The sequence below is a fragment of the Chiloscyllium plagiosum genome, unplaced genomic scaffold, assembly GCF_037043375.1.
Source record: "Chiloscyllium plagiosum isolate Xiang-an unplaced genomic scaffold, Cpla_swu_hap1 HiC_scaffold_19, whole genome shotgun sequence".
Classification (NCBI taxonomy): domain Eukaryota; kingdom Metazoa; phylum Chordata; class Chondrichthyes; order Orectolobiformes; family Hemiscylliidae; genus Chiloscyllium; species Chiloscyllium plagiosum.
In genome coordinates this window covers 59,309,202-59,453,380 of record NW_028270157.1, presented here as the reverse complement: position 1 = coordinate 59,453,380, position 144,179 = coordinate 59,309,202, and the positions used below count along the sequence as shown (strand labels likewise).

Here is a 144,179-nt window from a genome sequence, read left to right as displayed (position 1 = left end):
TTAAATGCCTGCCACTGCTTCTGTAATGATCTATTCCCTAACCTGATCTGTTAACTCAGCTTTCATGCCCAGAGTTACCATTTAATATAGATTTATAATGCCAGTCTTCAGTGCAATCATCACCCTTTCAAACCGGGTGTAAAATTCATCGTGCTGTAGTTGCTGCTAACTAGGTTTGCCTTAACTATGAGGTCATTCATTAATCCAGTCACATTACACATTGCCAAGTCTTGTATAATCTGCTGTCTGGTCAGTTCCAAAACCTAATGCTCTAGGAAGCTGTCTCAAAAGCAGTCTATGAACTTCTCATTCTGGCCACTATTGTCAATCTGATTTTTCTAGTTTACATACAGATCAAAGTCACTCTCTCTTCCTCCATCTCCCACCCCTACCCCCATTCTTATTGCCATCACTTTATCACAAGCACTCAATATTTCTTGTTGCATACTATTGTTGTTGCTGCTGCTGCTGCTGTTAGGAGCCTGGAGACCACTTTCACAAGAGACTGCATTCTCGTATAAATGCTCATCCCCACTCCACCCGCTTCTATATCCAGATCTCCTGAACCAAGGTCATCTTGAACTATTGGATAAATGCCATCCTTGATTAACCTAACTGTGCCATCCCTCCACCTTTTTATCTAGATTCTTGTTTCTCTTGAATGCCATATATTCCTTAATTTTCAGCTCCCAATCCTTGTCATCCTAAACCACGCCTGTGTAATAGCTATCAGAATCGTATTTATTTAACTGAAGTGCGTTATCAGATCAGTGACTTTATGAACATTGCACACACTCAGAGCCTTTTTTTATTATCTTTGTAACACCTAGTCTTGAGAGTCAGTGTATCCTTAGTGTTATGGACCAGGCCAGACCCCCCTCAAAACATTTCAAGAAAGTAGCCAGACTCTAACTTTTCCAGTTGTTTAAAGCAGGTGTATAGTGAATATTTCAGGAGAGATGCAGCTGATCAAACCACTTAGTTTTAAACAAAACAGAATTTATTTGCGAGATTACTGAATGAAACACAAACAAAACAGAACAGAATACTGAATAACAACAGATAATCCCAATTTAATGATGCTGTTCCAACAACACCAGGATCCCAGGTTCAATTCCCGCCTCAGGCGACTGTCTGTGTGGAGTTTGCACATTCTCCCCGTGTCTGCGTGAGTTTCCTCCGGGTGCTCCGGTTTCCTCCCACAGTCCAAAGATGTGCAGGTCAGGTGAATTGGCCTTGTTAAATTGCCCATAGTGTTAGGTGCATTAGTCAGAGGGAAATGGGTCTGGATGGTTACTCTTCGGAGGGTCAGTGTGGACTTGTTGGGCCGAAGGGACTGTTTCCACACTGTAGAAAATCTAAACAAAATAATCCCCATAAACACCCCTTGGCAATAAAGGTAAAATCAAACACAGGGTCTCACAGGAGAGATGTTAGAGAGAGAGGATCAGCATGGACCTGCTTCTATGGGTCCAGCAACTTCCAAACTGACTGCCTGCTTTCAGTGAACAGCCAGAATGCTAAACCCAAACCAAACCAAATCAGAGAAAAGCTGAGCTGGGAAAGCTCCCCTTTCATTGTATAAGTGTTTTTTAAAAAACGTGAAAGCATTCTCAAGTAGATCAACTCCAGACATTTCGGAGTCTGTATCTTTACAATCTCCTGAAAAAAAACAAGGACAACCTAACCTTGTTAAAGGAGCAGCATCATCACACTAGGTTTTTTTTCCTGTCTACTCCTGCCATTCTCTGACCCTCATTTCCCATATCCTTAGTTTCCTGCCTTACCTTGCCTCTTTGATATATTACATCTTTCTGTACTCAATGTGTAGCTTCTGTTATTTAGTTTCCTAGTTTTGCCCATAGTGTTAGGTGCATTAGTCAGGGGGAAATGGGTCTGGGTGGGTTACTCTTCGGAGGGTCGGTGTGGACTTGTTGGGCAGAAAGGGCCTGTTTCCACACTGTAGAAAATCTAAACAAAATAATCCCCATAACTTTCGTAGTTTTGCAGTTTGTAAGATGCTGACTCCTGCATGGTTTGCATGCAGGCCATCCCAACCTTGGGGTCCTATTTTCCCCAGGACCGGTTAACCAGTCGTGTTGTAATTTAAAAGAAAATCCCAGCTCTTTACTTTTTGAGGAGTCCTATTTTCTCCAGGACGGCGTAACCATCATGTTGTAAATTTTTTAAAAACCCCAGCTCCTTAACTTTTGCCAGCTGTGGTAAACAAAAACCCTGCTGGATTGTTCTGGTTGGCAGATTATTTGCTGTTGGTTTATAAAAGGTCTTTCACTTTATAATGTGGCTGTATTTCAAAAGCTACAATAATCCAAGCAGAGGTTTCTGATTTCAGAGTTGGATTGATTGTATGACGAGTCTGTTATAAGATTATCTGCCTTTGGTGGTGTCTCTTTGATTTTCTGTGAGAATAGAGATTTTTAAAATCTTTGAATGAGTTTTATCAATGGCAGGGTAGAGCTGAGTGCTACCTTAGATTTAGAAGTACCAGCTTAAGTCTGTCCACAGTGGACAACAGGGAGGTTACACTGAGACTTTCAGGGTATGGGGCTGCTTTGGAGGCATAAGCTGTCATCAAACTAGCATGGGATTGTTAGTTTGATATTAAGAGTATGAGGAGCTACAGCAGGTGAGGAAGCAAGGGTCAGTGAAGGGTGTGGGCTATGGCAAAGTCTCAGACAGATAAGGCAGGCATTCTAACCAAGCCACTTCAGCACTGCTTCTGACACCACCATAAACCTCCTGACCACCAACCCCCACCATCCCAGGCATCCTCTATTCAGTTGAAAAAGCAGCACAAATAAGCTTTACAGTGTTAAATACATAACTAATGAAGAATTTGAAGTCACTCAGCCTTTTGGTCTTGTTCAGCCTCCATTTTGATTGTGCTAAATCTGCTTAATATTTGTCACCATCACTTTTCCCATTGTTCTTCCGATTGTGACACCCGTATGACCGATATGGAGTGAATTTGTAATAGGACAGATTCATTGGGCTGCTCAAACCCTTTTTGTAAAAAAAAAACCTAGTTTCCAGAGTGTACATTTAAACAAGTGGAGCTTCCTAAAACAGATTGTAGCAGTGTTGGAGGAGTCAAAGCAGAACCCATACAGAAGTTCGGTCAAAATGCCTCAATATAGGTCAACACACCTGACTGTATCTCACAACCAACAGCTGTACATTTCAGAGTACTTTTTAACTGAGATGAATTCAATGAGATAGCATATGTTCTCTGAGTTGAGCTACATACCTCAGTAGCCAATGGAGTCAGCTTCTACATGAAGACTGCTAACACTCAGCACTACTGGTGACCAGAACTGCACACCATATCTAAATGTGGTCATGCTGATTTGTTTCATAGTGTGAGGAAATCCTGCCACTATTTTGATCTTTTTAATACATCCCACCATTACTTATTTCACTCCCTGCCACTAAAACCTGATTACATCAGCGTCAATTTATTGTCAATTAGGACCCGCAGATCAAAGAAAATCTATGCTTTGATTGTCCGCCCTTTGACAGTGTATAGCCTCATTCCCAAACTCTTCAAAAACAAAATGGGAACAGAGGAACAAAGCTTCTTACATACTGGCATAACCATGGAGCTTGAAGTCAAGCATTCCAGCAGAATGTCATTGTGTTAGATTCCTGCATTAGCACATAATCAAGAACGAAATCCACAGAGAGGAGAGCTCAAGAGGAACGTCTGGAATGTGCTGAGTCACAATTCTCTGAAGTCCAGCAAATCTGCTTTATATGCTTTTTGAGTCTAGAAGGGACTGAGAGTCTATTGGCCCTAACTAGTTTCATATTCTTTAATCCAATGACTTGCAGCTAATTAAGGATCAACCAAGCCTGATGATTCAATGTTTCCAAATTGCAGTGTCATTTAAATTGGTGGAAAGTAGTGGCTATGATTACTGCAATATTTCAAGGCTAAACAACAGAACACTATAAAATAATTTTCTCTACACTTTCACAATTTTGTATTCCATTACACTCATTCTGGTTTGATTTAATATTCCCAACTTAGTTATGTGACAATATGTCTACTATTTAATCTGTCCTTGAATTGCTTTTGAACGAATGGCTTTATTGTTACTTGTATCTGGGAAAATAAGTGAAAAGCATTTTGATGTCACAATTCGGCACCATTTTGGATTACAAAATGAATAAAAAGAAATTACTGAAATAGAACTTTCTCTGCTGTTCAATTGGCAGAAAAACTTAAAAGCGAAAAAAAAAACGAAACAATGTTCAACTTTACAGTCCTCCTTGTCAAGCCTGGCTCCAGGTTTTCTTAAGGTCTCCGGGGTTTCTGTAAGGGCTTCCGGAGTCCGTGCCACAGTGATTCCCTGTTCCAGGACCAGCTCGTAGTCCCCGGCTCCAATGTCTCGTTGACATCACTCGGAGTCAGGATCCAGGCCCACCACACAGCCAAAGCTGCAATTGCTGCCTCACCGACATGACCAGAACTCTTGGTCCAGGCCTACTGAAACTATGAGCCACCGCTGCTGCCACTATCTTGCTGCCTTCACCCTGAGTCCCGCTCCAGCCTCCTTCATGATGACGCCTCCTCCACTGACAAGAAGAAGTTAAAGAAAGAAGACGAAAATGAAAGAGAAAGAAGGATGCGGCCGACCTGGAGCCAATGGGCTCAGGAGCCCACACATGACCTACTTTGCTGGTGCCGTCATCTTGATGGTTCTGTTCTGTGCCACTTTCCACTGATCACATGAATGTTTTTGCTTCTAAATGATTTAATGACAGTTTCATAGCAGTGATGGGATTTTATAAATCATCTATTGAAATAGTTTATAGTTAACAACCTAGTACTTCTGCATTTGGTTATGCTGTCCATTGGTTGTGATCATGAAATTTTGCATAAAGCTGAATTTCTAAAACGATTTACACTGGTGATTTGTCTTAAAAACTTTTTTTCCCAAAAATCAGCATATTCAGTTGTAAGAATCCAATTTGCATCACATTATTAACTGCTCACGCAAATTGCTGTAAGTTTAGCATCACAAGGTAACTGATGGGATTTTGAACTTGAGTGATAAATTCAAATAGAATTGAAAGCCAGTCTCAATGATGCTGCCGTAAAACTATGATTGTTTATCTTTAAAACCGTCTCTGATCCACTAATAACCCTTTGGCCGTTCTTACCTGGTCTGGCCTACACGTGAGTCCAGATGCACAGCAATTAATTTGACAGATAGATTGGTGAGATTGAGTTGGTTAATTCTGAACTGCCCTCTACACTAACCTGAAGTAAGCCGCTCAGTTATACATAACTACTATAGAAAAGTCAGATAGGAATATACCTAGACAGAACTCTTGACCTTGACTTGGACATGCTAAATGACAATGACACAGCCAGCCCGTTCAATACTGAAAAGTTTCCTTGTTAACCTCTGTGCCAAAGTTGGAACAGCTGTCTCACAGACTGGTCAAGCAGTAGCCACATGTTGTCATACTCACAGAATCATGCCTTATAGACATGCCTTACAAATATACCCTATCTCAGCGGCAGAACAGACCCACTAGAAGTGTAGTACAGTGACATACAGTTGAAAGGAATTCGCCCTGGAATTTCTCAATATTTGACTTTAACCAATATGGCTTCTGGTCAAACAAGTTCAAAGAAATATCCTGACTTGTTACTAACCACCCTCTCTTTGTGACTCCAATCCTCCTTATTGAAGACCAACTGGAGGAAGTACTGAGGGTGACGAGGTGGGGGAACTTCACGAAAATATGGTCATTGGCACCACTATTGAGATAGCAGTGGGTGAGCCTTGGAGGAGATATGTACCAGACTGGAACCACAGCACATACTAAGAAAACTAACAAAAGGTAAAACACATTTAAACTCACTCTCATCAATCTATTTGTGAAAACCACATCTGCCCATGATAGTATAGGCAGGAGCAACCACTGTGCAGTTCTTTTGGAGACAGTTCCATTGTAACATTGAGGATAATGCGGTGTGGCAGTATTTTCATGCCAAATGGAATAAATTTGGAACAAAACCAGCAACTCAAAATTGAGCATCCATGAGGTGCTGTGGGTTATCAATATCAGCAGAATTGTACTCAATCAGAATCTGTAACCTTTTGCTTGGTATATCCCTTACTGTACCATCACTTAATCCCTTGGCTTGATGGTAAAGACGGGTGAAGCGGAGACTGCAGGACCCAACAACATGCAAGAAACTGAACACTATTCAGGACCTAGCAGTCCACTTGATTGGATGCCCATCCACCAACTTAAAGTTCACTCCCTCCATCACTAATTGTACAGTGACACTGATGTGTATTATATACAAGATGCACTCTACCCAAGGTTCCCTTCACATCACCTCCCACATGGCCTCTACAACCTAGAAGAACAGTAGACACTTGGGAAAACCACCACCTGGAGGTTCTACACTTCAGCCCCACGCCATCCTGACTTCGATATTTTCACTGTTCCTTCATAGCTGAAAAAAAATCCAGGAATGCTTTTCCTAAAATGATTGTACAGGTGGACTGCAACAGTTGAAGAAGGTGACTCACCAGCACCTTCTCAAGGGAAATTTAGGATGGGCAAGAAATGCTGAACTAGCCACTGATAACCAAGAATTTAAAAAGTACATTGTGCAATGTATCTGCCTTGGAAATTTTAAAATGAATTAACTATGATTTGGAGACTTATCCTTTCAGAACATGACCTTTAGCCGATTATCCTGCAGTTCAGACAGAAGATACTGGACTTGAAGATATGGAAGCTTGAATTTTATATTTGTAGAAACCTGAATCAGTCATGCAAGAGAAAATGTAATGCTACACTTGCATATTCCACTGTATGGTTGTAAAGAGAAGGAGGGAAGGACAGGTGTCTGTGTGAGACTGAAGATTTCCCACTGACTTCCTGTGCCATTTGTGGCTGTGTTTACATCGGTGATCACTACAAACCTGAGACTCGTGATCAATCTTCAACTTCAAATACATTTGTTGTGTGCAATCGCTTTAATTTTTTTTAATGTGGATATATGTAGAATCATAGAGATGTACAGCATTGAAACAGACCTTTCAGTCCAACTTGACCATGCCAACCAGATATCCTAAATAAATCTAGTCTGATTTGTCAACATTTGGCCCATATCCCTCTAAACCCTTCCTATTCAAATGCCCATCAGATGCCTTTTAAATGTTGTAATTTTACCAGCCTCCACCACTTCCTCTGACAGCTCATTCTGTACACGCATCACCCTCTGCTTGAAAAGGTTGCCTCTTAGGTCCCTTTTAAATCTTTTCCATCTTATCTTAAACCTATGCCCTCTAGTTTTGGACTCTGTTACCCTGGGGAAAAGATCTTGGCTATTTACCCTATCCATGCCCCTCATGATTTTATAAACCTCTATAAAGTCAACCCTCAGCCTCTGAAACTCCAGGGAAAACAGCCCCAGCCTATTCAGTCTCTCCCTGTAGCTCAAATCCTCCAACCCTGGCAATATCCTTGTAAATCGTTTCTGACTGAATCCTTTCAAGTTTCACAACATCCTTCCTATAGCAGGGAGACCAGAATTGCACATTGTATTTCAATAGTGGCCTGACCAATGTCTTGTACAGCCGCTACATGACCTCCCAACTCCTATACTCAATACACTGACCAATAAGGCAAGCATAGCAAATGCTTTCTTCACTATCCTACCTACCTGCAACTCCACTTTCAAGGAACTATGAACCTGCACTTTGAGTTTCTAGTATAAGACTGATACATAATGGTCCTGGCTGCTGCATAACTTACTGGGAGTATTAGTCAGGATGCTAGTGACAATGAAAATATTAGACTTTGGTGGATCTGGTAGGCTTATTTATTCATACATAGAATGAAGGCATCGCTGGCTTGGCCAACATTTATTGCCCACCCCTAACAGTTAGGAATTGACCACATTTCTGTGGGTCTGGAGTCACATGTCAGCCAAACCAGGTAAGGATGGCACTTTGCTTCCCTAAAGAGCATTAAATGAACCAAATGAGTCATCATTAGATTCCGTATTTCAGTGCATTCAGTTTCTACCATCCTGCCACGGCAGGATTTGAACTCAAGTCCCCAGAACATTCCTGATGAAGCGCTTTTGCCTGAAATGTCGATTTTCCTGCTCCTAAGATGTTGTCTGACCTGCTGCGCTTTTCCAGCACCACTCTAATCTTGACTCCCCAGAACATTATGTGGGTCTCTGGATTACCAATCCAACAATAACACCACAAGGCCGTCACCTCCAGGATACATTACTAGGTCATGTACTTTTCATACCAGGTCTCGTAGATTCACAATAACTAAGAACTTTTGCTTCATAAACCAGGAATGCAAAAACGCAATATACTTTGATATTAACATTGGCAAAAATAGATTATTTATTTGGTCATTTATTTCACTGATTTTTAAGACATCTAATTTTCATGTTTCCAATATTTATGCTTGACTTAACATAATAATGTATGTCACTTTGGAATCTCTTGATATGAAAAATGCATCCGTCATAAGGTCAGAACTGATGTACTGATTCATTCTGGTATTAAAACAGGTTTGCCAATATGCAACAAAATGTAACATTTGGACTAAAAAATGGCAAGTAACATTTGTGCCATGCCATTGTCCAGCATTGACCATGTCCTACAGCAGATAATTTAAACTTCCTCTTGACAGTAAATGCATTACCATTGCTGATTTCTCTCAGTATCAACATCCTGGACATCACCACTGACCAGGATTGCATGAAATATGAATGCTGTGGCTACTGGAGCAGGTCAGTGGCTGAGTGTTCTGTGTTGAGTAACTCCCCTCCTATTTTTCTAAAGCCTGATCATCATCTATAAGGCACAAATCAGGCGTGTGATGAAATACTGTCCAGTTATCTACAGCTTCAACAACACTTGAGAAGCTTGACATCATCCATTACTGTGTCTGGTGCTCCCCATGTGTGGTCTTCTCTACATCAGTGAAACCAAATTTAAACTAAGCGCACATTTTGCAGAGTATCTCAGGCGGGCCCATATGGGCAACCCTAACCTCCCGGTCACTGCTCATTTCAATTCCTCTCTCCATTCCCTTTCTGACGTGACCATCCTCAGCCTCCTCCATTGCCACAGTGAATCAGACCACAGTTTGGAGGAACAATACCTCATCTTCCGCCTGAGCAGCCTACAGCCCAGAGGACTTAACATTGAGTTCTCCAATTTCAAATAACCTTCCCACCTAACCCCCAGCTCTCTTTCCAGGCCCACCTTCCTCCTTTCCATCCCCGATTGACCCCTCCTTCCAGCTACCAACTGGATTCATTCATCCTATCGACCAACTAGGTTGCACCTACCACATGTATTCACCTATCACCCTCTCCCCACCCATAACTCTTGCCCCCTCTTGTCATTGTCTGCAACTTCCCCTACATCCACTTCCATCCCTGAAGAAGGGTGAGACCTGAAATATTGACTTCTCCACCTCCTGATGCTGCCTGGCTTGCTGTGTTCTTCCAGCCTCCTGCTTGTCTACTTTGGATTCCAGCATCTGCAGTTTTTTTGTCTCTTATTATCGAGAACAAAGCAGCCTGCTTGATCAGAACTTAATGCATTGCACCTTCAATATTTATTCCTCTCACCACTGACAGACAGTGGCAGGATACACACAACGCACTGCAAAAACTCCCCAAGACTCCTTTGACAACACCTCCCAAACAAGCAACCTTTACCACTTAGAAAGACAAAGGATGCAGAAACATGAGAACTGCTTTATTCCTGATGAAGGGCTTTTGCCCGAAATGTCGATTTTACTGCTCCTCGGATGCTGCCTGAACTGCTGTGCATCTTCCAGCACCACTAATCTAGAATCTGGTTTCCAGCATCTGCAGTCATTGTTTTTACCTATGAGAACACCACCACCTACCATAAAGTTAAAATACTACAACTCCCTTCCTCAACACATTGTGGGTGTTCCTACACCAGATGGACTGCACGGATTCAAAGTGATAGGTTACCACAGCCTTCTCAAGAGCAATTGGGGATAGACTATAAAGGCTGCCTTTGCTAGTGGCAATTGCCCCACATGAGCATTTGTTAAAAAAAAAACATTTTTTCTGCTTTTGGCAACTTGGATACAATTGTAGACAGCAATTGTATTGTTTGCAATTATTGCTCATTGGTTTTTAGAATGAGCAATAATTTGGCTTGTGAATTTCTCAGCACTGCTGTAATCACTACCTCCTATTGGCTAGCAACTAGTGACTACCCGTCACCGCGGCCTATGGGAGCACTTGAGCAATTTACCTCAAACAGACCTTTAAAAGAACTGGATGAGCTTGTTTGTTTTGAGGTAACAGGATAAATGCCAGGAAGTCATGAATCAGCTCTTTATGCTCGAGGAAATGTTCTACTTACAGAATAATGTGTTGTTGGAGCAGCCTTTAATTATCACAGTGTGATATTATTGTTTAGTAAGACAATTTTGATTCCCTTGCCTTGGGAATGAATAACACATTTCTTTCATCTCTAAGTTCATCTGAATAATTTAATCATAAGCGGGATATTGCATTGCTCCAATGAATATCTCAGCTCGCAAGCTTAACATGAGAACAGCAGAGATTGTGCTCCTCCCTGCAGAGAGAGAATAGGCACGATAGCAAAGAAATGAATGAACCACAAACTCAACACTGTTAATCAAGGCTGCTGCCTGCATGAAGCAACACAGCTCGACAATGCCGAGGTGACACTCTGCAGTGTACTTGAGGTTAGATAGTCAAACTGAACTGTTTTGTGAACCCACTTCTAATGATATAGAGCACAACAATACAGGACCAGTCTATCATTTGTATCTGGAATGTGTTAGTGGGAGATGACACAATGATGACAAAATACTAACTTAATTTCCCCAAAGTGGCAGCATTCAGTGGCAATTAAATATTTTTCAAAATTTTTTCTTTTTAAATAAGAGATCAAGTTTGCAAGATATCGTCAAGACTAAAGACTGATTTGGTTAGAACAAATCCCTGAAGTAATGCATATATTTTGATTGAATTATTGTGCGTAAATACTCATTAGATTAACCAGAAATTCCTGTCTTCTATCTTAATTGGAGGACAAGTCTTTTCATATTCCTCAGTATTGTTCCCATTTTATACATACACTCTACAGCATCATTTCAGGCTCACAGGATGTTTTGAGGAGCTTTTTTTGAAACCTGGAAAAAATAGTTAATGCAGCCTGGATGGATAAGTGTACCACATGATGTGTGACTGAACCCTGTCACCAGTGTTGGGAATTTCTGCAGGGTATCACTCAATCCCCTCAGAATGTTGCTGGAAGATTACTCGACCCAAGCTGGATAAGCAGAGGGATTAAAAGTGGCCATATACACGGTATCTTCTGCCGTTTGTCCAACTCTCTGCTGATGTTAAAGTTTGTACGTTTGCTCACTGAGTTGGTAGATTTGTTCTCAGACGTTTCGTCACCATGTTAGGTAACATCATCAGTGAGCCTCCGATGAAGCGCTAGTGTTCTGTCCTGCTTGCTATTAATGTGTCTTGGTCTGTTGTGGTAGTTGATATCACTTCCGGTTCTTTTTCTGAGAGGTTGGTAAGTGGGTCCAAGTTGATAAGTTTCGTAATGGAGTTCCGGATTAAATGCCAGGCCTCTAGGAACTCCCATGCTTGTCTTTGTTTAGCCTGTCCCTGAATGGATGTGTTGTCCCAGTCGAACTGGTGTCCTTCTTTGTCCGTGTGTATGGATACTAGTGATAGTTGGTCATGTCTTAGGATGGCTAGTTGATGCTCATATATCCTGGTGGCTAGTTTTCTGCCTGTTTGCCCAGTGTGATGTTTGTTGCAGTCCTTGCAGGGTATTTTGTATTTGATGTTCGTTCTGCTGGTTATCGGTACAGGGTCCTTTAAAGTCATCAGGAGCTGTTTCAGTGTGGTGGTAGGTTTGTGGGCTACCTTGATGCATAAGGACTGGAGCAGTGTGGTTGTCATCTCCAAGATGTCTTTCATTTATGGCTGGAGTTTCTGGGTGTGTTTAGATCTGTTGTGTAGGAATCAGCAGACTGCACTTATCGGGTAACCATTGTTCCTGAATACATTGTACAGGTGTTCTTCTTTGGCTTCTCGTAGTGCTGCAGTGTGTTGTGGCCTGATTAAAAAATGTCCTGATGCAGCTCCGTTTGCGTGTGTTGGGATGATTGCTCGTGTAGTTGAGTATCTGGTCAGTGTATGTGGCTTTCCTGTAGACCCATGTCTGCAGCTCTCCATTAGCTTTTCATTCTACTGTGACGTCTAGGAAGGGAAGCCTGTTGCTGTTCACTTAAGGCTGTTGTTTATGTGTTTATCTGAAACAGCCGCTGATGAATTTGAAGGATCCCATGCCAACAACCAGCAGAATGAACATCATATACAAAATATCCTGTAAGGACTGCAACAAACATTACATTGAACAGACGGGCAGGTAACTAGCCACCAAGACACATGAGCACCAGCTAGCCACCTAAAGACATGACCAACTACCAATGGTAACCAAACATAGACAAAGAGGAACACCAGTTCGACTGGGCCAATACATCCATCCTGGGACAGGCTAAATAAAGGCGCACATGGGAATTCCTGAGGCATTCAGACCTGAACTCCATTAACAAAAGTATTGATTTGGACCCTATTTACCATCAGAAAAAGAAAAAGAAAACGATAAAGAACCCACCACAACAGACCCGGACAGATAAATAGAAAATGGGACAGAACATCAATGCTTCAGCGGAGACTCAGTAATGATGTTACCTGGCATGGTGACGAAATATCTGAGAACAAACCCACCAGCTCAGCGAGCAAACTTACAATCTGATCCACAACCTGAGCTACAAATCTTCTCTAAAATCATGATGTTAACGTAATAGATTGAGAGCATCCAGTGGAAGTTCTCCTCATGAATGTCACCCCACCCTCAAACAATATGCAACATATTACCACAAGGTTTGGCTGAGACAAGTACTATAGTTGTGTTCAATGGAAATTCAGAATAGCATGTGAGGGAGAAAGGAATAGAAGGTTATGACGAAGAAGTTAGTTGAGGTGGGATGTGAGGGTTCTCATTGAGGATAAACATCAGTATCAACCAGTCAGGTCAAACGGCTTGTTTCTGTGTTGCAAATACTATCCTAGTCCATGAATCAGTTTCCCTTACTAATTCTGTGCTTTCTCTGAAACAGCAGGCAGGGCACATTTTACATGACCTCCATCAAGAACCTGCACTGGGGATTGTAGTGTACAATTGTTTTGATGCCTGATTATACATTCCTGAAGTATGAGTTGAAAGTGATTGTATTTATGTATGCCACTGTCCCTCTTTTCAGTGTGTAAGCCAGGCCAGTAACTGAGAAATCCTTATTGTCATCATACACTTTACTGATCATTGCTCCTCATGAATGGGAGAAATGCTTTAAATTAATTGATCTGTTGCTATAGGAAAGCATTGTGTTGTTGAGTCCACTTGACTTGGTGCCAGCACAATATTACATAGTATGGCAGCATAATAATTTTAAATGCATTTGCAACACTGAGATAGAACATCAGGGATTTAATATTTTTTGAAAATTATAACTCCCGAATGTGATGTTGATTTTAATGGAATTTTAAGGTTAAAGAAAGGTCAAAGATAAGCAAGAGGAACAGTAGAGTGTTTCAATCATTCTGCTACAAACAAGAAGTCATTCAGTTACAAGACACCTACTCAGAAAACAATTTCCACACGATAATAAAACATTTCACTCTTACTAGGGAATGCCAGTAGGCTTTTGAACTCTGAGTGAAACTAGGATGTCCTGCGAAAAGAGTCCAATGTTTTACTCCATTTATCAAAGGCAGGAACAAATGTCCTTTTATAATTGTTGCTGTATTTTAAACACCTTTTGTGGAAGGACTTGAATTCCACTTCAACCACTCGATAGGACCATATAGAGTAACAGATGAATGGGATGATCAGGGAAAGGTGTCACATTATTTGGCTATTGTCATAAAAGAAAAGTTAGGAATACAGACACATCCATAAGGATGTTTAGAATAGTGTAGTAAAATTATTATTCTGAACAAGTGTTTCCCAGATCTGTGGTGGAAATTGTGACCCGTGTTAAAGAAACATGGAGGCCACATTATTTGAATGCAAAGCTTTACCATGTCTTCAGCTCTGATCATTGTAACTTCAGAGCCCAATGCCAACATCCTTGCGAATAATAAATAATTCCATTTCTAGAAGATTAATAAATTAAATACCAGAACAAAAGTCAACTTAGAGAGAGCATTGAAGTCAGTAGAAAAGAAAGATTTGGGAAAGTGACCACAACAGGATGCTGATTTGTTTTCTTGCCTATTTTATCTTATTCTTGATCTTGTGCTGATTAAAATCTCTGAAGACGCTGCTGAGGTAAGGCAATATTAACTTCTTTTATTTAAGGAACAGATTACTGTAGCTCCACCATACTCAAAGTCAACAAGATCGTGTGACATTGCATCTTTTCCTGTGACTTCTACTGCCTTTGTAGTACTGAAGTCAGTTTTAATCTCTGACCCTACAATTTACAAACCCGTACAAAGTTGAAACCTATTTATGAAGTGAAATGGGAAGTGGAACATTGGAAGCCCGACTTGGTCAACAGGAAAATTAGACAATCATATCAGTTTTATCTAATTACCAATACATAGTACTTAGGAGAATATGTTACATGGCAGGAATCAAAGTGATTTTAAGATGTTTTTTCATTAGAACAACAGGTAAAACTCATTGCATCTTTACTAAAGAATCTTCTAGCTGAAACTGTGTTGCTGGAAAAGCACAGCAGGTCAGGCAGCATCCAAGGAGCAGGAGAATCGACGTTTCGGGCATGAGCCCTTCTTCAGCCTGAAGAAGGGCTCATGCCCAAAACGTCGATTCTCCTTGGATGCTGCCTGACCTGCTGTGCTTTTCCAGCAACACAGTTTCAGCTCTGATCTCCAGCATCTGCAGTCCTCACTTTCTCCTTAAAGAATATTTTAGGTCTTTTAGCAGTACCTTTGGAGTTATGTGCTAAAAGAAAAACACTTGCATATGCTTCTGTGAAATTAATCTCAATGTTTTGCTCTTGCCTTTTTTAGATGCCCTGGACACAATTGAATGGTGGAGGATGTTCTCTATGTTAGGTCTGGGTGATAGATAGGGAAAGCACTGATTAGGAAGATGATGCAAGGCATGGGAGTCTAAAAGGAAATGGGCAACTGTGGAATGTGGCGAGGTAGAAGTGGGTTTCCAGTCAAGGTCCACAATTCCTTCAGGGCTCCACAACACCCTGAAAGGAACAACAGTCAGGTGTTTTTTGCACTCTTTAACTCTTCACACGCTGATTGAAAAGCATTCATCAAAGCTGAGACATCAGAAAAAATTAGGAGGACATTGAGTTCTTATGACAGAGTTTATTGGTAGAGAGAAGCGATAGGAAGGAGCCAGGAAACATTGTTGGAGAACTTTCACAATGCAACATGGAGATAGACTATAAAAGCACATTGTACATGAATAGTGGGGATGAGGTACGAATTTCTGAACTCTGGGAGTATGAGAGAAGATGGTGATGATGAATTGCATGCCACAGGAAACAATGAAAATACAAAGAGTGGTGAGTGGCTCTCATTGATGTTGTTGACCTGCTTTACTATTTGTCTAAGATCTTTAGAGAAATGTTGCATGTAAGAAGGACTGAGAGAAAAATTTCATTAGAACGTTATATAGAAAATTAGTCTTTGTAGGATAATGTACATGATGTGTTTATTTTATTCCCCTTCCTCCCTTGTTTCTCCTCCCCTCTTGATTTTTAGCTCTTGTTACCTTCTGTCTCTGGTGGGCAGTGGGTGAAATTGCTAACCTAAGGGAGCTGTTTTGTTTTTAGGGAAAAGTGGGCACTGAGATGGCTGGGGCCACCTCCCCAATTAGTACCATTTTGATTTAGTTCCCTTCCTTGATTTTCTCTTTTTATTTAGGTTTTGTCACATTGCCCCTAGTCGAATTTGTAACTTGTTAATTAGGTGATTTGTAAATTTGATGGTGGGTTTCTTTATATTTAAAAAAAATCTGCAATCTTTCCCTGACTTACAAATAGGTAAAGAAACCAAAAGGGTAGACAATGATACTCATACTGAATTGCAGTTTAATAATAAAACAGTTGTAAATCTCTAAAGATCTTCTCCCCCCTCCTCCTATTTCTATTGTCTCTACATATGGATTAGATGTGGCCCAACAGGTCCACCCTGACCCTCAAAAGAGTAACCCACCCAGACCCATTCCCCTCTGACTAATGCACCTAAACACTATGGGCAATTTAGCATGGCCAATTCACCTGGCCTGCACATTTTTAGATTGTGAGAGGAAACCAGAGAACCCGGAGGAAACCACGCAGGCACGGAGAGAATGTGCAAACTCCATACAGCTATTTGTCTACCATAAAGCCAAGAGGATAATATGACGATCAGTGACAAGGGGAAGGTGAAGTCTTATTAATTGTTGTTGAGGTAACTGGTGTCAGTGTTGAGTTAATTGTCTATGTTCAGTCAGAGTAATAATTAATTGTCTAGGTTATGTTGTCCACTGCTTTTGGCTTCACCTTCTCCTTCTTCTCTGCTTATTGCCTTATTGGTGATGCAACTTATCACCACAACTTTTGACATTTGCTCAGTCACATAATACAGGGATGCTCCCTAACAGTTCATGCAATGAAGCATGAAATATGCCAAGGGTCTTCTGTCTGTCTTTATGGCAACAACTTTCCAGTTATAAGTAAATTCTGCACATTTGTATGAGTTGCACACCTAAACCAGGTTAGTGGCCCTCATCACTCTGTAATCAAACCTTGATGTGTTGTGGTACTTGACAAATAATTGGCACAGTGGATTTCTGCAGAATGAAGACATTGTAGCATTTGCCAGGATATTGGGCATTGAAGTGAATGATGCATCTTAAGTGGCTTATCTACATGACAGAGCTGAACATGTGTTGTATGCAAAGCAATTTGTACAGTCAGTGGCACCCTGCTACGTGGAAAATCCTGCAAGTCCTTCAGCTACTCCACCAGATTGCTTATGGCAAAAGGGAATTAAAATAAATTGTCTAGCTTTGCATGGAGAGCTTCTGTGACCTCCCTTATCTTGCTATGCATGACAAACTGTCAGATGTTGCTTCTAATACTGGCAGTAACCTTTTAGAAGGAGCTAGGTGCATTTGCGTTCACAGTCATGGTGTCAGCCACTCCTTAGCCAGCATTTAGGTTTCAGTTGGAGTTGAAACTGCAGCCACTCAGCAGTTGGTAGATGAAAGTGAAATGCAGATAACTCAAGTATTAGCTGTTGCTAAAGTTCAGGTTGGAGAGTTTTTCCTTGAACACTGACAGAAGGTGACCTACAGCTCATCCCCCTGTCTTGCTCTTCCGTCTTCTCACAGCTTGTCCTAATCTGCATGGGCTCATTCATTCTCCCAGCTCTGCTCCATGCCACAAAGAAGGCTAGTCAAAGCCCTCTATATTTAGAAGTAATTAATGTTTTGATCTCAGCTGATTGCATTACTGGACATGTCAGATCCCAGAATAAATCCTAGCTTGATTGATCATATGTCTTAATCCTCCTTTTTTTTGTTGAATTAGTTAATGTGGTGTTTAGTCGCTGATATATATTCATGAGTTTTCTGATTTTCCTTAACAACTGAACAGAAATTAATTATACAAAAGAGGAATAGAGAAAATAAATCAATCTAACAAAGTATAGAAGATAGTTAGAATAATTTGATTCCTCCTTCCCTTTTACGGTGACTCGACTCCAGAGAAATTATGCCTCCATCTCAACTCTAGGTTTCTACTTAACTGACTCCTGACAGTTTCTGTGCTGTAGACCATGGAGATAATTTGATGAGTTTTTTCCGTGTCTGTTGACATGCACCTTTAACAAATCTGGTAGAGGAAACTTTCTCCAACAGTAAACTACAGATTCTCTTGCTTTTGAATGTTTTACAAGCTAAACCCTTCTCCTTAGGTTATCGTTCCTTAAAATCCTTTCAGGAGCAAAAACTAAAACTTTGTTAAACCCTATATTCTTCTAAACTGAAAACAAAGCTTATATGTTTATTTGTTGTAAACCCAATGGAATATACATCTTCTCATTAACACCACAGAGGTCACCTTTCTGACAAATGCTGAATTTAGTAACTACTCAAACTTTTAACAAGCAGAAGCAATTAGGAAATATAATCTAGCAATTAAGATTGAAGAATTGCTTTTTGACCACTTTGTAATATAGGAGGTATGGTTAGTAAGTTTGCCGATGACACCAAAATTGATCGTGCATTGGACAGCAAAGATTAGATTAGATTTAGATTAGATTAGATTAGATTAGATTAGATTAGATTAGATTAGATTAGATTAGATTAGATTAGATTAGATTAGATTAGATTAGATTAGATTAGATTAGATAATCTAAATCTAATTACCTCAATGGGATCTTGATCAGATGGGCTGATGGACTGAGGAGTAGCAGATGAGTCTAATTTAGATAACTGCGAGGTGCTGTATTTTGGAAAGACAAATCAGGGTGGGACTTATAAATTGAATGGGAAGGTTCTGGGGAATTTTGCTGAACAAAGGGACTTTGGAGTGCAGGATCATAGTTCTTGAGAAGTAGAGTTGTAGGTAGACAAGGTAGTGAAGAAGACATTTGGTATGGCTTCCTTTCTTGGTCAGTGCTTTAAGTATAGGAGTTGAAAAGTCTGGCACTGGAAAAGTACAGCAGGTCAGGCATCATCCAAGGAGCAGGAGAGTTAACATTTAGAGCATAAGCCCTTCAGGAATGTTGGGGGTGTGGGAAGCGGGCTGAGTGATAAACAGGAGGGGATGTGGGGCTGGGGGGAAGATAGCTTGGAAGGCAATAGGTAGATGCAGGTGGGGGGCTGAAGATGATAGGTCAGAGCGGAGGGTAGAGTGGATAGGTAGAAAGGAAGATAGACAGGTAGGACAGTTCAAGAGGGCGGTGCCGAGTTGGGGGATTGGATCTGAGATGGTGAAGGGGAGATGAGATGAGGAAACTGGTAAAATCGACGTTGGTGCCATGTGGTTGGATGGTCCCAGGGCAGAAGTTCTTCCTCAAGGCACCAGGTGGCTTGGGTTTGGCGGTGGAGGAGGCCCAGGACTTGCATGTCCTTGGAGAGTGGGAGGGGGAGTTGAAGTGGTTGGCCACAGGTGGTGGGGTTATTTGGTGTGTGTATGTCGCAGAGATGTTTCCTGAAATGTTCCGTGAGTTGGCGTCCTGTCTCCTCAATGTAGAGAGACCACATCGAGAACAACAGACATAAGAGATGACGTGTGTGGAAGTACAGGTAAATCACTGTTGGATGTGGAAGGATCCTTTGGGGTCTTAGATGGAGGTGAGGGGGGATGTTTGGGCGCAGGTTTTACACCTCTTGCTGTAGCAAGGGAAGGTGCTGGGTGTGGAGGGTGGGTTGGTGGGAGGCATGGACCTAACCAGGGAGTCGCGGAGGGAATGGTCTCCGTGGAGCGCAAATAGGGTGGGGCAGGAAATATGTCTGTTGGTGGGGTCTGATTGTAGGTGGCAGAAATGGTGGAAGATGATGCATTGTATCCAGAGATTGGTGGGGTCGAAGGTGAGGACCAGGGGTGTTCTATCCTTGTTGCAATTGGAGGGGTGGGGTTCAAGGGCGGAGATGCAGGAATTGGGGGAGATGTACTGGAGGGTGTTGTTGACCTCATGGGAGGGGAAATTATGGTCCTTGAAGTAGGAGGCCATCTAGGATATTCTGGAATGGAATTGCTTCTCCTGGGAGCAGACACGTCAGAGGCAGAGAAATTGAGAGTAAGGGATAGTGTTTTTACAAGAGAGGTGGCCGGAAGGAGGTGTGGTCCAGGTAGCTGTAGGAGTCGGTGAGTTTGAAGTACAGTAGCGCCTCGACTTACGAACTTAATCCGTTCCGGGACCCGGTTTGCGAACCAAAAAGTTCGCGAACTGGATGCATTTTTCCCATTGTTAGGAATGCTTGGACGTAGCAACGAACGCTGTTCACAGCGCACGCGCCAAAGATGAACTGAATGAGATCACGTGGGGACCGAGAGCTTTTGCGTTCAACAAACGCGTAGCAAAGCAGAACAATGAAACCACGTGGTTACACATGGGCTTTTTGCGTTCGTACCTTCGTTCGTACCTTGAATTTTGTACGTACAATGAAGCAAAATTTTACGTACAATCCTGTTCGTAAACTGATTTGGTCTTGAACGGGGTCGTTCGTATGTCGAGGTGCTACTGTACTTATCCGTGTTGAGTCGGTCGTCGGAATTGGAGACGGAGAGGTCAGGAAGGGAGGGGAGGTGTCTGAGATAGTACAGGTGAACCTAAGGTCAGGATGGAAGGTATTAGTAAGTTGATGAACTGTTCAACCTCCTCAGTTGAAACCATCATCAATGTAGTGGAGGAAAAGGTGGGGAATGGTGCCAGTGTAACTATGGAAGATGGACTGTTCCATGTGTCTGACGAAGAAGCAAGCGTAGCTGGGAACCATGAGGGTGCCCATGGCTACTCCTTTGGTCTGGAGGAAGTGGGAGGATGTGAAGGAGAAGCTGTTGAAGGTGAGGATCAGTTCAGCCAATCGAATGAGTGTGTCAGTGGAGGGGTACCGGATGAGTCAGCAGGAGAGGGAGAAACGGAGGGCATGGAGGCCTTTGCCATGGTGGATGGACATGCAGAGGGACTGGATGTTCATGGTGAAGATGAGGCATTGAGGGCCGGGGAAATGAAAGTCATGGACCGGGGAGACAGGACGATGTCAAGGTATGCAGAGATAATTTGATGGGGCAAGAGAAGGCTGAGACGATGGATCACCCGGGGCAGTCAGGTTTGTGAATTTTGGGTAAGAGGTAGAACTGGGTGGTGCAGGGTTCTGGGACTGAGATTTGATACTGTGGATGGGAGATCTTCTGAGGTGATGAGGCTATGGATGGTCTGGGAAATGATAGCTTGGTGATGGGAGGTGAGGTTGTGGTCTTGGATGCAGTAGAAGGAGGTTAGTGCCTGGCTTCAGCGGTGTAGAGGTCAGTGTGCCAAACTACCACTGTGCCCACCCTCCCCACCTTGTCCGCTGGTCTAATGGTGAGATTGGGGTTTGAGCGAGGATGTGGGGTTGGAGTGGGTGAGAGGGATGGACAGGTGGAGGTGGTCAATGTCACAGCTACAGATGGAAATGAAGAGGTCAAGGGCTGGTAACAGACAGGCACGGGGTGTCCAAGGAGAAGGGGTCCTGAGGTAGTGGGTGAGAGTCACGATCGAAAAAGTAAGCGTGGAGGCAGAGGTGCTGGAAGAAAGATTTGATGTCACAATGCTTGTGGAATTCACTGAGCCGGGAGCGTAGTGGGATGAAGTTGAAATCTATACTGAGGACTGATTGTTCATCAGTCTAAGGAGATGGTAAAGACACAGGAGGGCTGGGGGCTAGGACCTGGTATGGGGCCAGAGTTGGGAGTTGGGGGTGGAAATTGCCTCTGGAGTGGGTGTGGTCGGAGTATTGTGGGTGACATCACCAAAGGAAGTGACGCACACCGTAGGGGTCGGGGTGGAAGCGGTGCATTCTGTGGCATCTGCAGGAGCAGGAGTGAAGTTCCTTGTGATGTTTGCGGTGTCTTCAACGGTGTTTGTCGGCAGTGTTCTGGTGAGGCCGGTGAGGTCAGAAGTGGTTGAGGCGGCAGTAACCATGGGAACGGAAGTGATGCGACAGGCAGCCTTCCCGGTGGTTCTAGAGGTGATCGCGGGGGCGGTATAGACAGCAGTGGCTGCGGTCTATGGGATGGTGGGGGCAGAAGTGATGTCGTTATTTGCTGCGGTGGAGGTAGCTGTAGGGGCTGCATGGCTAATGGTGTCCGAGCAGATGCCAGAAGAAGGTTCCGGAATGATCGTGGAATCCCGAATTTGGAAGTAAGTGAGAGTTTGGTGTACTTACGTTTCTTGATGTCCGATAATCTGGAGAAAACACATTTGTTGAGTGTGTGGAACTTTCTAAGGATGAAGAACAGCAGGGGTCCTTTGCAGGTCTGGGAGAGTGTGGCCCTGAGCTGGGGCAGGGCTGACTGCAGGGAGAGTAGGTGACGGCGCATGGCTGTGAGCATGGAGCAGAGGAACCGGATGGAGAACCATTTCTGGAGGCTGTAGTTAGCAGTTGCTGTGGTCAAGTCCAAATTGTTATGGTCTGAATTAAGTATAGGAGTTGGGCATTCATGTTGTGGCTGTACAGGACAGTGGTTAGGCTACTTTTGGAATACTGCATTCAGTTCTGGTCTCCCTGCTATAAGAAGAATGCTGTGAAACTTGAAAGGGTTCAAAAAAGACTTACAAGGATGTTGCTAGGATTGGAGGGTTTGAGCTATAGGGAGAGACTGAGTAGACCATGGCTATTTTCTCTGGAGAATCAGAAGCTGAGGGGTGATCTTATATATTTATAAGTGTGTGAATGTGAATGTTTTGCAGAAGATGTCAGACCTCTGCAAAAGAAGGAGCTGGCCTTCCTTTGTGGTAAAACCACCTCAACCTGTTTATTTGCATTCATCAGTTGTTGTAAGCTGCAGCTTTTACCAATAAGCCTTTGTAATTGAAATGACTCCACAGAGGCCAGCATCCCGTCACCAAGTTGTCCTTTATTTGCATGTGGAGGGTCCTTGACACTGATCCAGCTCCATCAGAGCCAGGTCTGAGTGAACAGGATGTCTGACACTCCTGTTTCTATCTGTCAGCCAGGGCTCCCTGAATGGGTCTGTTGATCTGATCCAGTCAGGGAATTCATATTCTATGAGGTCCATCTGACTGACCTCATTATAATCACTACGTCTCTCCCCCTCTGAATCTGAGAACATAGGCCAATTCTTTGCTTATTCGTAGCTCCTCCTGGGGTGTCTTATCAGCAGGTCAGGTTCCTCCAAATCTGCCTCTGATATGGCCAGAGCATCTTGGAAGAAATTTATTCCCTTCTCTTGCTCGTACCTACCCATACTTTACACATCACTGGACCTGACCTCATCGAGCATGCCTCATTCCCATGGTTCCTACACTAAACTTCATCCCCTGAAATAAACTGTCTCTCTCGCTTGACAGAGACCTGTGTCTGGCATTGGCAGTCCTGATGCCATTTCATCTAGAGCATCCATCCTAGGACAAGCCAAACAGAGATACGCACAAGAATTCCTAGAAGCATGGCATTCCAACCGGAATTCTAGCAACAACTTGGACCCCACTTACCAGCCTCTGAGAAAAAGAACAGGAAATGACATCACCACCAGAACTGACGTCACAACAGGAAATGATATCAACGGCCCAAGGAAACCTAAACATATAAATAGAAAGTGGGTCACTAACACTAATGCTTCACTGGAGACTCACTGATGATGTTACCTAGTATGGTGATGAAATGTCTGAAAATGAACTTTCCAGCTCAGTGAGCAAACTTGCATGCAGATCCTGAATGACCATGGTGGAGTTCAGCCAATATACAGCAGCAACCTTTTCTCAGGACAATCACATTTGCTCCCCAAAATAATATGCTACCCTCTACTGTGATCTGGTCTCTCTGGGTCCAAAAAGGTTTCAGGCTGGATGTGACGGCCCTTTGGTTTCCCCCATAACCACCAGCTGTTTCAGTTTGGCCAGGTCTGCATCTGCCTGCATTCAGAGTCTGATATTGTTAGCTGTGACTGGAAGTGTGCCTGGAAGTATGTCTGGAAGATTTAAAACCATTATGGACTCTTCCAGTGGTGATACCACCAAGGAGGGGGGGAGGTGTATCTGCCAGTGGGAGGCAGCTCAATGAACCTGCACCGTTACTTGGCCTCCTGGATGGTGCTCCAACTTGTAATTATACACACTTAGTATCACTGTTGAATTTGGCCTGAAACTATAGGCTGCACTGTCTTGTTTTCTTTAAATTGACCTAGTAGGGGCTTGCGGTCCATTATTGTTACAAATTTATGTCTGTAAAGGTATTGGTAGAACTTTCTGACTCCAATTATGATCGCCAAACCATCCTTCTTTATCTGGACGCATTTACGCTCTGCATTAGCCAAAGTCCTGAATGCATACAGTATTGGGTGTTCTCTTCCAATGTGCCAACTATGAGCTAATACTACTCCAATGCCAGTGGGGGAGACATCACATGTCAATACCAGACCTCACTTGAGATCATAGTATGCCAACACCTTAGAGGATGACAGCTATTTCTTTATTTCCCTTGGCTACATGACCATTTCCAAGATTGACCCTTTTAAAGAATTGATGCGAAGGTGTCAGGATGAAGGTCAGATTATGTATGAACTTCCTGTAATAATTCACCAGCCCAAGGAAAGACCTAAGCTCCGGTGCAGACCTGGGAGCTGGGGCACCTTTGCTCACTCTCAGTTTATTTCCAATGGATGTAACCCCATCTTGTTGACTCTTTAGCCCAAGTAGGTTATTTGGGGTGCTTGGAAGACACATTTTTCCCTTCTTAGGTGTACCGGAATGGGACTATTTGGCGCCACCCTTTTGGTATCGATCATTTGGCCCTGCCGTTTTGGATCTAAACTGTTTTGGCGCTGAGCTTTTTGGCGCCAATACATATAGATAACCATCGTGTGAAAATTTTGATTTGTCTCTCTTGCTTATGTCTGGTATGGGCTCTACAAGAAAATAGAAAGAAAATTGTATTACAGCTTTCCAATGTGAAGACAGAAGGGCTTAAATATCATCAAGGCAGTAGATGACTATTAACAATTGTTAAATGAGAAAATGATTACAAAACGAGATTTGAATCTACAGCGGGTCATTACAGCTTTGACTATCAACTCTTGCTAGTTGAGAAAATTACATCGGGTTGTTAGTCATCCTCTCTTCTTTAACCAAACAAGACTTTTTTTTAATTCTGAATTGGCGCCAAAACAGCTCAGCGCCAAAGTAATGAGCCAAAACAGTTTAGATCCAAAACGGCGGGGCCAAATGATCGGTGCCAAAAGAGGTGCCAAAACATACCCGACCCTAGGTGTACACCCGTCAGGGAGAAACACCTAAGGACTATGCCCAAGTTCTCTAAGTGCTCCTTTATGGTCTTCCCTATGATTAGCATAAAATCTTGATAAATGACGACCTGGGGGAGATCTTATGAAAGGTTCTCCGTCATCCACTGAAAATTTGCACAGGCTGACAATACACCAAATGGCAGTCTTCTATATTGTTATAAACCCTTATAGGTAGTAATTGTAGCATACTTCTGGGAATCCTCATCTAACCACAATTGCAGGTACACACGGTTCATGTCCAGCTTCGTGAGGGACAGCGCCCCTGCCAGGTGTGTGCATATATCCTCCATATGAGGGATTGGGTATTTATCCAGCTGTGAAAAGTGTTTAAAATCCCCACAAAGGCAAACCGACCTGTTGGGCTTCACAATTGGTATGACCGGTACTGCCCATTCTGCAAACTGGACTGGTTTGATGATTTCTTCGCTTTCCAGCCTCCTAATTTCCATCTTTACTTTTACACCTGAGGCAAATGGCATTGGGGAGGGCTTGCAGAATTGTACAATTGTTTCTGGGTCAACATTCAAGGTGGCTTTAGCTCCTTTAATAGTCCTTAGATCTTTCTGAAAAACGTCCGAGTACTAAATTAGGACTTCACTCAGGCAGTCATTTTCTAATCAAAAAATGTTGAACCAGGAGAGTTTTTTGAAGGGACTTAGAGTTTTAAACAGCAGAGACACATGTGAATAGTTCATAATTGGTTCTCTGTAGCTGGATTTGCAATGCATTCTGCCCATGAGGAGCAACACCCAGATTTGCATGACCATGCCACATAGTGAACCCAGTTCTATAAATTATGCTAGTTACAATGGGAGTGTTTGACTCCCATTTACCTTGTGGATTTATCTTCTCTGCAGTACCAGGAATATATTTGGTTAAATGCATCGTGCACTTGTCACTGAGTTTGCTATTTCCCCATGTGTTTGTAATTAAAGCAATGATTCCCACTTTCAATTGAAATTGAGTACTAATTTTGCATGCAATTTTGCATCATTAAATAATGATACTCTTGCACCCTCCAGTGGCTCATCTTGTAATAACTGCAATTTTTTTTAATCAAAGGAGGAGTGAAGATTTTAAAACATATTTTAAAAGAACATGGAGCATTCCTGTCCGTACACACTCTGCAGTATATTATTGTTGGCATTAAATGTACTCTTAATTCCTTTTTAAAATACTCTTCTGCTTTGAATATCCTTTAGGACCTATAGTGCAGCCACATATTTTCTGCAGAAACTTAGAATGTTGACAAAATTGTTCTTCAGTTCAGAACACCGAATGTTTATCTATATAATTGAACAAATGAAGTAAATCCACAAAATAGTTTAAGAGAAAGTACAATTAATTTCAAACTAAGTTCATTTTTTTAAATACACAGAGCCATAAAAATACAGCACAAAATAACACAAATTTAGCTCATTATGTCTGTGCTGATGTTCAAAGCTATAATGGAACAATCTGCTCTAATCATGTTTCTCATTTATATTACATTTCCAATTCTTTTATGTAAATATTCTTCGTTTCCACAGTCACACTCTGGTAAAATCTATTCTATTTGTCTCTCAAAACTCTCTCATCATCCCCTTCCTTCCTTTATAAATAGTTGGAGAGGGTTGTAAATATTCTGAGAGCCATAGTCATAGAGATGTACAGCATGGAAACAGAGCCTTCGATCCAACCCGTCAATGCCGACCAGATATCCCAACACAATCTAATCCCATCTGTCAGCACCCGGCCCATATCCCTGCAAGCCCTTCCTATTCATATACCCATCCAAATGCCTTTTAAATGTTGCAATTGTACCAGCCTCCACTACTTCCTCTGGCAGCACATTCCATACACGTACCACCCTCTCCCCTCAAACCCCAAATCTATGCCCTCTAGTTCTGGACTCCCCCTCCCCAGGGAAAAGACTTTGTCCATTTATCCTATCCATGCCCCTCATAATTTTGTAAACCTCTAAGGCCACCCCTCAGCCCCCGACACTCTATTCTTTAATCTGACCCAATGTACTAAAAGTTGTTCACTTAAACATAGATGTGGTGACAGTGATATTTTAACCACTTTATTAGAATACACTTAACTTGTAAATGCAATGAATACACTTAATACTTAGCAAACATGTGCCACCATTTAATGCAAACCTCTGTATTCTTTCTCTTTCACAAAAATAGTTTGGCATTGTGGCATATTTCAACGTAACTTGGAAGTTTTTGACCAGCATTTGTGAGCGGTACTTTGTCATCAAAGGGCTTATACCCGCAACGTCGATTCTCCTGCTCCTTGGATGCTGCCTGACCTGCTGCGCTTTTCCAGCAACACATTTTTCAGCTTTGTCATCAACAGGGTGATGACTGAAATGTTGACCAAGCTCTGCCCTTCATTCAGAAGTTAGTTCTTGCCCTACTGAACACATTAGAATTATTATTTACTGTTGGGTTGCTTGTCTTCATGTGGCCTGGGCTAGTTTATTCATTGAGCTGACATTCAAACAGCTCCCCTTTCCACACCATGATTATTTCCATGGTGTTGAAATCTGAGATTTTCACTTGTAACAAACCATTTTAACTGATAATCAATGATCGAGAAGATAAAGACAATTGTGCACGCTGCCTCTTGTGTTACTATTTTACCGACAACAGAAAAAAGATTATTTATGCATGTGATTTTTAATGTGAATGTGAGTACGGTTCATAGGTCATATAATGGTAATTGTCAATCGTTTGTTCTACTCTTCCACTCGTACCAAGATGGGTTTAGGTTGGTCTGTTTGCTTAAGTTGTCAGAAATGTCTCTCCACTTCTTTCATCATCATCATAATGTAAGTGAGCATTCCCCAAATTCAGGATCTTACCTGAAGAACTGGAGGGGGAATTGAGAGTTATGTTAAGGCCAAGGTCACAGTACAAGATGAATTGCCGAATTTTCTTGGCTTGTTTCAGGTAGTATATTCAAACAAATGATCACAACAAAGGCAACCATACTTAATCTTTCAATAACAACTATTTACTTAGTTCAAGGTGCAATATAAACATAAATCCTTGGAAGACACTCACTGGATGGAACCAGGTAAAATTTAGCACTGAGCTAATGAAGCATTCATTAGGCTGGAAGATCAAAGGTGATCGGAGAATTAGGCTTTAATGAGCATCTTAAAGAAGGTAGGGTGAGCTAATGAGGAAATTTCAGAGTTTAGGACCTAGTTTGCAGAAGGTATGGCTACTAATTCCGAGGTGTGGGGGAGTGGGATAACCCAAGAGCCAGTGTTGGAGAACGCAGAGGAAGCTGTGGAAGCTTGAGGAAGCTGTGGAAATCGGAAGGGAATCAGTATGGAAATGAAGATGAAAGTCTTAAAATCAGAATGATATTGAGCCAATGTCAGTCAGTGAGCATGAGGATGATGGATGGACAGGATTTAGTGTAAACTATCATACATGCAGTAGAGCTTTGATAAGTTACAGGTAATAGAGGGTGGAAAATTAGAGTCCATCCAGGTGAGTATTGGAATTGTCAAGTTTGGACTGGAGGTGGTAAAAGGATGGGTGAGGACTTCAGTCACATATGGGCTGAGCTCTGGGTAGATTTGAGGGATATTTCAAAGGTAGTCTTTATCATGGAGGGATTGTGGAAGTTCAGCACAGAGTTCAGTTGAATGCCAAGGTCATGAGCGGAAGAGAATGGCCAGTGTGGCACAGTGAATGGTACTGATTGCTGGAATGGAACAGTTTGTGATAGAGCTGACAAACAATGACTTACTTTTGCCTATTGTTTAGTCAGAGGGAATTTCAGCTCATCCAGGACTGAATGCTGGACAAGGAGTTTGATGACACAAGGAAGGGAGGGACAATGTTTTCCATTCCCCAGAATGGGCACAGCAATAGTGAGAAAGCTGGGAAAAATGGCAAACATGGAAAAACTGAAATCTCCACATCATGAAAAGAAATCCTGACCTTCCCTTTGAATGGTGACTTCAGAATCTCACTATTGATCAGTAAGTACTTATTTCCATATATTCACATCTCATTACTAGCCCAACTGTCCTCATTCAAATGCCACATCCAAATCTCCACTTTTTCCCTGAGAACATAGACATCGTAAATCCTGGACCAGTAAATCCGAGCTGGTTACCTATTTGTCCCAGTGATCCTCCCAACTGTGTCTTCAGCACAATATCCCTTCATGTCCCATCAACAGCATCCACACAAGGCAAAATGGTAAACGACCAAACTCCCCACCAGCCATGCCTACTCACTTCCCACTTTAGCCCTCAGCACTTGACTTTGAAGCTTAACGTCACCTACAACTTGCATACTTCATAGAATCACTTGCACATAGAATCATAGAATCCCTACAGTGTGGAAGCAGGTCAATTATCCCATCGAATGCATACCGACTCTCCGAAGAGCATCACACCCAGACCCAACACCATTATTCTTTTCCTGTAACCCTACATTTCCCATGTCGAGAGTGTGGTGCTGGAAAAGCACAGCAGGTCAGGCAGCATCCGAGGAGCAGGAGAATCAACATTTCGGGCATAAGCCCTTCATCGGGAATAATTTCTGATGAAGGGCTTATGCCCAAAACGTTGATTCTCCTGTTCCTCGGATGCTGCCTGACCTGCTGTGCTTTTCCAGCACCACACTCTCGACTCTGATCTCTAGCATCTGCAGTCCTCCCTTTCTACTGCATTTCCCATGGCCAATCCACCTATCCTGCACATCCCTGGACACTATGGGCAATTTAGCACGGCCAATCCACCTAACCTGCACATCTTTGGACTGGGATAGACATGCATCTCATGTATCTTACAGGTTGCATCTTATATCTCTGAGTTTGCTTTCTTAGCACGCACTCTCTCTGTGCCTACTTGGATGCTACCAGTCTCTGTGGCTCACATTGCTTTTTGACGCAGAGAGATGCATACAGTTTAGCACAGTGGGCAGCACTGAATTGTCAAGGAAATGGGCATGTCATTGTTTGGCACAATGTTACATTGAAGTCATACCTGCACAACGTGCCAACATCTTACATGGCAAAGGTATTGCACATGCTTCAACCAAATGGATATGGTTAAAACTCCAAGAGAGTACTCCTTAGTGGGGAAAAAGGATATGCAGTAGCAGAGTTACAGTCAGTCAAGGGTGCTGCCATGATTGGTCCAGTGCTTTGTCCAATTCCAGTCCAAAGGATTGGCTCCAGTCAATGAGGTGCTTGCTCCTACCAGAATGTGGGGTTCCATGACTCTGCAGTAAACAGATTAGCCTCACGGTCAGACCTGCAGGTAAAGAGCAACTAGCCTGGAGTTTATGGGTAACTTAATCAGGATGCATTGGAGACATCAGTCCCAGTGGGTTAATGTTTCTTGCAATGAGACATTGAGTATGACTGGAGCCAATCCTTTGGACTGGAATTGGACAAAGCACTGGACTAACCGTGGCAGCACCCTTGACTGACTGTAACTCTGCTACTGCATATCCTTTTTCCCCACAAAGGAATACTCCCTTGGAGTTTGAACCATATCCATTTGGTTGAAGCATGTACAGTACCTTTGCTGTGTAAGATATTGCCACGTTTTGCAGATGTGACTTCAATGTAACATTGTGCCCAACAACGACATGCCCATTTCCTTGACGATTCAGTGCTGCCCACTGTGCCAAACTGCGTGCATCTCTCTCTGCGTCAAAAAGCAATGTGAGCCACAGAGGCTGGTAGCATCCAAGTAGGCACAGAGAGAGTGCATGCTAAGAAAGCAAACTCAGAGCCATAAAATGCAACCTGTTAAATACATGAGATGCATGTCTATCCCAGTCCAAAGATGTGCAGGTTAGGTGGATTGGCTGTGCTAAATTGCCCATAGTGTCCAGGGATGTGCAGGATAGGTGGATTGGCCATGGGAAATGCAGTAGAAAGGGACGACTGCAGTCAAAGTGGGTGGAAAAGCTGATGCAGGAGGAGCAGAGGTGTCCCCAGTAAGTGAGTAGGAAATGCCTAGTGCAGGAAGGGTTAGTAGTTTCATGAGGTTGAGATGGGTGAGAGTCATTGAGCAAATGTGATGTAGTGACAGTTTTCACCCATGACCATTTGTTAGAGTTGACAGTGGCCTTTTTAAAAATACTTGTTCATGGGATGTGGGTGTTGCTGGCTAGATCAGTATTTATTGCCCATCCCTAAATACCCTGAAAGAGTCAACCACATTGCTGTGGTTCTGGAGTCACATGTAGGCCAGACCAGGTAAGGACAGCAATTTCCTTCCCTAAAGGACATTTGTGGACCAGATGGGTAAGTGGTGAGAAACAAAAACAGAAATTGCTGGAAATGCTCAGCAGGTCAGGCAGCATCTATAGAGAAAAATCAGAGTTAACGTTTCGGGTCTTGTGACCCTTCCTCAGAACTCAAGGTTCATGGAGTAAGTGGTGAGTGTTTGGGAGCAGAGAGAAGATGCTATAAGGAGAGGTTGAATAGACTGGGGCTGCTTTCCCTGGAGTGTCAGAAGCTGAGGAGGTGACCTTATAGAGGTTTATAAAAATCATGAGGGGCATGGATAGGATAAATAGACAAAGTCTTTTCCCTGGGGTGGGGGAGTCCAGAACTAGAGGGCATAGGTTTAGGGTGAGAGGGGAAAAATATAAAAGAGACCTAAGGGGCAATTTTTTCATGCAGAGGGTGGTACATGTATGGAATGTGCTGCCAGAGGAAGTGGTGGAGGCTGGTACAATTGCAACATTTAAAAGGCATCTGGATGGGTATATGAATAGGGAAGGTTTAGAGGGATATGGGCTGGATGCTGGCAGGTGGGACTAGATTGGGTTGGGATATTTGTTTGGCATGGATGAGTTGGACCAAACGGTCTGTTTCCATGCTGTACATCTCTATGACTCTATGACTCAATGCAGAAGGTCACTGACCTTCTTCCTGAACTGCTGTGCAAACCCTTTTTATGCACAACAGAGCATAAACCCAGGGTGCTATCGAGGACCAGACTGGCTGAGCCATAATGTGTGGTCTCCTTTGGCAGTGAACAGGGAAAAAAAATCACTGGCTTCCTGTTCACTCCGCTGACCACTGGTACCTCCAGGTCCATGTTGATAAAGCACCTGTCCATTCTGGGCCACATCTGCAGTAATAATTGTTGAGTGATGTGGTGTAAGGACCAGCTCCTTGGGGGGCTTACAATGTCTGAGGAGGTGTGCAGCTGAGCATTAAATTGGGAGCCGTCAGCATGATGCCAGGTGATCCTGGCAACGGAGGACACTGACACCTCTTCTGCTGTGTGACTTCAATGGAAAAGGCTCTGAAGAGCCCAGATGTTGAGGGGAAGAGTGGGAAGAGTGCACCTGAAAAGCTGCTCCCAGCTGTGGTGCCCCAAATCTCGCTGAATACTTTTAACTCTGAATGGGGAACATTTAACTCATGGGGGCTGCATTGCTTGTTGCACAAGTGTAAATGTGTTCCTTGGCTAATCCTGCAGTTCCACTTCCTCTAAATATCTGAACAATAAGCATGAAACTCTATCATGACTTCACTCCACATGGTTTCTACCACAGATTTAGGTTCATATAAAATGACAGAGCACAATTCTTTTTTAAAGAAGCAACTGACAAAAGGAAGTTGTTCTCCCTCACAGTTTTTGTTTAAGAAGTTAAGTGAGTTTCATTTAATTTTGTACAAGGAAATGTTGAATCTGTTTTCATTTTATGTAGTTTGATATTGTAGTCTCAGGTATGATGGTAAAATAAACTCTTACAGGAATTTATTGAATATTTGCTTGCTTCTATGTGAGAGTAATATTGACCTGTAAATATGTAGTCTTCAGTCCCTGATGAGTTGTTTTAATTCATCCAAATGTTATCTGGCAATCAAACCCGATGATGTTGTCACTTCTAGTCAAGGACAAGAAATGCCTAGATTTGTTTTCTTTGAAACTGGAGAGCACATTGAAATATGTGTTCATGACAGGTCTGTCAGGGTTAGATAATACATCGGTATGATTCATGATCTCAAAAACTATATCCTTGTAATGCACTCTCAGTCAACCATCTCAAACAGCATGCATTCACTATTCTTCGGTAATTGAAAGACTCTGTGCAATCCCATGGGTTCTTGTCAAGAAGCTAGACAACCCATTGTAAGTATTAGTGAATATTGATTTCCTCAGTGTTCAAGGTTTCATCATTATTTTGATTTATTTAAACAATAAGAAGAAAGTGTTTATATGACATCTTGAATGCAATAGTCCGAAGATCTTTCATAATAATGTTCTCACTTCATCTTTTATGCTTTTCACAAACAAACTGGCAAAATTCTCACCATTTCTGCTGTGTTGTAAAGACTTTGTTTTTATTTTTCTGTGGTTTTGACTGTGGACTGAAATGAGAAAGGGTTTATTTTTTAAAAAAGCAAGGATTGTGGAAAGGATTACTGCACTTTTTAGAAGCAAGTTATGAGACACTCATTGTAGGCGCTGTTTACACTGCTGTATGTTACAGCAGGGGAAATCTAGTTGCTGACAAACTGGAGCCAGGGACTGTATACAAATGAAGATTCAGTCAGAAACAAGTATCTAATTGGTCCATGGACTGGTGACCAGTTAGAGTCATAGAGTCATAGAGCTCTACAATGTGGAGTCAAGCCCTTTGGCCCAAACTGGCCCATTCTGACGAAAATGTCCATCCATGCTAAACCCATTTCACTGCACTTGGTCCATATCCTTGTAAACCCTTCCTATCCATGTATTTGTCCAAATGCCTTTTAAATGTTGTTAATGTAACCATCTCAACTACTTCTGTTGGCAGCTCATTCCATATGCTTACCACTCTCTGTGTAAAACATTTGCCCCTTAGTTTCCCTTTAATTCTTTCCCCCCAACCCTTAAACTGATGCCCTTTTCTCCTCAATTCCCCAACCTGGGGGAAAAGACTGACTGCATTCACCCTATCCATACCTCTCATGATCTTATATACCTCTATAAGGTCCTCCCTCAGTCTCCTCTGCTCTAAAGAGAAAAGTCCCTGCTTGTCCAACCACTCCCTATAATTTCGACCATTGAATCCAGGCAACATCCTTGTAAATTTCTTCTGTACTCTTTCCAGTTTAGTAACACCCTTTCTATATCAAGGTGACCAAAACTGAGCACTCTACTGAGTGCAGCCTTACCAACATCCTATACATCTGCAACGTAACTTCCCAACTTCTGCACTCAATGCCCTGACTGATGAAGGCCAATGCGCCAAAAGCCGCCTTCACTGCCCTGTCTACCTGTGACTCCACTTTCGGAGAACTGTGAACCTGAACTCAAAGGTCCCTCTGTTCCACTATACTCCTTAAGGCCCTACCATTCACCATGAAACTCCTATCTTGATTTGACTTTTCAAAATGCAAGACTCCACACATATCTAAATTTGATAAGTGGGTGCCATTTGCCATTTCTCGGCCCACCTCCCCAGATGATCAAGGTGTTGTTGCAATTTCAGTTAACCTTCCTCACTGCCCACAATACCACCTATTTTAGTGTCATCAGCAAACTTACTAATCATGCCTTGTATATTCTCATCCAAATCATTGACATAGATAACAAACAGTTAATAACATAGTATAACATAGATAACAGCAGATAACAACAGCACCCACTCCTGAGGTACATCACTAGGCGGCACGGTGGCACAGTGGTTAGCACTGCTGCCTCACAGCGCCAGAGACCCGGGTTCAATTCCTGCCTCAGGCGACTGACTGTGTGGAGTTTGTACGTTCTCCCCGTGTCTGCATGGGTTTCCTCCGGGTGCTCTGGTTTCCTCCCACAGTCCAAAGATGTGCAGGTCAGGTGAATTGGCCATGCTAAATTGCCCGTAGTGTTAGGTAAGGGGTAAATGTAGGGGTATGGGTGGGTTGCGCTTCGGCGGGGCGGTGTGGACTTGTTGGGCCGAAGGGCCTGTTTCCACACTGTAAGTAATCTAATCTAAACTAGTCACAGGCCTCCAGTCTGACAAACATCCTTCTATCATTACCATCTGCTTCCTACAATCAGGCTAATATTGATGACAAAGGCTTTCTGCCTGCCAACAAGCATGTGATTGGCTCCAAGATAACTTGTGGGTTTAATGCTTGGGTCAGAAGCCATGGAACCTCTGAAATGGAAGATGCTATCCCTACCGTTCTGCAGTAAGATATACCCTGAGCTTGAAGAAAGCCACTTTTCTTTTCTCTTTCCCTAAAAGCTAAGGCTTTTAAACAATACGTCAGACACTTTATAATTGTGAACCAGTCATGCTGCCCCCTGCAAACAAATGAAAGTACCTGGAGATAGCAGATTAAAGAGCAACCCAACCTGACAAGTCAAAAGGACCATGTCAGTGAACCCTGTGCGTGGTGTTTATTGAACTGCCCTCCCAGTCTTTTCCTACGCCTGTCACATCCGTGCTGTTTTGTGTGTGTAGGGGAGGTATTTTATTCATTCATGGGATGTGGACATCGCTGGCTGGGCCAGCATTTTTTGCCTATCCCTAGTTGTGCATGAGAAAGTGTTGGTGAGCTGTATTCATGAACTGCTGCAGTCCATGTGCTGTAAGTTGATCCACAGTCCTCTTAGGCAGATAGGGAACTATAAGAGGTCTAGAGTTTTGACTAGGAGGTTTCATAACTGTTTACCTGTAGTCATTCTTGTTAAGTTCAGGAACCTGATCTGTTCCTTCAGTCGATCAGGGTCTAAAATACAGGCGAGTTGGAGAATTGTGTTTTTTGATAAAATCTTTAAGTTTTGTGGCAACCCCAGGTTAGTAGTGTTCAATTTGCAGCACGTGGCAGCACAGCTAAGAGGGAACATTTCCTCTATGTAGTACCATCTCTAGCTAGGTGCCCCTGGCAATGCCCTAATTCCTTGTAAGGATGAGGTATCTGGACTAGGGTCAAGGTTCCTTGCCCCATGTTCACCTTGCCTTCGAGGATGAGTGGCTGGGGCCATGGAGTGTGGGTGTGAGTGCCTCTCCAACAAACCCTGAGGGAACTGGGACCTGGCTGGTGTGGCACTGCCACCCTGTCCATGGAGACAGTCAGACAGTCACCAGCTTGGGGCAGATGGGTGCCCAAGCCTCAGCTGCACTCCTACAGCATCTGGATAGTGAGGGCCATTGCCTCCCACGTTGTCTTCTGCTTCTCCTGTTCCACACGGTGCGTGTGGATGGAGTCCCTGATTGCTCACCCCACAGGGCCCTCTCCTGCCTGGGGCTGAGCAGGTACCTGGTGCTCGGGAGCTCTCCAAGTGCCAGGGGATTGGGGCAATTCTCCCTCAGCCAGCTGTAGAGCGGTCCCAGTGAGACGCTCACCAGCTTATGCTCCCACACTCTCTTGAAACCTGACATACCCAACAAGGTGTCAGTCTCTGGGCTGGTGGGAGTGCTTAGGAGGCAGCCTTAGCAATGCTACCTCTGAGGCCTCAGTGCTCTCGTCCTGTGACTTCAACTGGAGCTGGGCATTTCTCCACAGAGGTCAAGAGCAAATTCAAAATCAAAAACAGAAATTGCTGGAAAAACTCAGCATCTGTAGAGAAAAGTCAGAGTTAATGGGTCCAGTGTCCCTCCTTCAGAACTGCAGCTTTCAAGAACAGGCTTGCTGAACCTGAGAGACAAAAAAGAGGGAAAGCATCACAGCCAGTGGTTTGAAAAGGTATGTAAGGAGTGACATTGAACGTGGGATGACTGTGAATATTGCAGTTGAGTGAGTAGAAGGAATTATTTGGCGGGACACATGTGGTTTTGCATCCTTGCAGGAGCAGTCCCAGTCTCCTCCTACAAGGACTAAGAGTTCTCTTCTTACAGGAGGTGATGACATAAACGTCAGACACCCCTCCACCACCCTTATGGGCTGTCTTTTCCCCATTATCTAATAAACAAAAGGGTGGAAAAAGTCAGATTACAGAGACGTGGCTGTTAGCGCTGGTGGGAAAGGTGGTGAGGTTGTATTGAAGGACTGTGGAGATTTGCAGGGTTAGAGATGTAGAGTTTGGGGGTGGGGGGTGATGTGGAAAGTGAGAGAGGGTAAGTCTTTGCATGCAATCGTTGAGAGAATGAGCCTTGGTGGGAGGTGGGTGCAGTAGCAGAGACAGATCTATGCTGAGGTAGCAGAGAAAAGTGTTAAATTCACCCTGGAACAGCAGAAAAAGGCATTGTCTCACTTTCCATGATTCTCACTGTTTTCCTGCTCGGGGGAGGGGGAACTGCTCTGGGTGAAAGCCTCAGATCTGGCTGGCAAGTTCTGCTGGTCATCCAGGAAGAAGACAATTCTCAGTTTCACCCCACTACTACACATCCCTGTGGGAGACTCTCAAAGTCACCTCCCCTCCCTCTGCATGTTCAGAATCTATCCTTGGCTGAATTCCAGTGCTCACCCAGAGGTACAATGGGCTTTCGACGATGGTCCAAACATAATGAATGCTGGTGCTTCAGCACATAATTAATCTATAATTCTCTCACCTTTTCATAAATGAGCAATGCTACAATTTAAAACGCACCAGGGAACTTAGGAAAATTGCAGTTAGGACACTAATTCCCTTAAAACCCAGGAATGGGATTCATCCCATCCAAGAGATTAATGAATTTTTAATGCAAAGCTTTACTTTGCTTCAGTTAATTTGGGTAAGTACCTATCCCTGATTCAGTGTTGGGCTTCTTGACATGCCCAATAGACTGAGCTCATCCTTTCTTAGAAATACTGATGCAAATTATTGAGGTCATCAAGCAGGCCAAGCAGCCAATTTCTTTGAAGAATTATCAAACTAATTTTAAGGTGATTGGAGGAAGGTTTAGGGGAGATGTCAGAGGTAGGTTCTTTACCCAGAGAGTGGTGGGTGCGTGGAATGCACTGCTGGTAATGGTAGTAGAGTCAGATACATTAGGGACATTTAACAGACTCTTGGATAGGCTCATGGATGATAGTAAAATGAAGGGTATTAGATTAGTTTGATCTTAGAGTAGGATGAAAGATCGGCACAACATCGAGGGCCGACGGGCCTATACTGTGCGGTACTGTTCTATGTTCTAAGAATTATCAGACTTCAAACTTGGAAGAAAAAATCACCGATGCTCCTTCACTTTTTCATCATTTCACAGAGAGAAATAAAAGTTAGAACTGGCATGTTGTTTAGTTTCTGCTTTAAACTTATAATTTTTAAGAGTCTTGAGCATTTTAAAAATTGGTTTTGTGCAAATGGAGAAATTTGATTAGCCGGAAAATGAAAGTTAGTTTTGCAGGGCCAGCAGTATTGGATCAATATTAATTATGAAGTTAGTAAAAGCCCTAAAAGACACCTATTGTAACTCATTCAAGAGGATGCAAGTTTTTCAAGGATTTTTGCAATGAGACAAATAGTGTGAAAAATTGCCAGTTTTTGTGGTAGTCACAGATTTCAATCGTCGAGAACTTCAATAGCTTCAGAGAATCTCATTAACAATACATTCTGGATTGTTATATTTATCTGTGGATGTTTAACCATGATTTTAACTACAATCTGGGTCTATTTATTTTACAACAGTGATGAAAATCATGCTCCAATGTTTTAAATCTAAATTTAATTTCACTTCTGTTGGTTTGCTATGTGCATTGCTTACCTGAGATGAAAAGTAAATCCAGTTTGAAGACCCTGCTGATGCCATTTTTGAGTCAAACACAAGTGAGAGTAAACTTTCAATCTCCCTGGTCTGCTCATCTTGTTTCGTTGCATCCCAGCAGAATAGAAGCAGGCCATTCAGTCCATCAAGATTGCACCGACCCTCCAAACAGCATCCCACCAAAACCTACCCCATCCCTAAAACCCTGCATTTCTCATGGTTAACCCACCTGCACATCCCTGGATACTATGGGACAACTTAGCATAACCAATCCACCTAGCTAGCCCACCTTTGGAGTGTGGGAGGAAACTGGAGCACTCAGAGAGGATTCACGCAGACACAGGGAGAACATGTAAACTCCACACAGATAGTCACCTGAGTGTAGAATTGAACCTGGACCCTGGCGCTGTGAGGCAGCAGTGCTAATGACTGAGCCATTGTCCCATTCTCTGCAGGCAAGACAGACAGAGATTTTGAGAGCAGCTAACTTGTATTTGGCACAGATTCTCTTGGAAAGGAGACATGTTACCCTGATTCCCTGCCCTCTATGTCAAACTGCGTTTTGGCAATATAGCCATTTTTACCTTTCATTATTTTAAATAAAAAGTGTCTTTCTTTTCCAAGAAATCTGTTTCCATTATATGCAAAATTCGTGTCTGTTTCTGTTTCAATGACCTGCAAAAAGTAACCTAGAATGCTATAGCAACTGTACTCGGTTTCAAAATCCACTCATGGATTACACATCAAACTTTTGTCAATGATTGATTGACTTCAGTGTGCCTTAGGAAGCAAATTATAGACTTTATGAAGAGCTGGTGGTGAATGATAAACCAGCCAATCACATCAGGACATGAAACAAACTGTAAAGTCACCTTCAGTCTTATTCCAGTGAACACATGTTGCACGACTTCTGAACAAATGGTTTCTCAATTTTATTAATGCTAAATTGCTACATAAATATTCAGTTCATTTTCAAAAGTGTGTATTTGTGAATGGTTGACATGTTGTAAATGCTAATCAATAAATAGCCAGAGGATAATGAGAAATCGAGTTAATCTTCAATCAAATTCCACATTATAGCAGAAACAAGTGTCCCTTATTTTTGATCCATCATTGACATAACAGGAACACCAATTTTGTTTGCCGACCAGTCAATAATAAGCTCTTATGCTGTCTCATACAGGATAGACCTCTTATAAATGTGTGGTTGTGATATATTGAGACCCCAAATTCTGATTACAACAAGAGTCATAGAGTTATACAGCACAGAAACAGACCCTTCCTTCCAACTCGTCCATTTGCCGGCATTTGGTTCATATTCCTCTAAACTCTTCCTATATGTATCCATCCAGATGTCTTTTAAATGTTGTAATTGTATCAGCCTCCACCACTTGGGGCGGCACGGTGGCACAGTGGTTAGCACTGCTGCCTCACAGCGCCAGAGACCCGGGTTCAATTACCGCCTCAGGCGACTGACTGTGTGGAGTTTGCACGTTCTCCCCGTGTCTGCGTGGGTTTCCTCCAGGTGCTCCGGTTTCCTCCCACAGTCCAAAGATGTGCGGTCAGGTGAATTGGCCATGCTAAATTGCCCGTAGTGTTAGGTAAGGGGTAAATGTAGGGGTATGGGTGGGTTGCGCTTCGGCGGGGCGGTATGGATTTGTTGGGCCGAAGGGCCTGTTTCCACACTGTATGTAATCTAATCTAATCTAATCTAATCTAATCTAATCTAATCTCACTTCCTCTGGCAGCTCATTACATAAACACAACACTCTCTGTGTGAAAAATGTGCCCTTCAGGTCCCTTTTAAATCTTTCCCCTCTCACCTTAAACCTCTGCCCTCTAGTTTTGGACTCTCCCACCCTGAGAGAAAGATGTTGCCCATTCACCCTATCCATGCCCCTCATGATTTTATAAACCTCCATAAGATCACCACTCAGTCTCTGACACTCCAGGGGAAATAGCCCCAGTCTACTCACCCTCCATACTTGTAAATATACTTGTAAATCTTTTCTGAACCCTTTCAAATTGAACATCTTTCCTATAACAGGGAGACTGGAATTGAACATGATATTCTAAAAGTGGCCTTACCAATGTCCCGTATAGCTGCTGCATGACATCCCAAATTCTACAGTCAATGCATTGTCTTCTTCACCATCCTGTCTATGTGTGACTCCACTTTCAAGGAACTAGGCACCTGCACTCCAAGGTCACTTTGTTCAGCACCACTCCTCAGGACCCTACAATTAAGTGCATAATTCCTGCCCTAATTTGCCTTTCTAAAATGCAACACCTCACATTTATCTAAATAAAACTCTTTGGCCCATTGGCCCATCTGATCAAGGTGCTGTTGAATTCTGAGGTAACCACCTTCACTGTTCACTACACTACTAATTTTGGTGTCAACTGCAGTATTAGTAACCATACCTCCTATATTCACATCCAAATCATTTATATAAATGACAAAAAAACTGTAGCTCCAGCACCAATCCTTGCAGCACACCACTGGTCACAGGCCTCCCCCACCACATTCTGTCTGCTACCTTCGAGCCAATTTTGTACCTAATTGACTAGCTACACCTAAATCTCACGTGATCAAACCTTACTTAGCAATCTACCATGTGGAACCTTGTCAAATGCCTTGCTAAAATCCATATAGACAACATCGACCATTTTGGCTTCATCAATCTTATTTGTCACTGCTTCAAAAAACTCAATCAAGTTAGTGAGGCATGATTTCCCACGCACAAAGCCTTGTTGACTTTCCCTAATCACTCCTTGCCTTTCCAAATGCAAGTAAACTCTGTTCCTCAGAATCGCCCCCAACAACTTGTCCACCATTGATGTCAGGCTCACCAGTCTGTAGTTCCTTGGCTTTTCCTTACCACCTTTCTTAAATAATGACATAACATTAACTACTCCCCAGTCTTCTTGCACCTCACCTGTGGCTATTGATAATACAAGTATCTCTGCATGGGACCCAGATATCTCTCTCCTAGCTTTCCACAAAATTCTGGGATACACGTGATCAGGTTCCAGGGATTTTATCCACCTTTATGCATTTTAAGACACCCAGCACCTCCTCTTCTGTAATATGGACAGCTTTCAAAATATCATTATTTACTGTGTATCCCCAACCTCTCTAGTTTCCAAATCCTTCTCCATAGTAAATACTGACACAAAATATTCAGTTAGAGTCTCAACCATCTCCTGTGGTTCCACACATAGATTGTCTTGTTGACTTTTTAAAGGACCCTATTCTCTCCCTTGTTACTCTTTTTCTCTTAATGTATTTGTAGAATCTCTTTGGATTCTCCTTAACCTTATTTGCCGAAGATATATCATGTCTCCTTTTTGTCCTTCTAATTTCTCTCTTAAGTATACTCTTACTGTCTTTGCACTCTTCCCGAGATTCACTTGATCTCACCTATCTATGTCTGACATATGCCTGCTTTTCCTTGACCAGGGCCTCAATTTGTCTAGTCATCCGGCATTCTCTATACTTACCAGCCTTGCCCTTCGCACTAACAGTAACATACTGTCTCTGACACAGAGGCAAGAGTGCGGTGCTGTAAGAGCACAGCAAGTCAGGCAGCATCCGAGGAGCAGGAGAATCAAAGTTTCAGGCATAAGCCCTTCATCAAGAATTTTAAAATGCAATTTTATTCCTGATGAAGGGCTTAAGCCCCAAACATCGATTCTCCTGCTCATCAGATGCTTTCTGACCTGCTGTGCTTTTCCAGCACCACACTCTTGACTCTGATCTCCAGCATCTGCAATCCTCACTTTCTCCCTGTCTTTGACACAGAGAAATTGCTATCAAAATGAAGTTCCCAAGGCTATCCCCTTGGAGTCCACTGGGTTAGGAATTCAGTGTGGTCTGAACTCTTGCTGCTCCAACAATTATCTGTCCACTGGAATACCTGAGCTATTATTTAGCAAAGACAAATGAACACATTCTGCAGTTCCATAACATTTCTAGGCTTCAGATAAATGTTCAGTCATAACACAGATCAGTTCTGAAAAGATCCTCATCACAATTTGTTAATTACATAACAGCCCAATAATATTTAAAATTAAGTTGCCAGCACAAACAATAACACTGCAGCAATCATCTGAAAATTAATTCAGAAAAACTTGTAAGTTGTTGTAAGCATGAAAGATTTGCTCAGTTTTTTTTACATAAAAGCAATCGCAATTTGATATGTGTTGTACAGATTGATGACAACAATTTGTTTACCCATTGTGCCCAGATTCTAAAAAGTAGGGGAGTTAAAATCTTCCCTCAGGTACGTCACTATTGCAAAACAAATGAGTAACAGGTCAAATTATTGATACTGAGGAAAGAAGTAGCTACACACTTGAGATTAAACATATTGGTGGATATGGAGCACATTGAGTTTTGTTTTGACATTGAGATTTTCTTCTGCTAACTATTAAATTAAAAGATAGTGGAGACCTAGAAATACTGCTTAAAGATGTAATTAATATAGCATACTTTTGTTATGCTAAACACACTACATAAATGCAAGTTATTATCACTTGCTTATGTTACCACATGCTTCAACTCAGGAGAAACAACAGTGAAGTTTGTCAAACCGCTCCCTAGTTTGAATGCTCTCTCAGTATTTAACTTCTGATGTATTTTTAACTCTGTAACACCATAAATAAATCCAAGCTTACTAAACCCATCTGTCTAGACTAAACTATGCAAACATCGAAGACATTTTATTCAAATTGTCTTGGCTTTTCAAAGAAATGACAGATTCAAATATCAGTTGAAGTTGCATCAAGAAATGCTCCACAATACAACCAATCAAACTATTTGTGAAAGACTCTGTGTTCGTATTACATTAATTTTAGTGAAACTTTAGACAAAGAATTGAGAGTTTGAGATGGTTCTAGTCGTCGTGCTACGACTTTGTTTTGTTTTCTGAACTTTGAAGGTGGTCTCAGGGATGTTCGGTCATAGTCAGTCTTCTGATTATCAATCTGGTCCACATGCACTTCATTCATGTTGCTATTTTGTGTGAAGTTTGTCTTGTTGTTGATATTGGACATTAAGTTAGGAGTTGCATCTCGAACATTTCCATATTCTTTCATGGGCAACTTGGTATCCTTCCAACGTCTGGCTCCAGAGTTTGTGTTATATTGGTACACATTGCCTGTGACTAAATATTGAATGAAACATTCAGTATAAACAGGTTTCTCTCTCAGAGGACATGAATGAATTGAGGGAGTCAATTAATTCTGTGGGCTATGCACGAAAACTGAATAACTCAAAATTTTGATTGATTTTAACTTACCTGCTTTCAAAGTAAATAATGTCTGTTTTACTTTAACTATTCATCAGAGTACGACTGTCATTAGAATTTATTACCTAACTGTAGTTGTCCTGCAGAGGAGAGAGTGAGCACCACCTCTGTAAGGTCTATGTACAATAACAGTTATAGCCAACCTCACGAATGTGGGATCTGTTCCCCAACCATAAAATTCTACCTTGAACTGATTTTTAATTCAGTCACAGAAATAAGCATTAAATCATGTTCATAAAAGGTGATAAAAATGGGCCTCAGATTTCACATATCGTATTAATATCGAAGAATTCCTGTATTTTTTTTCTGCCTGTTAATCCTGCCTTGACAGAGAAGTTTTGTACATTTTAATGTTGCTGTGTTTTCAAATTAGGCTGGTATTTAGACATATTTAAACTTTAAGTAAGTGTAATGGTCTAAAGAAAGGTCAGTATAGTGGTTGAAATCAAAGAATTCTCAAATCTGAGATCCACTTGTATGAAATCAAACAAGAGGGGGCTTATTGCTCCTTTTATTGCTCCTTCAAGTTAGTCAAACACTCAAATAAAAGGAAAATATTGCAGAGGCTACAGATCTGAAATAATAGCAGAAACTGGAGAAACTTAGCAAGTCTGGCAGCATCGGTGGAGACAGAAATAGTTGCTGTTTTGAGTTCAATATGACTCTTTTAGTTAAAGTAGCAGGATTCACCACCTTGTTTTTCAATTCTGGAAAGCATTTTACAGCTGATAGAAAATGTAGCCACCCATCTTCCCTATTTTGTGAACTAATACCTTGAGCAATAAATAATTGCCCACCTGTAGGCAGATTATTAGAAAATTTTGTAACATATTGACACACCCAGTCAATATTAAACAGTAAATAAAAAGTTAACAACATATACAGGACTATTAATGTAATAGAAAATCCCAAAACCCTTCCCAGGGGCATTATACAAAATAATAAACTGACCTAAAAATTAGACCAGATGACCAAAGCCTTGGTGAAAAATAAAACTATATACTTTTTTAAAGGAGAAAGTAAGATGGAGAGGTGTAGGGAGGGAATTCCAGAGCTAGGGGCCTTGGAAACTAAAGTCAAGGCCATTAATGTGGAACAATTATAATTGAGAATGGAGAAGAAGCCAGAATTAGTGAAGAACAGAGGGTTGTGGGTTGGACAAGGTTATAGAGATGGGGAAGGCAAATGGTGGAGGGATTTTAAAGTCAAAATTTTGCTGAACTGGGATCTATACCTGTTCAGGAGTATTGGGGGGAAGGCAAGTTGGTGTGTGTGAAGACAGGGTCTCAAAGTTTAATAATGTCTAATTAATGGAATCTGAAAATCTCCTCACGGACAAAAGAAAACAATGAATTGTATTGCTCAATTTCATTTCTAATTGGGCATTCTTACAAGTCAAAATGTCTGGAAAGGACGAACCATATTTTAGGGTCGTTTAATAAAACAAAGAACTGTGGGTGCTGGAGATCTGAAACAATAATAGACTCTGCTGGCAAACCTCAGCAGGTCTGACAGCACCTGTGGGAAGAAAGCAATGTTAACATTTCAGCAATCAGTTCTGATGATGAGCCAATAGACTTGAAATGTTAACTATGCTTTTTCTCCCTCACAGATGTCACCAGACCTGCTGAATTTTGCCAGCAGTTTCAGTTTGTGTTTCAGGTTTGTTCAGTTGTCTGAAAAGTATGATGGTGGGAGGCAGTTAATGATATCCTTTTAATGAAAACAGTTCTGCAACTAAATTGAGGAAACAAGATTTTCATTACACAATTAAAGTCATGCATTTAATCAAGATGCTGTGATTCTGCTATTACATTGAGTAGAGTCATAGAGTTATACAGCATAGAAACAGAGCCTTCAGTTCAACTTATCCATGCTGACCAGATATTCCAAATCAATCTAGTTTCATTTGCCAGCATTTGGCCCAGATCCCTCTTAACTCTTCTTATTCATATATCTATCCGGTCACCTTTTAAATGTTGTAATTGCATCAGCCTCTGCCATTTCCTCTGGCAGCTCATTTCACACGTGCAGAATTGAGAAGAAGGTGTGTATATAGAAGGAATGATTTGGAGATGCCGGAGTTGGACTGAGGTGTACAAAGTTAAAAATCACACAACACCAGGTTATAGTCCAATATGTTTATTTGGAAGCACTAGCTTTCGGAGCGCTGCTCCTTCACCAGGTGGTTGTGGAGTTAAGATCATAAGACACAGAATTTATAGCAAATGTTTACAGTATGATGTAACTGAAATTATATAATGAAAAAGACCTGGATTGTTTGTTAAGTCTCTCATTTTTTAGAATGAACATGTTGGTTTCAGTTGTTTCATATGTAAATCGCAGAATTTTAAAGTTACATTCTCAACTTAGCAAACAATCTCAGTCTTTTTCATTATATAATTTCAGTTACATCACACAGTCAACTTTTGCTATAAATTCTGTGTCTTACGATCTTATACTCCACAACCACCTGATGAAGGAACAGCGCTCAGAAAGCTAGTGATTCCAAATAAACCTGTTGGACTATAACCTGGCGTTGTGTGATTATTAACTTTGTGTGGAAGGAGTGCACTTTGAAGGAAATCGAAAGTTGGCTACATTCTGAACTAAGCTTTGTTTTCATGGTTATGAAGAAATGCCTTGCAACCAGGGAGGGAAAAATGTCAGTTTCTCTGAGAGGAATATTAAATGCAAGAATACTTCAAATGAATGCAGAGACAAAAAAACTGCAGATGCCTGTCTACAAATGAAGACATAAACAGTAATAAGAGGTGAATATGATTAGAGTGAAACTAAAGATATTACTGGACCAATCAAGATAGACCAATCATAAGAATGGAAGGAAATGGGAAAAATTTAATGCAAAAATAAAATGCTCAAAGTACCATAAGAAGTAGAAGCAAGAGTAGGCTATTCAGCCCCTTGAGCCTGTGTACCGTTTGATAATATCATGGCTGATTATAGCCTTAATCCCATCTTTCCTGCCTAGACACCTTTACCCTGATTCATGTATTGATTAAAAAAATTATCTCTTTAGTCCAGCCTTAAAAACATTGAAGGACTCACCTCCCACTGTTCTGCGAAAGGTAATAACTAAGTTTAATTATTCACAGAAAAAGATCTTCCCCCTCATCTCTGTCTTAACTGGGAGACCTCTTATTTTTAAACTGTTTCCCATATTTCTAGACTCTCCCATAAAGATAAACATTCTCTCAGCATCTACCCTGCCAAGTCCCCTCAGAGTTCTCGATGTTTGGCTTCCTAATTACTTGTTGTATCTGGACATTAGGTTTCTATGATTCATACACCAGGATACTCAAATCCTTCTGTACTGCAGAGTTTTCCTGTCTCTCACTTAAATAATAAACTGGTTTTCTATTCTTGCCAAAGTGGACAAGCTAAGTTTTTTCCACATTATACTCATTTTGCCAATTTGTTTTGTCCACTTGCTTACCCTACCTATATCCCTTTATAGAGTCTTTTGTGTGCTCATTACAGCTTGTTTTCCTATATTATTATCCTAACTAATGTTACTATTTAATTCTGATCCAAGAATGAAATATGACTTGTTTATTTTTATCTCTGAAACACAAATGCACAAGTCTGAAGATTTAATGTTAACATTAAAATGTTAGTTTATTGCAAACAAATTAAATAGAAATAAACTAAAATTATTAACCACCTAAAATTAACCACCTGATGAAGAAATGCTTCAAAAGCTAGTGCTTCCAAATAAACCTTTTGGACTATAACCAGGTGTTTTGTGATTTTTAACTTTGCCCACCTTAGTCCAACACCAGCTCCTACAAATCATAAAATTAAGCAAATTACGCTACCTAAATAGTTTGGAAGATTTAAAAATTCATAGCAAAATAAAGTCTCATGTATTCATCAACATCTTCATTTTACAGTTACTCAAAATTAAAGAATTTTTTTCATTCCCAACAATATGTAGCTTTAATTTAATTGCTGCTTTTTTCTCTCAGTTCCTTCCATAATGAGTGACAAAGTCTTTACTTTAACTGCTACAATTGGGGTCTTACTTTTGAGAGGGCAGTGCAGATTTATAACCAAATACCCCTAGTTTGGAGCTTTTTACAAAACCTTTTGCTGAGCTTACTTCTATTAACTATTCTGGACAAACATGTTCTAGGAGAAGCTTTTCTCACATCAGGCTTCAGTGGGATCTCCTTTTGAACTGAATTCAAAAACTTTTAACTACATTTGTTTAAAAACTAGCTCATCCAACCTTCTACAAAGCTGATGGTTCAATTCTCTATCTACTCCTGTCATAAAACGCCACCACATAAACAAACTTGCATTAGCACTCTAGGAGGCCTTCAGTCATCTACTCTCCTACATTAACTGCTTTAAAACTATGGATCCAAAAAGACATACCTAGTTAATTATTAAACTCCTGCATTTAAGAGAAGGCATTTGACTGAGTTGAGTGGCTATACCTTTTCTATACTCTAGACCGGTTTGGTATAGGCGAATCTTTCATAAGGTGGGTAAAAGTTCTCTAAAGTGTACCTCTCACGGCAGTCATTACCAACGGGGTATGATCAAGCAATTTTAATATTTCTAGGGGCAGCCGGCAGGGCTGTCCCCTTTCACCATTACTTTTTACGTTGGTGATTGAACCATTGGCAGAGGCCATTCGTGAGGATCTCAATATATCAGCTCCAGAAGTGGGGTCAAAATTACATAAGTTCTCGCTGTATGCAAATGATGTTCTAATTTTCTTGACAAATCCAGCAGTCTCAGTGCCTTGCCTGATACAATGCATTCACGCGTTTGGCACTTTTTCAGGATATGAGATTAAGTTTGCTAAATCAGAGGCTATGCTTATGGGTAGTCTTACAAAAGAGTTGGCTCTTGAGAGTGACTATAGATTCCCATTTAGATGGTCACAGGGGTGTTTTGTGTATTTGGGCATATTCATTACTCCAGTTATGGGATTGGCTGTTCAAAGCCAATTTTACTCAATTATTTGGAAAAATTAAACAAGATCTCCAAAGATGGGAGGCACTTCCAGTCTCATGGTTGGGTCAGATAGCGCTTATTAAGATGAATATTCTCCCTTGTTTGCTATACCCTATACAGATGCTCCCTCTGATTTTCAATAAACAAACACTCAGGAGACTGAACAGTTGGTTCAGCTCCTTTATCTGGCACCGTAAACGGCCCCTCATTAAATTAGCCAAACTGCAATTGCCTCACAGATTGGGGGGAGTAGACCTTCTGGACATTAAAAATTACCAATTAAGCTCGCTCTTGACCTACGTAAGTGATTGGTTTTGTGGGGACCCTCTTTCAATATGGCTAGATATCGAAGCCTCCCAGGCAAGGTGCCCCCTTACCAGTTTGCTGTTTTTGGACAAGGTGAGGATAGTTAAGGAATATTGCCATAACCCAATAGTCATCAATACTGTTAAAGCATGGAGGGCAATTCGGCAGAGGGAAGGTAATATTGGCAAAACATCTTTGTTTACACCTTCAGTGGGTATGCCGGGTTTTCACCGGGTATGATAGATTCAGGATTTAAACGTTGGGCAGCTAGGGGTGTGTCTTGCATGGGTGATTTATTTGAGGGAGACATAATGATGTCCTTCGATCAGTTAGTACGGAAGTACGAGTTACCTAATAGAGACCTCTTTCGTTTTTTTCAAGTTAGGGATTTTATTCAAAAAAATACCACACTTTTGACTGATCCCTACAAATCTGACATAGAAAGAGGGGTACTAAGGGCTAAGAGTACACTCTCTGTCAGTACTCTGTATCACCAATTAGCGGGTGCCACCTCAGATGAGTCTGATCGACTGCAAGATGTGGGAAAGAGAGCTGGGTGTTGAAGTTTCTTCAGAGGCATGGGAGGACATTTGAGAGAATGCAAGGAAGATATCAATTTGCAATAGGACCCATGCTTTACAGTTGAAGATTCTCCACAGGATTCACTTAGCCCCAGACCGTTTGTCAAAATTTAAACCGGGGTATCTTCAGATGTCCCAAGTGCAAGGTCTGTACGGGTACTCTTACCCATTCTCTTTGATCTTGTGACAGGCTTCAAACATAGTGGAGCACTATGGTGGGTGCAATGGAGAGGAATTTGGGTGTAAGGGTGGAGAAGGACCCTATTTCTCTCCTTTTGGGCCTACCCATTGTATTTCCTGCAGACGTGCATAAGAAAAAACTTTTCAATATTCTTACGTTCTGTGCAAGGAAGAATATCTTGCTAGGTTGGATATCCGAAAAATCCCCAGGGTTGGCGGAAGATTGTTACGGAGCATATTCCCCTGGATTTTCTCACAAATATGGTACACCACAAAACTGAGAATTTTTACAAGACATAGCAACCCTTTTTGAAATACCTGGACACAGATTTATCTGCCTCACTAACAAGGGCTTTTATATAGCTGTAACGATTATGTTTCATAAGTCCAATATCCAGGGAGGAGGAACTGTGAATGTATGAGTGTTTTGATTGACTGGGCTGAGTTATTACTATTTATTTGTTTGTTGTTAGGTATTTATTTATTTAGTTAAATAGCTAGTTTAGGTTTTTTTAATTTTCTATTTCTCTATATATGTTTATACATTCATGCAGGAGGGTGGGTTGGGGAATTTTTTTTATCATTTGGGTTTAGTTTTGTACTATTTTTGTACTGTTTTGAATTGCATTGTTTTGTATTTGTTGTAATATTTAAAAATCTAATTTTTCTTAATAAAAATATATTTTTTAAAAACTCCTGCATTTAAATAGACCAAGCCCATACACTGCTAGCAGTCAAAAATCCAAGCTCCTAAAAAAATTATATTAATAAATATAAATACATCTTTCCTCACACCAGCCCAGCTTTGTTGCATCAACAAAGTTAGTACTCATACACTCCATCCCTTCATCCAAGTTATTAATAAAGATTGGGATAGTTGAATCCCTAACACTGGTCCCTGTGACATTCCACCAGTTACAGATTGCCAACTCAAAAATGACATATGTATAACCATGTAAAAGATAATAAAATGCATATTTACCTGGATCAACAGCTTCTCCATCAAATATTGTGTTGCGTGTAATCATTTCCTGAAACGCATAGCATATTTAGCAGGGTCACATTTTGTATTATTCTGTTCAGCTCTATGTCAGTCTTGATTTGACTAGAAGTAGGGAAGCTATTAAAATATAAGTCTGCACTTGTTACCATTTAAATTCAAAACAAAAACACTTGTGCCTTCCGTTGGATAGGCTGAAGCAAAAGTTTCTACATCAGATAATATTGTAAAAGATCAAAGCCAGACTAAAAGTTAAAATCCATGTTCCTATTCATTTACATATCTCATAATACATCTCATCAATTTGTAACAAATCATAGGTTCTCAGTTCCGACTTATGAATGAAAAAACTGTGCTTAACGTGGTCCAAAATGCATACAGGATAAACGGTCAAATTACCAATATGAGTAGGAATAGGAGTGAATTTAGAATCATAGAGCCATATAGCATAGATACAGACTCTTTGTTCCAATCAGTCCGTGCGAACGATAATCCCTCCTGCCTGTGCTTGGCCCATATTTCTCCAAACATTTCTTATTCATGTAAATTTCTTTTAAACATTGATATTATAGCCACATCCACCACTTCCTCAGGAAGTTCATCCCACACACGAATCACTCTCGGTATAAAAAAAATACCTTGCATCTTTTAAAAATCTTTCTCATCTCACCTTCCTAGTCTAGAAATCCCCCATCCTGTAGAAAAGACATCTGCCATTCACATTATCTATACCCCTCATTATTTAATAAACCTTAATATGGTCACCTCTCAACTTCCTTCGCTCCAGCCAGAAATATCCCAGCCCACATTGAGTTATGAAGACAGCTCCCCGCCTTCCACCCCCAACGATATCCTGGTAAATCTCATTAATCCTCACTAGCTTAATAATGTCTTTCTTATAACAGGGCAACCAGAACTGGACAGAGTATTCCAGAAGGCGCCTCACCAACGTCCTGTACATCCTCAACATAATGTCCAAACCTCTATATTCAAAGATCTAAGCAACAAAGACAAGCATGCTAAATGCATTCTTAACCACTTTATCTATATTTGATGCAAACTTCAACGAATTATGCACCTGAACCCGTAGATCTACAACACTACCACTGGATTTGCATGGCGTATTTGCAAGGGGCTACAGATCCTTTTGGGCTGTAGGTTGATGCACTGTGGACTAAGAGCATAATCCTTCAAAAAAAATTAATTCTGCAACAAAATCTACAAGACACTATTGTGCCCAGACCTTGGAAGACCATGAAAGATAAATGAGGAAGAACATTATCCATGATGCTAATTGCTTGTGTCATGACAAATATTTCTCCCTCAACCAAAACTCTGGGCACGAGTGTTGATTGAAACAACTGCATTTCCCAATTTATAACAGCAATGAGTGACTGTTGGGAATGCATAATCTGTGCCATTCATACTCACTGTGCTCAAATCCCATGACTGACTCTTAAAAAAAAACTAGACAAGCGAATACTTTCTTTGAGCAGAGGAAGAACATACAGCATTCCACACATTGACAATCTGTAATAACTGCAATATTGTTTTGGGAGAATATAGAACATGAGCTCTAATTACGGACCCAATTATGAAATTAAGACAAAAATGCTCAAAGATTTTATTTTAATGCTTGTTAATATAGTAACAAAGGTAAATAAGTACAATGTCTGGCCTAATTTCATTGTCACTTGTCTGCACAGCTGCAAGTACAGGAAGAGAACTGGTTTAAACTCAGATTTGTAGCTATCTACTTGGCATTCATGGTTTATAATTCATCCAGATTTCAGAGGTGCACTGATACAGTCAGAGGTGCACTGGTACATTCACATTCCATTTGCAAGTCATGATGTTCCAGTTTCTAATTGACATCATTGGCATAATTGAAAATACCAATCCTCTAGAGTGGACTGACACTCACTATGATATCAAATTAGCAGTGAGAGCTCTTAAATTCCTAGAGGAGGATTGGATAAAGCAGTGTTAAGCAACATTTTTATGAAAGGTTGCACCATGTGCAAAAATTATTGTTTCAAAATCAGGAGTAGATTCTTTACTTGGGATACTTACCAAAATCACATTGTGTTGCTTCTTTGACTTGGGTTCTATATTCAACAAAGGAAAGATGAATTTATTTCATTGTAATAAGAGAAGAGTAAGCTCAGTTCACATTGAAAGATACCAAGAAAATTGGAACACCCACCTTTTTCTTCCACCCTGAAAGAAAGAAAAGGAAAAGAACATTGTTTGAATTCATATCCATCATTTGAAAAGATTTGATTCATAAAATTTTACTGTTCAGAGTCCCCATTCTATTTAATTTGACTGAGATTTAATCCAGTTTCATCTATGTACACTGATTAGTCTAAAGGTATGGTGGCACAAAGGGTATTGTACCTGCATCTGAGCCACAATTTCTGGATTTGATTTTGAATTCCCAGAGTCTGATGTCAATGAACATGCCTTCATAATGTGGCCAGGCAGGTTGGGTACAAATCCTTCCATACATTGCCAATGGAAGGTAGGTAAGAGCAGGAGAGATTTTTGGTTAGCCACGTGATGGAAAGAATATTGGAGTCTCTACCATCGCTATCCAGATCTGCAGTATACAACATGCACGTAAAAGTGCATGCTACTGCAGCAACTCTGACTTCCCAAGTGAACTGTAATGCCCTAGTGCACTTGCTCATTTTCAAATACATTATAAGCAGGTGGTTTATTTTTGTTGAAATATTATAGGATATTTGTATCTGTTTTGGACAATACAATGGAAGGATGTGTACTTCTGATTTTTCTGTCATTGAGGAAAAATAAATTAATATCTGGATGTTGGGATGCCCCAGTATCAACAGACATTCATCATAAGCCAGTGAGTGACCATTTAACTTAGTAAAAACCAAGGCTCAATAGTCTATGAGTTAGAGGGGCTTGGGGTCCTCCTTCAGAAACTTTAGTATCCAAGCTGACACTCCATTGCAGCACTGAAGGGACTTTGTTCTGTTGATGGTTTTGTTTTTCAGAGGAGATTCTAAACTGAAGTCCTATAAAAGTCTCCACAGCACTATTTCTAAGAAGGCAGTGACATTCTGCTGGTGACAACAACATTCATCCATGAGATTACAGCCAAGAAATGGAGTGAAATAACTCCACAGAGATCACTATCCCATCACCAATTCACCCTTTATTTATACATGAAGAGTCCTTGACTCTAGTACTGAGTTTTCAAAGCCAGTTCTTTGAGTGAACAGAACCTCTGACCCTCCTGTTTATATCTGTCAGCCAGGGCTCCCTGATTGAACCAGACTAACAGTCTCAATCAGGAAACGCATATTCTATGAGATCTAGCGGGCTGATCTTATTATAATCACTACACAGAGGACTTGTTCTTTTATTGCATTCCTGTTATGTTGCGCATTAATTAATGACTGTATTCCCCTGCATTATTGTAGCTGCTGTACGTCAAAAATAATTTAGCTTGAAAAACACTTCAGTTACCCTGAAGTTGTGAAAAGTGCGATATAATTTACTTTAACAATACTTTGATTTACAAAAGAAACAAACTTTCACTTTAAGCACCCAGTATTAATGTTTCACAATTTTAGATCAAGTAAAGCCAGAATTGAATAAACAGTATTGATTTCCCTCCACTCTGTCCCAGCAAGTCTTACCTCCAACTTTAGCTGGGGACATTTCCCACACCAATGGAGTTCAGAAAATATATATATATTTTAAGTAATTGTCTCAACTGAAGCACTACTAAATTAGAACCGTAGGACATTAGCCTGCTGTCATAATCAACTTGTTAACATGTTGAATGAAATCTCTGTAAAACCTTTGGCAGTGAAAGGAATTTGTGAAGGATCTTCATTATTCACAATATTGTTAACTTTATATCTGATTAGACTTGAGGTGATCATTTCTTTTAATAACCAGGTTTAAGAGGTCCACTACAAACACACTGACTGCCTCAGTTACCTGGACTGTACATCCTCACATTCTGCTTCCTAAAAGATTCCGTTGCATTCTCCTGGTTTCTCCACCTCTGTTGTATCAGTTCTGATGATGCTACCTTCTGCAGGGGACCCTTTTTCCTTAACCGAGGATTCCCCAGCGCCATAGTTAAAAGGGCCCTCAGCTGTGTCCGACCCTTTTCACGCAGTTCTTCGCTCACCTCTTTTCTTCCTCCTACAACACTGATAAGGCCCCCCGTCCTCACCTACTATCCCACCAGCATCTACATCTAAAGGATCATGAACCACATTTTGGTCACCTCCACTGGGAGGCCACTACCAGACACAAATTCCCCTCCCTTGTCAGCTTCTGCAGGGACCATTCCCTCTGGGACACCCTCCTCCACTCCTCCTCCACTCCCAAAACCTCCCTACACTCCCAAGGCACCTTCTCGTGCAATCACAGATGGTGTAGCACATGCCTGTTTAGATTAGATTCCCTGCAGTGTGGAAACCCTGGCCCAACAACTCCACACCAACCCTCCGAAGAGTAACCCACCCAGACCCATTTCCCTCTGACTAATGCACCTAATGCTATGGGCAATTTAACATGGCCAATTCACCTGACCTGCACATCTTTGGACTGTGGGAGGAAACCAGAGCAACCGAAGAAAACCCACGCAGACACAGGGAGAATGTGCAAACTCCACACAGACGGTCACCTGAGGCTGGAATCGAACCTGGGACCCTGATGCTGTGAGGCAGCAGTGCTAACCACTGAACCACAGTGCCTCCTCAATATCAGGGATCCAGGTACTCCTTCCAGGTGAAGCAGCAGTTTATGGGCATTCACCCATCAAGTCTACTGTATTTGCTGATCACAATGTGGTCTCCTTTACACCAGTAACTTGGATTGGGCAATTGTTTTGCAGGACACCAATGTTTTGTCCACAAAACTGATCCTGAGCTTCCCGTTCCCTGGCACTTCAACATGCCACCCTATTCCCTGGCCAACATCTCTGTCTCAGGCTTGCCACAGTGCTCTAGCGAAGCTCAGCACATGCTGGAAGAACAGCACCTTATTTTCCATTCGGGGACTTTGCAGCCTTCAGGACTCAGTATTGTATTAAATCATTTTAGGGCCTGAACACCTTCTTCTATGTCCTTTACGCATTCCCCACACCCCAAGGCCTGTCATCACATGGGCCGCTTTCAGCACAGCTATCCCAGATTTCACCTACTTATGGGGCCCATTAATAGTTTTTCTTTCTACCTGGTTACCATTATCTATCCTGTTGTCTGCCTATCTTTCTCACACTTGGGCTCCATATCTACCTGTGCTTAATCATTTACCTCTCTCAGCCTCATTTTCAGCATAAATACCACATTTTCCTCGCCACAATTAGTTTTGAAGAAGAGTCACTGAACCCAAAATGTTAACTTTGCTTTCTCTGCACAGATGCTGCCAGACCTGCTGAGTTTCTCCAGAAACTTCTGTTTTTGTTTCAGATTTCCAGCATTCTCAGTTCTTTGTTTTATTAAAGCCATTAGATAAGTTCATGCAATCTGTTTAATTTTAACCTTCTACAATTTGGAATGAAAGGTTCTTATCAATACTAGTACATGAACATGCAAAATAGTTTCACATAAACAACCTCATTTATATTAAACCCACATGAATGTAAGTAAGCAGTTGTCCAAAGATAAATCAGAAACAGATTACCAAATAATAAATAATAGAAATTTGCTTTGACTGGAATGAAATGTTTTGATGAGCACAATGATTAAAACTTACAATGACTTTTTCTCGACTTTTGATTTTGGTATAGAGCGGATGTAGTTTATATAAAGATATGCTAAGTATCCCAGCATTCCAAGCAGTAATAAACAACCCAAAGTGATGATGAATGGTATGTACCAGGAGTCTGTTTGGTAGGTGTTTTGCGATAGTCTGATATAGGTTATATTGGGCTGTCAACAAGCAGAAAATAACTTGTTAGTGAGGAATAACCAATGACTTGAAATGAATGATTTATTTATTCTCTCATTGATTTTTTTTTATCACATTCAGCATACGATTATAGCTGTGGTAATTAGAATGATCATACAAATCAATGAGGTGATTGCACACATTAACTCCTAGTGTGGAAAATTGTGAATAAACATTCTAATATTGTTTGCTCTAATATAAAATTGTTCAACTATGCATAATGTTTAATTCAGTCTGAAGCAAAACTTAATTCATGTCTACCCCTTCTCCAACTTCAGATCATCTACCTAAACTACACTCAACGTGCAATACTTAGCTTTGGTTGTATTTTAATCTGAGGCTATGAGCTTGATTGTTGCATGCTGTTTGGGCCCAGGAGCAGAGACAGATGTTGCGTAGACATTTAGTATCTGAAAGGGTTACCTGGCATCACAAGGTAAGCTCGCCCACTCGAATATAACAAATGTCTCTGGGTGGAGCAAGCCAGTCTTCTTGGCGTGTGTTCCAGTGTCCAGTCTTGTTCTTGTGTGCCAGTGTGTTTCAGCAGCAGTTTTAATGTGCATTGACTCTTTAGTTGAACCTGATCATATACCTCCGATGTAATGCAACTAGATGCTAAGTAATTTGTAACGACTATTAACAGTTTATTAAGATTGAGCCAACTTCTGCTGAAGACTTTATGTGGGCAAACAGGGGATCAGCAACTTAAATCAATTAGAAGGACTGATGGCAATGAATGTATGGGCATCCCAAATGGCCAACACAGCCACACACTATCGTAGTACGTTGGCAGCTCAAGGGTTATGAAATTGTGCCAGAGGGCACACAAAATAGAGCTAGTAACTTGAAGGCTGCTTTCCTGCTCCTATAAGGTGGAATGATGAGTGCGATGCTTATTGGGTAGTCAACTTATTAAAGCTAGAATTTTTCCAGCCAGCTTTCTGGAGGTCTCAGGGCTTCGTTCAGCAGCCTGGAGGTGGCTTCCTTGTGGCAGAACGGTGGGGTTGGAGGGGGGAATGTTACAATGTGCTGGGCAGGCACTTCCCCTCTCTGTTTGCCAGTGTGCAGCAGAAACTATATGCCAACATGTGCACAGGTTTTTCCTCTTCACCCCATATTCAATCGTCCCACAACAATGGTGACTTGGTTGAACGAGCCACTTTTAATCTGAAATTCAAGAAGAGGTTGGAGAGAGGGTGCCCCCAGTTTGACACACCCTCACCCCTCATTTGTCTGCTCTCATAGCACCCGCTCCTTTCAGGGCCAATCAGAGGCCTTCCAATTCAAGAGATATGCCCCTGAATTGGCTATTTTGGAGAATCACAATGAGTGACCATATCCCAACCATCTTCAGGCTTTTGATTATATTTGAGCCTGACAGGAGCCCGCCTGGTAAAACTCTGCTTATTTTCACAGTGTAAAACTCATTTGGCTTTAACTCAATTGTTTCTCACTTAGCAAAAGCAAGGAATTCTGATTACTGAGCCAGAGTATTTGTTTTTAGAAAGTTTTGTTTTGACTTCAATTGAAATATCACACTGAAAAGACCTCTATTCTGGTGTACTTACAGTTGTAGTGGTTTTCTGAGTACTGGGTGTAGGGATAATAATTCTGACGTTGATCTTTACTCTCCCTGTTTGTACAATATTACTCTTTTTGCTTCCAGCCAGTAGGTTATCATCGGTTATTTGAATTAGAAGGTTATAGTTTGTGACTCTGTCAACACCGTGTGTATAATCAAAAGGTAGGGCAAGTATCAATTTAGAGATGTTCGATCCAGCACTGGGAGACAGTCTAAAGTGGTTGTTGATATTACCTAGTACAGAAAGTAACTTGATTAAATGGCAATAAATTATGGAACAATCCTGTCTTTAAAGGTAACTTCTACATTTTAAGTTGCACATTTGTGATATCACACTCATAATAAAAATGGTTGACATCAATACTGGAAAAAACCCTAATCTTTAAACCAGAGAAATTAAGAGAGAGCTTTGCCCACTGCTCAATAACATTAAAACCTTAACGCTTTAGAGAATCAAAATTCTGAAATAGTTGGCATAATACTACAGCATTTGAGGTGGGATTCAGTGCTCCTAACTTTGTTTTGATGTACAGATATCCAAGTATTTAATTTCAGGATTATTCTTAAAAACAATAACAGGCATTGGCTCAAAAAAGGAGTTGGAATGGAGAGGTGTTTTCACAATGAATTGATCATAACACATGTACAGGATTTGCTTATTGTATATTTTTATCTTTCCCCAGCCCTGGAATGACATGGCAACGGTGAGCCAGTTGGAGAAATTGTGTCAAGGAACATTGAGTCGAATGTTTAACTCCCGATTTGAACAGCAAGGCGCGAATCTGGCTGGTGAGTAGTGGGAACCTATTTGCATGCATTAACATCTTATGTCCTAGTCTCTCCTCATTGATATGCAGTTTGCTATTCACCCACACAATAGAGAGAAACTAGATGGAGACAATTCTCAACATGAAAGTCAGACCTGGGTACTTAGCTGCTCCTTATAAGAACATAAGAAACAGGAGCAGGAGTAGATCATCTGGCCCCTCGCCATTCAATAAGATCATGGTTGACCTTTTTGTGGACTCAGCTCCACTCACCCTCCTAATCACCATAACCCTTAATTCTTCTACTGTTCAAAGGTCTATCTATGCCTTAAAAACATGCAACAAGGTAGCTTTAATGGCTTCACTGGGCAGGGAATTCCACAGATTCACAACTCTTTGGGTGAAGAAGTTCCTCCTCAACCCAGTCCTAAATCTGCTTCTCCTTATTTTGAGGTTATGCCCTCTATTTCTTGTTTCATCTGCCAGTGGAAACAACTTCCCTGCTTCTATCTTATCTATTCCCTTCATAACTTTTATGTTTCTATAAGATCCTTCTTCATTCTTCTAAAATCCAAAGAGTTTAGTCCCAGTCTACTCAATCACTGCTCATAAGCCAACCTTCTCAACTCTGGAATCAACCTCATGAACCACCTTTGCACCCCCTCCAGAGCCTTCTCAAGTAGGGAGACCAAAACTGTACACACATCCACACTCTATACACACATGAGTATGCCTCATCCACACTCTATACAGCTCCAGGTTGTCACTAGCCTCCATCATGGCCAGCAGTCCCCAACATCTCAAGGCATGCTGTCATGCCTCACTGGGTTAGCAGACTAAACGTAACAATGTAAAGTGGCAATACATCTATGATTGTGAGATTCTATGTCAAAACAAGTGTCACCTGTGCCACCTATGTGTCCTTGGAAGCAGCTCCTGTTTCTTCCCCTCTTACCAGATGTACTGTGAAGGGCTCCATTTTGATTGCATTAATCTGGATAAAACTAGAATAAAAATCTGCATCTTCAACCTCCAAAGATAACTCGTTGATTATATTTCCATTTCAGTTCCAGTATCAGGTATCATTCTTAATAACCCGGGATCAAATATAGTCCAGGTGACCATGCTATCTCTATCCCTGCCAGTAGATCACAAAGGATCAGTTACAACCATAACTATTCCCCTCCTGACACAGTCCCTTGGTATTGTGGGATCTACACTTGATTTAACAGCCACAGGTTTGATTGAACATAATTATTTACAAAGAATTCAAGAAAGGACATGCTGCCGTCTGAGGGAACTGTGACAGGGTTTATTGAATCTGAATATTGTTAGAAGCTTTATTTTTAAATTTGTTCACAAGATGGGGGTGTCACTGACTGGTCAGCATTTATTACCCATCCCTAATGGTCCAGACTGCAGTTAAGAGTCACCCACATTGCTATGTGTCTGGAGTCACAAGTAGGCCAGATCAGGAAAGGATGGCAGATATCCTTCCCTCTAGTACATGAGTGAACCAGATTATTTTTTAATGACAATTGACAATGATTTCAGCATCTTCATTACGGCAGCTCTTTATTCCAGATTCAAACTCAAACTCCACCTACTGCCCTGGTGGGATTCAAACCCTGAATGTTAGCCAGGAATTCTGGATTTCAGGTCCAGTGATGTTACTAATACTCCATTCCACCCCACCTTGATGGATGGACTATGGGAATTGGAAAATGGAATGTTTGGAAAAAAGATTTACCATGTGACATCTTGGAACTCAAAAGTCAAAAAGGACTGAAGGTTGTCTGCTCTTAACAGGAAGCAGAGTGACTTTGGGAGAAAAAAACTTTTAAAAAGAGCTTTTAGATTGCATTGTGCTCTATAATTTCCAGACAAACTGTGTTTTCCAGTAAACATGGTTTGGGCAGTTGGAAAAATATTTCCAAGCTGAAAATAGCAAATTCTGCCTCTCCTCCTCTTACACCCACCCCCTGTCCTGAAGGAGGGTTACACCTGAAACGTTTACTTCACCACTTCCTGATGCTGCCTGGCTTGTTGTGTTCTTCCAGCCTCCTGCTTGTCTCTCCTGAGAAGTAACAGATCAAGAGTTCTGACTGATTCTCTTCTGAATCTAAAATCTGGTCTGCAGATCATCTGCCATTTTGAGGCTATCAGCAACTTAATCTTGTCAACAGGAAACCAAAGGAACTATAAAAAAATCAACCCAGTCTACCTTTTATTAGTTTGGACTCTTGATTCAGAAGGGTGTTTACTTATTAATTTTTCAAACACATTATACTCTGCAGAGCTGTGTGATCTCATCCTATCTGTATATGAATGTGTGTGTGGTAGGATTAACAGATATAATTCTCTACTGTATACTAGTCATTGATCCATCTTGTTACTTGTTCATACAATAAGCTTAATTGTTAAACTCACTTTTTTTATTATTGAGGAAATCTGGTGAAAGCTTCTTTTGTTCCAGATAACAGCCATAAATGCTTTGGTTGTTTTGGTGATAAAGCAAGACATTTAAACTTTTGGTACAGCTCAGAGGTTTGATTTCTAGTAGACTTCCCCTTTCTGCATAACACTATAATTGAGGGTGGTAAGAAATTAACACCTTACCTGAAGCCCCATGGAACAGGGTTCCACATCTTTATGATGCGGCTGTATGCTCTATAGTCAATTTCCAACTCTCAGCTCTCAAAGTACAGGATTTAAAACAAAAGCTGCCGAATTTCAACTGGGCGATTAGGCCAGCACTGTGGCTCAATGGTTAGACCCAGGTTCAGTTCCAGCCTCAGGTAATTGCCTGGGCGGAGTTTGCTCGTTCTCCTCGTGTCTGTGTGGGTACCCACTGTGTGCTCTGGTTTACTCCCACAGGTCAAAGAAGTGTAGGCTAGGTGGATTGGCCATGCTAAAATTGCCCCATAGTGTCCAGGAACATTCAGAATAGGTGGATAGCCACAGTGAATGTGGGGTAATGGGGATAGGGTGGAGAGTTGGTTCAGACTCAATGGGCCAATGAGGTAATGGGGATAGGGTGGAGAGTTGGTTCAGACTCAATGGACCAAATAGCCTCCATCTGTACTGCAGGGATTCTATGACTTTCTGGTTCTACTGATATCCCACCAACTATTTAATCCTGCTAAATGTCTGTGGAGATCTACACACGTTTTCTTTCTTCCTGCAATACAATAAATGAAAGGAAATAGGAACAGAGAGACACATATATGGAAAAAGTGAAACCGTACAGGCAGGCATACCTTGAAGGGACCGCCCCAAATAAAACCAGAATGATTCAATCAGGCAATTCATTTACATACCTGAAGTTATGAAGTAACGGAAAGACTGAGGGGAGGAATCCTGGTCTGTACAGGCCAAATGAAACCCTTGAATGTTTGTGCCCACAGCAGTGTCATCGAGAATCATCAGAGAATAAAACTTTGGAAGACAGTCAGGTGGTTTATCATTGGCCGGAAGAATATTAACTGTGACCTAGAACACGACGGCATTTAATTAACTTACTGAAATTCCTCAACCTCAGTCCAATAGCTTTCAGATAGGCAGGAGACCAGAATTGCACGCAATATTCCAACCAACCAAAAACCTATCAGCTATCAAATTCTATTCACCAACCATCAACATGGCTGTTTGAACTTAGATCATTAATACCTCACCAAAGTAACTCCTGACTTTGTCCTCTTCCATTCTCTACCATGTAAAGAATCATGGCCTTGCAATCAGGACTTGCAACGCTCCCTGAACATCTGTTGTTTTTTTAAAAGGGATGTCTCCTGTTCAAGAAAGTAGGCCAAAACAGCTCCTGTACTACTGCCCAGTCAAGATTCGCCAACTCAATACAGGGCAGCGATCAAACCTGGGCCATTCCACAATGACTCATTAATTCAGGAAAATATAACTTCCTCTATTTCTTAAATTATAAAATGGAACTCTTTTGATGAGGCAGACTGCAGTCAAAAGTTCAATTCAAATTTGAACAGGCAGTTATGTGGGGGTTCTATGTTAAACCACTCCTTCACAATCCTTTTACAATGTGAACTTGTTTCACATTTAGAAAATGACCATGATTCCTTCTGTGTGAGAGCTGTGAAGGGGGTGTTGGCCAGCTTGGAGTTAGCTAGGACTGAAATGGGCGGGTAGTGGGGTGGAGAATGCTTTGAAGCAAAAAGTTGAATGTTTAACTTCAAGGATTTCTAACAAGCTCCTTTCTTATTGACTTCTTTTGGAGCAGGGCTCCAGGTTGTGAAAACACAGTTCAACCGCACCCACTGAAAAAAACATGAAAATTTAGAAGGGCCTAACTATCTTTACTCCACAGTTGGGTTTACACTTCCTTTGAATTTTATGCAATTTCTCTGCCATAGTTACAATAATTTGGACTGGGATGTACAAAGTTAAAAATCACACAACACCAGGTTATAGTCCAACAGGTTTATTTGGAAACACTAGCTTGAAGGAGCAATGCTCTGAAAGCTTGTACTTCCAAATAAACCTGTTGGACTATAACCTGGTGTTGTGTGATTTTTAACATAGTTATGGTGGGCAGATCTTGCAAAAATTAAACCCAAACATTAAATTGGTGGATTGCTTTTCCTTCTTTGAGCATTTAATTACTTTGCATAATGGAGGTGTAATCTGTTGAGACTTGATATAAGTGGAGTTTGTGGCCTATTACTTTAACCAAATGTTAACTGAATAGGATTTACCACTCATCAGTTAATGATTCAGGTCAGTTCTGAATGAAAGAATTTGCATGTACATACACTTTTCACAACCTCGGAGTGTTCCATAGTGCTTTATAGTCAATCAAGTACTTTCAGAATGTGGTCACAGTTGTAAACGTAGCAGCCAATGTGCACATAGCAAGTTCTCAACAATAGCAATGAATAGTGCTTATTGGTGAATAAAAGACAAGGAAATCTTACAAAAATGCAAAGGGCTGCAGGTTGAGGGGGAGGTTGGAAATTATTCATCACCATCATTTTTTACAGGCATCTGGAAATTATGCTGTTGGGAAGTGATTTGGTTAACCATCCTCCTCCAGTATTGCAGCATTCTGGCTCCATCATCTCTCAATCTGGCCAAACTTCAAGAATGTGAATTGCAACTAGGCCAAGAAAATTCCTGTATTGTATTAAACTTAACTTGCACAATTAATGCCTCCACAATGTCAGCCAATGTCAACAAGCGAGTTACTGATCCATACAGTTATAGAACTGACTGCCTTTTGGTGCCAGTGAACATTGAAAACCTACCAGTGAAACTTTAGAAAAACTATATTTATAGTGTTGAATATTTGAGTGTTGGATTAATTTTCTTGTTGAATCAAAGCAGTGACCCCTGCCCACCTAGTTTAATCGTTTTTTAATGTTTTTACTGCAATGAGATTTGCAAGTGGACTAACCTTCAGCATTACAAACCACTTACAGTAGCTGTAGCAGCCTTTGGATCATTGGAGTCTTTATCAACAGCTTGTACTGTCAGAAGGTACTGTGCAGTTTGCTCATACTCTGGTTGAGCCACAAGGTGTAGTTCCCCTGAGGCTGGGTTCATCCAAAATAATTGACTATAGCCTAGAGTGCTTCCCCCTCCTACAAGTGAATAAATAAGTTCAAGGCTTGGAAGATCTTTGTCCTCTGCAAGCACTTGTCCAATCTTTGTTCCCACTGGAAAGCAATGAACAGAAAAAGTTATTAGTATTTTACATTGTATGTTATTATTTCTTCATTCAATTGCAGATATCTCTAAACTTCTTCCAGCTCGCAACGGGAATCTCTTGTTACTATAACCTCCCTCTTCTTCTTCAACAAGCATTTTAAACCTACTTTTATGAACAAGATTTTGATCACCTAATGTAATACTTCTTTATTTAACTTTCTACCAATGTTTTAGAAGTTTGAACCTTTGAAGGACATTGTGACATTTCACTACCATTAAAAGGTACTATATGAATACAAATCATAGTTGCCCATGGTTGCCCTCAGACAGCACCTTCCAAACCAACAACCACTTCCACCTAGAAGCACAAGGGCAGCAAATACATGGGAACATCACCACCTTCAAGTTCCCTTTCAGGCCACTCACCATCCTGACTTTGAAATATATCACAGCTCCATCACTGTCGCTGCGTCGTAATCCTGAAATTTCCTTCCTAATGGCATTGTGGGTCAATAAATGCTGACCAGCCAGCGATGCCCACATCCCACAAACGAGTAAAGAAAAAATTCAGACCAGCAGTGTTTCTCTAATGGTTAATGATGTCCTTGGAAAACATAGATTGCTTCAAAAGCAAAATCATGCAATTTCCTTTTCTTTTTTGCTGGTGAAGATTTTCCCAACAGTGCATGTTTTTAGTCTTTCACTATTTAAGAATCTTCCCATTATTTATCATACTGATGTAATACATTGTGTATGCCAGACCCTCTGACAATTTTTATTGATAGATATCTATGCTCATAATTTTCCCATTTCCTCATGAGAACACAGTACAATCTTACAAAAGCAAAACCTTATGAATGGTGGAAGACGGAAAGAAAATTTTGGAAAATTTCAGCAGGTGTGGCAATTCTCCTACTTTCCAATGTTGCAAATGGAAAATATTGTATACAGTATTCCCTGGATGGCGAGTCCCTGCTGGTTGGACACCTGTGGTAGCAGCATGAGGCCCTTAAGTGACCACTTTATTGCCTCAATTGACCTCTGGGAGGCAAGGCCACCTCCAACCCTGTCCTCTCTGAACCTGTTCTAAGTAAGAGGAGATAACATTGGGATTTCCTTCCACGTGTTCACAAGGTACCTTACCTCTGAACTTGTTGGGGTGGGGGGGAAGGCATTAAATCTCACCCATTAGCTCTGTAACACCATGGAGAATGAAAGGAATATGCTTTTTATTTAATATTGCTTGCAGGTCATTAATTTTGAAGTGTTGTGGTGAATATATTTATTTCAAGTTTTGTGGACATACTTGGAGAGATTTCTTCAAAATAAATCATTGAAAGTTCACTTTGGAGAGTTTTTTTTAACATGGACTCCTGGAAATCATGTGACTAGTGTTTTGCTGTAGACCATGCTTGGACAGATTGAATAGTGACTGGCTTGAAGAGGTTCTTGCTTTATCTAGTCTTCACTTGGCAGAAAGCTTGCTAAGAACAAGCTTCCAAGCTGATGTCCTCACTTCTGAAAAGAGAAATCTACTTGTTCTTTAGCAAGTGTGATTTAAAGAACATATCTAATTGTATTCCTTGAGCCAACTTGTCTGCAAGACTTCAGAGACAGTGGCTGCAGTATTGGTGTCTGCCACATGTGCCAGAACATCAGAACTGCAGATTCTCAAACATCCTGCATTTTATCCTTTTGCCTTCAAGAATAACTGAATGCCAAAGTGTTGTTATTCATGAAAGTTAATGTTTACAGAAAAACACGTTTTCTTCACCCCTCTTGTCCTGAAAAAAGACAGAGAGAGAGAGTGTGTGTGTGCGCGCGCACACCCTTTGGAGATGTTTAAAGGGATAAGCATTTATACTTCTATGTTACTTATATGTTAACCACTTGTTGCAACTTTATTTAACAAGATTTATTCTGATAATAAACCAGCAATTACATTTATTAAGAGACCCGGTTGAGATATCAGGTTTTAAACAAGATCTAAGGTTTAAGGTGGCACAGTGGCTCAGGGACCTGAGTTTGATTTCACAGGTGACAGTCTGTGTGAAGTTTATGCATTCTCTCCATGTTTGCGTGGGTTTCCTCTGGGTGCTCCAGTTCCCTCCCACAATCCAAAAATGTGCAGGTTGGGTGTATTAGCCATGGGAATTGCAGGGTTACAGGGATAGGGTAAGGGGGTGGGTCTGGGTGGGATGGTCTGTGGAATATCTGTGTGGACTCAATGGGCTGAATGGCCTGCTTCCACACCATAGGGATTCTATAAGGTTTTACATAGATAAGGCATTTAATTTTACATTTTGGTAACTAAGCAAAGTATTTTGTTTTATGTTGTGACCTGTGGTGTGCCTCCCCTCATCCAGTCATAACAGATACCACAGATTTCCATCATTTTCTTTTTTAATTTGTGCAACATTACAACAGTCCATACTATAATGTAACATCATGGTGGTGAAATCTGTTCCATCTTGTATGATTCCCATTTCTTCATTGTTAAAATTAATGGTATTGTATTGTTCTGATGCCTTGCCAAATAGCATTGCAGGTTTGTCACATGCAATTTAACTATCAAACTTTATTTAATACCACTCCCATGAAAATTCTTGGGATATTTTACCATGGATGAGACACTGTATAAATGCAAGTTGGTATTGCTAATAAATTAGTTGGATTTGGTGGTTTTGTTTTGCAACCAATTAAATAGACCTAAGTCAATTGGTAGTTTATAATGAATATGAAGATTAGGGAGACATTCTTCATTTCTAAAATTAAATTGTTAGAATGTAGAGGGAATGTGGAGGAAATCTTACTTCTTGTAATTAAATTATTTAAAATGAGCTGCTAAATAATATACAGTTGCAAACTGTTGGATCAATATTTGATTCAGGACTGAATCAGGTGACTTTGAAAATGCAGAAAAAGGTCACGCGACTCAATGTTAATTTGTTTAATCTGTCTACAGATGCTGCCAGACCTGCTGAGTTGCTCCATCCTTTCCTAGTTTTGTCTCTTAAATGTTTAGGCTGGATCCAATGAGGGAATAAATAATGAAAACACCAAATAATGGCGATCACAGCGGTCAGACAGCATCCGTGCAGAAACAGCAAGCTAACATTTCAAGTCTGGATGTCTCTTTGTCAGAGCTGACAGGAAGTGTGGAGGAGGCAGCATTTATGATGTAGTTGGGGGAGGGGGTTTGTGGTGGTGGTGGGTGTAGAGTGCTGGTGGAGAAAAGATGTTGATAATTCATCTTAAGTGATCAGAATGTGATGATGACAGAACAATGGCGTGTCTAACAGCCAGACTGGAAAGAGAAGACAGTCCCACTGAGGTGGGGGGAATGGAGATTGGACATGGTGACAGAGAATGTAACAAATAAAGCTAAAAGAAAGGGAAGAAATGGGAGTTGGTTCACAATGTGAAGGTGTTGAACTCAGTATTAAGTCCAGAAGGCTGTTAAAGTGCCTAGTCTGAAGATGAGATATTGTTCCTCCAGTTTGCTCTATGATTCACTGGAACTCTGCAGTATGCTGAGGACAGACAGTGGGCATGATAGCAGGACTCTGTGTTAAAATGACCAGCTACGGGAAGGTCAGGATGCTGCTTGCGCACAGACCGGAGGTGTTCTGCAAAGTGGTCCCCAGTCTGCTTTTGGTTTCTCCAATGTAGAGTATGCCACATTAAGTGCAGTGAATACAATACACAAGATTGGAGGAGGTGCAGGTGAAATGTTGCTTTACCTGGAAAGGCTGTTTCGGGCCTGGGATGTTAAGCAAGGAGGAGTTAAAGGGGCAGGTGTTGTATCTTCTGCGGTTACATGGGAAAGTGCTGTGGGAAGGAGGGATGTTGATGGTCGTGGAATGGACTGGAGGATAACTAAGATGGTTTTCCTTGTATTCTGTCTCTTAGCTATTGGTTGCAAAGCATAAGTGGACCATGTGCTCACTGTGAATACTTTCCTACTAAGTCATTGTTGACCACATCTAGTCTTCTGTATAAGGACAAATTTGTCTGAATGACACTGGTAAGAGGGCCAAAATTAACTACAAGTAACTTGGATGGAGCATTTTTTTAGAATGGTTGAACTGTCTGGGAAATATCAATATAACAACAGCACAGGGGTTGCATTGGAACAGTTCATATCTGATTGCTTAATTCTGTTTCCTCCTTTGCCACATCATTACCACAATGAATTTTACAGACTATGTTGACTCATTGACATAGCCCCGTCCCATGCATAAGATCAGAGAAAGCAAGTTTATAGCATTAATGCCTGAATAGATGTAAATTCTATCTGCAGCACTCACTATTACTTAAAATTAATATTGAATTTAATAATTTACTTAAATAGCTTTTTCTCCTTACTGAGACCTCCACACTCTATATATCTTTGGATGTTTTTGCTAATACCATCAGAATGTTAATTGAAGACAAAAATTTTTAGAATTGAATTTTCATAGAGATAACTTAATGAGCGTAAGTAATGGCTTGATAGTGCCAACTTCAGTTTTTAGTTTTAAAATCACTAAGGTACATAAGGGCCTGAAGCAGGAAGATAGCTTATATTCTGTTCCTCAGGCCCTGATTAGTGTCAGATAACTTCCCACTTGATATACACCAGTTTTAATCATCAAGCTGGAGAAACATGCACCTACATGCACCTTAATTCATAAAATAAGGAATAGAATGGGAATGTTTTGACCTCAGTGCCATTGATGTCTACTTACTTTCACTGAATTCGGATATGTTGAAAGTGTAAGATGTCTGGGTGAATGAAGGATTAAATTCATTGACTGGTATGACTGTGACATATACAGTCACTGTATCTAAGTGTGATAAAGTAGACATAGAAAACAGTTAAATGATTAAGAATTTCTTATGCAGTATTTCACATCAAACATGAACACATAACTGTATTCAATCAGAATATACTGTTTTTCCCATAATCCAGATGAATTAGTGAATATCTGTCTTCAATTTTGTCAATGCCGTACCATTTACTTCTTTGACTGATATACCTGGAAATCCTAGAAGGCTCAAACTCTGAAATTTCCTGAAACTGGCAATCTCAATGCCTGGTACCTCCTCACTTCATGCTGCCTGCTGTTCTAAATGATTTTGGTCTCCAATCATTACCAAATGCACTACTGATTAACTGGTTGCCTGACTGGGGAAGAGACAGTGACAATGGCTCACACCATTTCAGTTAAGGCATTCAAGAGGGCATTGTCTGGTTAACTGGATAGAAATGGTGTGAGGGCTCTTGTGGTGTAATGGTAGTGTTCCTACCTCTGAGCTAAGAAGCCTGGTTTCAAGTTCCTCCTGCTCTGGATGTGTGTAATAACATTGCTGATCAGGTTGATTAGGGATTCTCTAGAAATGGTGTGCAGGGTTATGAGGAGAAGGCTGGAGATAGGCACTCGGTAATAGAACTAATGTGGGCACGAGGAGCTGAATGGCTTCGTTTTGTGCCTTAACAGTTCTGTGATTTTAAAGTAAGCTTGCTCTTCTTAAAGCTGATTTGCACCTCTTAAAGGAGAGATACTTTGTGGCAGGTGCTGGGAGTTCTGTGGGAGACAAATATTATCACGGAAATACAGAAAAGTGGCACAATGTGGGAGGGAGGATCTCTGCGGTTTCTAGATGATGCGGTGGAAGCCCTGCTGAAAGGAGAACAAATGTCCTGGTCCCACAACAGGCCATTCAGATGCATGCCAGGAGGAGAAAGCAACTGTGGTGGTCAATACCGGAAATTGAACCCCAAGATCTGGATGCATAGAGCAATGAGCTGCAATGCCCTACCCTACCAACTGGCCTCAGACACTGTTCATCACGGGACTCCCATTACTCTCACTTACCATTACATCTGATAACATAAGTTTCATTGTGCCATCACTTAGGGTCAAGACTGGTGCAGTTGCCAATGCTCTGGCTGGCAAGATCATGCCCAGGTCCTGCTGTAGAAGGTATAGCTAAGAGCTTCGGTGGGCCACCTCCAGAAGAATGCTGTAGCATGCATACAATGAAATGCTCAGTGCATTGACAGACCTTCCAGAAATACCCGCAGAAAGCATGTGGAGTAGGCCAGCACGAAGTGGCACAACCTTTGGGCAGAGCCTGGAGGCCAATTGTCCAGCATGAAGGTGGTGGAAACTCCACTTTTATTCTTTCAAACCTGACATCATTTGATTGGGGGGGGGGGGGGGGGGGGGGGTCAACGCTTTCTTTTCCATTGCAGCTACCACAGGAGTCACCCAATTTCCACGTGTTCAAGCGCAAGCTGAGATTGACATTGTATAAGCTCCGAGTGCTGCCATTATTCTGGGGGAAACCAGTCTGCAGGGTGTAAGGCATTACAGCCATTCTTCAGATTGAAGCATTACCCCAGAGGAGCGGTAGCGACTTCATGGAACACAAGCCTCTCTCAGGATTAGGTTAAAACTCACACAACACCAGGTTATAGTCTAACAGGTTTAATTGGAAGCACACTAGCTTTCTCAGGATGACAGCATTTGCCAATCATCACTCCAACAGGACCCTTGCACTACTCAGCCAGCAAGCACACTGTGTCTGCCCATGCTGAGGTGGTGCATTCAGAAATTTCAGAGCAGCTTGCTCTGTAGGGCCCTCTCCTGTCTCCCACTGAGATAACATTGCATAGGGGCACTAGGAGAGGCAAAAGCAAATGGAAGAGATTTGTTTTTGGGGGTTGGAAATAGGCATCTCTGGCAGGGCTGGTATTTTGTTGCTCTGGGTGGCCTTGAGAAGGTAGTGGAGTAACAACCAGCGTTGTACAGCAGTTTTGGAGCCATATAAAGCAAAGTGGAAGGCCATTCAGCTCATTGATTGTATCCTAGCTCCTTCTTCAAACAGTGCTCCATTAAATTCCCTTGTGCAACAATGGTGGCAAAACGAGAGTTATTGCAAACATCACTTGCTTCAGAAGGAGCCCAATAGCTAAACGGTTGTCATTATGATCACCTTCAAAGTTGCTAAAGGGCGGGGATAAACACCCACTGAAGACTGAAGTAACCCTTCCACCTTTCTCTGTGCTGCACCAGTGTTTCGGAGCAAGTGGGTTGTGCAGAATTGTAGACATCATAATCAAATCCAGCAACTACCACACCCCTTGCTGGAAATTTTACCAACTTCAAATAACTCTATAAACCACCAAAGCCTCTACAATAGAAGCAATCATTTTGGAGCCCGAAGATAGTCCTGCTGGGTGGGTGTGGTGGAGGAGTTGTCCCTGTTGTTCTTGAATATATGTTCAGTTACAGAAATTATACATTGAAAAATACCTTGGCTGTTAGTTTCACTTCTTTCATATGTAGATCGCAAAACACAATACTTGAGAATGTAACTTTTTAAAAAGGTTTTGCGATCTATATATGAAAGAAGTGAAACTAACATGATCATTCTAACAGACGGGAGACTTAACAAACAACCAAGGTATTTTTCAATGTATAATTTCAGTCACATCATACTGTAAACTTTTGCTATAAATTCTGTGTCTTACAATTGTGTACTCCACAACCACTTGATGAAGGAGCAGCGCTCCGAAAGCTAGTGCTTCCAATTAAACCTATTGGACTATAACCTGGTGTTGTGTGAGTTTTAACTTTAGCCAAATTAGTAGCAGAGAAAAGAATAACTCCATTGCTTAACCAAAAGGTAACAGCAAGATATTTTTCAGAAATATTAGAGTGTGACATTCAGAATATAAGTTCTAGACTTTCATTTTAAAAAGATTTGTTTCAATCAGACATTCAGATGGTCAGTCACTTACCCTGGTAATGTGGATGAGCTTTATCTGTGACAACTACTGACATCACATAAACATTGTTATCCTCAAGATGAGAGGTTGCTTCAAAGTCCAAGTTACCAATAACCTACCAGAAGACAAGAGAGAGCATTAGTTGCAATGGAGTCTGAAGTAGCTGAAGAACTAAATGAGCATGCCTTGGCATTGGTGCCTGATTTTTTATTTTAGTTTCATATGGGATGAAATAAAGGTATCAAGAGCAAAGCCGATGAAGAAGGAGGAAAACAATCTGATAAATAGACATAGATATAGAGGGGATTAGAATAAGGGTTTGCAGTGGTGCAGGTTCATAGTTCCTTGAAAGTGGAGTCGCAGGCAGACAGGATAATGAAGAAGCTGTTTGGTATGTTTTTATTTGTCAGAGCAACAGGTATAGGAGTTGGTAGGTTATGTTGTGGCTACTCAGGACATTGACTAGGCCATTTTTGGAATGTTGCATGCAATTCTGGTCTCTCTACTATAGGAACAATTTCAAGGTTGTGAAACTTGAAAGGGTTCAGAAAAGATCTACAAGGATGTTGCCACGGTTGGAGGGTTTGAGCTATAGGGAAAGGTTGAATTAGCTGGGGCTATTTTCCCTGGAGTGTCAGAAACTGAGGGGTGACATTATAGAGGTTTATAAAATCATGAGGGGCATGAATAGAATAAATTGCGTCCCTTTCCTGGGCTGGAGGAGTCCAAAATTAGAGGGCATAGGTATAAAATGAGGAGGGAAAGATTTAAAACAGATCTAAGGGACAACACTTTCATGCAGAGGGTGGTGCGTGTATGGAATGAGCTGCCAGAGGAAGTGGTGGAGGCTAGTACAATTGCAACATTTAAAAGGCATCAGGATGGGTTTATGAATAGAGAGATTTTAGAAGGATATGGGCCAAGTGCTGGTAAATGAGACCAGATTAGATTAAGATATCTGGTTGGCATGGACAAGTTGGACCAAAGGTTCTGATTTCGTGCTGTATATCTCTATGACTCATGGCCCTCTATAACACAAATGTGGAGAAATTACTTCTTTCAAAAGATCATGGGTCTGTGGAATTTGCTACCTCAGTGTATGGTGGATGCTGGAACACTGAGAAAATTTAATGAGGAGATAGATTTTTAATGAGTTAATAGGTTAAAGGATAACATAGAAAAGTGGAGTCGTGGCCAGGATAAGGTCAGTCTTATTGTGTTAGACCATATTATGTGCTAGAACAGGTTCGAGGTGTTGAATTGCTTACTCCTGCTCCCAGTTTTTATGTTTTTATGAATAGCGGTCAACATTGCTTTAGATGGGGTAGATCCTGTATGATAAGTCTTCTTGGTTTGTTTGAAGAAGTGGCAACTCAAATTACCTCTATGATATTGTAGAGTTCTCAAAGGTATTCAATCAGTTTCACACTCCTGCTAACCACACTTGATGATTCAAGACAATATTAGGATATGGATAAGAAACTGAGTGAAACATAGTAAAACAGGTGGTCTAGTAATATGGAATGGGGGGAAGTTTTGATTGAAGTGACTCAATACTATTTCTCAGTTACATTAGTGACAAGGATTCTGGTAACTTAAATTGATTCTAGGTGGGAACAAACCAGAAAGAAATGGGTAGCCCAGGATTTACAGAATGAGCTCAAGAAAATGTGAGACACAGAAGAGGAGAAGTTACCAACAAAAACAGTACCAAGTAGCCAAGTATGAAGTTGAATGACAGTGTGATGTTGGGTGGATATCAGCACTGCAAGGTGGCCATGGTGTCCTTTAGACTTGTTACAGGAATTGCAAGTTCCAAGTTCCCGCAAAACCTTCTCACTGAGTGAAAAAGTTGATTATTCAAAGTTTTTCTGTTTTGAAAAATAAATTCTTCATTGCACTGAGGGAAATATCCACCTTGATAAGACCACTTGACAATCAAAACTGCCCATTTCATTATCCTCCTAATACACTCTCATTTCAGTTTCAATTATGGAAACAAAAAGTATGGTTAAAGCTTTTTGATGACTTTGATTTTGTTTTTACCCTCTGCTTCTTTGTTCAGGTGTGACTACATGATGTCTGCAACTCGACAGTACCTTGTGCAGGTCACCAAGTGATGTGAGCTGTGCGACTATGGGACATGACATTAAAGCGTTCAACTTTTGTGAATCTTCTAGCTGATTTTGACCCTCTGCCAACTACCCCCCAAGCTTCCTGCTGGAATCCTCTACCTTCCCACAACTAAAGACGCTGGGCACAAATGATACTGAGGTGCTCCTGCTTTATCTACAGAAAATTCAAGCCCCTGTCCTTGATGCAGTATCAAACAAGCAATTATATTTATCAGTGAGCAATTGGGCAAGGTTTGCCTGGCTGTAATAATCATTTATTTAATTTGATTTAAGCTTTATTGTTACCTGTACTCAAGCACAGGAGTACAGAGAAAAGTGTACAATACCATTACCATTGTTCTTAATATAAGTGGAAAAATAAAGAAATAAAATTAAAAGTTAACATTACAGTCCTTCCTGGTATTAAATGGAAAAATGAAATAAATTAGTAGCTTTTAAATGGAAATTGGGTTTATTTTTTCTGTTGAATGTCTATTTACATCCTTGAATGGCTAACTTGATGTTTATCAAGTATGTAGGTTGAAAAGTGAAACTCTCATACCACAATAGTATCATTATTCTTCCCATCCAGAGCAAATCTTCCAGCAGTCCTGAGAGCAGGCTGAAGTGAAATAGTGAACTGGCTGTTTGCAAGATCCACATCATTATCTGCACAGGATATGGTAACAACTGTTGTACCCTTTTCAATCATTTCTGGTATCTGGATGCTAAACAAAGGAGAAAGTAAGCAGTTGGGTATTTACACAACCCCAAATTAGGAGTTCCTTATGAATTTCCTTGTCTTATATTTATTTTATTGTCTTTGGATAGCATTTTCTATGTTGTAGATAGCATTATAAATAAGGTATAGCCAGGCACAAGGAAACATGGCAGATACCGAACAAAATGAGGCATAATGCTCAGGGGGAGGTCATAAAGACTAGAAGCTGGAGTTGGATGAACTTAGGATCATTCGGGAAGCAGAGGGGGTCATAGATCGGAGCTTTAGGGAAGTAGTAACTCCAAAGATGGCAGATAGATGGGTGACAGTGAGGGGGACTGGGAGGAAGCAGCCAGTGCAGGGACCCCCTGCGGCCGTTCCCCTCAAGAACAAGTATACCGTTTTCGATACTTGTGGGGGGGGGGACTTACCAGCGGTAAGTAACGGGGCTCAGGTCTCTGGCACGGAGCCTGTCCCCGTTACTCAGAAGAGAAGGGTGGAGAAGAGCAGAGCAATAGTAATTGGGGACTCGATAGTTTGGGGCACAGATAGGCGGTTTTGTGGGAACGAGAGAGACTCACGTTTGGTATGTTGCCTCCCAGGTGCAAGGGTACGTGATGTCTCTGATCGTGTTTTCCGGGTCCTTAAGGGGGAGGGGGAGCAGCCCGAAGTCGTGGTCCACATTGGCACCAATGACATAGGTAGGAGGAGCGCTGAGGATGTTAGGCAGGCTTTCAGGGAGCTAGGTTGGAAGCTCAAAGTTAGAACGAACAGAGTTGTTGTCTCTGGTTTGTTACCCGTGCCACGTGATAGAGAGTCGAGGAATAGGGAGAGAGAACAGTTAAATGCGTGGCTACAGGGATGGTGCAGGAGGGAGGGATTCCGGTATTTGGATAACTGGGGTTCTTTCTGGGGAAGGTGGGACCTCTATAAACAGGATGGTCTGCACCTGAACCTGAGGGGCACCAGTATCCTTGGGCACCAGTATCCTTGGTGGGATGTTTGCTAGTGCTCTTGGGGGTGGTTTAAACTAACTCTGCAGGGGCATGGGAACCCAGACTGTAGCTTTAGGGTGCAGGACCTGGAGTGTCGGGAGGTTAGGAACATGGCATCAATTTCAAAGGAGGGTGCCTGTAAACAGGAAAGTGGCTTGAAGTGTGTATACTTCAATGCAAGAAGTATACGAAATAAGGTAGGTGAACTTGCAGCGTGGGTTGGTACCTGGGACTTCGATGTTGTGGCTATTACAGAGACATGGGTAGAACAGGGACAGGATTGGCTGTTGCAGGTTCCAGGGTTTAAATGTTTTAGTAGGGTCAGAGGTGGGGGTAAAAGAGGGGGAGGTGTGGCATTGCTTGTCAAAGATAGTATTACAGCTGTGGAAAGGACGATGGATGAAGACTCGCCATCTGAGGTAGTTTGGGCTGAGGTTAGGAATAGGAAAGGTGAGCTCACCCTGTTAGGAGTTTTTTACAGGCCTCCTAATAGTCCTAGAAACGTAGAAGAAAGGATTGCGAGGATGATTCAAGAGAAGAGTGAAAGTAATAGGGTGGTTGTTATGGGGGACTTTAACTTTCCTGATATTGATTGGGAAAGCTATAGCTCAAGTTCGTTAGATGGGTCAGTGTTTGTCCAATGTGTGCAGGAGGGTTTCCTGACACAATATGTAGATAGGCCAACAAGAGGTGAGACCATACTGGATTTGGTTCTGGGTAATGAACCAGGCCCGGTGTTAGAATTAGAGGTAGGTGAGCACTTTGGGGACAGTGACCACAATTCGGTGACTTTTACTCTAGTGATGGAGAGGGATAAGTGTGCACTACAGGGCAAGAGTTATAGCTGGGGGCAGGGAAATTATGATGCGGTGAGGCATGACTTAGGATGTGTGGCTTGGAAAAGAAAGCTTCAAGGCAAGGGCATAATTGATATGTGGAGCTTGTTCAAGGAGCAACTATTGAGTGTCCTTGATAAGTATGTACCCGTCAGGCAGGGAGGAAAGGGTCGTGTGAGGGAGCCGTGGTTTAATAAGGAATTGGAATCCCTTGTTAAAGGGAAGAGGGCGGCCTACGTAAAGATGAGGCGTGAAGGTTCAATTGGGGTGATTGAGAGTTATAAGGTAGCCAGGAAGGACCTGAAGAGAGAGTTAAGAGCAGCAAGGAGGGGACATGAAAGGTCCTTAGTTGGTAGGATTAGGGAAAACCCTAAGGCTTTCTATAGGTATGTTAGGAATAAAAGAATGACTAGGGTAGGAATAGGTCCAGTCAAGGATAGTAGTGGGAGGTTGCGTGTGGAGGCTGAAGAGATTGGGGAGACACTGAATGAATACTTTTCGTCAGTATTCAATCAGGAACAGGACATTGTTGTCAATGTGAATACTGAGTCACAATTAAGTAGAATGGATGGCTTTGAGGTATGTAGAGAAGAGGTGTTGGAAATTCTGGAAAGGGTGAAAATAGATAAGTCCCCTGGGCCTGATGGCATTTATCCTAGGATTCTCTGGGAAGCAAGAGAGGAGATTGCAGAGCCATTGGCCTTGATTTTTATGTCTCGTTGTCTACAGGAGTAGTGCCAGAAGATTGGAGGCTAGCAAATGTGGTTCCCTTGTTCAAGAAGGGGAGTAGGGATAACCCTAGTAACTATAGGCCAGTGAGTCTCACTTCTGTTGTGGGCAAAATCTTAGAGAGAATTGTAAGGGATAGGATTTATGAACATCTGGATAGGAATAATGTGATCAAGGATAGTCAGCATGGTTTTGTGAAGGGCAGGTCGTGCCTCACAAACCTTATTGAATTCTTTGAGAAGGTGACTAAGGAGGTGGACGAGGGGAAAGCGGTAGATGTGGTATATATGGATTTTAGTAAGGTGTTTGATAAGGTTCCCCATGGTAGACTACTGCAAAAAATACAGAGGTATGGCATTGAGGGTGAGTTGGAGGTTTGGATTAGGAGTTGGCTGGCTGGAAGAAGACAGAGGGTAGTAGTTGATGGCAAAGGTTCATCTTGGAGTGCCGTCACTAGCGGTGTTCCGCAAGGATCTGTTTTGGGACCATTGCTGTTTGTCATTTTTATAAATGACCTGGAGGAGGGGTTAGAAGGTTGGGTGAGCAAGTTTGCGGATGATACGAAAGTCGGAGGAGTTGTTGACAGTGAGGAAGGATATGGCAGGTTACAGCGGGATATAGATAAGCTGCAGAACTGGGCAGAAAGGTGGCAAATGGAGTTCAATGTAGCTAAGTGTGAGGTGATTCACTTTGTTAAGAGTAATAAAAAGATGGGGTACTGGGATAATGGTCGGATACTTGGTAGTGTGGATGAGCAGAGGGATCTTGGTGTCCATGTACACACATCTTTGAAAGTTGCCACCCAGGTAAATAGTGCGGTGAAGAAGGCATATGACGTACTGGCTTTTATTGGTAGAGGAATTGAGTTCCGGAGTACTGAGGTCATGTTGCAGTTGTATAAGACGCTGGTGCGGCCGCATCTGGAGTATTGTGTGCAGTTTTGGTCGCCATATTATAGGAAGGATGTGGAGTCACTGGAACGGGTGCAGAGGAGGTTTACCAGGATGTTGCCTGGTATGGTAGAAAGATTGTATGAGGAAAGGCTGAGGCACTTGGGGTTGTTTTCATTGGAGAAAAGAAGGTTTAGGGGTGACTTGATAGAGGTGTACAAGATGATTAGGGGTTTAGATAGGGTCGACAGTGAGAATCTTTTTCCACGTATGGAGTCAGCTATTACAAGGGGGCATAGCTTTAAATTAAGGGGGGGTAGGTATAGGACAGATGTTAGGGGTAGGTTCTTTACTCAGCGAGTCGTGAGTTCATGGAATGCCCTGCCAGTAGCAGTGGTGGACTCTCCCTCATTATGGGCATTTAAGCGGGCATTGGATAGGCATATGGAGGATAGTGGGCTAGTGTAGGTTAGGTGGGCTTGGATCGGTGCAACATCAAGGGCCGAAGGGCCTGTATTCTTCTATGTTCTATGTTCTAAGCTTTGTGCTAGTGTACAAGATCCATCAGATTTCCCAAAGCATATCAAAAGTTCGAGCTCACAAGTGATGGTTAACTCTGCAGGCTGAAAACAGGAAACCCAAGCAAAAATACTGAGGCAGAATTTAATGGTCAGAAGTGAGGTTTGAAATTTCACTGATTGCCTTTTTGGTTCAATGTTTGCATTAATCTAGAAAGTTCGGTTGCTGCTACGGCAAAAATTCATTTGTGGCACACTCACAGAAGTGTGAATCTTGCAGTCTGTGTTGGGATCTTGGAAAGTAAGGTGACCCCATTATACAGGTAGTGGGTTGACCCCTCCTCTTTATGCTCCAATGGAACTCTTGGCTGATTGCTTTGTTTAACTTATCACATTAGCAATTTAACTCACATTAACAATGCTCCTGCTGTTTATCCAATGTGTGCAGTGAGTACTTGGATACAAAACTTAAAGTCATTAGCTGTTAAAAGGCATTGCTTAAATTCTACATAGTCAAAGTCTATTTCATCCTTCACTTTTGGGTTTATTCACCAATGTTGGTTTGAAGATCACTAACAGCTCAATTTTAACATTCTCATCCTTGTCGAAACATTTCCCATGATCTTGACCCCTTCCAATTGCTGCAATGTCCTCCAGCCCACAACTCTCTGACAGCTCTGATTTCCTTCAGTTCTGGACACTGCCCTTTCCTGATTCCTTTGATTAGATTAGATTAGATTCCCTACAGTGTGGAACCAGGCCCTTCGGCCCAACAAGTCCACACCGACCCTCCGAAGAGTAACCCATCCAGACCCATTTTTTTCCCTCTGACTAATGCACCTAACATGTTGGGATGATTGCTTCTGGAGTTCAATATTTGGTCCATATGTATTGTTTTCTTGTAAACGCTGGTTAGAAGTTCCCACTGGCTGGTCACTCTATTGGGACATCTAGGAATGGCAGTTTGTTATTGTTTTCCTCCTCTCTGGTGAATTTTATGCCAATAAAGGGTATTATTGATGGTCTTGAAGGTTTCCTCGAATTTGTTTTGTTTAGTGATGACAAAGGTGTCCACCACATAGTGGACCAACTGAAACACTATCAACAAACACATTGACCTGGATCCCATTTACCACCCCCTAATAAAAAGAACAGAAAATGACATCACCACCGGAAATGATGCCACCACAGGAAATGACATCACCAACCCAAGGAAACCCAAACATATAAATAGAAAGCAGGCCAAACCACCAACACTTAACTCGGAGGCCCACCGAAGATGCTACACAGCACAGTGATGAAACGTCCAGAAACGAACCTTCCAGCTCAGCGAGCAAATCCTTTGTTCCTCTCTGGCTGTGCCCTTGTTGTCTGGATACTCCCTGTAAACCATTCTATCATGTTATGCTCCTTTTAGGATGCTCCTTAAAACTGACCTCCTTTGAGCAGGCTTCCGACAATTTGTTCTCATATCTCCCTATATGGCTTGGTGTCAAACCTTGCTTGATGGATGGTCCTGTAAGTTCCCGAGTGATGTCTTAGCACATCAGAGGGGATGGCTAAACAAATGCAATTTGTTTTTGTTGTTTTTCAAGATGGGATGAAAATTCAATGAGACATTGTAATCAGACAGTAAAAAGGACTATTACTTGAATGGTTAAAAGAAATGCAACGTGCTGCCGTGTAGAGGTACCTGGGTGTCCTTGTGCCTGAATCACAGAAGGTTGGTCTGCAAGTACAACAGGTAATTAAGGCAAATGGAATGTTGTCCTTCATTGCTAAAGGGGTTGAGTTTAAAAGCAAGGAGGTTATATTGCAGCTGTACAGACTGCTGGTGAGGCCACACCTGGAGTACTGCACGCAGTTTTGGCCTCCTTACCTGAGCAAGAAGGTACTGGCAGGGATGCAGAGGATGTTCACTAGTTTGATTTTGGAGTTGAGGGGGGTTGGCTTCTGAGGAGAGACTGAGTAAACTGGGATTATAATCATTGGAATTTAGAAGAATGAGGTGGGATTTTATAGAAATGTATTAAATTATGAAAGGAATATATAAAGTAGACATAGAGAAGGTGTTTCCACTGGAAAGTGAAACTAGGACAAGCAGATTTAGGACTGAATTGAGAAGGAACTTCTTCACCCAGAGGATTGTAAATCTATAGAATTCCTTGCCCAGTGAAGTAGTTGACACTACTTCACTAAATGTTTTTAAAGCTCAGATAGACTTTTCTTGAACAATGAAGGAATTAAAGATTATGGTGAGTGGGCGGTTAAGTGGAGCTGAGGCCATGAAAAGATCAGCCATGATCTTATTGAATGGCGGGGCAGGCTCAAAGGGCCAGATGGCCTACTCCTGCTTCGAGTTCTTACGTCCTTATGAATTACCCGGTGGTGAAACCAAAAGCATACTGATGATCCAACCTGGCTGAACAAGCTAACAGCCAGTATCTACTTTATAAGGGCATTAAACAATGGAAGCATCATTCAGACATTCTGAAAGTATGTTGTTTTCATCTGAATAATTTCCTTGGTCTTCTATAGCACAGCGAGTGCACAACTGGTCAGCATGATGGGGTACCATGCAAAGATGAAAAGAAAATGCCTGAACATCCAATAATATGGGTGATTAGTCCCATTATGTATCCACATTGATAACAGACCTCATTGTTTGATAGAAGTTCACTCTGAATGTAATATATTCACCTCCATCACTACTTCCCCCACTACCAGGGCTAAAATTTTTAAATGACTACAAAATTCTTTTCAATGTGAAGGCATGCATGTGTTGTTTTGGTGTCCTTGTATCACACCATGTGCTAGGTAGGCTAATGATTTTGTTGGGGACAGACTGTACACAAAGGGTACATACATATAGTGAACTACAAAAACAGAAAATGCTGGAGAAACTCTGCAGGTCTGGCAACATCTGTGGAGAGAGAGTAGAGTTAATGTTTCAAAGAAAGTTTTGAAGAAAGGTGCCTGGACTCAATGTCTTAACTTTGTTTTCTCTCCAGAGATGCTGCCAGACCTGCAGAGTTGCTCCAGCAGTTTTTGTTTTTGTTTCAGATCTTCAGCATCTAGAGTAGTTTGCTTTTGTTTGTGTAGTGAGCTATGTCAGTAGTGACACAAGAGATTAGATGATAGGAAATACTCCTCAGAAAAAATCCGACTTTGTAGACTTTGTTAGGTCTAAGAGTGTGAATCATTCCTCGAATATTTAAGATGTGGAGGTGCCGGTGTTGGCCTGGGATGGACAAAATCAGAAGTCACACAACACTAGGTTATAGTCAAACTGGTTCATTAGAAATCACAAGTTTTCAGAGTGCTGCAGCTTTGTCATCTGATGGAGGAGCAGCGCATTAAAAGCTTGTGAGTTCAAATAACCTGTTGGATTATAACCTGGTATCATGTGACTTCTGATTTAGAATATTTAATTAAAAGTAATCTTAAAAAGACCTGACTACAACAACATCACTTCAGTAATGTAGAGCAGCCACATTCTTCCAAGTCTCAGTTCCACAATAGCAGAGACACCAGTGTTCTTCAGTATCTTGCCTCTCAGTACAAGCCCAGCCCTTTTTTAGTGTTGTAATCTTAAAGCAAAAAAACTTCATTAAACTATATCATGTAACATAGCTGGGAGTCCATTCTAATCTGCCACACAAAGTACCAAGAACAAATCTTTCTCACTGTGTAAATGGTTCATTCCCCATTGTGCAGTGGGATATATCGTCACTAAGTTGAAACCTTCTGGATTCACAAGTATTTACAGAAACATAATAATTAATCACAAGATACCTGTGTGCATGTGGGAAACAGAAGGGCTGGTTATCGTTGATGTCTCTTATGATAACTATTACTGTCATTGAAGCTGCATGCCGTCCAGAAAGGCTGTCTTTAGCAACAACTTCAAACTGTTGAGTTGAAACAGTCCGGAAAGGGCTACTGTCTCTGTCAATTATTGCTGACACAATCAGTTCACCTGTGACTACAATAAGAAACAAATGGTCAGTATTGAGGATAATATTTTGCTTTTCAAGCTTACAAAGATTTTTGGCAATAAAAAAAATGAAACAATGATTATGAATTATTCCCACTGGAGCAGGATCTATTTCTATGGACTCCATTCCCTTCCCTCATTGCAGTGTCAAAGCAGCCTGATGTCACTCAAATGTGACTATGGCAGTTATAGGGGATAATAAAAAACCTTCTGACATCCTACTGATACTCCTGTGATGCATCATAAAGATTGCAAAATCTTTTATTCTTGAGTAACATGACCCTGTTTATTGCACTAATCTTACATTGTAGAATGCTCTTCAATCTCCTTGTAGATATTGCTTTCTTTCGATTATCTTTTATTCACTTGTGGGATGTGGGTTTACTGGCTGGCCAGCATTTAGTACCTGGCCCTAACTATCCTTGAGAAGGTGATGGCTATAGGTAGACCCACAATGCTGTTAGGGAGGGAATTCCAGTATTTTGACCCAGCAACAGTAAAAGAATGACAAAAGTAAGAATGGTGAGTGCCTTGGAGGAGACCTTGCAGGTGTTCCCATGTATCTACTGCTCTTGTCCTTCTAAATGGAAGTGGTTGTGGGTCTTGTGTGATTGATGCAGATTCTTTGGCGTAATTTGAAAGTAATAAACTGTGAACTTGGCATTAATATGTAGACTTTTCTCTTTTTCATATAGTTAAGGAAGGCATAAAATTGTTTTCATTGCATGTAAGAGCACATGCCATGTCAAGAAGCAGACGTCCAAGGGTATGTTAATAATCAAATTGTTGGAGTTTATCCTATGGAAGACGTTTGTGTTTTGAATGGTAAATTTCCTTAGTGCCATAGAGCCATACAGATGTACAAGACAGAAGAAGGCCCTTTGATCCACCACATCCATGCTGATTGAAATGCCACATTGTTCTAATCCCATGTTCCAGCACATTGCCTTGGCATTTCTTAAATGTTATGAGGGTTTCTGTCTCTACCACCCTTATAGGTAGTGACTTCCAGATTCTCACCACCTTCTGGGTGAACTAGTCTCTCCCTAAAACCTCTGTCCCTTACCTTAACTCTGTGCTTCCTGTTCATTGATCCCTGCATCATGGGAAATGTTTCTTCCTATTTATCATATCTATGCTCCTCCTAATTTTATACATCCGAATCATGTTCCCTCTCAACCTCCTGTGTCCTAAGGAAAAGGAATACAACACTAGTCTGTCCAATCCCTCCTCATAACTGAAACTTTCCAAGCCAGGTAACATCCTAGTGAAACCCCTTTCCACTCTTTCCTGACCAGCCATATCCATCCTATAATATGGATTCCAGAACTGTACACCATAATCTAGCCGTGGCCTAACCAAACTTTTACAGAGTTCCCTAGTTCTTAAGCTGCTCTTAAACTCCTGTCCTTTCATCAGGCCTATAGTTTCTGCATGTTTGCAGCTCCTAAGTAGATGGCACATTTTTTAGATGCTAAGCCTTGTTTGTGTTGTAATGGAGAATGGTTCAACTTGCATTTCACATACCTGAGTTAATAGTGAAGTATTGATTTGTAGTGCTCATAACATAAATCAAACTGCTTAATACACCATCTTCATCCAAACCATGGTCTGTAACTTTTCCGATTACTGAATTTGGGGGTGTTTCTTCCGACATTTCAAATATTGTTTCATTTCTGGAATAGATCCAAGGAATCCAAAATACAATGTTTCACATGGTGTCAGTTCAGAAAAAATGCATTTGTCTGAAGTTACATCCAAAGCGTAAGGTAAACATTTCAGAAGTTGTTTTACTTTTTTAAAAAAATCAAAAGGAAAGTTGAAAATGGAGTATGAAAGTTTGTGTTATGCTACAATCAAAAGCTAGCATTTGTGAAAGTCATCATGAATCTTTTGAGTTGTTGGAGCAAGCCAAGTGATTAATTAATGTCCTTTAGGGAAGGAAATCTCTTGCCCACTTTTATGTCAATGAGATTTACTCCTAACTTTCCCCTGAGGAGTTCCAGCAAGAAACTCATCTGCAACAGGCCTAGGACCTGCAGCTCATCAGGCAGGGCCCCACCACCTCAAGCAGGGCAACAAGGGGATTTGAGCAAGTAATGTCAGTCTTGCCAACATCCCAAGAAAGAATTTCTTTTCCAAATGAAAATCATCTGAAATATAAATGTCAATTGGCGAAAATATGCAGCTCATCAATTTGAAGCAGAATGACAGGTTAATGTTCAAAAAGTCTCTCTCCATTGGAAATGATACTTTAGAATTATAGCATATCCTTTTCAGAGACACTAATTGATCTGTGAATGTTAAGTATTTTCTTGATTTTATGATGATTTTATTTTCACTGCTTTCCTCAAACTGCATCTGCCCTGATACAGGCTTTTTTTAAAAACACAAGATAGATCTATTTTCTTCAATGTACTTACAGCTTAAAGATGGGCCAATTGTCATTTGTGTCAATTAAAGTAACCACCACAATCCCAGAGATGCTATTACCTATTGTGTCCTTCACAGTCACTAACACAATGAATCTGTAAAAACATAAAGCAATAATCCAAATATTAAATTGCAAGAAGGTTAACAAAATGAAGGCAATTTTGAAAGGGATTGGAAAAAGATTGCTACCTGTGAAAATCTTCTTCATAATGAAATGGTCTTGCTGCAAGAATTGCCCCACTTTTCCCACTGGGATGAATAGTAACCAAAGAGGAGTTTACTGAGTACTGAAATAAAGCGAAAGTACTTGATTAGCTTCTGGGATGAACCAGTGAGTTCTACATTTATTTATCAATAATGTAAATATATAACAAATCTACCTTATTCTTCCGCTTTTTTACTTAATAATACATTCACACTTGGTGTTATTTAAGATGGAGTTTCTCAACCAATGGGAATGATGTTTCCCACTGGTGGGAAGCGAATGTCGACCAGCTGGGGAGCTGAAATACTTGCCAATGAATTGCAACTCATGCTTCTCACTAATGATTAAATCATTATCTGGTTTGTTTTATTCACAATTTCGCAATAAAACTTGTTCTCAGCAAAATACTGCAATTTTTAAGTCATTAAAATGTCCAAAAATTGTTAATTTTATGTTAATGTAAATTTAAAAATGCATTCCTTAGAGAAAAAATAATGACATTTCATTTTTATCCTTGTGGGACCAGGGATTTTGTCAAAAAGTGACATGTGATACAGGCGATGCAAAAGGTTGAAAACAGCTGATGCTGGAGACCCTGGTGTGGGAGTGGAATTCGCTATGTTTAAATCTCTGATTTAAAAATCACGCAACACCAGGTTATAGTCCAGCAGGTTTGTTTGGAGGCACTGGCTTTCAGAGAGCTGCTCTTTCATCAGGTGGCTGTGGAGTATAAGATCATACAATACAGAATTTATAGCAAAAGATCAGTGTCATGCAACTGAAATGATTTACTGAAAAAATCTCATGTGATTTTTAACTTTGTCCACCCCAGTCCAACACCAGCTTCTCCAAATCATCAATCTCTGAGGGATCAGGCAAGGACTACTAATTAAGTCCCAATATAAATCATCATCAAAGAATCCCTACAGTATGGAAATAAGCTATATGGCCCACCAAGTTCACTCTGACCCTCCGAAGAGTATCACACCCACACATCCTATCTTATAATCCTGCAATTTTTCCCCATGGCTAATCCACCTGCACATCTCTGGTCACCACTGGCATTTTAGCATGACCAACCCACCTCATCTGAATATCTTTGGATTGTGGGAGGAAAACATTGCACCTAGAGGGAACCCACACAGACATGAGCAGAATGTGCCTTCTTTACACAGACAGTCTTCCAAGGCTGGAATCGAACCCGGGTCCCTGGCGCTGTGGGGCAGCAGTTCTAACCACTGAGCCAGTTGAATTCATCTAAATGTTAGTGCAATTGGACATTGAGAATGTCTGAAACTAGGAAGAGCTCTTCATTGCACGCTAGAAACAAAGGAATCTAGAAAACAGCTAAGAACTAGCCAACCTCAAACCTCTGAAGATGTGAAGAGCCTTTACAGATCAATGTGTAGCAGCATATTTTAGAAACCGAGCCCTTTCTGAGCTGTACTGTATTGTGGTTTGTTCTCATCATCATTACTAGCTTATATAGCAAGTTAGTAATTGTATCACTGTCCTATGTTCTATGTTCTTCAGTTGTTGCTATCACAAGATAGCATTTAAAATCTGAAATTGGGCAAGAGAGAAATGAATTTGCATCAGATGTTGAATAATGGGGAAGTAGTAATTTAAACACTATTACTTGTTCTTGGATGTATCCTGTGTTTATATTCTTCTTAAAATATAAGCATAACCTTACGGCAAATAAGTCTTTATATTGAAAGAAGAGAGTTGCTACTCTTTTGAAAAACTTTTTTGAAAAGGGGAGTTACCATGTTGATAAGTGGCTCCAACTGAAGAGTTGTTAATCAACAGTTTTTGATTAAATTTATATAACAAACTGCAGCAAAGCCTATTTTAATGTGTACTTCTGTCTTTGAAATGGCCTTGATGTTTTATTGTGGAGCTCTGCTATCCCCCAGCGGGCAAAATACTGTGGTCCTGAGTCCAACAGGCCAGGGAGAGAGCATTAGCTTTGTACTGATCTGGCTGATCACAACTGATTGACTATGATGCAATTGGTCTTAATATTCCATATTACAAACCATGATCCTTCCCATCATTTTCCAGCAGAAATAACCAGAAACTGATTTTATTTTAAAAACATTGTGGGTTGATTGACTTAGAATGTTGTTGATTATTTCAGAATGTTGAGAAATGTCTCAGCTGCTGTGGTGGAGTTTGTCACAGCTGTAAAAATGTGAGCAGTAGTCAGAGCAGCTTATTGAATGTGCATTAGCCTGAAGCCTCTTTAGTAAGATGGAAGTTTTTTAAAAGAAAAGGATTGATTTTTACAACTCTGTTTTTGCAGAGTGTCAACCAGGCAGGGAACATCCTGAAAGAAAACTCACATTATTATAATAATGTTGGGCTAACACAGCCTGGTAGAGGTGTTTTACTAAGTATGCCCTCTTTACTTGTTGCCATTGGTTTATCTATTTCAGAAGTTACTTACAGAAAGAATATTGTCATCCCTGTCAGGATCAATTGCTTGAACTTCGTATATAATTGCACCAACTGCTAAATTCTCCAGAAAGTCAACATATACAACTGTGAAGTAATACAAAATAAATGATCACATTAATGTGTTCTTATGGATACAGATATTGTTGGACCAGTTAACACAGCCCTTTTTAACACGCAAAAACGTTATGCAAGAAATTTCTTTAGCAGAGTGACATTCGAGTAGAAATGTTGCTACAAGGGCATAGATTACTATTATGTTCTCTTGATCTCTGTGTCTGTTGCATTCTTGTACTGTACCAACTTGTGTCTTTTTTCATTAAGGCATTGGAATCTTTTCAACTTCATTTAGTAGTGAGTCCGTTTATTTTGGTGGCAGGTTCAATGGCAAAGATCTAATCTGAAGAGGTAAGGAAAGGTTTGATGAGGCAATTGATATAATGTACATGGAGTTATTAAAGGTGTTCAATACAATATCACACAATAAACTTGTGAAGAGGGTCAGAGATCAAGCAATAAAAGAGGAAATAGCAAAGTGGATACAAAATTGGCTCAAGGATAGGAAATAGAGTTACAGTTTATGGGTAGTTTTTGGACTGGAAGAAGGTTTGTGATAGTGTTCCCCAGGGTCAGTATTATGACCTTTGCTTTCCATGATGTACAGGATGTCTAGATTTTGGTGCGCAGGGGACAATTTCAAAATTTGCTAGACTTGGCATAATTACAAACTGAGGAGAACAACATAGAACTTCAAAAAGACATTCATGGAATGTATAGATAGGTGGCAGATGAATTTCAATATGGAAAAGTGTGAAGTAATGCACATTTGTACAGATAACCTAGAGAGACAGAATAAAATAAAGGGTACTGTTCTAAAGGATGTGCAGGAGCAGAAAGACCTGGGTGTAAATGTGCACAAGTTAGAAAAGGGGACGGATAGAGAGAGCTGTTAATAAGGCATGCATAATTCTAGGCTTCATATTATTAGGGAAATACAGTAATGCACAGGAGCAGGAAAGGTACAATGAACTGATATAATACACTAGGTTTATCATCAGCTAGAGTATTGTGTCTAGTTTTGGGACGACATTTTAGAAAAGATATGAATGCATTGGAGAGAGTTCAGTAGAGATTTATAGGAATAGTTCAGACCCTTCAGTGATGGGGAAAGATTGGAGTGTAGGAGGCTGTGTTTTCTTTGGAGAGGAGAAAGCTAAGAAGAGATTTGATAAAAGTTTTCAAAACCACATAAGTCTGGACAGAATTGATAGACAGAAACTGTTCCAATTTGTAAACTGAATGAGAACATGAGGACATAGTTTTAAAGTGTTTTGCAAAAGTGTGTTGATGAAAATCTTTTTTACACAGCAAGTAGTCAAGGTATGGAATGCACTGCCAGGAACTGTAGTGCAAACAGGTTCAGTTGAGGCATTTGTGAGCATATTGGATAATTCTGTATTGGCACTAGGTTAAAATGCTCAGAGAGTCAATGTGGATGTGATAGACTGAATGTGAGTGAGAAAGATTGAGAGAGATATGATTGAGGCAGGTATGTGGAATTAAAGTGAAGCAGTAGAGCACCCACAATTGTCCATCTTAATGACTATCTTTGGAGGTCAAAAAGGTTTTGGCTTAAGTCTCAACAAAGAAACAGCATTTGCACCTGGTTAGAATTTCCTCTGTACTTTAAAAGGACTGCAAGCCAGTCAAGAATAAAATCCTCAACTCACCTGACTCAGAGCCCTATAGTCTGAGTAAAAATAGCATGATAAATTCCAGATTATTGCAGAATCTTTCCCTTTCTTTCCTATTATTATGACAAGAACCATCTGCAGCGTTCACTCAAATAACAGCAAAATACCATGGATGCTGGAGATTTGAAAAAGAAAGTGCTGGAGAAACTCAGCAAATCTGGCAACATCTAAGGGGAAACAAACACAGTTAACATTATGCATCCAATGATTTCTTCAGAATGCCAAATAAATGTCATTGTACTCAGAACATTATCTCTGTTTCTCTAGCCTCAGATGCTGCCAGACCTGCTGAGTTTCAACAGCACTTTATATTTTTATACCTGGAGTTCATCTTAGTTCAACCCATTTTTCCGTTTCCACTTGACTGCCTGCAGTAAATAAATTAAGTGAAAGCAACAGCAGTTCCCTTTTTCTGAAATTACGTTTGCAACTTTCTCAGTAGATCTTAGCTACCACGCTAGTCCTGAACTATCTGTTGTGTGAAAGAAAGAACTAAATTTATGCGGCACCTTTCCCAAGCTCCAGAAATTCCAACACTGCTTTTCAGTTTGGTGATTATGAGCATGAAACAATGTTAAAGCTCTTCACAGCCATCAAAAAAACTGTTGGGTAAAGAATGTTTTAAGTCTGCTCTGTTGTATATCTTTTATATCAAAAATAACAGGTACTTACAACAAGTTCTGAATAATACTATCACATTTACAACAAGTTCTGAATAATACTATCACATTTATAACTCATGCTGCCAAGTGAAAGGTAATGCCTTGATTGGTAGCAGCTTTGAGGTTGAAGTGATGTCCTTACAGTCCTATTAACCAAACAGCAGCAACATTCACCAGTGCATGTCGCTTGTATCAGAAATGGCATCGGCTAGTGTCTCTCTAACGGCCTCTGCCGCCACACTCCCACAACCACTTCGGGGCTGCAGCAAAGGGGCTGGGTTCCGTCCCTCCTTTCCCCCATCCAACGCTCCTATAGACACTGCCACCAGTCGGCCATCAGACCTTTTCTCCAATGCATCTGCTCCTCCACATGTCTAGGCCTAGCTGCAGACTGAGGGGTTGCAGTGGGGACACTCTGTAAGCAAGGATAGGTACCAGCTCACTAGGCTGCAACTCAGGGTGCTCTCTGAGTGCTCACTTACTTATTGCCTACCTGCATGCTCACATCATTCGTGCAATTCCTTCTAATTTTCTCAATGATAAAGAAGTTCTCCAAGACTTGTATAAGGGGAGAGTGAGGATGCAAGTCTCATTTTTCTTGTTGTCTTATTGTTATGTAACACATGTTTGAAATTGCACCCTGACGGGAGAGGCATGCAAAGACCACATTTTTATTTCCTTTGGTTTTAGACTGTGGACTGAAAGATGTTTTAGGCCAATGAGATTCTGCAAGGAGATGGCTGCTGTTTTAACTATCATGCTTACATTGTGAGTTGTGTATCATGTTGTATTTCTCCTGCAACAGTGAGAGCAAAACTTGGGTTTGATTCCAGCCTCTGGTAACTGTCTGTGTGGAGTTTGCACATTTGCCCTCCGTCTGCATGGGTTTCCTCCGGGTGCTCAGGTTTCCTCCCATAGTCCAAAGATGTGCAGGTTAGGTGGATTGGTTATGCTAAATTACCCCATTGTGTTCAGGGATGTGTAGGCTAGGGGGATAAGCCAAGGGAAATGCAGGGTTACAGGGATTGGGTAGGGGTTTGCTCTTTGGAGGTTTGGTGTATTTAAATGGGCCAAATAGCCTGCTTTCACATTTTAGGGATTCTATGATTCTATGAAGAGCAGACACCATGGATTCTATGGGTTCTGAACAAGAGGGGCAATTGCTTGATGATAAGATTTTGATTACTTCTTGACTAGGTGACCACTGCTGCATGGAACCAGGTCAAGAGAGGAACCTCTAGCCGACAAAGAGGAAGCATCAAAATCATTCTGTGTGTGTCTCTGTGTCCTGTGTGATGGTACCAGAAAGTCTCCCATAACACTTGCCTGTCACCTTTCTCTAACCCTAACCTTGATGAAGAAGGAATAAAATGTTTTCAAAGATGAATTCTCAACCAGTAACTGCAAACGGGGGACAGCGAACAAACAACCTTGTGTCAACAGCAAAGAATAAATGGAATTGAAAACAAAAAGCAAAAACAAAAACCCATCGACTTGTGCCTTCTGGTATTATTGAATTGTATTTTCCTGTTTTGTTTTCATTTTCCACTCTTAACATTCGTGTATGCCTGCCACTTTGTGTCTGTCTGGGAGAAAGTGAGGGCGGCAGATGCTGGAGATCAGAGTCAAAAAGTGTGGTGCTGGAAAAACACAGCAGGTCAGGCAGCATGAGAGGAGCAGGAGAATCAATGATTCGGACAAAAGCTCTACACATTTCTGATGGAGAGCTATTGCTCGAAATATTGACTCTCCTCCTTGTCAGATGCTGCCTGACTGGCTGTGCTTTTCCAGCACCACACTCTTTGACTTTGTGCCTGTCTGTTTGTGAAGGGGGAATGTTCTAAAAGGGGCAGAGGCTTAAGTTATAGAGAGTTATAGGGTAGCAATTCAAAATAAACAGTTATTTTTATAAGTATAGAAACCTAGGGAGCGTTTTCTTTTAACCCGAGAATCATCAGCTGGATAGACCAGGGACTTTGGACAGTTTGACTAAACCTTTTCATATTTGTGACCTCTCTGGGAATTGTGGGAATTGATTTTCAGCATGTGACGTTGTGACAACAGCACTATTGAAGAAAACTACTCATGCTCTCTTGTTTTTGAAACATGTGACTCAGAAATCACTCTCTGATTGGGCAACTCTTCAAGAACTTTGCTCCCTTCAAGCTTTTTTCCTCCCTGAAGTGAAGAAGGTTTTCTAAGATTACAAAGAGATCTTAATCAAAGGGTCAATGGGCTGAAAAATGGCAAATGGAGCTCAATCTTGATAAATGAGAGGTATTACATTTTGGTACAACAAGCAAGGATAGGGCTTATACAATTAGTGGTAGGGAGCTGGGTAGTATTGTAGAGCAGAGCGACCTAGGAGTTCAGGTATATAATTGTTTGAAGTCTGCGTCACATATAGACAGGGTGGTAAAAAGGATGTTTGGCACGCTTGCCTTCATTGCTCAGTCCTTTGAGTACAGGAGTTGAGAAGTCATGTTGAGGTTGTACAGGACATTCCAGAAGAAGTGGTGGATGCAGGTACAATTACAATGTTTAAAAGACATTTGGATAAGTACATGAATAGGAAAGGTTTTGCAGGGAAATGGTTCAGGAGCAGGCAGGTGGAACTAGCTTAATTTGGGATGATGGTCGGCATGGACTTGTTGGACTGAAGGGTCTGTTTCCATACTATATGTCTCTATGACTCTATGAACATCTCTGCCTACCTCCATTTGCAAGATTATCCAGGAATCTTGGGGGCTCATTAACATCACTTAATAAAACTGTAAGTGTTCCAAAGTCTGAATATCCCTTATTATCTGTAACATAGATTAACAGGACGTAATTGGATTGAGTTTCGTAGTCCAGTCCAGGATTGTCTGAGACCGTCACCTGAAATTTAAAAAAAAATGAGAATTCATTTTGCTTGAAGCTCCATGAAACTGCGCTGTAATAATTCAAAATACAAAGAAAGGCACTTTCAACATGTAGCTGAGCTTACAACTTGCGGCACAGGTGACTTTGGAAGGAGGTTGTGGTGTGCTGCTGGTTAGATTACTTCATTCAATTTACAACCCCAATTACAAAGCCGTTTTTGAAAAAAAGGATGTCATGTATCTAATAGGGTGGAGAAACTCATACCTCTGCCATTTAGGATAGTGACAAAGCTCTCGGTTTAGAACATCCAAATTAAACATTTTACCGGAGTCACGGCTAAATGGCGTTGAGCCTTATGTATTGCCTTCAGATAAACCTTGAGAATTTATAATCAACATTTACATGTGGACAGAAGAAGAAAAATAATACAGAGAAAAATATACAATTTATAACCCATTTAATGTGATGTTCGGATGTACCTTGGTTGCATTTGCCAGTGACGCTCATATCAATAAGAAGATTATTAATTGTTTATTATTTGGACATTAAATCTCTTCAGGTGATGGATGAGCATTAATTGTTTACTCACCTGTGCCTATGTGAAAGTAAAAGGTATGGAATGTTTTTCAAGGTGCATGATGTGTTATGTATGAATCTCTATAAATAAATGCATTTAAGAGTATAAAGGCATGGCTCCAGTGTTATATTCTTGACTATTTGGCTATCTGAGTTCCAACAACCATACTTTAGTCTTTTAGGTCCAAATGTCTGACCACCTGGAAGGAGAGCTAAGTGAGAACAGCTACAAAAGTGAGCATGAATTCACCTCCAGTGAAATATAGAGCTATCACATCAATTTTCCCATGTTCTCCAAAAACATTCCCCTCTTCTGAGATCTTTCTGATGCAACTTTTGTCACCAAAACCCACCTCTGCAAATACTTGTCCCTTTAATATCTAACAGTCCCACTTCTTCTGTGGAGAAAGTGAGGACTGCAGATGCTGGAGATCAGAGCTGAAAAATGTGTTGCTGGAAAAACGCAGCAGGTCAAGAGAATCGATGTTTCGGGCATAAGCCCTTCTTCAGGAATCAACACTGTGCAATGGTGACCATGAAGATCCTATTAATTGTTCCTGAAGAAGGGATTATGCCTGAAACGTCGATTCTCCTGCTTCTTTGATGCTGCCTGACCTGCTGCGCTTTTCCAGCAACACATTTTTCAGCCCCACTTCTTCTGTGCCCTTCATTCCAAAGAGCAACCAACTTTTGCCAACATGCTGCACTCGCAGTAGTAATTTCGAGCTTCACAACACAGCAGTGTCTGCTCTGTGTCTATCACCCCTCTGCCTCTGTTAAGACATATGTAAAAATTATCATTTCATATTTCAAAAGGTTTCAGTTTGACTTCCCACGGCAATCAGATCAGGTGGGCCAGTCTCTGCGTGGAGAGTTTTATGGATAACCTCACTATCTGCCTCCTCAGACCATTCTGTATTACCACAGAGAGAAGGTGGGATGATGATTAAATCATTTTCCTGTAATTCAGAGGTACATGCTCATGTTCCAGGGACAAAGGTTCAATTCGCACCCTAATAGATGTTGTTAATTAAATTCAATTAATTAATATTTCTGAAATTGAAGCTAGACTGTACAATGGTGACCATGAAGATGCTATTAATTGTTATAAAAATCCATGGATACATATATCCCACTGATTTCTGGTATAATTCTTTACACATTCTGGATTAGTGGTGCTGGAAGAGCACAGCAGTTCAGGCAGCATCCGAGGAGCATCGGATGCTGCCTGAACTGCTGTGCTCTTCCAGCACCACTAATCCAGAATCTGGTTTCCAGCATCTGCAATCATTGTTTTTACTTAATTCTTTACACAGTCAGGACTATTTGTTAAGTGATGTCCAATAATGGATTCACATTTAATGTTGGACACAGTGATCTGAGGTTTGCAAGTAAGGACTGGTAGAGCATGAAATGCACACTACTCACTACAATGGTCCAAGGCATATTTATTGGGTATGGTTAGCCAGTCAATGAGATGTATGATTTGCATACCTGACATCACACTGATACCAAAACTTGAATATCAAGTTACTCATTTGTCTGGTAGACAAAATATCATCTTTTTAGGCTTGACAGCAGTATTTAGTCAGTGGAGAGAATCACTAGTGTTTTTACTGCGGAGTAGGAGTCTGAAACAGTTAGCTTCATCTGTTGTTCAAATATTTGAAGTACCTTTTCCTTCCTGGGGAATCTGAGGTGGACTGATCAGGGACAAAAGTAATGGCCATGAGAACTTTTATGGGTTTGCATGATATACAGCTAATAGCTACTTGTTTACTTGCTCATGGGATGTTGCTGGCTGGATGAGCATTTATTGTCCATCTCTAATTGCCCTTGAAAGTGGTAGTGAGCTGCCTCCTTGAACCACTGCAGTCCTTGTGGTGTGGGTGTAATCATTGTGCTATTAGGGAGCCAGTTTTAACACATAAATCCCCATTCTTTGTAGGAAAAGGAATTCATCCATACATTGTACCTTTTGCATGGAGGAAAGAGTCATGGATACTGCTAATTGCTACTGCATTCCATTAGGTAATACCTTGACCAAATGGAATCCACTGTCTGGTCTGAATTTCTTCAGCTAACTAGGATTGACAATTGACAGTTTACACTGCATCTATACACCAACCATAGACCAGTACTTCTCATGCTATATAAATTAATATTCTCTTTTCTCATTTGCAAGCCAATGCATGACAAAAAAACTTTAGTTTTTTTAGATGTCTTTTGAGCAATGTTCAAGTTCTCTCCTCATGAAGGAAATATGATGTTCTTGGCTGGTCTGGCCGACATGTGACTCCAGACCCACAGCAATGGTGATTTGATTTTACCTGCCCTCTGAAGAAGGGCTAATGCCCGAAATGTCGATTCTCCTGTTCCCTAGATGCTGCCTGACCTGCTGCGCTTTTCCAGCAACACATTTCCATCTCTGATCTCCAGCATCTGCAGACCTCACTTTGCCCTCTGAAATGGCCTAGCAAGCCATTCAATTATACTGAAATACTACAAAAAGTCAAACAATGTGGACTGCAGCAGTTTAGAACTGAAGTAGTTTAAGGCTCTTGAGGAAAGTTAGGAACAAGCAACAAAAGTTGGCCTTGCCTGTGAAACCCACATCCCCAAGAAAGAATCAAATTTGACAAAGTTATTTTAAATGTCACTATTTTGTGAAGTCAAACCTTCACAACAATATCACAAACTTCTGACATTTGGAACATGGCAAAGCTGTTATACTTAGAATAATAACACCAACATATGGAAATAACTAATGGGGAAGACTATCTGATCCATTAAGCCTACTCCAGACAGTTTAGATTAGATTAGATTAGATTACCTACAGTGTGGAAACAGGCCCTTCGGCCCAACAAGTCCACACCGACCCGCCGAAGTGCAACCCACCCATACCCATATACCTAACACTACAGGCAATTTAGCATGGCCAATTCACCTGACCTGCTCATCTTTGGACTGTGGGAGGAAACCGGTGCACCCGGAGGAAACCCACACAGACAAGGGGAGCATGTGCAAACTCCACACAGTCAGTCGCCTGAGGCGGGATTTGAACCCAGGTCTCTGGTGCTGTGAGGCAGCAGTGCTAACCACTGTGCCACCGTGCCGTGATCAATGAGACATTGTGGGTACATGGAATGTTTAATCTTCAATGAAAGATTCCAGAGAATTTTCAGAAGCTACTTCTCTCTCCCTTTAGATGATTAAAACTAGTCCAGGCAGGCACATTGGACATGTTCACATTATTTAGCGTGTTATCCGTATATGATAAGGTCTTTGCCAAAGTCAGAAACAAGCCCAGTCCCTGACAAAGGTTTGGAGAGTCACTTGCTGTGCAGGTTGGAGATCTGCTTCAAAGGGAAGATGAGAACTATCAAACATTAAGACAAGCCCCACTACTGTGTACCCTGTGTGTGTGACACCTCAGTCCTCCCACCCAATTAAACTAATAATCATTCAGTTGATGCATAATTAAGTACTCTAAGTAATTCTATTAAATCAAGTAAATTTGAATATTTCTAACATGAACAAATACAACTTGTTTTTAGTTTCTTTGATTTTCAAAGATTTTCCAAATGAATTTTCTACATCCTAACATTGTACAAATTATGTACAATTTCCTAACACCACAAAAAGAAATAGCAAAGAAAGAAGCGATCATTCTTTCAATTTATGGAAGACTTTAATACCAGGGACAGAAGATGAGTGGAATTGACAGTCACCAGATTTCCCCTCTCCCCGAACGCTAATTTAATTTCACTTAGTAATGCTAATTTTAAAATGGCCTTACCTCCAAGTACATGTCAGTTATAATTGAGATAGCAAAGAAGTTGTTGACTGGATTGGTATTTGCTATTTTCGGAGTTAATGTAATTTCAGTACTTGTTGCAACAACTGAAAAGTTGAAGATAGCAACTCCTGCAGGAGTGTCTTCTTTTATTGTTACAGTAGCTGGTAGATTCTGTACCTTGATAAATCCTCTGACACCTTATAGAAAATTAGAAAAATGCTTCACATTATATTAAATTGTGGTAAAAACAAGATCTGGACATGCTGGAAACCAGAGTCTAGATTAGAGTAGTGCTGGAAAAGCACAGCAAGTCAGACAGCATCCAGGGAGCAGGAAAATCGACGTTTTGGGCAAAAGCCCTTCATCATGAATAGAGGCAGGGTGCCTGCAGAGTGGAGAGACAAATTATATTAAATTGTGTTGGTTATCATTAAAAAGTAACAAGAGTAAAAGATGATGGAAGTTACTTGGCAGTTCTGACAGTTCAGTGAAGGGAGAGAAACAGTTGACATTTCAGGTTTGTGACCTTTCACATTGTGAGCATTTAAGGCAATTTCAAGGATTGTAATAGTTTCTCTAGATATATAGAAAGGAACAGAGAAGTGCCAAAGTAAGCATAGGCCCTCAGAGAATGAGATTTGGGAAATAGCAAAAGGGAACCAAGAAATGGCAGATGAGTTTAATAAATACTTTGCGTCAGTCTTCACAGTTGAAGACATTCCAAAAATAGTAAATAATCAAGGAGTAAGATGTGGAGGAGGAAATAAAAACAATTAGTATCACTAGATTAAAAAGTACTAGAGAAACTAAGGTCGATATGGTGGATTGTTGGATCTGGTGGATTGCAATCTATGATAATCAATCAAGTTCACTACAGAAAGAATGGATGCACTGATAGCAACTTTTCAAGAATCTTTAGATTCTGGAAAAATATTATAGGATTGGAAAACTGCCAATGCAACACTCTTATTTGAAAAAGGAAGGAGACAAACAAAAGCAGGTAACTATAGCCCAGTTAGCTTAACATCTGTCATTGAGAAAGCTGGAGTTGGATGTGAAGTCTAAGACAAGTTTTATGTATAGCTATTTATGTGTTCTGAGTCTATGCCAGTATGAATAAAACTTTGCTCAAGAGATTTTTTATGTTGGAATTGGCAAGGTTAGTATGCATTGACTATAAATTGCATTAAAGATAAACAGACTCAATGCTCTTCCCTCCCTCAAATCTGTCACATTTGTATATATTGTCGCTTGCCGTGGTTGCTGTTAATATTACTGTCTTGTAAAACTTCAGAGATATTATCTGTTCTATAAAAGTGTGTAGTATTTGTTCATACTGGAAGGAAGGTGGATATTTCTGATGTCAAGTTATCATCTATGAACAAACACTAAGTTGTTCCATTTGAATTTTTCTCCTGAATTCTAAACGCTGAGTTCAATATGACAACATTAACACAGCATCTTTAATGCACAAAAAATATTTCAAAGGATTTTACTGGCCATTATCAATGATTTACATTGAGTTGTTTTTGATGCAAATCTTGGTCAAAGCAGTAGATTCTAAAGAGTGGCTTTAAAAAGAGAAGGAGGTAGAAAGGTAAGGGCTTTAAGAAAGTAATTCGAGAATTTAGATGCTTGGCAGCAGAAGGTGCAGTAACCATGCAAGGAGTGGTATGAAAATCAGTCAGAAAAATCAGAGTGCAGAGATCTTGGGTGTTCTAACAGCTTACAGAGATAGGGAATGGTGAAGCCATGGAGAGATTTAAACACTACGTTTAATGAAAATTTTACAATCAAGGTGTTGCTGGATAAGGAATCAATGCAGATCTGTGAGGGCTAATGTTTGAACTGAGCTTGACACTAACTATAGTACAAGCAGCAACATTTTGGATGAGCTCAGAGGTGGGTGACTAGAAGTTTCAAGTCTAGATAACAAAGTATACAATGTGTAATCACGTGAAATAAACCTGCCACATCAATACATTCAGTAAAATTAACAGTATGAGTTTAATCACAATTCAATTATTATTTTTAGTGCAAGGCTCAGACTATTACATACACACAGTTTATATCATTCTCACATTCTTATCTTGTTGTGTTTAAACTTGTCAATAATTTTGTAACTTGTTTACACTTTGTAAAAAGAAACATTTGATAAATATTTCCCAAAATTACACGTTTGGGAAGCACTGTATCATTTTTTTAAGGATGCAATATAACAAAGCATGATATCATTAAATATATTATCTACTAAGTGCCAATGGATTACATAATAAATCGAATTTTGTTTGTTTAAAAGTACAGTGGTAGTGTTAAGCATTTATGAGAAGTAAAGCAGCTTTAAATCCAATCAGCAGTTGCAACGTGTATAAAGAAACTTACCAGGTATTTCTCCTCGGAAGGAGAAGTCGACAATGAGGCACATTTTAAGGATGCCGCCAATTATGTCCATGTTTATTTGCCACAGAGCTTCCTGTCCTTGTTGCTTAGCCTTGTGGCAGTGTGGGAGTTGACTGCTCTAAAGCTCTGCACACAATCAAGCTGGATCATTTGTGGTTTGTGCAAGCTACTTGGCCAGCTTATTTGATCTGAAATGTGTAATGGGCAAGCCCAGTGAACCACATCACAACACCATTAGGGAGTCAGCTCACCATGGCCCTAGCAACTTTCCAATTTCTTTGTGTTTCCTTTTCATTATCAATCACTTTATTGAAGCATTGTTAATACACTTACTGTTAAAAATTATGAGTGTGTTCTGAGACAATATACAACAAAAGTGGAATAATATACACATTGTAAGGCGTGGATTGTTGTTATTAAGGCACTCTCCACTCAACAACTTCATTTTGGAAATTCTCCACTTTCTTTTCTATTGCAGATACCTTTAGTGACCAGTTTCATGGCTAAGAATCCAGAATCCAGCATGTTTATGCTCGTGATTTGTTGCTGAACGTCCCTGTCCACTCAGTGTGGTGGAGAGACTCTTTCTCTTGCCACTCTACCCTGGCCTGAAATTGGCTGCCTAAATTGTACAGAACTGTAGGCCATGGAAGGTGTTTGGAACTCAGAGAGGGAATCAGAAAATGGCAGCTCAGAAGCAGTTCTTCCTTCGGTTATCAAATAATAAAGTACTTGGATGGTTGGCAAGATCCTCTTGTGCAAGTTATTAAATATGTAAGCGTCTTCTTCCAGTATTAACATTGTAGCAAATTGCTGTCGTCATTTGTGTATGGCATTATAAGAGCAGTGGTGTGGGGAAATGTTTCATGTTACAGTTTTATATCAGTAAATCCATTCATATTTGGACAGATGTGTCTGGCATCCTGTGATCAGACTAGATTGATGCAAACACATATTGAAACACTGTTTTCCTGATTTAATACAACTTTCTGACAGCTAAGGCAAGTGAGTCCTTGGATACTCTTAAACGTTTAGTGACGCCTCCATGAAGTATGTATTCACCTTCTTTGATGTTCAACCTCTTCTCCTCATTGTGTGCTTTATCCTCTATTACTTTCTTACGACCTGCTAATTGACTGAAATCTGTCTGGTAATTTGGGTAGAAGAGAACTATGTTTGGAAGGACATTTTACAAGATTCTTTCCTGATATGAGGGCCTTCATATGCTGTAGATAAAGGTTGAGAAATTATAGCCAATGTGGCCACTATTTTATGATTTCTGTGGTAGAACCTGCATGCTAGGTTCCATCACAGGTGCAAAATCTTGCAACAATTGCCATTATATATCATTAAAAATACACTTGATCTCACATATACTTCTAAATTGCAAATTATCAGGTTGAACAACTAAATATCAAAATTCTGCAGTTTAATTTATGTAATCTAATAAGTGTAGAGTCATAGAGTTATAGAATCATGCAGCACAGAAACAGACTCTTTGGTTCAACCATTACATGCAAACCATAATCCCAAACTAACCCAGTCCCACCTGCTTACGCCTGGCCCATATCGCTCCAAACATTTCTTAATCATGTACTTAACTAAATGTCTTTTGAAGGTTGTAACTGTACCCACATCCACCACTTCTTCAGGAAGTTCATTCCACACACGAACCTCTCTCTGTGCAAAAAAAGTTGCACCCTTGTCTTTTTTAAATCTTTCTCCTCTCGCCTTAAAAATATTCCACCCTATGGAAAAGATACCTGCCAATCACTTTATCTATACCCCTCATGATTTTAACCACCTCTACAGAGTCACCTCTCAACCTCCTACCCTCCAATGGAAAAAATTCTCAGCCTTTCCTTATAACTCAAACACTCAATTCCTGACAACATCCTGTTAAGTCTCTTCTGAACCCTTTCCAGCTTAATAATATCCTTCTTATAACAGGGTAACCAGAATTGGACATAATACTGTAGAAGAAGCCTCACTAACATCTTGTACAACCTCAACATAATGCCCCAACTCCTATACTCAAAAGTTTGAGCAGGCAAGCATGTTAAACACCTTCTTAACTCCCCCCGCCGTCTACATGTGATGTAAACTTGAAAGAATTATATACCTGAAGTGAATGAGTGCTTATTTATAACCAATTTTCAGCTTCTTTTGGCATCTTAAAAGGCCGTGATGCAGTTGATATAATAACAGATCGCTTTATTTATATGGAATCAAGTCAATGCTAAAAACAATTTTCGAAACCATTTACTAAAGTGATATAATTTCAGAAATTGGCCCATTCTACTGGAAAATTTCACTGACCTTTCACTTTTAATAACCACGCAAAGATAATCTAAGAAACTAGAAGCCAATTAATATCATGTCAGTTGCAGGCACATGACTGTACTAAAATCTGTTATTAGGGACAGAATGATGGAGCACTTTAGTTGATATAAGAGAGTTAATATAGATTTCAGTTATATGTAATGAAACTAGTTGAAAATATCAAGGAGATTGTTAACACGGTAGATAGTGAATGTTCCTAGATGTTATTTTTATGGACTTTTAGATGTTGCTCAGAAAGGTTTCAAATACAAGATAATTAAAAAAATGATCATTATGGAAATGGAGGCACTCTAATGGCTTGCATATGGAATTGTTTAGGGGTAAGAGGCAGAGAGTAGGGATATTATGTGCTTGATTATGACTGATTGTATTTTTCAGTGATCTGCAATGGGGTCACAGCTTTTCACTATATTTGTAATTGACTTAAATGAAGAAATAGAGGGCCATATATTTAAGTTTGCTCATAGCACTGCATTAGGGCCCAAAGTAAATAGTATAGATGGAGCAGAATTTTGCAAAGGAACACTGACAAATTAAGTGTGGCAAAATTGGTTAATATGGATCTATGAAAGGGAAGTCACATCTGACAAGTTTGTTGCAGTATTTTGAGGATGCTACTTGTAGCACAGATAATGGACTTTGTGGATATGGTGTTTTCAGATATTCAGGAGGTTTTTGATAAGGCCCTACACAAAAGGTTAGTAAATAAAATTAGAGCACAAGAGATTATATGATTATGGATTGAGAATTATTTAATAGAACACAAAGCAGTGAGCGTAAATAAACAGATCACACTTAGTATAGCAGGCTGTTATTAATGGGTTACCACAATGATCAGTGCTAAGTCCATAGCTGTTTATAATTTACATGAATGATTTGGATGTGAGGATCATTTGTCATATTTTCAAATTTGCTGATGACTCCAAACAGGATGGTAATGTAAATTATGAGGAATGTGCAAGGACTGGAGAGGGTAAGTGAATGAACTGGAACATGGCAAGTCAGTGTGACGTTTATTTGTTTGGTAGGAAAAAAACAGAAAAACTGGATCTTTCCCAAATAGTGAGAGGTTGGGAAATGTGTGTGTCCAAAAAAAAGATCTTGTCCATGATATGATTGCAAGCATGTGCAGCAACCAATTACAAAGACAAACAGTTTGTTCACCCTCATTGTAACAGGATTTGATAACAGAAATGAAGACGTCTTGGTGCAGTTTCATAGTGCTGGCGAGACTTCACCTGGAATATTATGTGCGGGTTTGGTCTCCTTATCTAAGGAAGGATATACTTACCATGGAGGGGTTACCAGATTAATCCCTGGAATGACAGGATTGTTTTTTGAAGAGCGAGTAAGGAAACTGGGAGTGAAATATTTTCAGTCCCAATCAATTTTGGCAATGGTGAGTCAATCAAAAAATATGATGAGATTGGAAAAGTAAAATTTTCAACTTTGAGAAAAATCAAGTGTGATTCAGTAACCAAGTTGTGAACCAAAGTGAGAATCTCATCAGTGAGATTCATAAAGCTCACTGACACCTTACATTGTAATGCTGCAGCAAGGACACTTGGTGTGCAGGGACAGGAACACAGCACATGAACTCAACAGGAGGCTTCTCAGGGTCTTAGCTTGCTCTTTTGGTGTTCACTCACTTTGCACCTGTTCGGATGTTCACAACATCCCTGACCCGACTTGCCCTATTGCACTATTCCCCAAAGCCAGAGGTTAAAGGCTCACAGTGCTTCAGTCTTGCCTTGTCACAGTCACAAAGCCAGGCAACCTATCCTGGTTTGAGGGCAGTGATGAACATTCTGGTGTATAGCACCATATTAGATCAATCTCACACCTGCATTTGCCAGCAGCGTACACACACAAATACATTGTGCATGAACCAAATGGACATGTCTCAAAGGGGCGTAGTCCTGTGTCAAATCAAAGGGGGCACCCTTCAGTCAGGGGGCCCAGACACAGGAAGGCAAGTACATTGTCCAATCTCAGTCAAGGGGCTTGGGGGGTCATGGTCAGTCAGTCTCTTAGATATCCAGGAGGCCACAGTCAGTCCTGCTCATCCAATGCAACCAGTCATGGTACATCAGTTGGGGAGCAGAGAGATTCGTCAGGTGTCCGGTCACTCCTCAGTTGGTGCTGTCTGTCCCAGGGGTCAGCACCGTGAAAGACAAGATGATTCAGCAGGGGCCACTTCTGTGATAGGGATGTTGGAAAAGTATTTTATGTGAAATTGGAGACAGCATGCTGGGTTGCACAGGAGACTGTCGTGAATTCAGGAGGTGACAAACTCAGTATATAATGGATATTGCAAAGCTTGGATTGCTCTGAGAGGAACCTGCAGTACAGTCCAGACTGAATGTGTCCCATAATCCTAGTATGCTGTGCCATGCACAACTGAAGCAGGAAAAAAGGGGATATGATGGATGCTGAAGAGCTAGGAGGGACTACAATCTTCCAAGGACGAAGATGGGGACACTGAGCAGGAGGAACATCAGCTTCAACATCATAGAGCAGTGCAGCACTGGGCACAACAGGACATACTTAACTGATACCCTAGTCCAGGAAATATGACCCTGGTGCAGCAATCACTCAGTGTCTATGAGTTTGTTGTGGTTTGAAAGACAAGTGCTCCCTGTCTGTTCCCAGACACAAATGTCTGGACGTGGATGTTTCTTCACTTTTGCTATTGTTGAATAAAGGTGAACAGGTTTCAAGCATTTGAAGTTTTTCCAGTATGTGATACTCCCATGTTGAACGGTGAGATGTCAGGCTACACTGAGCACTGGGCAAAGAGTACCACTGCTTCAGACATCACTCTAAGATGGAATGATGCCAAGGACAAGCCCTAAGTTGTAATATTTTTATGAATATGAACTTGGATTTGCAATAACTGGGCACCTATGGACCCTCAGAAGCTTTTCCCTTCAGTTCCCCACCTACTCCGTGCATTGTGAAGGTCAGCTCCTGACTGACGTCACTCCATCTAGTGCCTGGCCAGGCATTAAAAATGGCGGGGCACCTCGAGGTCCCAGCAGTGGCTAATGCTTCTGCCCCAAGCAAAAGGGAAGGTAGCAGGCTTGAGGATTGGTGTGTAGCTAATGGCATGAGATTCAGAGTATAGTTAGGGAAAAATGCTTGGGCTCCCAAGTAGAAACAACTCTCCATGAAACTCGCTAAAACTGGCACAGGGGTTTTTCTGGTAAAATGCAACCCATTATCTGTAGTCTCAAAGAATGAGACGTGATCTCATTGAAACTTTACAGGTTGGATGTAGATAGGATGTTCCCCATGGCCCATGATGAAGAGACATAATTTCGGGATAAGGAGTTGATCATTTAAGACCGATATGAAGAGGAACCTTGTCACTCAGAGAGTGGTGAATCTATGGAAGTCTCGATCCCAGGGGACTGTGTAAACTCAAATAGTAAGCATAGAGTCAGAGAGTCATTGAGCTGTACAGCACAGAAACAGACCCTTCAGTCCAACTCATCCAGATATCCTAAATAAATCTAGTTCCCATTTCTCAGCATTTGGCCCATATCCCTCTCAACCCTTCCTATTCATATACCCACCCAGATACCTTTTATAGAGCAGATTCAAACAGAAATTGCTGGGTTTCTTGAGACACATGAAATTAAGGGATATGCAGATAGTGTGAGAAAATGTCATCAATGAGATGACCAGCCATGATCAAGAATGACATAGCTGATTTGATGGGCTGAATGACCTACTCCTGTTCCAATGTGGCAAACAGGGTTCATTGTGGGGAAGAGTGAAGGCTTGCCAGAATACTGGGGTGAAAGGGTTACACTGCATAAAGGTTGCATGTATTTTCTTTAACAGAACATTTGTTTCCAATGCGGAACTATAGCACTGCCATTAAAACTAGCTGCCAGATCCACCTGCACATGTGCAATTACACCTGTGATACACAGCCTGTCGCTCTGGATGCACTTTTAAACAGTTCCAAAGGTCTTTGTTGTATCTTTAAGTCATGATCTCTGAAAAACTGATGAGCCTTAATGCCGATGATTTGCCATAAATTATGGTCAGACTGATTTTGGCACAAGTTAAAATAAGTTCTGGCAAGAATAGCCTTTTTCCAGAAAATTAAAAGGAAATAGGTCTGTACAAAATTCCAAACACAATCAGTACTTCGAATGCTATGCTTAAGGGGGTGGGTTCCATCTCGTCGGCCCGGGTGGCCTTATTTACACTTATTTATGATACAGAGCATGTTGCTGCAGTATCCAAGTAAAAAAGCAACACTCCAATTTGGTGTTAAGAAGGGTCACTGGACCCAAACCAACAATTCTACTTTCTCTCCACAATTCCTGCCAGACCTGCTGAGTTTTTTCCAATAATTTTTGTTTTTGTTGCTGACTCCAGTTCATGTGCACAGTGGTGGTGTGCTGGCCACAAATATAGCCTTCCCGTACGATACACAAGAGTAATCTAATTGAAGTCTTTGAGACAATTTGATAAGCTACATGGAATAATAGTGGAGTAAGAGGCATAATTGTAAAATCAAAGCTATGTCACTCAGAAATGTCCTTCAAACAAAGGGTGATGGAGATCTGGAACTCATTCCTCAAACCAACCCATGACTGCACCCAAGAAAACATTCAAACTAAAGCATGGTAGATTTTTTGTGAGGTTAGGACATGAGGAGTGACCTTATGAAGGTTTATAAAATCATGAAGAACACAGAAACATACCCTTCAGTCCAACCCGTCCATGCCGATCAGACATTAATCTAGTCCCATTTGCCAACACTTGGCCCATATCCCTCAAAACCCTTCCTAGTCATATACCCATCCTGGTGCCTTTTCAATGTTGTAATTGTACCAGCCTCCACCACTTCTTTTGGCAGCTCATTCCATACAGGCATACCCACTAAGTTGCCCCTGAGGTAGTAATAGAACTGAGGCAGGCACAATGTGCTGAATGGCTTCCTTCTGCACTATAACAATTCTGTGATTTAAGTTTATTTTAATGTCTGACATTCTTCACATTTAAAATCCAACAGTTGTGGTACAGCAGAAGTTCAAATCACCTCAAACCTATGCAGCACGGTACAGCTCGAGCAGCTACTGAGACCTTCCAAGAGACTGCCAGTTGCAGAACAGATTCCAATTATTCTTCCAATCGAAGCAGGAGGAGATCTGAAAATAAAAATCACATTTTTCTCGTGTAAGTACATATAGGATATACAACACTAAAAGAGATTATTTGACTTAAGCAGTTATACTGAAGGTTATGGTCTGCTCTAGCCTTGACCTCCTTTCTAATGTAATTCTACCAGCAAAAGCCATTATTTCTGTCTCCCTTATATGCTGATTAGTATTTAATTAAATATATAATATATTCCAGCACTTCCCGTGGTTGCTTGTTCCCCAAAGTTACCACTCTCTCTCTCTTTGTTTCTTTTAATTCCCTATTTGATTTCTTAGTAATTATCTTAAATGGATGAGTTCCTCGTTTTGCTCTTCCTCATAGGTAACAAACACTGTCTCTGAGTCTATCTGTCAAACCTTTTCCAGCTTAAAGACTGTCAGTAGATCACGCCCTCAGTTGCCCCTTTTCAAAAGGAATGTGACCCAGTCTGTTTATTTTCTCTTAATAAATAGTTACAATTCTGGTAACAACTTTGTAATTTTGCTTTTGCAAAACATGGTGAGTAGAATTGTATTCCATATTGTTCTAACCAACATTTGCTATAAATTGAATGTCACTTCTATATATTTCAATTCTATCAGTCCAAAACAAACCCACTTGTGGTTTGCTTTACTTTAAGAGCTTTGTTAACCAGTATTTGCTACTTGTAGTAATTAGTGTATTTGTGCTCCTAGATTTCTATTCAGATTCTTCTTTTCCATGCAATAAACTAACCTCCTTAATTTTCCGTCAAAATGTAACATTTCACACTTAACTATATTGAAATTATTTTCCTAATTATTTGTCCATTCTCCAAGTTTATTAGTGTTCGCCTTTAACTTTTTGTAGGCCTCTTCAGTATGGATGAACTCTCTAACCCCAATTTGGTTTCACTTGAAAATTTAGACCTTTTCGCTTCCGCTGTCTAAATCTTTAATATAATGTGAAAACAAGAATGGTCCTGCACTGATCCGTGTTGAATATTCCTTCCATCTTCTGCCATTCTGAATAATTAACTATTATCCCTACTTTCTGCTTCCTTTCTAGAAGCCAGGTATTGTCCATTCTGCTACATTTTCCTTGACTCCTCACTCTCGAAACCTTATCCATTTGTCCATTATCATGGAATTACAGAATCACAGAGATTTATGATATGGAAGGAGATCATTCAGTCTATCATAACCATGCTGGCTGACAAAATGCGGTCCAACCTAGTCCCATATTCCAGTGCTTGGTCAGTAGCCTTGGAGTTTTTATGGTTTAAATGTTATCAGGGTTTCTGCCTCAGTGTAGAGACAGATTAAGATCGTGAGCAAGATGGAGGCAGAGTAAATGAAAGGAGTGGATGAAAGGGGGAGAAAGGAGGAATGAGGGAGATTGAGAAAGAAATATGTAAAACTCTGCAAAGTGAACAAGGTAGTAGAGAATTCTAGATGCAAGGAAAGGATGGGATCAGGAAGACTCAAGGACAGAAGCAAAAAGAGAGAAAAGATCAAATATTCAATGAATGAGGAAAAGAGGGAATGAGGAAATGGCTAAAAGAGGTGATGGTGGAGATGAGAGAGTATGAGAAAGAGGGAGGCTGAGAGAATGCAGATATAATGGAATAGAAAGAGAGTAAAACCCAGTCAGCTCATCAAAATTGCTTTGGGCTGGGTTGCAGAAGTATTTTAATGGAAAATTTATAATCACAAAGGGATGTCAATGAGTGCTGCACAATGTCTGTACTCATAATGTCTGGCTCTGAATGGGGTATCTAGGTCCTCGTCTTTGAAAGTTAATTTTGCTGACTCGCTGATTAACAGTACTTTTATTCCCTGCTGTCCCTGCCTCACAAATGTACTTCATTGTTTTTGTAGTGCAGTTGCTGTAATATTTGTTTTTGCTATCTCAAGCAAATGCTATTCCTCCCTTTTTCCTTAGAATCCAGATAAATCTTTTCAAAATGCCCTCTTTAAATTATCTTTTGCTGCTTCTACTTTTGGCTCATTATGTGAATACAGTGTATTTATTTATTTACTCTGTGCTTAGTGTTCTGCGACTTTGTTGTTTAGATACAAGTCCAGCAACGACCACAGACCTGCCCCTGCTTGTTCTGATTGTACAACGACTGGGCCAGATAAAGTTGTAATGAGAGTCAGCGACCTAGGTACATTGCTTTTGGACATGTCAGGAAGATTGATTTTAATGCTTTACTCCTTGAACTTGAACTTAGGTACTGTGCCAACATTTAGTGATTCTATTCAGGCAACATGCAACAAAATATCAGCAAAAACCAAACATGCACAATTAACTTTTTATAAGACCAGTCTCACTTCTGCATTTTTACTCCTAGTGGAGCAAAATCTGTGTACAGTTTGATTTGATATTTTCCCTCCATTATTCTCGCCCAAGACTCACAAACCAAGCTTTATACTTTTTTCCACACACACTGCCATTGGTTACAAAACTGGTCGTACAGTGGACAGCAAACAAGGTTATATAAGATTACAAACAGATCTTGATCAATTGGGTCAATGAGCTGAAGAGTGGCAAATGGAGTTTAATTTGGATAAATGTGAGGTATTCCATTTTGTTAAAACAAACAAGGAGAAGACTCATACAACTAAACGTAGAGCCTTGGATGGTGTTGTAGAGCAAGAAGACTGAGGGGTTCGGGTACATAATTCTTAGAAGTTTGCATCATATATGGATAGAGTGTTTAAGGAGGTGTTTAGCACGCTTGTCTTCATTGCTCAGACCTTTGAGTATAGGAGTTGAGATGTTATATTGAGGTTGTATAGGACAATGGTGAAGCCTCTCCTGGAGTATTGTGTCTGGTAGCCCTGCTAAATGAAGAATATTATTAAGCTGAAGAGGGTTTAGGAGAGATTTATGAGAATGTTGCGAGGAATAGACAGTGAGTTACAAGGAGAGGCTGGATCGACTGGGACTTCTTCACTGGAGTGTGAAAGGTTGAGGGGTGACCTTAAAGAGGTTTATGTAATCATGATGGGTATAGAATAGCCATCTTTTCCATAGTGTGTGGGGATCTCAAGACTAGGGGGCATATTTTTAAGGTGAGAGGAAGAAGATATAAAAAACCAAGGGGCTTTTTTTAACCCAGATTGGTTCATGTGTGGAATGAACTTCCAGAGGAAGTGGGGGATATGGGTACAGTTACATCACTTAAAAGACATTTGGATGTGTACATGAAATAAGAAATCTGGATCAGTGGTGCTGGAAGAGCACAGCAATTCAGGCAGCATCCGAGGACAGGCAAAATCGACGTTTCGGGCAAAAGCCCTTCATCAGGAATACAAGAAATGTTTGGCCAAGGGCAGGCAGGCTGACTAGTTTAGTTTGAGGTTTTGTCAGCATGGACTGGTTGGAATGAAGGGTCTGTATGACTCCGTGACTCTAATTCCCAAACAGTCTTTCTTCACCCATGTACCTAAACAATAAGAACACACAGGACGTACAAATTAGGAACAGGAGTAGGCCACCCACCTCCCTGGGCCTTCTTTACCATTCAATATGATCATGGCTCATCTGCTTCCTCCACGTTTCTGCCTCCTACATGATTACCTTTCATTCCGTTGCTTGTCAAGAATCTATCTACCTCTGCCTTAAAAGATACTCAGACCTGCTTCCAACAAGTTTCAAGGAAGAGACTTGCAAACACTTATGACCCTCTATGAAAAAAAATCTCTTCACCTTTGTCTTAAATGGGTGACACTTTTATTTCAAACAGTGACCTCTAGTTCTAGATTGTTTGTTTACAGGAAATATCCTCTGCATATCTACTCTTTCAAGGTTCTTCAGGATTTGATATGTTCCAGCAACGTCGTGATTGTAAGTAGTGACACTTCCAGACCAGCCCAGAAATGTTCCCACGCCATATGCACACATTCCCACAAATATCCTTGGATTACAAGCAGAAGATTGTCTTTGCTGAAGTGTAGGAATTGCCCAGGAAGTATAAACTTTCAGTGGGCAATAAAGCAATGTTTGGAACCTTCTGAAAATGCCTCAAACTCTGAATTGGAATTGTAGAATTCAGATGATTCTGACCTACTGATCTTCATAGTCCACAAAGAGACATTAGAAGGAATAAAACCAGCTTTAGCTCCTATAAAACTGACACCTGATTCTTTCCCCAAGTATCTTCCATACAACTATACTCCCATTTCCTCTTCTGTTCCAGCCCCTGACTCCCCATACTTGACCCAACACCCTACCAGGCCTGAGTCCCAATAGCGCTCCTCACTAAGCCAATACCTACATAACTGGAGCTACCTTAAGAGTTCCCAACTCCCCAACCTGACTCATCACTAACCCCCTCCCCTTTGATCTACTATAAGACATTCTACCCTTCACCTACCAGAGATTATATTCCACCACCCCTCCTAGCATCCTACCACCCCAACCCATAGGTAATTGTGCCCCTCACCCACCCACTCACCCATTTGCCAATTAATCCATTCATCTACTTAGTGTCCTATCCTCCAACCCGCTTTCATCCTACCCCATTACCTGCCTGGCAACCTACGACCTCAGTCATAATGCCCCTTTGCATATATCGGGCAGCCTACTCCCTTATCTAGCTGGCACACCATCTAGTTACAGACCTAGTAGCTGAACCCTCACCAATTTGCCACTCCCCTCTACTCACTCACCCACATTCTTTATCAGTTCAAGCACTTGGCATCTGTATCCTTCCCATTCATCAGTCACCCATGCCTTTATCCATTGGTCACCCAATACTCCATTCACCTGCCACCTTACCGTCCTACCTAACCCAAATACACTTGTCATCTGTCAGTATTTGTAAATATGGCTTTAGGATCTTTAAATGACAAATTAGGGCACCTAGTGCTGCAAAAGCGAGTATGGTTTATCTCAGTAGTCTTCCGCGACCTGTGAAAATTCTTGGACAGGACTGCACTGTCTTTACTAGGAGAGCTCCTGACCCAGAGGTTCGCCAGGAAGGTAGGCAGCAAGTTGTCTGGTCTGGGTCTAAAATAGGGATTCCAATACACTTTGGAAGATTGAGGCGCTGCAATTAGCTCGAGGTGAGAATGTCGGTGTGGTCTATGTGGTATTTTGGACACGTGAAGGGAATTGCGTACAGGATGGATCTCATTTGTCCAGAGAAGGGATTGCTTCAAATCTGATTGGTAAGAAATGGAGCCCCTGAACAAGATTTCCAGCACAGCTCATTGGATTAAATCTCAAATTGAGGCCGGAGCAGCTGTAACCAAGGTGAGCTGCAGGAGGAATTTATTCGATAGTCAAAACAGAAATGAGATATTTATTTTTTAGATTTATGTAAGGTTGATTTCAATGGGATGAGACAGAGACTGTCCACAGTAAAATGGGCAAACCTGTCACTCAGTAAAACAGCATAAGGTCAGCGAGAGGTGTTCAGAAAGAAATTTGTGATACAGAAATATGTCTCCCAAATGGGCAAAACAATGGATTTCCTTAGACAACTAAGGATGATTGATTAGATTACCTAGAGTGTGGAAACAGGCCCTTTGGCCCAACAAGTCCACACCGACCCTCTGAAGAGAAACCCACCCCCCCCTATATTTACCTCTGATGTAATCCACCTTACACTACTAGCAATTTAGCATGGCAAGTTCACCTAACCTGCACATTTTAGACTGTGAGAGGAAACCGGAGCACCCAGAGGAAACCCACGCAGACACAGGGAGAATGTGCAAACTCCACACAAACCCAGATCCCTGGCGCTGTGAGGCAGCAGTGCTAACCACTGAGCCACCGTGCCACACTCGTTAAAGAGCTTAGAAACAACAAAAAAAAATTAAAAGGAAAAGTGTGCATAAATGGGGAAAATAACGTGCAGATTCTGGCTGGGAAAGGTGTAAAGAACCACAAAAGGTCAACCAGCAAAGAGCAGGATTTTGTCAGAAATCAGCTGAGTATCAATTTTGGGGAGTTTCATGGAAGGTCTCCCTTCATGAGCCCTGCCAAGTTTTCTTGTGCGAATGTCGACAGCTCACCTAATTGAGTATACCCCACGCATCTATGGAACTGCAGCCATGCTTTTGAGTGCTCACCAGCAGCAGTATTTGCTACTACCAGGGATTCTTGGCTCTGGTGCCAGCTTTAAAGCCCATCCACTCATCAGGTCAAACACTGCCCTTCACAGTGCACATAGTGAGAGGGGAATGAGGAAGAAAGCTTCAGAGGGGTCATAGGTGGCATGGTAACGCTTCATCACAAATACAAACGTTTGTAAATCCATTGCTGTTTTACATCATCAGCTGTCTAATCAACTATCACTGTAGCTGCAGCTACAAAAAATTAGCTACATAGGCTAGCCAGCCTTAGCATGCTCTCAGCTCAGAACACTATCAAAATGAGAGCTACTCTGTCCATCACACCCAGTGAAGCATTGCACCTTCTCACTGTGCAATGTGGAAGCATCACATATCAGAAAGCATTTGAATGGTTGAAAACATTCACTTTTATTCAATGACAGAGGACTCAAAGGAAAATTGAACAGACAGGGACTGTTTGCCTTTCATTCAACAATAGATTTACAGTCAATGACTGATCACTGCACTAGATTACATTTACTGGAACTGGGTGTGTATTAAGCCCTGTCTGGCTTATCGCTCTTGACACTGCTGTGCTATATCATGCAGAAAATGAGATTATAGGCTCATAGAGTCATACAGTCCAGAAAAAGACCCTTCAGTCCAACCAGTCCCTATGGAACATAATCCCAAACTAAACTAGTCCCACCAGCCCACGCTTGGCCTACATTTTTTATTCATGTACTCACCTAAATGTTTTTAAAATGTTGCATCTATACCCACATCTATCGCTTCCTCTGGAAGGTCATTCCACATATGAACCAGTATCTGTGTGAAAGAAATTGCCCCTCATGACTTTTTAAAATCTCTCTCCTCTCACCTTAAAAATATGCCCCTAGCCTTGAAATCTCTGACCCCAGAAAAAGGCATCTGCCATTTACTGTATTTATACCCTTCATGATTTCATAAATTTCTCTAAGGTCACCCCTCAAACTCCCATGTTCCAGTGAAAAAGTCCCAGCGTTTCCAGCTTCTCCTTATAAATCAAACCCTCCATTCCTGGCAACATCCTCATAAATTCCTTCTGAATACTTTCCAGCTTAATAATATCCTTCCTACAACAGAGCAACCAGGACTGGACACAGTACTCCAAAAAAGGCTCACCAATGTCCTATACAACCTCAATTTAATATCCCAACTCCTATACTCAAAGGTCTGAGCAATGAAGCCAAACGTACTAAATGCCTTTTTAACCACCCTATCTATATGTGATGCAAACTTCAAAGAATTATGTACCTGAACCCCTTGTTGTCTTTGTGCTATAACACTATCTGAGGGCCTACATTTGATTGTATAAGTGCTGCCCTTATTTGTTTTACTAAAATGCAATATATCGTATTTATCCAAATTAAATTCCATTTTGTCACTTTGCAGCCCAAATGACCCAACTGATCTTTGTAGTCTTAGATAACCTTCTTTGCTGTCCACTATAACACCAATCTTGGTGTCATCCACAAATTTACTAACCATGCTTTCTATATTCTCATCTAAATCAGTTATATGGTAAAAACAAGGACTGCAGATGCTGGAAACCAGATTCTAGGTTACAGTGGTGCTGGGAAAAAGCACAGCAGATTTTCCTGCTCCTCGGATGCTGCCTGAACTGCTGTGCTTTTCCAGCACTACTCTAACCTAAATCATTTATATAAATAACAAACAAAAGTGGACACTGCACCGATCCTTGTGGAACATCGCTGGTCACAGGCCTTCAGTCTGAAAACCAACACACCACCATCACTCTCTGTCTCCTGCTGTTAATCCAATTTTGTATCCAGTTGGCAAGCTCACCCTGAATCCCATGTGATATAACTATACTAATTAGTCTATCATATGGAATCTTATCAAATACTTTACTAAAGTCGAAGTAAACAATATCTCTCACTGATGGCTCATCAATTTCTTGGCTACTTCCTTAAGTAACTCAATCAAGTTTGAGAGATATGATTTTCTTTGCACAAAACCATGATGACTATCCCACATAAATCCTATCATATATATCCTATATTCTATGATCTTCCTGCTCAATGTCCTCATCTTGATCCTTAGAAGACCATTGCCCTCTGCTAGCTCTTCAGCATCCACCACATCCCCATTTGCCTACTCCAGTTGGGCAGGACACTGCGTGCTTGGATTATATGGCAGACTCTGTCTGGGCAGAACTGCAAGGCCCCCCTGACCAATGCAAGAATCACAACCTGACCTTCAGGAGGCCTATGGTTTGCTCCATTTTGGCACCAGTGGAAGAATGGGCTGTATTGTTATCCGTGCTTAGCCTCAGTCAGGGGTTGTATAATAGAGTAACCAGCCATGGTTACAGAGGTGGGGGGGAGGGGGGGGGGGCATGTCTCCCAGTGAATATCCCTGTATGGTAATGAAGCAGGAACGTGAGTTCTCAAGGATAAAGCTCCAAGCCATCAGGCACAGACTTCTAAGGTGTGGTAGAGCTGATCACAGATGATTGCAAATTGAATAGAGTGGAAACTTTCCTTTTGATGAAGTCAGCTGCATGATGATATACCCCTCTCAACAAAGCGGGAGTACAGTCAATGGAGTCCTGCACCTGGAGAAAGCCACCTACATTGCCAAAGCCTACTGTCACGGCTGCAGCACAGATATCATCGTGGGGAACAAGGGGAAGTCATTAATCTGGCTCAAATTGCATTGGTAAACACCTCAATATGTTTGTGGATCAAGGTTGTGAGATCCCACACAGGTCTGCAAAGGTTGAAAGCATTAGAGAAGTTACATAAACATTTAGTGCAGCTGTTATCCACTGGGAAAGGAAGGCTACCCACTCCATCATATCACAGACACTAGTCCAGTAGCTGGTAAGGTCTGTGAAGGTGTCCTAGGAGATCCTCTGTTTATGGCAACAAAGCAATTCAGTCATCTGGAGAAAATGGCATTAAGAGTGATAGAGTCCAGCCCTCTTGTGCATCCTGAATGTATCTTCAGCTTTGACCAGTTCATCTGGAGACTGGCCGGCAGTCATGAGAAGTTGCTACTGGTCTTCGGCTTTCTGATGCATCTGTTGCTCCTCCTTTGCTCTTGTGTCTTTGTGGCATCACAGCCATAACAAAAATGAACTCTGCTGAGCTTGAATCTGTTGGTCATGGTCCCACTGAACCAATGTGGGGAATATCAGAAGCTGGGCAAGCCCTGAGGAATGTGAGAACTCACCATTTGCATCACATGTAAATTACAGTTTAACACAGTGCTCCACACTGTAGGGCATGGAATGCCTCTACATATACATTTCTCCCACTACCCCACATCAGCCAAGAAAGGCAGCATTGTAAATAAGAGCATGTTGGCAAGTACCCACAGTTCAAGGTAAGAGAAAATCAGCTCCTGTGCAGCCTATGAGTTCTTGGACAAAAGCAAAAACATTGCTGGAGAAACTTGGAGCATCTGTGGAGAAAGAAACAGAATTAGTGTTTTGAGGCCAGTGAGCCTTCTTCAGAACTGATAGCGTCTAGGAAAACCTGGTATTTATCTAGATGATAGAGGGTAGGGGTGAAGGAGTGAGCAGATAGGTGGAGAACCAATGAGATCTTGGATTGACTTTATGAATCATGGAATGTAGATAACAATTTAACTACTTCCTGTGACTGAATCCTTGATAGAGATGATTTCCTTGAACAGTTTTTTAAGGAAGTAACAAAGAGGATTGATGAGGGCAGAGTGGTGGACATGATCTATATGGACTTCAATAAGCTGTTCAACAAGGTTCCTCATGGGAGACTGATTAGCAAGGTTAGATCAGATGGAACACAGTGAGAACTAGCCATTTGGATACAGAACTGGCTCAAAGGAAGAAGACAGAGGTGGTGGTTGAGGGTTGTTTTTCAGACTGGAGGCCTGTGATCAGTAGAGTGCCCCAAGGATCGGTGCTGGGTCCATTACTTTTCGTTATTTATATAAATGATTTGGATGTGAACATAGGCTGTATAGTTAGTAAGTTTGCAGATGACACCAAAATTGGAGGTGTGGTGGACAGCGAAGTAGCTTATCTCACAATACAAAGGAACCTTGATTAGATGAGCAAGTGGGCTGAGGAGTGGCAGATGGAGTTTAATTTAGATAAATGTGATGTGCTGCATTTTGGAAAGCCAAGTCAGGGCAGAACTTATACACTTAATGGTAAGGTCCTAGGGAGTATTGCTGAACAAAGAGACCTTGGAGTGCTTTTTCATAGTTTCTTATAAGTGCAGTCACAGGTAGATAGGATAGTGAAGAAAGCGTTTGGAATGCTTTCCTTTATTAGTCAGTGCATTGAGTATTGGAGTAAAGAAGTTATATTGTGGCTGTACAGGACATAGGTTAGGCCACTGTCGGAATACTGCTTGCAATTCTGGTCTCCCTGCTATAGGAAGGATGTTGTGAAACTTGAAAAGGTTCAGAAAAGATTTACAAAGATGTTGCCAGGGTTAGAGGGTTTGCACAATAGGAAGAGGTTGAATAGGTTATTTTCCCTGGAGTATTGGAGGCTGAAGGGTGACTTTATAAAGCTTTATGAAATCATGAGGAGCATGGATAGGGTAAAGAGACAAGGTCCTTTCTCACGGGTGGGAGAGTCCAACGCTAGAGGGCATAGGTTTAAGGTGGGAGGGGAAAGATTTAAGGGGGATCTAAGGTCAATGCTGGCAAACAGGACTAGATTTATTTAGGATATCCGGTCATCATGGATGAGTTGGACTGAAGGGTCTGTTTCCATGCTGTATATCTCTATGACTCTATATAATAACCAATGACATAGTGGAAGATTGCTTGTGAGCAGATTTTGTATCCCACATAATTAATCATGTATACATTCAATATCTTGGGCTTAATGATTATAGATTTATTCAATCTGCATCTGTTTCCTTGCTGTACACCTCTGTGGCTCTAAATGCCTAATGAATGCAATTGTCACTTGAAGGGCCTCACAACACTCACAAATGGAGCCCTCCTCTAGGTGTGGTCATAGCTGCCTTTCATTTCCATTTTGCATTTACATTCACCTGAGTATAGAAGGGAATGCAAGTCATGCTTGGCTCAGGTTAGTCATATACTCAGTCTGGTAATCAAAGTGCCTCTCAGAACGATATGTTCCTTTCTTCCTGGCACTCCCTGGCAAACCCATCAGTACTGACCTTCCAAATGTTCCCACACACCACTTTGAATTACAATTTCATCTCCCAAAATTACCTCCTGAGCCCTTGCCCCACAGCTTAGTCATGCTGCACTGTCCTCACATTGAAGCCAGAATGGTGTAACCATTGATGACCCTGTCCTTCTGCAGTAACTCATGCCCTTCAATGCATTACCAAAATCCCTCTCCTGATATATTGAGCTTCATTCCTTCACAGTGATTATTCCCTTCGCAACCTAGCACCCTGCCTCCAGTCCCTAGAACTGACTTCCCCAAAATTCTCTCCCAAAACAGTAGCCCCTGATAATCCCTTTTTTGTCTTTCACTGAGCTCACCCCCAGGACTGTCCCAAAGCAGTAGTCCCTGATCACCCCATGATCAATCCCCCAATTGACTTGGGTGGACAGCCTCCACTGGTGAATGACCAGATCCTTGGCTGATCTCTACGCAACTCTCCCAACCGACTTACTGTGAATCCCGACTTTGCTTGCACTGGACCTACAAGACTGACCATGGTTCACTCTCTGGACTGTGGTGACCCTGACTACACCAAATGTTCGACTGACTCTGTGCAAACCTCTGCATTGACATTGGATGCTGCTTTTGATTCACTGGACTGGGATCCACTGACTGAAGGCTGTTTCTCTTGAATTAATTAAAGACGACTTATCTTAGACTTGAAGATTTGGTTGAAACACATATAGTGTATTTGCAGTGTAAGCTGCTGCCATTTGGCATGGGCATGGGCATGGGTGTAACATTGGTGTTATGAGGTAACGCATCTAGCCCCTTGACTGATGACTGCTAACTGCTAACAACGATGACCAGCTGTCTGGCTTCATTTCTGCATTAAAAGACAAGACAAAATACGATGAGCCTTTAAGTTCCAGATTAAGGAGGGGAAAGGCAAAACAAAGCAGAGATGCTGAGAGCATCAGGTAAACATAAAGTGAATGAGTGCTAAGAGAGTAAGCGAGGAGCCCTGAAATGCACTCTGGTTGATTGCGTAAGATGGGTGCATGTGTGTAAGGTGTCCTTGCAGCAGTATTTTAATGAAAGGTGTTAGTACATTCCCAGGTACAGCATTGGGGGAGAACTGTATTTCAAGTGGGCTGGAATCGTGCTAGGATGTGGTGAGGCTGGTCCATGTCCAATGTCAACCTTCTTGGACAGAGGTTGTGGTCAGTCACTGACCATGGAGGTGCCTGCTCTGATTCTTATGTCAGTAATTGTCACCATTTACTTTCTCTCTGGCACATGAGAGAACAGGACATTGCATATAAATCATTGGCAAATGTATTCAAACAGCATCCCTCCCTCCTCCGTTGCTTACCAGCAAGATTCTCAACTTGCCATTAAAAACCTAGTGGCAGAAAGAAGAGTTCAGTGTTCTGGAAATCCAAGGGAAATGCATGCTGTATCAGGGTCAGGACTTCTCAGAATTTACTGAAGCAAAATAAAGATAATGAAGAAGATAATGGCACCAAGGAGTTACAAACTCACAATGGCAGATGGTTTCCATCACAGAATTTTAAAGGTACTAGATGGCAAAATTGCTCATGCAATAATCTTCGAAGAAATCTTCTCTCGATTCAGGAGTTATTCCTTTTGCAAAGTTGCAAATGTCACTCAGTCACTTAAGGAAGATGACAGAGGAATTCCTTAACAGTTCACTTTGCATCTGCTCTCAGGAAATGTCTAAGATGTTAATTAAGATTAAGGCTAACTAAGGCATTGAAAACTTTCAACTGACCAGTGAGAATCAGCATAGGTTTGTAAAGTGTAGACCAAGCCTGAACAATCTGACTGAATTTATTAAAGAGAGAAGTAAAATAGTGGGTATAAGAAGCAACAGCGATATATTTCCAAGTCAGGATGGTGAGTTGCTTGGAGTGGAACCTGGAGGTGGTGGTGTTCCCGTGCATCTGCTGCCCTAGTCCTTCTAGATGGATGTGGTTGTGGATTTGGAAGGTGCTGTCCAAGGATCTTTGGTGAATTTCTGCAGTACACCTTGTAGGTACAACACACTGCTACTATTAAGTTATGATAGTGGAGGGAGTGGATCTTTGTTGATGTGCTGCCATCACAAATGCGTTGACCTGGATAATGTCAAGTTTTTTGAGTGCTATTGGAGTTGCATTTATCCGGGCAAGTGGCAGGTATTTCATCGCACTCCTGATTTGTCCTTGTAGATGGTGAACATGTTTTGGGAAGATTGGGAAGAAGTTACTCACTGCAAGATTCCTCGCTTACCTGCCTTTGTAGCCACTGTATTTTTATATGACAAATCAAGTTCAGTTTCTGGACTGTGGTAACTCTCAGGATGCTGATAACAGAATATTCAGTGATGTTGAGCAGTGATGTTTAAATTCCCTCTTGTTGCAGTAGGTAATTGCCTGGCACTTGTGTGGCATGAATGTTATATGCCACTTTTCAACCTAAGCCTGGATATTGTCTTGCTGCATTTGGGTATGGACTGTGTAAGTATTTGAGGAGCTGTGAATGGTGCTGAGCATTGTGCAATCATCAGTGGACAGCCCCACTTCTAACCTTACGATGGAGGGAAGGTCATTGATGAAGCAGTAGGTTGAGCCAAGGGCACTATCCTGAGGAACTCCTGCAGAGATGTCCTGAAGCTGAGATGACTGACCTCCGATAACCACAATCATCTTCCTATCTGCTAGGTATGACTCTAACCAGCAACGAATTTTCCCCTTGATTCCTATTGACTGCAGTTTTCTGGCTTTGATGTTGAGGGCAGTCACTCTCACCTCACCTCTGGAATTCAGCTCTTGGACCAAGCTTTAGTGGGGTCAGGAGCTGAGTGATTCAGGGTAGAACCCAAACTGGGCATCACTGAGAGGTTATTGCTGAGTAGGTGCTGCTTGATAGCACTGATGATGACAAATTCAATCACTTTACTGATGATTGAGAGTGGACTGGAGCAGTCATTGACTGGGTTGCATTTGTCTTGCTTTTTGTATACAGGACAGACCTGGACAATTTTCCATCATGTTGTATTGAAAGAGCATGGCTAGGGGAGCAGTAATTTCTAGAGCACAAGTCTTCAATACTGTTATGCCACGGCAATGAATCCGTTTGCTAATTAGACCAAACATCCAGAAAAGCTCACCTCACCTCAAAATCTGTTAAAGTATCAGTTACAGAACTCCCAAATTCCACTATTTAAAGCAAGTTGTATCAAGTTATTCTTAACTCTAAAAGTGAACAGTAAACAGCAACGTTTTACAAATCTAAATCTCCTTTCTCTTAAATGCTTGTTATCTACCTCCCACTCTATAACAAGATACTGATCCAATAAAGCCCCAATTAAATTTACAGCAAGTTAATTTTCAAAACCAGACAGTGACTGTCGTCTCTGGTGTCGCTCTTCCTCTGTTTGTAGATCTCCCTGGGTCATCTTCGGTGTTCTGCTGAAAAGATGTTTCATATGAAAAAGATATCTTTGACAGAGAGTGTGGTGAATAGCAGTCATATTTTCAATTTTCCAGCACACTCTGAGAGTGCTAGTCAGTCACATGACATGTGCCTCAAGCTCTCAGTACAAAACAATCTTCCCTCTCTCTTAAAGGTACAGTACATTCCTTTAACTTCATAACAATACTATTGCCAAAATATTGTCAGGGCCCATAGCCTTTGCAATATCCATGTCTCCAACTGTTTCTTAATATTACGTGGAATGAATTGAGTTGGCTGAAGACTGGTATCTATAAATCTGGGGTCCACTGAAGGAGGCTGAGATGGATCATCCACACTGCACTCTGACTGAAAATTGCTGTGAGTGCTTCAGCCTTATCTTTTGTGTTGTGTTGGGCTTTTGCATCATTAAGCATGGGAACATTTGTGGAGCTTCCTCCTCTAGTGGGTTGTTACCATGTTCTACCACCATTCAAAACTAGGTGTGGTAGGATTGCAGAGCTTAGATCCATTGTTTGTGAAATTATTTAGCTCTGTCTATCACTTGCTGTTTGCTACACAAGTAACCCTTTGTAGTAGCATCACCAGGTTGACACCACATTTTTAGATTTGCCTGGAACTGTTCCTGGCATGCCCTCGTGCACTCTCTATTGAACCACAATTTGTTCCCCTGGCTTGATGGTAATGGATCAGTGAGGGATATGTCAGACCATGAGGTTGCAGGTTGTGCTCGAGTACAATTCTGTTTATGGCCACAAGGCCTTATGGATGCTCAGTCTTGAATTGCTAGATCTGTTCAAAATCTGATGTATTTAGCTTGGTGTCTATGAGAATATGTATAGGATATAAGCAGTCAGAGAAAGAGTTAGGTTCTGAGTTTGTGAAGCAAGAGGTTCAGCTGAGCATGACTCAGATCAGATAAGAACTTACAGTTAACAATGGGGTGCTGGAGGCAAGGGTAATGGGTTAACAAGGTGGAAAAGCAGTCATTATGTAGACCCGTTTAACAATACTGGAAGAATTCAGTATGTAAGGTCAATATAACAAGGTGAAAAGTATTCATTATGTGAAGTCAATTAAGGTTAAGAACATTCATTGTGTAACAGCAGATGGCTTAATCTTTACTGTTGATACTCGTTGATTGTAACGGTCACCCAATTAATATGTATGTTATCTTATCTGGATGCTTCTCCCTGTAAAATGACTATATAGTTCGTTGAGAAACTGTTCTTCAAGAGAACACTGTGAACTCATGTCTCTGTGCACATGGGCGATCGTTCTCTCTCCCTCCATGACATTTGAATCATCCCTTACAATCCCCACACACTGTCATCGCCATCTCTGTCCTAGACCTATTATGTCCTGCTGATCACCACATGCCATCCAACCCCCAGTTCAGCTGCTGAAGCAACTTTCACCAACAAGAGAGTCTCAACAGCAATGTTATTGATTTTGTCAGCTCCTAAAGGACATGGCAGCTAGTCTGGGTCTGTAGCAGGTTGTGAGGGAACCAACAAGAGGGAAAAACATACTTGACCTCATCCTTATCAATCGGTCTATTACGGTTGCATCCATAACAGTATTGGTAAGAATGACTAGCGCAAAGTCAATATGGAGATGAAGGCTTGCTTTGACTTTGAAAATACCCACCATTGTGTTGTTTGGTACAGTTGCCATCCTGTTCCCACCCCACCTCAGTCAAAGCAAAATGCTCAGAGACACAATATAGTTTTATCTCCTTCATCTTTATTCCGGCTGAGATGGGGATGGATGGCATGCGGTGAGCAGCAGGACATAATGGGTCTAGAGTCAATGTTGAGGACTCCCTGCGGAACACCCTCCTGACTGTGTACATAGCCCTGTTGTTTCTGCTAGTCTGTCCAGCTGGTAGGCTAGAACAGAGATGGCGATGACAGTGTGTGGGGCATTGTAAGGAATGATTCAAAAAGTATGACTGCGTCAGTTGTTGCTTGAATATTCTGTGAGACATTTCTCCCAGTTGTGGAATCAAACCCCAGATGATAGTAAGGAGGATTTTGCCTCTGTCAGTTCTGCTTCCTGAATTGATGCCACGTGGTCTGTCTGCTTCCATTATTTTTTTTTCTTCTCTTGTGGTTGGTATGACTAAATGTTTGGCCATCTCAGAAAACAATTAAAGGTCAACCACGTTGCTGTGGGTCTGGAGACACAAGCAGGTCAGACCAGTCGTGATGCAGTTGAGGTTTTGCAACAATTCACAATGGGGTCATGGTAGGCATTAGATTTTAAGTTCCAGACTTGTACTGAATTCAAATTCCACTGTCAGCTATTGTGGGTTTCAAACCTGGGTCCCCAGAACAGTACCTGGGTCACCAGACTCATAGTCCAGCGGTAACACTGTGATATCATTACCTACCTGTGTTGGGCTTCTTGAGTGTTGTTAGATCTGCACTCAGCCAGGTAAGTGGGGAGTATTCCATCACTGTGTTAATTTAGAACATAGAACATTACAGTGCAGTACAGGCCCTTCGGCCCTTGATGTTGCGCTGACCTGTCATACTAATCTGAAGCCCATCTAACCTACACTATTCCATGTACGTCCATATGTTTGTCCAATGACGACTTAAATGCACTTAAAGTTGGCAAATCTACTACCATTGCAGGCAAAGCATTCCATACCCTTACTACTCTCTGAGTAAAGAAACGACCTCTGACATCTCTCCTATATCTATTATCCCTCAATTTAAAGCTATGCCCCCTCATGCTCGCCGTCACCATACTTGGAAAAAGGGTCTCCCTCTCCACCCTATCTAACCCTCTGATTATCTTATATGTCTCTATTAAGTCACCTCTCAACCTTCTCTCTAACAAAAACAGCCTCAAGTCCCTCAGCCTTTCCTCATAAGACCTCCCCTTATTGAGAGATGGTGGATAGAGATGAGGTGTTGGGAGGTGACTTACGTGCTGCACAATTCCTAACCTCTGACCTGTTACTACATCCACAGTATTTATATGGTTGGTCCATTTCAGTTTCTAGTCAGTGATAACCATCCTGCCCACTCAGGACTATGACAGTAGAGGATTCACTGATGGTGATATCATTGAATACCAAGGGAGATGGTTGCATTCTCTCCTGTTGGAGGTGGTCATTGCCTGGCACTTGTGCAGTCATTAGCAAATATCCCCAATTCTGATGTTATAATGAAGGGAAAATAATTGAAACAGCTGAAGATGGTTGGGACCTGGGACACTAGCCTGAGAAACACTATCCTACAAAATTATCTTTCACAATACCGTGAGTTCTGGGCATCACATTTTAGGAAGACCAAAACGGCCTAGAGTGAGTTCAGTGTGTACTTAACAATGTCTTGGACTCCAAATGTTAAATTACAAGGAGAATCTAGACAAACTAAGGTGCTATTTCATGAAATCTATAAAGTTAAGATTGATTTCACCAAAGTATTTCACTTATTAAGGGGAATGTTGTTTACTGCTTGTGCACATGAAACAGCAGATTCTGTTCATTATAACCTGTTTGATTTCAAATATCTGGACATTTGTTGGGGGATTAAAAGAACAGATCAACTTATTGATTTTGTGTAAATCATGCTTCTGAATACAAACTAATTTTAGATATTCAATTTTTACAATACTTTTATGTTAATTACATCAAATTTAGATGAACAATTAGCATGCAAAATATTTGCTACAGATTATTAATAATTTGTATTTATTAAGTGTCTGAAACATAATGTAAACTGTCAAGGAAGCATCTCAAGCAACATTTGATGTTGAGCCAATAAGGAGATATTAGCATTTTTGTCTCCAAGCTTGATCTAAGAAGTAGGTTTTAAGGAGCACGTTGAAGGAGGAAGCAGAAGCGAAGAGGCTTGGGGAAGAGTTCCAGAAACTAGTGCCTGAACAACTAAAGATGCAGCCACTAAGGTTGAAATCATTAAAATTGGGGATATGCAAGCGGCCAGCATGACAGAACCAGAGATATTTCAGGAGGGTTTTGGGACCAAAAATTGCAAGTCCTTCCCCATTAGGAAATTATCTTTTTAAGACAAGAAGAGATATACTGTTTAATCTAGTACTAAACTTGTTCAATTTTACAATTCACATAGCATTTTGGAGTGCAGGTTAATAGTTCCTTGAAAGTGGCATCGCAATAGATAAGATAGTGAAGAAGACATTTGGTATGCTTTCTTTTATTGGCCAGAGCATTGAGTACAGGAATTGTGAGGTCATGTTGCAGCTGTACAGGACATTGGTTAGGCGAATGGAATATTGCGTGCAATTCTGGTCTCCTTCCTATTGGAAGGATGTTGTGAAACTTGAAAAGATTCAGAAAAGATTTACAAGGATGTTGCCAGGGTTGGAGGATTTGAGTTATAGGAAGAGGCTGAATAGGCCGGGACTGTTTGCTCTGGAGCATTGGAGGCTGTGGGGTGACGTTATAGAGGTTTATAAAATCATGAGGGGCATGGATAGGATAAATAGACAAGGTCTTTTCCCCTGGAGTGGGGGAGTGCTGATCTAGAGGGCATAGGTTTAGGGTGAGAGGGGAAAGATATAAAAGGAAGCTAACGGGCAACTTTTTCACACAGAGGGTAGTGCATGTTTGGAATGAGCTGCCTGAGAAAGTGGTAGATGTGGTCAATTAAAACATTTAAAAAGCATCTGGATGGGCATATGAATAGGAAGGGTCTAGAGGGAAATGGGCCAGGTGCTGGCAAATGGGACTAGGTTTATTTAGGCTATTTGGTTGGCATGGATAAGTTGGACCGAAGTATTTCCATGCTATCTCTATGACTCTATGACAATGCCCCTAATCATGGTCAGGATTAAGTCATTATGACAACAATATTTCAGGTGGCATCCCTCAAGTAGTTGTCATCACCTGCATCAATGAAGAACTTCACATGGCGGGGGATTTACCATGTCCACAAGGTGATTAGTTCCAATAGGATGGCTAAGTGTTCATTCATCGCTCTGGTAATGACACCATTCTAAGGCAATCAAACCTAACGTTTGTCAGTGCTCTGCAATCTTTCAGGAAAATTAAAGCTTAAACTAACAATACTGGTGAGATTGCCACTATTCCTTTCTCAATGGGTCACCTGGTAAAGTCAAATAATTCATACAGGTCCAACCATCCTCTATTCAATTCACAGTCAATGCCAAGTGAGCTAAATCCAGCTGTTACAGCAGTTGTCATTGTTATAATTAACCTCATGAAAAAATCAACAGGATCCCAAATGCTGACTGCCTTCCAGTGGCTTTTACTGGAAAGTTCTGAAGAAAAGCTGATTGAGAGGATGGCAGACGATGGCTGACGCCAGTCTTCATTGGAACTAACGACACCAGGAAAGAATTAGATTGGAGGTACAGTGCATCAGTTAAAAATAATTCTCAGAACAATTTTAACAGTCAGAATATTAGTCATTTGCAGTCACTTAAATTTCACGTGGCATAGTTGAAGCTGAGAAATGAAAACAGGGTGAGATGTCTGAGAACGGGACTTCCCTCACTGAATTAATCAATGAACAATGCCTCTCTCATTAGTCTTTCAACCATCCATTCGAAGATTCCTGTTTCTGTCTAATATGCTGCCAATTCCAGTGGTCAGTTTTTACATACAGACTGTTGTAAAATGATGGGTAGAACCAGAGATTTGGGCTTGAGGAAATGGTAGTCACATGGATATGTCTGACTGTGATATGCAACTGAGACAAAGTATCACAGGAAGTGATCTAATGTCACACCATCTAGCTCTTTCCAGCAGGCCCTTGGCAAGATGCAGTCATGGTAAGATGTTTCTTGAATAAAGTGAATATTTTCCTTACCTCACAGTCTCTGTAAATATTCTTTAGCAGCATAAGGATATTAAAATAGAAGGACGCTGTAGAAATAGATTTTTTGCTAGATTTAACAGGCTAAGAGAGATTTAAGAGGTTTGGAAAATCTCAAATAGTTTCAGAAGCACATATTGAAAATTGGTTGGTAAATTAGTAACATGGGATCACCAGCAGGCTAATCACTTGAAGCACAAAGAGGCCAATTCGAGTTCTTTTCATTGACGATTACCATGGTGCAAAATACTTTACCATAATTGTTTGCTGAAGCACGGACCACTATAACTCCATTTACAAGTGTTTTTGAAACACCAGAAATGAAAAGGTGCTAAGTAAGTGGAGGGGAGTGGAAAATTAGTGTAGCTAATGACCTAGTGAATGTTACTTCTTCAAACATAGATGGAGTTCTTGTACCCAACTAATTGGATCATCAATTCCATGTATAGATAGTAATGACCTTGGCAGTTATCCTCATCCACTTCTATGTGGATTTTTTTTTGATTGTACGATTTTGAGGAATGTTTGTTCACCTTTGGTGAACTGTGAAGTTGATTGATTGAATGAGGGAAGTATTGCTTCACTGTGTTAGTAATATGCTCCATAGTCACTGTAGTAATAGCATGATGCTCATTGTACTGATGCAGGGTGAGGGATCTGATTGGTATCATGAGCCAGGTGTTTCATAGAGTCATTCCAATCTCATTAATTCAGCAAGAAAGCACTGTGTTCCTGTTGGCCAAGGGGGTGGCACAGTGGTTAGCACTGCTGCCTTACAGCACCAGGGACCTGGGTTCAATTCCAACCTTGGGTGACTGTCTGTGTGGAGTTTGCACATTCTCCCTGTGTCTGTGTGGATTAGCTCCAGTTTCATCCCGTGGTCCAAAGATGTACTGGTCAGGTGAATTGCCAATGCTAAGTTGCCCATAGTGTTAAGTGTGTTAGTCAGAGGTAAATATAGGGGAGGGGAATGGGTCTGGGTGGGTTACTCTTTGGATGGTTGGTGTGGACTTGTTGGGCTGAACAGACTGTAGGGAAGCTAATCTAATGGTCATCCCTGGCACTTATGTTAATAGAATCAAAAGCAGAAGTTGCTGGAAATTCAGAGAAGGCCTGGGAGCGTTTGTGGTGAGAAATCAGTTAACCTTTTGGGTCCAGTGACCCTTCTTAGGAACTGATGGTAGCTAAGAAAAAGTTGTTTTTTATCCAGAAGATAATGTGGGGCAGTGGCAAGGTGTAAACGATAGGTGGAGATAGAGTAAAAAGAGAGAGGAGACTAGTTTGACAGACAAAGGAATGGATAATGAATGGCTGCGAATAGGGACAAAACGTGGCTAAAAATGGGTAATGTGCAATAGCAGACCATGTGATAACCAGGCCTGGTGTGTGGGGGTTGGGGTAAGGACATGGGAGAAGATGCCGCAAGCCTTAAGGTTGTTGAACTCTGTATTGAGTTCAGAAGGCTGTAGAGTTCCCAAGCGGAATATAAAGTGCTGTTCTTCCAGCTTGCTCTGAGCTTCGCTGGAGCACTGCAGCAAGCCTGACATAGAGATGTTGGCTAGAGAACATGGTGACTTGCTGAAGTGGCAGGCAACTGAAAGTTCAGGGTCTTTTTTGTGGACAGAACATAGGTAATCTGCAAAGCAGTTACCCAGTCTATACTTCATTTCCCAATGCAGGCGAGACCACATTGTGAGCAGCGAATGGAGTAAACTAGATTGTGTGAAGTGTACATAGCAAATCCAGAATACATAATACTGTGCAGTGCTAAAACTTAGAAGTTCAGCCAAAATGTTGGTAATATTTTAATTTGCTGCCCGTTTAGGTTAGATTCCCTACAGTGTGGAAACAGGCCCTTCAGCCCAACAAGTCCACACTGACCCTCCAAAGAGTAACCCACCCAGACCCACTTCCCTCTGACTAATGCACACTATGGACAATTTAGCATGGCCAATTCACCTGACCTGCACACCTTTGGACTGCAGGAGGAAACTGGAGCACCCAGAGGAAACCCACACAGACATGGGGAGAATGTGCAAACTCCACACAGACAGTTGCCTGAGGCTGGAATCAAACCTGGGACCCTGGTGCTGTGAGGCAGCAGTGCTAACCACTGAGCCACCATTCTGCCCATCAAATTTCTCTGTATTTCAATGGGATATTTGTGTAAAAATTTATTTTCTTCCATTTCTCCCCTGGAGGTGTTGGATCTTGCTGTGCTACACATAGTTCCCTGGATGTTGATAGCTCTCCTGCACCCAGTGCTTTTCTTTACATTTGAGCTGAGAGAAATGACCCTTGACAGGCTCCTCACATAAGGCCTCACTGCTGAAGATGGTGCAATTCCTAACCAGCTTCCTGCCTTTCAAAACACAGAATTAGATGGCACTTGAGCAAGACCACATCTGATTTTAGCCAGGGCTGCTGAGTCAAGGGGGATGTCCTGAGTGCTACTATTGTTGAGAAAGAAGATCATCAGACTTGCATTTAAATAACATCTTTGAAAAACTCAAGACCATCCCAAAGCATTTAATTACTTGGACGTGCAGCAACTGTTGTAATATTGGAACCACTTACCAGCAATTTGCATGCAGCAAGCTCCAATGACCAGCATTGTACTTACTAGGGGGGATGGGGGAAGAGGGTTAGGGAGTGCTGACTCAGCACTGATCAAGATAGGAACCTATTTTCTTCAGCTGTGCATGTGCCAGGATCTGGAATGCATTGCCTGAGGGTGCAGTGGAGGCAGAAACAACCCTAGTTTTCTAAAGGGAATCGGATATTTACCCAAAGAGAAGAGATTTATAACTCTACAGGGAGAAGGTAGGAAGGCTAGGCTTGATTTGTTCTTGTTCAATGCCACACAGTGGGTTAACTGACCTCTTTCTGTGCTGTAATCATTCTATGATGTTTAAAACTCATTCATGGGATGTGGGCATTGCTGGTTCAGCCAGCATTTATTCCCCAACCCAACTGTTAAGCATTAACCACATTGCTATGGGTCTGGAGTCACATAAGCAATCAGACTTCAGATTCACAGAAGTGTTATGCACAGAAGGTGGCAATTTGGCCCATTCATCCTGTACCAACGCATCAAATTAGCATCATAACCTAGCGCCAATCTGCTTTTTCACCATCCAGATGCATGTTATTTTTAATCAAATAGACATCCAATGTCCTCGAGTGCCTAAATTGAATCTGCCTCCAACACAACTTGGATACAGGGATAGAAGGCTCGAGAGCCAAATTTGTGGATGACACAAAAATAGGCAGATGGTAAATTGGAATGAAGGAATGAGAACCTTACAAATGGATTATGGATAGTTTAGGAGAATGGGCCAAAATGTGGCAGATGGAGTTTAATGTGGATAAGTGTGAGGTCATGCATTTCGGCTGGAAAAACGGGAAGGCGACCTATTACCTCAATGGGGATAAACTTCGGGGTGCTACGGTACAGAGGGATCTGGGTGTCCTCATTCATGAGTCACAGAAAACTAGCACACAGGTACAACAGATAACAAAGAAAGCGAATGGAATGTTGGATTTTATAGCTAAAGGAATAGAATATGAAAGTAAGGAAGTCTTGTAGCAGTTATACAAGACATTGGTGAGACTACACCTGGAGTATTGTGCACAGTTTTGGTCCCCTTATTTGAGGAAAGATGTAGCGGCATTGGAGGCAGTTCAGAGGAGGTTCACCAGATTGATCCCAGAGATGAGGGGTTTGTTGTGTGAAGAGAAATTGAACAGTTTAGACCTATACTCACAGGAATTTATCAGAATGAGAGTAGATGAAATTGAGGTATTCAGGATAACAAGGTATGGACAAAGTAGACATGGAGCAGATGCTTCCTCATGTGGGGCATTCTCTGAAAGAGATAGACTTAGGATGAGGGGTAGCAAATTTAAAACAGAGTTGAATTCTCCCAAAGGGTTGTGAATCTGTGGAATTCACTCCTCCAAAGTGTGGTGGATGCTGGGAGAGTGGATAAATTAAAGGAGGAGTTAGATTTTTAATTGGTAATGGGGAGAAGGCCGGAAAATAGGTGTGAGTAGCATATCAGCCATGATGAAATGGTGGAGCAGACCTAATGGGCCACATGGCCTAACTCTGCTCCTATATCGTATGAATATAATGAACACTTCAAGACAGTGCAATCCATACTCTAACTACTCACTGAGTGATCATGTTTTTCCTCACTTCACCCATGCTTTTTCAGCAAATCACTTAAACCTATGCCCTCTTGTTCTTGTTCCTTTTATGAGCCAGAACGGTTTCTCCCTATCTATTCTATTCAGCCAGCAATTTTGCAAATCTCTTTCAGATCTCCTTTGAACATTCTTCTCTCCAAGGAGTCCCAGTCCATCCATCAGGTCCAAGTAAGGATGGTAGATTTCCTTCCCTAAATAACATAGTCAACCAGTTTTCTTTTTTTAAAAAAAAAACTGCTTTGTCCTGGATTGTATCAAACCTTTTGAATGTTTTTGGAGCTGACTCATCCAGGCAAGTGGGAGTATTCCATCACACTCCTGACTTTGCCTTGTGGAGAGGATTTGAGGCGTCAGGAGGTGAGTTACTCGCTGCAGAATTCCCAGCTTTTGATCTGCTCTTGAATGTTATTAATCTCTTCGTACTGTTTTCTTAAGTGCTGCTGACTAGGTTCAACCATCTAGGCAATCAGAAGTCAAACAACTGACATTGTTTTCATGGTCACCATTAGGCTAGCTGTTTTCTCATGTTCCAAATCTTTTATTTTATTAAGTTCGGATTTCACCATGTGCCATGATGGCATTCTCATATCCCTAGAATATTAACCTTGGATTTGGGATTACTAGTCCAGTGGCATCACCATTATGCCACCACTTCAATTGTCCTTGCTAATGTGATGATGAGCTGTCGTCTTGAACCACTGCAGTCCTTGGATGTCGGTAACCCACAGCACTGCTAGGAAGGGAATTTCAGGATTTGACCCAGAAACCATGAAGGAACAGTGATACATTCCCAAATCAGGACGGTGTGTGGTGTAAAGGGGAACTTACAGGTGGTGGTGTTTCCATCTGTCTGCTTTGTTGGTGGTCGAGGTCATGGGTTTTGGAGGTTCTGTCTAAGGTGTCTCGGTGAGTTTCTGCATTGCATCTTCCAGATGATACATGCTGCTATTGTGTGTGGGTGATGGAGGGAGTGAATGTTGAAGGAGTTAGATGGGATATCAGTCAAAAAAGCTGTTTTGTCCTGGATAGTATCAAACTTTTTGAATGTTATTGGAGCTGACTCATCCAGGCAAATGGAAGTATTCCATCACACTCCTGACTTTGCCTTGTGGAGAGACTTTGAGGAGTCAGGAGGTCAGTTACTCGCTGCAGAATTCCCAGCTTTTGACCTGGTCTTGAATGTTGTTAATTTTTTCCAACTGTTTTCTTAAATGTTGCTGACTAGGTTCAAGCATCAAGGCAGTCAGAAGTCAAATCTCACTATATTATTGTTATACTAATGTGTAACAGTATACTAATGTTACATCTTTTACCATCCATTCTCCCCCCAAGCATTCACAAATTTTAATCTCCTGATCATTATATCTTGAGTACGTCCTTATTGTGTACTTATGTAGAATCCTTTGGATCAATTCACATAAGTTAATTGAGATCTGTCCAAAAATCAGAATGGGAAGACATCCAGTGAGAAGTCAGTGGAACATTTTCCTAATGTTTTGCCCTGCATTCAGGCAAGGAAGTGTCAACAAAGCTAACTCCTGTGTGTGTTTCTGTTGAGCATTAGTTAACACTGTCACTAAAAAATGGCAAGTTAATAATCTTCCTGTCTCATTTTTCAAAGTAATTTGTTTTATCAGAGAAATGAAACACTCGAATGAGAAAAGATCCTCCCTTTGTCTTCATCTGTCTGCTTTCTTTCAGACTCTACCACTGACCGTACTTTACAATATGGATTGCCCCCGAATAAGTCCCCTGACAATTAATACCCAAATTCTACATTAGAGTGGTGCTGGAAAAGCACAGCAGTTCAGGCAGCATCCGAGGAGCAGGTCCTTGTTTTTAACCTTATTAATATCCAAACCCGAAGAATTGAGCATGACCCAATCCCTGCACTGATGTGTCTACAGCTCACTGGCTGAAGTACATGCAGTTCCTGGATTGCTTGGATTCGACCAGGGCCAATTACCCAGACTGCAAGACAACAGGTGGCATGATAGCTCAGTGGTTAGCAATGCGGCTCACAGCACCAGGGACCTGGGTTCAATTCCACCCTTGAGTGACTGTCGATGTGGAGTTTGAATGTTACGTAGATTTGCCATGCTTAAATTGTCCATAGTGTCCAGGAATGTGTAGGTTAGGTGAATTAGCCATGGGAAATGCAAGGTTACAGGGGCATGGGTCTGGGTGGGATGCTGTTTGGAAGATTGGTATGGACTCAATGGGTTGAATGGCCTGCTTCCACGCTGTAACAATGGATTCCCCAGGCCAGAGGCTGACTGACTGTAGCCAACGCCTGTACATAGAACAGTACAGCATAGTACAGGCCCTTCAGCCCACAGTGTTGTGCCGAGCACGGTGGCACAGTGGTTAGCACTGCTGCCTCACAGCGCCTGAGACCCGGGTTCAATTCCCGCCTCAGGCGACTGACTGTGTGGAGTTTGCACATTCTCCCCGTGTCTGCGTGGGTTTCCTCCGGGTGCTCCGGTTTCCTCCCACAGTCCAAAAGATGTGCAGGGTCAGGTGAATTGGCCATGCTAAATTGCCAGTAGTGTTAGGTAAGGGGTAAATGTAGGGGTATGGGTGGGTTTCGCTTCGGCGGGTCGGTGTGGACTTGTTGGGCCGAAGGGCCTGTTTCCACACTGTAATGTAAGCTAATCTAATCTAATTTATCTTAATCCAAGATTGCCCGAACATACACACCCCTCAATTTAATGCCGCACATGTGCTTGTCCAGCAGTCGCTACCACTTCTGGCAGTGCATTCCACGCACCCGCCATTCTCTGCATAAAGAACCCACCTCTGACATCTCCCCTATACCTTCCTTCAATCACCTTAAAATTATGATCCCTCGTGACAGACATTTCTGCCTTGGGGAAAAGTCCCTGGTTTATACCTCTCATTAACTTGCACACCTCTATCAAGTCACCTCTCTTCCTCCTTCTCTCCAGTGTGAAAAGCCCTCTTCATAACACAAGCCCTCCAATCCAGGCAGCATCCTGGTAAATCTCCTCTGCACCCTGTCTAAAGCATCTATATCCTTCCCATAATGAGGTGACCAGAACTGTATTCCAAGTGTGGTCTAACCAGGGTTTTGTAGAGTTGCAGCTAAAACCTCGAGGCTCTTGAAACTCAATCCCCCTATTAATGAAAGCCAAAACATTAGAACTGGATAATACTATTTACTGAGTATTGTACACCCTACTTCCCCCCAGCTGACTGTAGTCACCATCCACTAAGAACTGAACCACCTGGGCTTTCAGATGTAGCCATTTAGTCGAAGCACATGCAGTGTGTTGGCACATGATGTAGGTGCAACATTAACAAAGCAATATGTCCACCCCCTTGACTGTTCAGTTCTGGCAACTGCAACAAGCTAAAAAACAAGGCAAATGGAAGAGATGCAGGGAGCGTTAAAGTTTGAAGAAAGCAAGCTGCAAGTCATAAAATGCATCCTGTGCAAGTGAGATGGTGTGTGATCTTGCACTGAGTAATCTGGAGGAACCATTGCAATGTAAGGCGTCCATGAGCTCTAAAGTGCAGTGGTGAAGTGCTAAAGTGTATGATGAGTTGGCCTGAGATCAAATGTGGTCAACAAGATCAAGTGCACATAAAGAAGGTGAGATTAATGACAAGGTGCAAATACATGAAAATAAGGTTGTCAGTTCTTGAAATCTTAAGGGTAAAAATCAGCATTTTTTTTTTCTCAACATTGAGAATCTAACTTTTACATTCCCACCATATTTTCCCAGATTCCTTGGTATTGCCCATGCCACTCAAGGGCTCGGAAAACCCTGCCCTTGGTTTCCACTTTAGAAGTGAGATAAAGTTGAGAAAAAAAGATGCTTCTTTTTAGAAGAAGTTTTGTCTCTTTTCTTGGCCTTAAGGTTGACAGTGACCCCTTGAGGCCAAAGTCTGCAAATCTATTTTAACTGGTGACAACAGACCAGGAAAATCAATGAAAGACCTGGCTATAGCAGCTTTCTGATGGAAAAATTAACACAAAGGTGTGATGAGATATTGTCACAAAAGAGTGTAAGACACCTGTGCAAAACGTGAGCACCCAAAGATTTTTAGCATAACATATGTATATATTTTACATGTACTGCTGAAAAAAACCTCTTCCTTTGGCACAAACCTTACGAAAAAGATCAAGAACTGGGAAAGGAACAACAAGTGGCAAACATAAAACATAACAATCCTGTGAGTAATGGTATATAGAAAGCAACGACATAGTAGAGTTCCTTGTTCACATTGACACAGTTGCTCACAGCACCAGAGACCTGAGTTCAATTCTACCCTTGGGTGACTGTCTGTGTGGTGTTTGGATATTCTTCCCGTGTGTGTGTGTGTTTGCTCTGGTTCCCTCCTACAGTCCAAAGATGTGCAGGCTAGGTGGATAAATCTTGCTAAGTTGCCCATTAACTATGGGGGAAATGCAAGGATATAGGGTAGGGGTGTGGGTTGGGATGGGATGCTCTTCGGAGGTTAGTGTGGATTTGATGGGCTAAATGGTGTGCTTCCACTCTATAGGGATTCTCTGATTTTAGATTCTGCAGTCTCCAGAATAGCAACAGAGTTGAACCTGAAGACAAGAATCCATAAGAGATCTAGCAGTATCTGCAGTAAGATGACCACATTCCCTTATAAACTGGCTGCCAAGTCAATGAAATCTCTAGGTGTCTAACAACAATTACATCAGTGAACAGAGTAAACAGCCAATTTATGCAGTGCACACAAATCCTTGAAACTAAGTGATAAGCCTCTCTGTGGGCTGTGTTTAAGGTGATCAGTCCACCACTTAATCTGTAGATGGGTCTCCTGCCCCTTAGTTATATATGCATCGCTGTCTGTGTCTCTCCACAAGTGCATCCGTACTGAGTAGGCAGTCTGCAAAGGGGCCCTGGCCTGAACTTTGATGCAAAGGCCATTCTTTCGAATCACATTGAAGTATTCTTACTGACTGCATACCCAAAGGCACTGAATATCTTTGGTTTTTTTTTTCAAAACATGAATTATCATATGGTGAAAATGTGATTATCATGGATCTTAATAACCTAATATATTCTAAAAAGTAGCTTTATTAAATAAATTATGGAGTTTGTATGCTATTAAAGACCCAAGTTGAGATTCTGTTGAGCCAACATGTTTCTAACAACTGGTGGAGAAACCAACTCCCATCCTCATTACCTGCTCCATGGAGGAGAGGCCCAATAGAGGTGGCTATCATTGGGCCTACTCCGCAGTTGAGGTCCTCAGGGACAGAAGTCCAACCTGCAGATAGCTGCCAGTCCATCAGAGGCTGCCAGCTCTTTGCTGGCAGCAGCTGACATTGAACTTGCCCCAGGCCCAGGATAAATGATGGGATTCTGGACTAAAAGTGAATGAAGGTAATGTTGGGGGGGGGGGGGAATTGTGTAGGGTAGGGTAGTCACAAGATGTTATGTCAGCAGTAAGGGTATCATGTCATGTAAGAAATAAGAGTAAGGCTGACTTTCAGAACCTTACATCCCAACCCTGCCATCCTGAAGCTGGATTCCACTATCAGATGCAAAATGCCTAAATAAAGGGAATCATCTGGACGCCATGGACAAACCTGACTGGCTTTGCTGTGCAGCCTTCTGAGGATTCGGGAAAGGTGTGCAGCCTCTATTTATCCTGAATCATCACTAACTAGTAGTCAGTTCTTTTATTGCTTAGGCTTTGTCATTCAGGAGTTCCTCAAGGATGCAAGCTGGGCAAAGCACAGATTCACCAGCAGCTCCTTTAGGATTTCAGCTTTAATTCTACACTTGTGCAGGTTTCCAAACTTTGTCAGTCTCCGAGGAGTAATGGTGCTTAATCCTGACTGTCTGGGTATCACTGCTGTTGCAAAATCCAGGCTACCTTGCATGACAGTGTTAAAATTCTGTACAGTGAAAATCCTCTCATCAAACTTCAGAGTTGCCTTATGTGGTTAAAGCTATGCTCAAGAATTAGTAGCTTCAGAGGTCTTTAAATGTCAATATTATTCAAGCTTTTGGCTAGAATGTCATTTAAGTTTCCTTTTGCATCATTTTACTGCAGTTTTCGGTATTGTGCAGTAACATGTGCTGCTATCTGGCCAGGGAACAAAGCTATGCCAGTGCAATACTGAGGGAGTGCTGCACTGTTGGAGGTGTCATCCTTCAGATGAGATGTTAAACTGTGGTTCAATCTACTGTGTAAGGGCTCCCAAGGCCCTATTTCCAAGAAGAATAGGAAAGTTATGCCTCAATCAACATGGCAAAATTATTATTTTCACATGGTTATCTGGTTGTTATTATCTTGCTCTTTTTGGAAGCTTGTTTTATACATTTTGGCCACTGAGTTTCTGAAGTTAAACCAGTGTTTTCCGTTCAGAGCTATTTCATTTTTGCGGTGTGGACGGACCAGGAGCAGCCAGAGTGAAGTAAACCCCAAGATCAGGGTCTGTCCCTCATGGGAGAGAGAGAGTGTGAGAAACCGTCGAGAGAGAGCTGGGATCCACTGCAATGCCAGGAGAGTGGCAGGTGAAGGGGGAGGCTGCGGCAGTGGCAAGGCCAGGACGAAACGGACATGGCTCCATCTCAGCCCAGGATCTCCTATCAAGTAAGGAAAAAGTTCTAGGATGACCACTCTGGCCTGGACTCACGAGCTGGGCCAAGGCTCCAGGTCTGCAGCTAGGCCTGGGTACCTAAAGAGTGGAAGCGGCGGTGAAAGGGATGGAAGGTGGATCAGTGGCAGCATCTGGAGGAGTGTTGGACGGGGTATAGGAGGCTTCTCCCGGCCCTGCAATGAGGTGGCTTCCAGCGGTTTGGCATGGCGGTCTTGGCCCGGCATAGCAGTTTTCTTTGGCAGAGGCTTCCTGCCCAGTATTCCAACATGATCTTCTCATCCAGAATGGTGGTCTTATGGCTGCACCTTCAAGGTATTCTCTTTTTCCTTAATCAGTTTTTCCTGAGCCCAGGAGCTGTTAACTGAACTATGATAAACTTTGTCTTAATTTTAGTTTTTAAAATTATTATGTATGACGTCTGTCTTTAATATAGGTGCCTTAGTGAGGCAACTTATCACTGCATTTTTCATGTAAAAGTACATGCGACAATAAATTTCTATTCTATTCCTCTCATTGCTTCCAAGACACTTCAAAATTCAGTTTAAGAGTAAGAAACTTGGGTCAGAAACAACTATGCTAAACTTAAATAAGGACAATTACAAGGGAATGAGGGGAGAATTGGCTAGTGCAGAAAGGAGTTTAGTAGAAAAGATGGTTGAGAAACCATGGCAGGCATTTAAAAAAAAAATTGTGGCTCAGAACAAAGAACTAGGAGTCACAGTTTATAGATACGGGGAGACTGAGATGGGAAGAAATTACTTCACCCATAGAATAGCGAGCCTATGGAATTCCCTGTCACAGAAAACAATTGAGGCTAAAACATTTAATGTTTTCAAGAAGGTGTTGGATATAATTCTTGAGGATAAAGAGATCAAAGGGTACGAGGAGATTGATGGGAATAGGGTACAGAATTAAATAATCAGTGATAATGATATTGATAGGAAAGATTCTAAGGACTGAATAGTATGCTGCTGCTCCTATTTTCTATGTTTCTATGGAAAGGTAGCTTGGTATTGGAGACAGTCCAGAGAGGTTCATGATACTGATCCTGGGCATTGATGGATTTTCTTATGACGGAAGGTCCATTAGGTTGGACTGCACTCTTCGGAGATTTGAAGAATGAGAGAAGACCTTATTGAAACGTAAAAGGTTATTAGGAGGCGTGACAGGATAGATGTAGACTTGTTTCCCCTTGTAGGAGAGTTTAGAACCAGAGGGCATGATCTCAGAATAAAGGGTTGCCCAATTAAGACAGAGATGAGGAAGAATTTCTTCTGTCTGAGAATAGTGAATCGATGGAATTCTTTACTGAGTAGGGCAGTGGGGGTTTGGTCAATTAAGTATATTCAAAGCTGAGATAGACATTTTTAATCAGTAAAGGAATCAAGGGTTATGAAGGAAAGGCAGAAAACAATTCAGAATTATCAACTGAAGCTAGGTTTAAGAGTTTTATGGGAGGTTCAAAGTTTCCTGAAGTACTTTTATAACCCATTTTGGTATCATGTACCAGCGCACTGTGTACAGTGAAACTGAAATTGTCTCACAAACATTCACTTTTAGTACCCATGGATGCCTCTAAAGTTCTTGAGAATGATACAGCATCATCAGCGCCACTGATCTGTTAAACTTGTGCTACTTTTTGTGGTACCACCAATACGTTTCCTGATGTAAATACAGACTTAGATTTATTGTAACACGTATATGAAAATACAGTGAAAGGCGTTTTTACACGTCATCATGCTCTGACGCCATCTTGAAACACTGAATATAACGCAAAATTTTACTGCAATGGAGTTCATCTTTCTCTCTTTTTGTTCCTCCTCCACTGCTTGAAATCGGCTAGAGTCTCTGTAACGGACTCCAGGGTCTTGATTACAGACTCTAGGATCTTGGTTACAGCTCCAGTGCCTTGGTTATGAGCCTCCACCACTGCCACTCCAGCAATTGCTGTGAGCGAGCTAGTGCCACGGGCCTGGGGATGCCTTACCTCCTGTTCCCCATCCGATACACCTCCAGACATTGCCATCAGTTCGCTGTCCGTCCCTTTCTCCAATGCATCCACTCCTTCAGGTGCCTGGACCTAGTTGAAGACCTGGAGGCTCATCTCAGCCTGTGAGTCCGAGCAGGGGTGAAGCCATGTCCAGCTCGTCTTGATGTTGCTACTGCTGCTGCTGCTGGAGGCCTCCACCTTCACCTGCCACTCTCCAGGTTTTAAAGAAATGAAAACAAAGAAAGAAGAAAAAGAGCAAAGTAAAAAGAAGAAACAATAAAGAAGGCTGATATGAGCGGACAAGCCCAGGGATCAACCCTGCTACTCTGTCGCCATCATCTTGATGTCAGTCTTCACTTATTTATGCACTACACTACACATGACTTCTATTAATATAATGTAGCATTACCTTTTCTGTTCTACATTTTATTTTACATGATTAAGAACTGTAATCTTGCTTATAATTTCTCCCAAAGGAGTCAGCATCTGCCTGTAAATCGTATGGAGTATACTCTACAACCACCTGATGAAGCAGCAGCACTCTGAAAGCTAGTGCTTCCAAATAAACCTGTTGTGTGATTTTTAACTTTGTACTCCCCAGTCCAACACCGGCACCTCCAAATCAGAAAATAATTTGTGTCGGTTTACTCCATTTTGATAATTGAGTCTTAGAGGCATACAGCACAGAAACAGACCTTTTTGACCAACTCATCCATGCTGAACGTTGCCTAAACTGAACTTGTCCCATTTGCCTATGTTTGGCCCATATACCTCTAACTCTTCCTATCCATGTACCTGTCCAAATGTCTTTAAATTGTTGTAACTATTCTTGCCTCTGCCACTTCTCTGGCAGCTCATTCCATATAAGCACCACGCTCTGTTTGAAAAAGCTGCCCCTCAGGTCCCTTTTAAATCGTTTCTCTCTTACCTTAAACCTATGCCTTCTAGTTTTGGACTCCCCTACCCTGGGGAAAAGATTTTGGCTATTCACCTTATCGGAGCCCCGCTGGATTTTATAAACTTCTATAAGGTCACACCTCAGCCTCCTATGCTCTTGGGGAAAAAAGTGCCAGCCTCTCCTTATAATTCAAACCCTCCAGTCTCGATAACATTCCTGTAAGTCTTTGCAGTTTAATAACATCTTTGTTGTATCAGGGTGACTACAATTATGTGCTGTACTTCAAATGTGGCCATACAACTTGTCTTCAAATGTCTTGTACAGCTGTAACATGATGGCCCAACTCCTGTACTCAATGATCTGACCAATGAAGGCAAGCGTGCCAAACACTTTCTTCACCACCCTGTCTAACTGTGACGCCATTTTCGAGGAACTATGTACCTACACCCCTCGATCTCTCTCTGTTTGACAACACTCCCCAGGACTTTATCATTAACTGTGTAAGTTCTGCCCTGGTTTATCTTATCAAAATGCAACATCTCACATTTATCTAAATTAAACTCCACCTGCCATTCCTTGGCCCACTGGCCCAGTTGACAATTTTATTTCCAATACATAACGTGTCAGAAAGAAAAGGAAATAAAATTGATTTACAGCGTCATATCGACGAGATTCAAACTCTCTAAATTGCATGCCAGAGACTGGGAACATTATTAACAGTAATTCACTCACCAATGACAAGTAGTACTTAAATAGATTATTTACCTCTCTGTTATCATCAAATCAATCATTTCCTCGTGCTACATACATTCACTTTGTACTGTAATTTTCAACAATGAAATAGTTTGAGACTTTTTTTCAATTTATATCTATGTCAACAAAATCATCTACAATTTCCCTTAATCTACTCCCCATTTAAACTGAAAAATGTGATGTGTACTATTGTTGGCCTTTGGTAGCATGGTCATATCGAGGAATATGAACTTCTATGTTGTGCTGTGAAACTATCATTTTAGGTGAATACTATGCATTGTGTATTTATATTTGTTTAATTTTAATCTGAAATCAGCAAATAAATACAAAATACTGTGGATGCTGAAAATCCAAAACAAATACCAAGACGCTAGAGAATCTCAGCAAATCTGGCAGCATCTGTGGAGGGTGAAATAGAGTTAACATTTTGAATCCAGTATGACTTCTTCAGGAAAAAGCTGTTAAGAGGTGCAGGAAAAATGACAGACCAATAGAGGGGGATGTTTTGTGAGCAAGAGTAGGACTTGGGAATCAAGTTGGAGAAAGAGAAAGAGAAAGGGAAAGGGAAAGGGAAAGGGAAAGGGAAAGGGAAAGGGAAAGGGAAAGGGAAAGGGAAAGGGAAAGGGAAAGGGGGATAATTTTATCAAAAAAAGGTACAAATTCCAGAGAGCGATGACAAGTCATTGTAAAAGAAAGCTTTTAGTTCTCATAACAAGCATTCCACTTTTGATAACTGGGTCCACAAAGCAAACTGGAAGGGGCAGTGATAGGATCTGAAACAAAATTTATATCAGGGCTACAGAATGGGGAAGACCTCAGGATTTGTATGAGCTTAAACAGAATGAAGTTAGAGAAATCTAATGAAACTTTCTACTAGAAGTAGAGTCAG

The 144,179-nt window shown here is 41.3% G+C and overlaps 2 protein-coding genes and 1 long non-coding RNA gene across 3 annotated transcripts; all 3 read right to left on the bottom strand.

Annotated features, from left to right (window-relative positions):
- Nucleotides 1-39,652: 39,652 nt before the first annotated feature.
- LOC122559421 (cadherin-related family member 3-like) lies at nt 39,653-75,001 on the bottom strand. Its single transcript, XM_087996929.1, has 10 exons — nt 74,951-75,001; nt 72,864-72,966; nt 69,802-69,900; nt 64,841-65,079; nt 62,716-62,887; nt 58,615-58,862; nt 56,852-57,027; nt 53,177-53,211; nt 51,086-51,134; nt 39,653-43,903 (listed from the first exon to the last, which is right to left on the bottom strand). Exons 1-9 carry the CDS (start codon nt 74,999-75,001, stop codon nt 51,106-51,108), a joined length of 1,152 nt encoding a protein of 383 aa, XP_087853055.1. The 3' UTR covers nt 39,653-43,903; nt 51,086-51,105.
- Nucleotides 75,002-75,348: 347 nt separating this feature from the next.
- Nucleotides 75,349-85,256, bottom strand: LOC148146790 (cadherin-related family member 3-like). The gene is made up of 3 exons (XM_087997434.1): nt 85,179-85,256; nt 83,450-83,639; nt 75,349-75,693 (listed from the first exon to the last, which is right to left on the bottom strand). The coding sequence occupies exons 1-3, from the start codon at nt 85,213-85,215 to the stop codon at nt 75,522-75,524; spliced, it is 399 nt and encodes a 132-aa protein (XP_087853560.1). The 5' UTR covers nt 85,216-85,256; the 3' UTR covers nt 75,349-75,521.
- Nucleotides 85,257-86,074: 818 nt separating this feature from the next.
- LOC148146789 (uncharacterized) lies at nt 86,075-93,983 on the bottom strand. The gene is made up of 4 exons (XR_015760348.1): nt 93,880-93,983; nt 88,742-88,836; nt 86,274-86,371; nt 86,075-86,179 (listed from the first exon to the last, which is right to left on the bottom strand). It is a non-coding gene; the product is annotated as an uncharacterized LOC148146789 (long non-coding RNA).
- Between the last annotated feature and the right edge of the window lie 50,196 nt (nt 93,984-144,179).

Excerpts from the sequence above, each read along its gene's own strand:
- LOC122559421 (XM_087996929.1), bottom strand. The coding sequence starts at position 75,001 with ATGTCATGTCCCATAGTCGCACAGCTCACATCACTTGGTGACCTGCAC. Across the intron at positions 69,901-72,863 it reads AGCTCATCCACATTACCAGG|ATACAGTGACTGTATATGTC; the intron begins GTAAGTGACTGA and ends TATCACACTTAG. Across the intron at positions 53,212-56,851 it reads AAAGTCGAGAAAAAGTCATT|AACCCAAGTCAAAGAAGCAA; the intron begins GTAAGTTTTAAT and ends TGTTGAATATAG.
- LOC148146790 (XM_087997434.1), bottom strand. The coding sequence starts at position 85,215 with ATGAGCACTACAAATCAATACTTCACTATTAACTCAG. Across the intron at positions 83,640-85,178 it reads ATACTTCACTATTAACTCAG|TCACAGGTGAACTGATTGTG; the intron begins GTATGTGAAATG and ends TTCTTATTGTAG. Across the intron at positions 75,694-83,449 it reads TGTTTCCCACATGCACACAG|CATCCAGATACCAGAAATGA; the intron begins GTATCTTGTGAT and ends TCCTTTGTTTAG.